The following is a 143,601-nucleotide window of genomic DNA, read 5'->3' on the forward strand; positions in this document are numbered from 1 at the left end:
GTTTTTGGGCCCAATATTTTTCAAAGTTTTTTTGGGTCAAAATTATTTTGGGTCCTAAATTTTTTCGAAATTTATTTGGGTCAAAATGTTTATGGGCCAAAATTTTTTCAAAGTTTTTTTGGGTCGAAATTTTTTAGGGTCTCAAAATTTGTCTAAATTTTTTCGCGTCTCAAATATTTTTTGGGCTCAAAATTTTTTGAAGTTTATTTGGGTCAAAATTATTTTGGGTTCCAAATTTTTTCGAAGTTTTTTTGGGTCCCAAAATTTTTCAAAGTTTTTTTGGGTCGCAAATTTTTTCAAAGTTTTTTTGGGTCAAAAATATTTCGGGTCCCAAAATTTTTCTAAGTTTTTTTGTGTCCCAAAATTTTTCAAAGTTTTTTTGGGTCAAAATTTTTTCAAAGTTTTTTCGTGTCAAAATTTTTTGGGTCCCAAAATTATTCAACGTTTTTTTGGATCCCAAAATTTTTTGAAGTTTTTTTAGGTCCCAAAATTTTTCGAAGTGTTTTTGGGTCAAAATTTTTTCGGATCTCAAAATTTTTCAAAGTTTTTTTTAGGTCAAAATTGTTTTTTTTTTTTTTTTTTTTTTGGGTCCCAAAATTTTTCAAAGATTTTATCGGGTCTCAAATTTTTTTGGTTTCATGGGTCAATATTTTTTGGGTCCCAAAATTTTTCAAAGTTTTTTTGGGTCCCAAAATTTTTCAAAGTTTTTTTGGTCAAAATTTTTTCGAAGTTTTTTTCGGTCAAAATTTTTTCGAAGTTTTTTTGGGTCAAAATTATTTTGGGTCCTAAATTTTTTCGAAATTTATTTGGGTCAAAATGTTTTTGGGCCAAAATTTTTTCAAAGTTTTTTTTGGGTCCCAATATTTTTCGAAGTTTTTTTAGGTCAAAATTGTTTAGGGTCCTAAATTTTTTCGAAATTTATTTGGGTCAAAATATTTTTGGGCCAAAATTTTTTCAAAGTTTTTTTTGGGTCCCAATATTTTTCGAAGTTTTTTGGTTCAAAATTTTTTAGGGTCTCAAAATTTTTTTTTGGTCAAAATTTTTTTTAAATTTATTTTGGTCAAAATTATTTTTGGTTCCAAATTTTTTCGAAGTTCTTTTGTGTCAAAATTTTTTCTGGTCTAAAAATTTTTCGAAATAATTTTGTGTCAAAATTTTTAGAAGTTTTTTTGGGTCAAACTTTTTTGGGCCGAAAATTTTTCGAAGATATTTTGAGGTCAAAATTACTTTAGGTCAAATTTTTTTTGGGTCCCAAAATTTTTCGAAAATATTTTGAGGTCAAAATTATTTTAGGTCAAAATTTTTTTGGGTCCCGAAATTTTTCGAATATTTTTTTGGGATCCGAAATTTTTTGAAGTTTTTTTGTGTCAAACTTTCTTCGGGTCTAAAATTTTTCAAAGATTTTTTGTGTCCCAAATTTTTTCTAAATTTTTTCGGGTCTCAACAATTTTTTGGTCTTAAAATTTTTCAAAGTGTTTTTGTGTCTCAAATTTTTTTGAAGTTTTTTTGGGTCAAAATTATTTTGGGTCCCAAAATTTTTCGAAGTTTTTTTGGGTCAAAATTTTTTGGGTCCCAAAATTTTTCAAAGTTTGTTTGGATCCCAAAATTTTTTGAAGTTTTTTTAGGTCCCAAAATTTTTCAAAGTTTTTTTGGGTCGCAAAATTTTTCTACGTTTTTTTGGGTCAAAATTTTTTGGGTCTCAAAATTTTTCAAAGATTTTTTGAGGTCAAATTTTTTCGGGTCCCAAAATTTTCCGAAGATTTTTTAAGGTCAAAATTTTTTTGGGTCCCAAAATTTGTTGAAGATTTTTTTGGGTCCCGAAATTTTTCGATGTTTTTTGGGTCAAAATTTTTTCCGGTCTCAAAATTTTTCGAAGTTTTTTTGTGTCAAAATTTTTTGGGTCCCAAAATTATTCAACGTTTTTTTGGGCCCAAAATTTTTCAAAGTTTTTTTGGGTCCCAAAATTTTTCAAAGTTTTTTTGGGTCCCAAGATCTTTCAAAGTTTTTTTGGGTCCCAAAATTTTTCTAAGTTTTTTTTGGGTCCCAAAATTTTTAGGTCCCAAAATTTTCAAAGTTTTTTTGGGTCAAAATGTTTTTGGGCCCAATATTTTTCAAAGTTTTTTTGGGTCAAAATTATTTTGGGTCCTAAATTTTTTCGAAATTTATTTGGGTCAAAATGTTTATGGGCCAAAATTTTTTCAAAGTTTTTTTGGGTCGAAATTTTTTAGGATCTCAAAATTTGTCTAAATTTTTTCGCGTCTCAAATATTTTTTGGGCTCAAAATTTTTTGAAGTTTATTTGGGTCAAAATTATTTTGGGTTCCAAATTTTTTCGAAGTTTTTTTGGGTCCCAAAATTTTTCAAAGTTTTTTTGGGTCGCAAATTTTTTCAAAGTTTTTTTGGGTCAAAAATATTTCGGGTCCCAAAATTTTTCTAAGTTTTTTTGTGTCCCAAAATTTTTCAAAGTTTTTTTGGGTCAAAATTTTTTCAAAGTTTTTTCGTGTCAAAATTTTTTGGGTCCCAAAATTATTCAACGTTTTTTTGGGTCCCAAAATTTTTCAAAGTTTTTTTGTGTCCCAAAATTTTTCAAAGTTTTTTTGGGTCAAAATTTTTTCAAAGTTTTTTTGGGTCAAAATTATTTTTGGTCCTAAATTTTTTCTAAATTTATTTGGGTAAAAATGTTTTTGGGCCAAAATTTTTTCAAAGTTTTTTTTGGGTCCCAATATTTTTTGAAGTTTTTTTGGGTCAAAACTTTTTAGGGTCTCAAAATTTTTCTAAAATTTTTCGCTTCTCAAAAGTTTTTTTTGGCTCAAAATTTTTTGAAGTTTATTTGGGTCAAAATGATATTTGGTTCCAAATTTTTTCGAAGTTTTTTTTTTTTAGTTTTTTTGGGTCAAAAATTTTTCGGATTTCAAAATTTTTCAAAGTTTTTTTGGGTCAAAATTGTTTTTTTTTTTTTTTTTTTTGGGTCGCAAAATTTTTCCAATTTTTTGGGGTCCCAAAACTTTTCGAAGTTTTTTTGTGTCCCAAAATTTTTCAAAGTTTTTTTGGGTCAAAATTTTTTCAAAGTTTTTTCGTGTCAAAATGTTTTGGGTCCCAAAATTATTCAAAGTTTTTTTGGGTCCCAAAATTTTTCAAAGTTTTTTTGTGTCCCAAAATTTTTCAAAGTTTTTTTGGGTCAAAATTTTTTCAAAGTTTTTTTGGGTCAAAATTATTTTTGGTCCTAAATTTTTTCTAAATTTATTTGGGTAAAAATGTTTTTGGGCCAAAATTTTTTCAAAGTTTTTTTTGGGTCCCAATATTTTTTGAAGTTTTTTTGGGTCAAAACTTTTTAGGGTCTCAAAATTTTTCTAAAATTTTTCGCTTCTCAAAAGTTTTTTTTGGCTCAAAATTTTTTGAAGTTTATTTGGGTCAAAATTATATTTGGTTCCAAATTTTTTCGAAGTTTTTTTTTTTTTTAGTTTTTTTGGGTCAAAAATTTTTCGGATTTCAAAATTTTTCAAAGTTTTTTTGGGTCAAAATTTTTTTTTTTTTTTGTTTTTTTGGGTCGCAAAATTTTTCCAATTTTTTGGGGTCCCAAAACTTTTCGAAGTTTTTTTTGGTCCCAAAATTTTTCAAAGTTTTTTTGGGTCAAAAATATTTAGGGGCCCAAAATTTTTCAAAGTTTTTTTGTGTCCCAAAATTTTTCAAAGTTTTTTTGGGTCAAAAAAGTTTTTTTGGGTCAAAAAAGTTTTTTTGGGTCAAAATTATTTTTGGTCCTACATTTTTTCTAAATTTATTTGGGTCAAAATGTTTTTGGGCCAAAATTTTTTCAAAGTTTTTTTTGGGTCCCAATATTTTTTGAAGTTTTTTTGGGTCAAAACTTTTTAGGGTCTCAAAATTTTTCTAAAATTTTTCGCTTCTCAAAAGTTTTTTTTGGCTCAAAATTTTTTGAAGTTTATTTGGGTCAAAATGATATTTGGTTCCAAATTTTTTCGAAGTTTTTTTTTTTTAGTTTTTTTGGGTCAAAAATTTTTCGGATTTCAAAATTTTTCAAAGTTTTTTTGGGTCAAAATTGTTTTTTTTGTGTTTGTTTTTTTGGGTCGCAAAATTGTTCCAATTTTTTGGGGTCCCAAAACTTTTCGAAGTTTTTTTGGGTCCCAAAATTTTTCAAAGTTTTTTTGGGTGAAAAATATTTTGGGTCCCAAAATTTTTCAAAGTTTTTTTGTGTCCCAAAATTTTTCAAAGTTTTTTTGGGTCAAAATTTTTTCAAAGTTTTTTTGGGTCAAAATTATTTTTGGTCCTAAATTTTTTCTAAATTTATTTGGGTCAAAATGTTTTTGGGCCAAAATTTTTTCAAAGTTTTTTTTGGGTCCCAATATTTTTTGAAGTTTTTTTGGGTCAAAACTTGTTAGGGTCTCAAAATTTTTCTAAAATTTTTCGCTTCTCAAAAGTTTTTTTTGGCTCAAAACTTTTTGAAGTTTATTTGGGTCAAAATTATATTTGGTTCCAAATTTTTTCGAAGTTTTTTTTTTAGTTTTTTTGGGTCAAAAATTTTTCGGATTTCAAAATTTTTCAAAGTTATTTTGGGTGAAAATGTTTTTGGGCCCAAAATTGTTCAAAGTTTTTTTGGGTCAAAATTTTTTCGAAGTTTTTTTTGGGTCAAAATTATTTTGGGTCCTAAATTTTTTCGAAATTTATTTGGGTCAAAATTTTTTTGGGCCCAAATTTTTTCAAAGTTTTTTTTGGGTCCCAAAATTTTTCGAAGTTTTTTTGGGTCAAAATTTTTTAGGGTCTCAAAATTTTTCTAAATTTTTTCGCGTCTCAAAATTTTTTTGGGCTCAAAATTTTTTGAAATTTATTTGGGTCAAAATTATTTTGGGTTCCAAATTTTTTCGAAGTTTTTTTGGGTCAAATTTTTTTAAAAACAAAAATTTTTCAAAGTTTGTTTGGATCCCAAAATTTTTCGAAATTTTTTTAGGTCCCAAAATTTTTCAAAGTGTTTTTGGGTCAAAATTTTTTCGGATCTCAAAATTTTTTAAAGTTTTTTTAGGTCAAAATTGTTTTTTTTGTTGTTTTTTTGGGTCCCAACATTTTTCGAAGATTTCTTTGGGCTCCGAAAATGTTCAATGTTTTTTTGGGTCAAAATTTATTCGGGTCTCAAAAATTTTCGAAGTTTTTTTGTGTTTGTGATTTTTCGGTCCCAAAATTTTTCAGTTTCTTGGGTCAACATTTTTTGGGTTCCAAAATGTTCAAGTTTTTTGGGGTCCCAAAATTTTTAAAAGATTTTTTGGGTCAAAATTTTTTAGGGTTTCAAAATTTTTCTAAATTTTTTTTGGGTAAAAAAATTTCAATTGCTGTTCTAAAGCTGAGAGAAGAGATCTTTGCATTGTTTATGCACTTTTCTCCCCTTTTAGATAGACTTTTCCACCTAAGAATGTCTTTACAATCTAAACAGCCACATGTGTAGTTCCACTGAAGTACTTCACAAGAGTGCCATTTAATGACTCAGAAGAAAATGTGGAAGTTGCCCACAAAGGACCCCATTTCCTAAGGCTAACTGCAATGTGTGTCAGCAGGTGTACATTAAAAGACACTTTTGCAGTGTCATACAGCACCTCAAACCGGATGACAAATTTCCTAAAAAACATTTTCGCTGCATTAACATTACATAGTTTCACATCTTCTTTAAGAAGCATGTGCATAGCAAAAACTGAAAGAAAGAGATGATTACAGAACTTCTTAATTAGAAAAACATTTAGAAGTCGCAATGAATAAAAAAGAAGAAATGACCTCCACTCTACATTTACGGTCATGTAATGATTGTGGTGTTCTGGTGAACTCTACAGGAGGCTGAACTGCGAGCATTTTTTGCCCAACAATGTTTGTTTTTCTGTCTATATACCACTTTTTGCTGTGATTTGGTGAATCCAGCCATATAATCACCAATTGTCGAGTCACATCAAGACAAACACTATGTTGGTACTCTGGAAAAAAGCCATCAATCATCTAAAACGTTTTTAATCTCATCAATACAGATTGGCCTTTTACACCCATGACTGGCTGTTCTGGAGTAGCTGGTGGTCATACTGTTTTGTCTCAGATGTCTCAGATTTTGCCTGAGAACAAGTTCTGGTCTTCTGAAAGGATAGGGTCCTTCACCTGTGTGATAGAAAAAATCACACCCACACAGCCCATTGAATTGATCACTGTTCTGGTATTATTGGTATTAGTGCAAAAAACTTTGTTGTGTATTCTGAGTTTTTTTGTGTCAAAATTTTTTGGGTCTAAATATTTTTCTAAATATTTTCGGGTCTCAAAATTTTTTTGAGACCAAATTTTTTTAAGATTTTTTTGGGTCCCGAAATTTTTGGTTGATTTTTGGGTCAAAATTTTTTCGGGTCTCAAAGTTTTTTGGGTCAAAATGTTTTAATTGCTGTTCTGAAAGCTGAGAGAAGAGATCTTTGATATCATTGTTTGCATTCTTTATGCACTTTTCTTCCCGTTTAGACACTTTGTTACTAGACCACCATTAAAGGCTTTCAGTGGCACTCTGTTTAGAAGCAGTGCCAAAGACCCTTACGCACTGAGATATTTCGGATCCCGAAATTATGTTCACCCGTGTGTAAAATGTAGTAAAGTGTGTTTTCAGACGGTTTAAACTGAGAAAATTCGTTTGCATATAGTTTTGAACTGAAAACATCTTTTTCGATCAGAAATTAGTTTTTACGAAGGAAAACACATTTTAGCTGTGTAAAATGCACTACCATCGTGTAATAAACTTTTCTTAGTTTTTTTGGTTCACCTGTGTGTTGAATGTAGTAAAGTGTGTTTTCAGACGGTTTAAGCTGAGAAAAGCCGTTTGCGTATAGTTTTGAGCTCCTCTCTCACTCCTAACAGCGATAAACTGCTTCAAGTGTTGTTTTGAACTGAAAACATCTTTTTCGATCAGAAATTAGTTTTTACGAAGGAAAACACATTTTAGCTGTGTAAAATGCACTACCATCGTGTAATAAACTTTTCTTAGTTGTTTTGGTTCACCTGTGTGTTAAATGTAGTAAAGTGTGTTTTCAGACGGTTTAAACTGAGAAAATTCGTTTGCGTATATTTTGAACTGAAAACATCTTTTTCGATCAGAAATTAGTTTTTACGAAGGAAAACACATTTTAGCTGTGTAAAATGCACTACCATCGTGTAATAAACTTTTCTTAGTTGTTTTGGTTCACCTGTGTGTTAAATGTAGTAAAGTGTGTTTTCAGACGGTTTAAACTGAGAAAATTCGTTTGCGTATAGTTTTGAACTGAAAACATCTTTTTCGATCAGAAATGAGTTTTTACGAAGGAAAACACATTTTAGCTGTGTAAAATGCACTACCATCGTGTAATAAACTTTTCTTACTTTTTTTGGTTCACCTGTGTGTTGAATGTAGTAAAGTGTGTTTTCAGACGGTTTAAGCTGAGAAAAGCCGTTTGCATATAGTTTTAAGCTCCTCTCTCACTCCTAACAGCGATAAACTGCTTCAAGTGTTGTTTTGAACTGAAAATATCTTTTTTGATCAGAAATTAGTTTTTACGAAGGAAAACACATTTTAGCTGTGTAAAATGCACTACCATCGTGTAATAAACTTTTCTTAGTTTTTTTGGTTCACCTGTGTGTTGAATGTAGTAAAGTGTGTTTTCAGACGGTTTAAGCTGAGAAAAGCCGTTTGCGTATAGTTTTGAGCTCCTCTCTCACTCCTAACAGCGATAAACTGTTAGTGTTGTTTTGAACTGAAAACATCTTTTTCGATCAGAAATTAGTTTTTACGAAGGAAAACACATTTTAGCTGTGTAAAATGCACTACAATCGTGTAATAAACTTTTCTTAGTTGTTTTGGTTCACCTGTGTGTTAAATGTAGTAAAGTGTGTTTTCAGACGGTTTAAACTGAGAAAATTCGTTTGCGTATAGTTTTGAACTGAAAACATCTTTTTCGGTCAGAAATGAGTTTTTACGAAGAAAAACACGTTTTAGCTGTGTAAAATGCACTAACATCGTTTCTGAAGTGGTTAGGTTCACCTGTGTGTTAAATGTAGTAAAGTGTGTTTTCAGACGGTTTAAACTGAGAAAATTCGTTTGCGTATAGTTTTGAACTGAAAACATCTTTTTCGATCAGAAATTAGTTTTTACGAAGGAAAACACATTTAAGCTGTGTAAAATGCACTACCATCGTGTAATAAACTTTTCTTAGTTTTTTTGGTTCACCTGTGTGTTGAATGTAGTAAAGTGTGTTTTCAGACGGTTTAAACTGAGAAAATTCGTTTGCGTATAGTTTTGAACTGAAAACATCTTTTTCGATCAGAAATTAGTTTTTACGAAGGAAAACACATTTTAGCTGTGTAAAATGCACTAACATCGTGTAATAAACTTTTCTTAGTTTTTTTGGTTCACCTGTGTGTTGAATGTAGTAAAGTGTGTTTTCAGACGGTTTAAGCTGAGAAAAGCCGTTTGCGTATAGTTTTGAGCTCCTCTCTCACTAGTAACAGCGAAAAACTGCTTCAAGTGTTGTTTTGAACTGAAAACATCTTTTTCGATCAGAAATGAGTTTTTACGAAGAAAAACACGTTTTAGCTGTGTAAAATGCACTAACATCGTTTCTGAAGTGGTTAGGTTCACCCGTGTGTTAAATGTAGTAAAGTGTGTTTTCAGACGGTTTAAGCTGAGAAAAGCCGTTTGCGTATAGTTTTAAGCTCCTCTCTCACTCCTAACAGCGATAAACTGCTTCAAGTGTTGTTTTGAACTGAAAACATCTTTTTCGATCAGAAATTAGTTTTTACGAAGGAAAACACATTTTAGCTGTGTAAAATGCACTACCATCGTGTAATAAACTTTTCTTAGTTGTTTTGGTTCACCTGTGTGTTAAATGTAGTAAAGTGTGTTTACAGACGGTTTAAACTGAGAAAATTCGTTTGCATATATTTTTGAACTGAAAACATCTTTTTGGATCAGAAATTAGTTTTTACGAAGGAAAACACATTTTAGCTGTGTAAAATGCACTACCATCGTGTAATAAACTTTTCTTACTTTTTTTGGTTCACCTGTGTGTTGAATGTAGTAAAGTGTGTTTTCAGACGGTTTAAGCTGAGAAAAGCCGTTTGCGTATAGTTTTAAGCTCCTCTCTCACTCCTAACAGCGATAAACTGCTTCAAGTGTTGTTTTGAACTGAAAATATCTTTTTTGATCAGAAATTAGTTTTTACGAAGGAAAACACATTTTAGCTGTGTAAAATGCACTACCATCGTGTAATAAACTTTTCTTAGTTTTTTTGGTTCACCTGTGTGTTGAATGTAGTAAAGTGTGTTTTCAGACGGTTTAAGCTGAGAAAAGCCGTTTGCGTATAGTTTTAAGCTCCTCTCTCACTCCTAACAGCGATAAACTGCTTCAAGTGTTGTTTTGAACTGAAAACATCTTTTTCGATCATAAATTAGTTTTTACGAAGGAAAACACATTTTAGCTGTGTAAAATGCACTACCATCGTGTAATAAACTTTTCATAGTTGTTTTGGTTCACCTGTGTGTTAAATGTAGTAAAGTGTGTTTTCAGACGGTTTAAACTGAGAAAATTCGTTTGCGTATAGTTTTGAACTGAAAACATCTTTTTCGATCAGAAATTAGTTTTTACGAAGGAAAACACATTTTAGCTGTGTAAAATGCACTAACATCGTTTCTGAAGTGGTTAGGTTCACCCGTGTGTTAAATGTAGTAAAGTGTGTTTTCAGACGGTTTAAACTGAGAAAAGCCGTTTGCGTATAGATTTGAGCTCCTCTCTCACTCCTAACAGCGATAAAATGCTTCAAGTGTTGTTTTGAACTGAAAACATCTTTATCGATCAGAAATGAGTTTTTACGAAGGAAAACACGTTTAAGCTGTGTAATATGCTCTAACATCGTGTAATAAACGTTTGTGAAGTGTTTTGGTTCAATCTTGTGTTGAACTTTACGTGTGTTTTCAGACGGTTTAAACTGAGTACAGTTTTGAGCTCCCATTTTACTTCTTACAGCGATAAACTGCTTCAAGTGTTAGGAACTGAAAGCATCTTTTTTTTTTCTTCTAAGTCATTAAATGGCACTTTTGTGAAGTACTTTAATGGAACTACACATGTGCCTGTCCAGATTGTAAAGACATTCTTAGGTGAGAAAAGTGCATAAAGAATGCAAACAATGATATCAAAGATCTCCTCTCTCAGCTTCTCTCAGCTTTAAAAAATTTTGTCCCATAAAAACTTGAAAAAATTTTGTACCCAAAAAAACATCGAAATATTTTGGGACCCAAAAAAATGGTCGAAAAAATTTGGGACCCAAAAAAACTTTGAAAAATTTTGGGCCCGATAAAATTTTGACACAAAGCAATTTCGAAAAATTTTGAGACCCGAAAAAAATTTGACACAAAAAAACATAAAAAAATTTCGGAACCCAAAAAAACTTCGAAAAATTTCAGATCCCAAAAAAATCTTCGAAACATTTTGGGACCCAAAAAAATTTTGACCTAAAATAACTTTGACCTCAAAATATCTTCAAAAAAATTTGGGGCCCAAAATAACTTTGAAAAATTTTTGGCCCAAAAAAAGTTTGACCCAAAAAATTTTGACAAAAAATTACTTCGAAAAATTTTTACACCCGAAAGAATTTTGACACAAAAATACATCGAAAAATTTCGGATCCCAAAAAAACTTTGAAAAATTTTGCAACCCAAAAAAACTTTGAAAAATTTTGCGACCCAAAAAATTTTGACACAAAAAACATCGAAAAATTTCCGATCCCCAAAAAATCTTCGAAAAATTTTAGGACCCAAAAAAATTTTGACCTAAAATAATTTTGACCTCAAAATAACTTTGAAAAATTTTGGGACTCAAAAAACTTTGAAAAATTTTAAGACCAAAAAAATGTTTCCTAAATTAAAGAAAATTTAATGTTTATGCAGCGGATATGGCTTTTAGGAAACTTGTTATCCAGTTTGTGGTACTGTATGACACTGCAAAAGTGTCTTTTAATGTACACCTGTTGACACAAATTGCGGTTACCCTTAGGAAATGGGGTCCTTTGTGGGCAACTTCCACCTTTTCTTCTGAGTTATTAAGTGGCACTCTTGTGAAGTACTTCAGTGGAACTACACATGTGCCTGTCCAGATTGTAAAGACATTCTTAGGTGGAAAAGTATATATAAAAGGGGAGAAAAGTGCATAAAGAATGCAAACAATGATATCAAAGATCTCCTCTCTCAGCCTCTCTCAGCTTTAAAAAAACTTTGTCCCAAAAAAACTTGAAAAAATTTTGTACCCAAAAAAACATCGAAATATTTTGGGACCCAAAAAATTGTTAGACCCTAAAATAACTTTGACCTCAAAATATCTTCGAAAAATTTTGGGCCCAAAAAAAGTTTGACCCAAAAAATTTTGACACAAAAGTACTTCGAAAAAATTGTTAGACCCGAAAAAATTTTAACACAAAAAAACAACGAAATATTTCGGGTACCAAAAAAATCTTCGAAAAATTTTGGGACCCAAAAAATTTTGACCTAAAATAATTTTGACCTCAAAATAACTTTGAAAAATTTTAAGACCAAAAAAATGTTGAGACACGAAAAATTTAGAAAAATTTTGGGACCTAAAAAAACTTTGAAAAATTTTGGGCCCAAAAAAATTTAGAAAAATTTATAGACCCAAAAAATGTTGACACAAAAAAACTCAGAATAGACAACAGAGGTTTTTGCACTTAAACCAATAATACCCGAACACTGAACAATACAATGGGCTGTATGGGTGTGATTTTTGCTATCTCACAGGTGAAGAACCCTATCCTTTCAGAAGACCAGAACTTGTTCTCAGGCAAAATCTGAGGCATCTGAGACAAAACAGTATGACCACCAGCTACTCCAGAACAGCCAGTCATGGGTGTAAAAGGCCAATCTGTATTGATGAGATTAAAAACGTTTTAGATGATTGATGGCTTTTTTCCGGAGAAAAAAACTTCGAAAAATTTTGGGACCCAAAAAAACTTCTAAAAATTTTGGGAGCCAAAAAAATTTGGACCCGAAAAGTTTTGACAAAAAATACATCGAAAAATTTCGGATCCCAAAAAAACTTTGAAAAATTTTGCAACCCAAAAAAACTTTGAAAAATTTTGCGACCCAAAAAATTTTGACACAAAAAACATCGAAAAATTTCCGATCCCCAAAAAATCTTCGAAAAATTTTAGGACCCAAAAAAATTTTGACCTAAAATAATTTTGACCTCAAAATAACTTTGAAAAATTTTGGGACTCAAAAAACTTTGAAAAATTTTAAGACCAAAAAAATGTTTCCTAAATTAAAGAAAATTTAATGTTTATGCAGCGGATATGGCTTTTAGGAAACTTGTTATCCAGTTTGTGGTGCTGTATGACACTGCAAAAGTGTCTTTTAATGTACACCTGTTGACACAAATTGCGGTTACCCTTAGGAAATGGGGTCCTTTGTGGGCAACTTCCACCTTTTCTTCTGAGTTATTAAGTGGCACTCTTGTGAAGTACTTCAGTGGAACTACACATGTGCCTGTCCAGATTGTAAAGACATTCTTAGGTGGAAAAGTATATATAAAAGGGGAGAAAAGTGCATAAAGAATGCAAACAATGATATCAAAGATCTCCTCTCTCAGCCTCTCTCAGCTTTAAAAAAATTTGTCCCAAAAAAACTTGAAAAAATTTTGTACCCAAAAAAACATCGAAATATTTTGGGACCCAAAAAATTGTTAGACCCTAAAATAACTTTGACCTCAAAATATCTTCGAAAAATTTTGGGCCCAAAAAAAGTTTGACCCAAAAAATTTTGACACAAAAGTACTTCGAAAAAATTGTTAGACCCGAAAAAATTTTAACACAAAAAAACAACGAGAAATTTCGGGTACCAAAAAAACTTCAAAAAATTTTGGGAGCCAAAAAAATTTGGACCCGAAAAGTTTTGACACAAAAAAACTTCGAAAAATTTCGGAACCCAAAAAAACTTCGAAAAATTTTGGGACCCAAAAAAACGTTGAAAAATTTTGCGACCTAAAAAATTTTGACATAAAATTAGTTAGAAAATTTTTTAGACCCGAACAAATTTTGACACAAAAAAACATCAAAAAATTTTGGGACCCAAAAAAAATGTTGAAAAATTTTGGGCCCAAAACAGTTTGACCCAAAATCTTCTAAAAATTTTGAGACCCAAAAACACTTTGAAAAATTTTAAGACCAAAAAAATGTTGAGACCCGAAAAAATTTAGAAAAAATTTGGGACACAAAAAAACTTTGAAAAATTTTAGACCGGAAAAAATTTTGGGATCAAAAAAAATTTTGACCTAAAATAATTTTGACCTCAAAATATCTTCGAAAAATTTTGCGCCCAAAAAAAGTTTGACCCATAAAAACTTCAAAAAATTTTGACACAAAATTACTTCGAAAAATTTTTAGATCCGAAAAAATTTTGACACAAAAAAACATCGTAAAATTTCCGATCCCAAAAAAATCTTCGAAAAATTTTGGGACCCAAAATATTTTGACCTCAAAATATGTTCGAAAAATTTTGGGCCCAAAAAAAGTTTGAAAAATTTTAAGACCAAAAAAATGTTGAGACCCGAAAAAATGTAGAAAAATTTGGGACCCAAAAAAACTTTGAAAAATTTTGTGACCAAAAAAATTTAGAAAATTTTTTAGGCCCAAACAATTTTGACACAAAAAAACTCAGAATAGACAACAGAGGTTTTTGCACTTAAACCAATAATATCCGAACACTGAACAATTCAACGGGCTGTATGGGTGTGATTTTTGCTATCACACAGGTGAAAAACCCTATCCTTTCAGAAGACCAGAACTTGTTCTCAGGCAAAATCTGAGGCATCTGAGACAAAACAGTATGACCACCAAATACTCCAGAACAGCCAGTCACGGGTGTAAAAGGCCAATCTGTATTGATGAGATTAAAAACGTTTTAGATGATTGATGGCTTTTTTCCAGAGAAAAAAACTTCTAAAAATTTTGGGACCCAAAAAAACTTCTAAAAATTTTGGGACCCAAAAAAACTTCTAAAAATTTTGGGACCCAAAAAAATTTGGACCCGAAAAAGTTTTGACACAAAAAAAACGGAAAATTTCGGAACCCGAAAAAACGTTGAAAAATTTTGCGACCTAAAAAATTTTGACATAAAATTAGTTAGAAAAATTTTTAGACCCGAAAAAATTTTGACACAAAAAAACATCAAAAAATTTTGGGACCTAAAAAAATTTTGACCTAAAATAACTTTGACTTCAAAATATCTTCGAAAAAGTTTGGGACCCAAAATAACTTTGAAAAATTTGGGCCCAAAAAAGTTTGACCCAAAAAAACTTCAAAAAATTTTGAGACCCAAAAACACTTTGAAAAATTTTAAGACCAAAAAAATGTTGAGACCCGAAAAAATTTAGAAAAAATTTGTATGGCTGTATGGGTGTGATTTTTGCTATCACACAGGTGAAGAACCCTATCCTTTCAGAAGACCAGAACTTGTTCTCAGGCAAAATCTGAGGCATCTGAGACAAAACAGTATGACCACCAGCTACTCCAGAACAGCCAGTCATGGGTGTAAAAGGCCAATCTGTATTGATGAGATTAAAAACGTTTTAGATGATTGATGGCTTTTTTCCAGAGTACCAACATAGTGTTTGTCTTGATGTGACTTGACAGTCGGTGATTATATGGCTGGATTCACCAAATCACAGCAAAAAGTGGTATATAGACAGAAAAAAAATTGTTTTTGCTATTTACATGCTTCTTAAAGAAAATGTGAAACTATGTAATGTTAATGCAGCGGATATGGCTTTTAGGAAACTTGTTATCCAGTTTGAGGTGCTGTATGACACTGCAAAAGTGTCTTTTAATGTACATCTGCTGACACAAATTGCAGTTAGCCTTAGGAAATGGGGTCCTTTGTGGGCAACTTCCACCTTTTCTTCTGAGTTATTAAGTGGCACTCTTGTAAAGTACTTCAGTGGAACTACACATGTGCCTGTCCAGATTGTAAAGACATTCTTAGGTGGAAAAGTCTATATAAAAGGGGAGAAAAGCGCATAAAGAATGCAAACAATGATATCAAAGATCTCCTCTCTTAGCTTCTCTCAGCTTTAAAAAATTTTGTCCCAAAAAAACTTGAAAGAATTTTGTACCCAAAAAATTTTGACCCAAAAAAACCTCGAAATATTTTGGGACCCAAAAAAATCTTCGAAAAATTTTGGGACCCAAAAAAACGTTGCAAAATTTTGCGACCCAAAAAATTTTGACATGAAATTAGTTAGAAAAATTTTTAGACCCGAAAAAATTTTGACAAAAAAACATCGAAAAATTTTGGGACCCAAAAAAATTTTGACCTAAAATAACTTTGACTTCAAAATATCTTCGAAAAATTTGGGACCCAAAATAACTTTGAAAAATTTTGGGCCCAAAAAAGTTTGACCCAAAAAAACTTCAAAAAATGTTGAGACCCAAAAACACTTTGAAAAATTTTAGACCCGAAAAAATTTTGACACAAAAAAACTTCAAAAAATTTCGGAACCCAAAAAAATCTTCGAAAAAGTTTGGGACCCAAAAAAATTTTGACCTAAAATAATTTTGACCTCAAAATATCTTCGAAAAATTATTGGCTCAAAAAAAATTTGACCTAAAATAATTTTGACCTCAAAATATCTTCGAAAAATTTTGGGACCCAAAAAAACTTTGAAAAATTTTGGGACCCAAAAAAACTTTGAAAAATTTTGGGACCCAACAAAACTTTGAAAAATTTTGGGATCCAACAAAACTTTGAAAAATTTTTGGACCCAAAAAATTTTGACACAAAAATTCTCAGAATAGACAACAGAGGTTTTTGCACTAATACCAATAATACCCGAAAACTGAACAATTCAATGGGCTGTATGGGTGTGATTTTTGCTATCACACAGGTGAAGGACCCAATCCTTTCAGTAGACCAGAACTTGTTCTCAGGCAAAATCTGAGGCATCTGAGACAAACCAGTATGACCACCAGCTACTCCAGATCAGCCAGTTATGAGTGAAAAAGGCCAATCTGTATTGATTAGATTAAAACGTTTTGGATGATTGATGGGTTTTTTTCCAGAGTACCAACATAGTGTTTGTCTTGATGTGTCTTGACAGTCAGTGAATATATGGCTGGATTCACCAAATCACAGCAAAAATTTGTATATAGACAGAAAAACAAACACTGTTGGCCAAAAATTGCTCGCAGTCCAGCCTCCTGTAGAGTTCACCAGAACACCACAATCATTACATGATTGTAAATTTAGAGTGGAGGTAATTTCTTCTTTTCTTTTCATTGCAACTTCTAAATGGTTTTCTAATGAAGAATTTCTGTAATCATTTCTTTCTTTTAGTTTTTGCTATGCACATGCTTCTTAAAGAAAATGTGAAACTATTAACATTACATACTTTCATATTTTCTTGAAGAAGCATGTGCATAGCAAAAACTATTCCAGTACTACAAAAAAGATTCCAGTACTTCTTAATTGGAACACCATTTAGAAGTGGCAATGAATAGAAAAGAAGAACTGACCTCTACTCTGAAGCTTTCCAGAATGTACAATCATGTAATAATCGTAGTGTTCTGGTAAACTCTACAAAAATGTCTTTTTTTCTATCTATATATCACTTTTTGCTGTGTTTTGGTGAATCCAGTCATATAATCACAGACTGTCGAGACAAACACTTTGTTGGTACTCTGGAAAAAAGCCATCAATCATCCAAAACGTTTTTAATTTCATCAATACAGATTGGCCTTTTACACTCATGACTGGCTGATCTGGAGTAGCTGGTGGTCATACTGTTTTGTCTCAGATGCCTCAGATTTTGCCTGAGAAGAAGTTCTGGTCTTCTGAAAGGATTTGGGTCCCAAATTTTTTGGGTCTCAAAATTTTTCGAAGATTTTTTGAGGTCAAATTTTTTTGAGTCCCAAAATTTTCCGAAGATTTTTTAAGGTCAAATTTTTTTTGGGTCCCAAAATTTGTTGAAGATTTTTTTGGGTCCCGAAATTTTTCAAAGTTTTTTGCGTCAAAATTTTTTGGGTCCCAAAATTTTTCAAAGTTTTTTTGGGTCCCAAAATTTTTCAAAGTTTTTTTGGGTCAAAAAATTTTCGGGTTTCAAAATTTTTCAAAGTTATTTTGGGTCCCAAATTTTTTAGGGTCCCAAAATTTTCAAGTTTGTTTGGGTCAAAATGTTTTTGGGTCCCAAAATTTTTCGAAGTGTTTTTGGGTCAAAATTTTTTGGGTCTTAAAATTTTTCGAAGTTTTTTTGGGTCCCAAAATTTTTCAAAGTTTTTTTGGGTCCCAAAATTTTTCAAAGTTTTTTTGGGTCCCAAAATTTTTCAAAATGTTTTTGGGTCCCAAAATTTTTCTAAGTGTTTTTGGGTCAAAATTTTTTGGGTCCCAAAAATTTTCAAAGTTTTTTTGGGTCCCAAAATTTTTCAAAGTTTTTTTGGGTCCCAAAAATTTTCAAAGTTTTTTTGGGTCCCAAAATTTTTAAGGTCCCAAAATTTTCAAGTTTTTTGGGTCAAAATGTTTTTGGGCCCAACATTTTTCAAAGTTTTTTTGGGTCAAAATTATTTTGGGTCCTAAATTTTTTCGAAATTTATTTGGGTCAAAATTATTTTGGGCCAAATTTTTTTCAAATTTTTTTTTGAGTCCCAAAATTTTTCGAAGTTTTTTTGGGTCGAAATTTTTTAGGGTCTCAAACTTTTTCTACATTTTTTCGCGTCTCAAAATTTTTTTGGGCTCAAAATTTTTTGAAGTTTATTTGGGTCAAAATTATTTTGGGTTCCAAATTTTTTCGAAGTTTTTTTGAGTCCCAAAATTTTTTTAAAACAAAAATTTTTTCAAAGTTTGTTTGGATCCCAAAATTTTTTGAAGTTATTTTAGGTCCCAAAATTTTTCGAAGTATTTTTGGGTCAAATTTTTTTCGGATCTCAAAATTTTTCACATTTTTTTTAGGTCAAAATTGTTTTTTTTTTGTTTCCCAAAATTTTTCAAAGATTTTATCGGGTCTCACAATTTTTTGGTTTCATGGGTCAATATTTTTTGGGTCCCAAAATTTTTCTAAGTTTTTTTGGGTCCCAAAATTTTTCAAAGTTTTTTTGGGTCCCAAAATTTTTCAAAGTTTTTTTGGGTCCCAAAATTTTTCAAAGTTTTTTTGGGTCCCAAAATTTTTTCGAAGTTTTTTTGGGTCAAAATTATTTTGGGTACTAAATTTTTTCGAAATTTATTTGGGTCAAAATGTTTTTGGGCCAAAATTTTTTCAAAGTTTTTTTGGGTCCCAAAATTTTTCAATGTTTTTTTGGGTCAAAATTTTTTGAAGTTTATTTGGGTCAAAATTTTTTCGAAGTTTTTTTGGGTCAAAATTATTTTGGGTCCTAAATTTTTTCGAAATTTATTTGGGTCAAAATGTTTTTGGGCCAAAATTTTTTCAAAGTTTTTTTGGGTCCCAAAATTTTTCAAAGTTTTTTTGGGTCAAAATTTTTTGAAGTTTATTTGGGTCAAAATTATTTTTGGTTCCAAATTTTTTCAAAGTTTTTTTGGGTCAATTTTTTTTTAAAACAAAAATTGTTCAGTTTGTTTGGGTCCCAAAAGTTTTTGAAGTTTTTTTGGGTCAAAATTTTTTTGGGTCCCAAAATTTTTCGAAGTTTTTTTGGGTCAAAATTTTTTGGGTCCCAAAATTTTTCAAAGTTTTTTTGGATCCCAAAATTTTTTGAAGTTTTTTTAGGTCCCAAAATTTTTCGAAGTGTTTTTGGGTCAAAATTTTTTCGGATCTCAAAATTTTTCAAAGTTTTTTTTAGGTCAAAATTGTTTTTTTTTTTTTTTTTTTTTTTGGGTCCCAAAATTTTTCAAAGATTTTATCGGGTCTCAAATTTTTTTGGTTTCATGGGTCAATATTTTTTGGGTCCCAAAATTTTTCAAAGTTTTTTTGGGTCCCAAAATTTTTCAAAGTTTTTTTGGTCAAAATTTTTTCGAAGTTTTTTTCGGTCAAAATTTTTTCGAAGTTTTTTTGGGTCAAAATTATTTTGGGTCCTAAATTTTTTCGAAATTTATTTGGGTCAAAATGTTTTTGGGCCAAAATTTTTTCAACGTTTTTTTTGGGTCCCAATATTTTTCGAAGTTTTTTTAGGTCAAAATTGTTTAGGGTCCTAAATTTTTTCGAAATTTATTTGGGTCAAAATATTTTTGGGCCAAAATTTTTTCAAAGTTTTTTTTGGGTCCCAATATTTTTCGAAGTTTTTTGGTTCAAAATTTTTTAGGGTCTCAAAATTTTTTTTTGGTCAAAATTTTTTTTAAATTTATTTTGGTCAAAATTATTTTTGGTTCCAAATTTTTTCGAAGTTCTTTTGTGTCAAAATTTTTTCTGGTCTAAAAATTTTTCGAAATAATTTTGTGTCAAAATTTTTAGAAGTTTTTTTGGGTCAAACTTTTTTGGGCCGAAAATTTTTCGAAGATATTTTGAGGTCAAAATTACTTTAGGTCAAATTTTTTTTGGGTCCCAAAATTTTTCGAAAATATTTTGAGGTCAAAATTATTTTAGGTCAAAATTTTTTTGGGTCCCGAAATTTTTCGAATATTTTTTTGGGATCCGAAATTTTTTGAAGTTTTTTTGTGTCAAACTTTCTTCGGGTCTAAAATTTTTCAAAGATTTTTTGTGTCCCAAATTTTTTCTAAATTTTTTCGGGTCTCAACAATTTTTTGGTCTTAAAATTTTTCAAAGTGTTTTTGTGTCTCAAATTTTTTTGAAGTTTTTTTGGGTCAAAATTATTTTGGGTCCCAAAATTTTTCGAAGTTTTTTTGGGTCAAAATTTTTTGGGTCCCAAAATTTTTCAAAGTTTGTTTGGATCCCAAAATTTTTTGAAGTTTTTTTAGGTCCCAAAATTTTTCAAAGTTTTTTTGGGTCGCAAAATTTTTCTACGTTTTTTTGGGTCAAAATTTTTTGGGTCTCAAAATTTTTCAAAGATTTTTTGAGGTCAAATTTTTTCGGGTCCCAAAATTTTCCGAAGATTTTTTAAGGTCAAAATTTTTTTGGGTCCCAAAATTTGTTGAAGATTTTTTTGGGTCCCGAAATTTTTCGATGTTTTTTGGGTCAAAATTTTTTCCGGTCTCAAAATTTTTCGAAGTTTTTTTGTGTCAAAATTTTTTGGGTCCCAAAATTATTCAACGTTTTTTTGGGCCCAAAATTTTTCAAAGTTTTTTTGGGTCCCAAAATTTTTCAAAGTTTTTTTGGGTCCCAAGATCTTTCAAAGTTTTTTTGGGTCCCAAAATTTTTCAAAGTTTTTTTTGGGTCCCAAAATTTTTAGGTCCCAAAATTTTCAAAGTTTTTTTGGGTCAAAATGTTTTTGGGCCCAATATTTTTCAAAGTTTTTTTGGGTCAAAATTATTTTGGGTCCTAAATTTTTTCGAAATTTATTTGGGTCAAAATGTTTATGGGCCAAAATTTTTTCAAAGTTTTTTTGGGTCGAAATTTTTTAGGGTCTCAAAATTTGTCTAAATTTTTTCGCGTCTCAAATATTTTTTGGGCTCAAAATTTTTTGAAGTTTATTTGGGTCAAAATTATTTTGGGTTCCAAATTTTTTCGAAGTTTTTTTGGGTCCCAAAATTTTTCAAAGTTTTTTTGGGTCGCAAATTTTTTCAAAGTTTTTTTGGGTCAAAAATATTTCGGGTCCCAAAATTTTTCTAAGTTTTTTTGTGTCCCAAAATTTTTCAAAGTTTTTTTGGGTCAAAATTTTTTCAAAGTTTTTTCGTGTCAAAATTTTTTGGGTCCCAAAATTATTCAACGTTTTTTTGGGTCCCAAAATTTTTCAAAGTTTTTTTGTGTCCCAAAATTTTTCAAAGTTTTTTTGGGTCAAAATTTTTTCAAAGTTTTTTTGGGTCAAAATTATTTTTGGTCCTAAATTTTTTCTAAATTTATTTGGGTAAAAATGTTTTTGGGCCAAAATTTTTTCAAAGTTTTTTTTGGGTCCCAATATTTTTTGAAGTTTTTTTGGGTCAAAACTTTTTAGGGTCTCAAAATTTTTCTAAAATTTTTCGCTTCTCAAAAGTTTTTTTTGGCTCAAAATTTTTTGAAGTTTATTTGGGTCAAAATGATATTTGGTTCCAAATTTTTTCGAAGTTTTTTTTTTTTAGTTTTTTTGGGTCAAAAATTTTTCGGATTTCAAAATTTTTCAAAGTTTTTTTGGGTCAAAATTGTTTTTTTTTTTTGTTTTTTTGGGTCGCAAAATTTTTCCAATTTTTTGGGGTCCCAAAACTTTTCGAAGTTTTTTTGTGTCCCAAAATTTTTCAAAGTTTTTTTGGGTCAAAATTTTTTCAAAGTTTTTTCGTGTCAAAATGTTTTGGGTCCCAAAATTATTCAAAGTTTTTTTGGGTCCCAAAATTTTTCAAAGTTTTTTTGTGTCCCAAAATTTTTCAAAGTTTTTTTGGGTCAAAATTTTTTCAAAGTTTTTTTGGGTCAAAATTATTTTTGGTCCTAAATTTTTTCTAAATTTATTTGGGTAAAAATGTTTTTGGGCCAAAATTTTTTCAAAGTTTTTTTTGGGTCCCAATATTTTTTGAAGTTTTTTTGGGTCAAAACTTTTTAGGGTCTCAAAATTTTTCTAAAATTTTTCGCTTCTCAAAAGTTTTTTTTGGCTCAAAATTTTTTGAAGTTTATTTGGGTCAAAATTATATTTGGTTCCAAATTTTTTCGAAGTTTTTTTTTTTTTTAGTTTTTTTGGGTCAAAAATTTTTCGGATTTCAAAATTTTTCAAAGTTTTTTTGGGTCAAAATTTTTTTTTTTTTTTGTTTTTTTGGGTCGCAAAATTTTTCCAATTTTTTGGGGTCCCAAAACTTTTCGAAGTTTTTTTGGGTCCCAAAATTTTTCAAAGTTTTTTTGGGTCAAAAATATTTAGGGGCCCAAAATTTTTCAAAGTTTTTTTGTGTCCCAAAATTTTTCAAAGTTTTTTTGGGTCAAAAAAGTTTTTTTGGGTCAAAATTATTTTTGGTCCTACATTTTTTCTAAATTTATTTGGGTCAAAATGTTTTTGGGCCAAAATTTTTTCAAAGTTTTTTTTGGGTCCCAATATTTTTTGAAGTTTTTTTGGGTCAAAACTTTTTAGGGTCTCAAAATTTTTCTAAAATTTTTCGCTTCTCAAAAGTTTTTTTTGGCTCAAAATTTTTTGAAGTTTATTTGGGTCAAAATGATATTTGGTTCCAAATTTTTTCGAAGTTTTTTTTTTTTAGTTTTTTTGGGTCAAAAATTTTTCGGATTTCAAAATTTTTCAAAGTTTTTTTGGGTCAAAATTGTTTTTTTTGTTTTTGTTTTTTTGGGTCGCAAAATTGTTCCAATTTTTTGGGGTCCCAAAACTTTTCGAAGTTTTTTTGGGTCCCAAAATTTTTCAAAGTTTTTTTGGGTGAAAAATATTTTGGGTCCCAAAATTTTTCAAAGTTTTTTTGTGTCCCAAAATTTTTCAAAGTTTTTTTGGGTCAAAATTTTTTCAAAGTTTTTTTGGGTCAAAATTATTTTTGGTCCTAAATTTTTTCTAAATTTATTTGGGTCAAAATGTTTTTGGGCCAAAATTTTTTCAAAGTTTTTTTTGGGTCCCAATATTTTTTGAAGTTTTTTTGGGTCAAAACTTGTTAGGGTCTCAAAATTTTTCTAAAATTTTTCGCTTCTCAAAAGTTTTTTTTGGCTCAAAACTTTTTGAAGTTTATTTGGGTCAAAATTATATTTGGTTCCAAATTTTTTCGAAGTTTTTTTTTTAGTTTTTTTGGGTCAAAAATTTTTCGGATTTCAAAATTTTTCAAAGTTATTTTGGGTGAAAATGTTTTTGGGCCCAAAATTGTTCAAAGTTTTTTTGGGTCAAAATTTTTTCGAAGTTTTTTTTGGGTCAAAATTATTTTGGGTCCTAAATTTTTTCGAAATTTATTTGGGTCAAAATTTTTTTGGGCCCAAATTTTTTCAAAGTTTTTTTTGGGTCCCAAAATTTTTCGAAGTTTTTTTGGGTCAAAATTTTTTAGGGTCTCAAAATTTTTCTAAATTTTTTCGCGTCTCAAAATTTTTTTGGGCTCAAAATTTTTTGAAATTTATTTGGGTCAAAATTATTTTGGGTTCCAAATTTTTTCGAAGTTTTTTTGGGTCAAATTTTTTTAAAAACAAAAATTTTTCAAAGTTTGTTTGGATCCCAAAATTTTTCGAAATTTTTTTAGGTCCCAAAATTTTTCAAAGTGTTTTTGGGTCAAAATTTTTTCGGATCTCAAAATTTTTTAAAGTTTTTTTAGGTCAAAATTGTTTTTTTTGTTGTTTTTTTGGGTCCCAACATTTTTCGAAGATTTCTTTGGGCTCCGAAAATGTTCAATGTTTTTTTGGGTCAAAATTTATTCGGGTCTCAAAAATTTTCGAAGTTTTTTTGTGTTTGTGATTTTTCGGTCCCAAAATTTTTCAGTTTCTTGGGTCAACATTTTTTGGGTTCCAAAATGTTCAAGTTTTTTGGGGTCCCAAAATTTTTAAAAGATTTTTTGGGTCAAAATTTTTTAGGGTTTCAAAATTTTTCTAAATTTTTTTTGGGTAAAAAAATTTCAATTGCTGTTCTAAAGCTGAGAGAAGAGATCTTTGCATTGTTTATGCACTTTTCTCCCCTTTTAGATAGACTTTTCCACCTAAGAATGTCTTTACAATCTAAACAGCCACATGTGTAGTTCCACTGAAGTACTTCACAAGAGTGCCATTTAATGACTCAGAAGAAAATGTGGAAGTTGCCCACAAAGGACCCCATTTCCTAAGGCTAACTGCAATGTGTGTCAGCAGGTGTACATTAAAAGACACTTTTGCAGTGTCATACAGCACCTCAAACCGGATGACAAATTTCCTAAAAAACATTTTCGCTGCATTAACATTACATAGTTTCACATCTTCTTTAAGAAGCATGTGCATAGCAAAAACTGAAAGAAAGAGATGATTACAGAACTTCTTAATTAGAAAAACATTTAGAAGTCGCAATGAATAAAAAAGAAGAAATGACCTCCACTCTACATTTACGGTCATGTAATGATTGTGGTGTTCTGGTGAACTCTACAGGAGGCTGAACTGCGAGCATTTTTTGCCCAACAATGTTTGTTTTTCTGTCTATATACCACTTTTTGCTGTGATTTGGTGAATCCAGCCATATAATCACCAATTGTCGAGTCACATCAAGACAAACGCTATGTTGGTACTCTGGAAAAAAGCCATCAATCATCTAAAACGTTTTTAATCTCATCAATACAGATTGGCCTTTTACACCCATGACTGGCTGTTCTGGAGTAGCTGGTGGTCATACTGTTTTGTCTCAGATGTCTCAGATTTTGCCTGAGAACAAGTTCTGGTCTTCTGAAAGGATAGGGTCCTTCACCTGTGTGATAGAAAAAATCACACCCACACAGCCCATTGAATTGATCACTGTTCTGGTATTATTGGTATTAGTGCAAAAACCTTTGTTGTGTATTCTGAGTTTTTTTGTGTCAAAATTTTTTGGGTCTAAATATTTTTCTAAATATTTTCGGGTCTCAAAATTTTTTTGAGACCAAATTTTTTTAAGATTTTTTTGGGTCCCGAAATTTTTGGTTGATTTTTGGGTCAAAATTTTTTCGGGTCTCAAAGTTTTTTGGGTCAAAATGTTTTAATTGCTGTTCTGAAAGCTGAGAGAAGAGATCTTTGATATCATTGTTTGCATTCTTTATGCACTTTTCTTCCCGTTTAGACACTTTGTTACTAGACCACCATTAAAGGCTTTCAGTGGCACTCTGTTTAGAAGCAGTGCCAAAGACCCTTACGCACTGAGATATTTCGGATCCCGAAATTATGTTCACCCGTGTGTAAAATGTAGTAAAGTGTGTTTTCAGACGGTTTAAACTGAGAAAATTCGTTTGCATATAGTTTTGAACTGAAAACATCTTTTTCGATCAGAAATTAGTTTTTACGAAGGAAAACACATTTTAGCTGTGTAAAATGCACTACCATCGTGTAATAAACTTTTCTTAGTTTTTTTGGTTCACCTGTGTGTTGAATGTAGTAAAGTGTGTTTTCAGACGGTTTAAGCTGAGAAAAGCCGTTTGCGTATAGTTTTGAGCTCCTCTCTCACTCCTAACAGCGATAAACTGCTTCAAGTGTTGTTTTGAACTGAAAACATCTTTTTCGATCAGAAATTAGTTTTTACGAAGGAAAACACATTTTAGCTGTGTAAAATGCACTACCATCGTGTAATAAACTTTTCTTAGTTGTTTTGGTTCACCTGTGTGTTAAATGTAGTAAAGTGTGTTTTCAGACGGTTTAAACTGAGAAAATTCGTTTGCGTATATTTTGAACTGAAAACATCTTTTTCGATCAGAAATTAGTTTTTACGAAGGAAAACACATTTTAGCTGTGTAAAATGCACTACCATCGTGTAATAAACTTTTCTTAGTTGTTTTGGTTCACCTGTGTGTTAAATGTAGTAAAGTGTGTTTTCAGACGGTTTAAACTGAGAAAATTCGTTTGCGTATAGTTTTGAACTGAAAACATCTTTTTCGATCAGAAATGAGTTTTTACGAAGGAAAACACATTTTAGCTGTGTAAAATGCACTACCATCGTGTAATAAACTTTTCTTACTTTTTTTGGTTCACCTGTGTGTTGAATGTAGTAAAGTGTGTTTTCAGACGGTTTAAGCTGAGAAAAGCCGTTTGCGTATAGTTTTAAGCTCCTCTCTCACTCCTAACAGCGATAAACTGCTTCAAGTGTTGTTTTGAACTGAAAACATCTTTTTCGATCATAAATTAGTTTTTACGAAGGAAAACACATTTTAGCTGTGTAAAATGCACTACCATCGTGTAATAAACTTTTCATAGTTGTTTTGGTTCACCTGTGTGTTAAATGTAGTAAAGTGTGTTTTCAGACGGTTTAAACTGAGAAAATTCGTTTGCGTATAGTTTTGAACTGAAAACATCTTTTTCGATCAGAAATTAGTTTTTACGAAGGAAAACACATTTTAGCTGTGTAAAATGCACTAACATCGTTTCTGAAGTGGTTAGGTTCACCCGTGTGTTAAATGTAGTAAAGTGTGTTTTCAGACGGTTTAAACTGAGAAAAGCCGTTTGCGTATAGATTTGAGCTCCTCTCTCACTCCTAACAGCGATAAAATGCTTCAAGTGTTGTTTTGAACTGAAAACATCTTTATCGATCAGAAATGAGTTTTTACGAAGGAAAACACGTTTAAGCTGTGTAATATGCTCTAAGATCGTGTAATAAACGTTTGTGAAGTGTTTTGGTTCAATCTTGTGTTGAACTTTACGTGTGTTTTCAGACGGTTTAAACTGAGTACAGTTTTGAGCTCCCATTTTACTTCTTACAGCGATAAACTGCTTCAAGTGTTAGGAACTGAAAGCATCTTTTTTTTTTCTTCTAAGTCATTAAATGGCACTTTTGTGAAGTACTTTAATGGAACTACACATGTGCCTGTCCAGATTGTAAAGACATTCTTAGGTGAGAAAAGTGCATAAAGAATGCAAACAATGATATCAAAGATCTCCTCTCTCAGCTTCTCTCAGCTTTAAAAAATTTTGTCCCATAAAAACTTGAAAAAATTTTGTACCCAAAAAAACATCGAAATATTTTGGGACCCAAAAAAATGGTCGAAAAAATTTGGGACCCAAAAAAACTTTGAAAAATTTTGCAACCCAAAAAAACTTTGAAAAAATTTGCGACCCAAAAAATTTTGACACAAAAAACATCGAAAAATTTCCGATCCCCAAAAAATCTTCGAAAAATTTTAGGACCCAAAAAAATTTTGACCTAAAATAATTTTGACCTCAAAATAACTTTGAAAAATTTTGGGACTCAAAAAACTTTGAAAAATTTTAAGACCAAAAAAATGTTTCCTAAATTAAAGAAAATTTAATGTTTATGCAGCGGATATGGCTTTTAGGAAACTTGTTATCCAGTTTGTGGTACTGTATGACACTGCAAAAGTGTCTTTTAATGTACACCTGTTGACACAAATTGCGGTTACCCTTAGGAAATGGGGTCCTTTGTGGGCAACTTCCACCTTTTCTTCTGAGTTATTAAGTGGCACTCTTGTGAAGTACTTCAGTGGAACTACACATGTGCCTGTCCAGATTGTAAAGACATTCTTAGGTGGAAAAGTATATATAAAAGGGGAGAAAAGTGCATAAAGAATGCAAACAATGATATCAAAGATCTCCTCTCTCAGCCTCTCTCAGCTTTAAAAAAACTTTGTCCCAAAAAAACTTGAAAAAATTTTGTACCCAAAAAAACATCGAAATATTTTGGGACCCAAAAAATTGTTAGACCCTAAAATAACTTTGACCTCAAAATATCTTCGAAAAATTTTGGGCCCAAAAAAAGTTTGACCCAAAAAATTTTGACACAAAAGTACTTCGAAAAAATTGTTAGACCCGAAAAAATTTTAACACAAAAAAACAACGAAATATTTCGGGTACCAAAAAAATCTTCGAAAAATTTTGGGACCCAAAAAATTTTGACCTAAAATAATTTTGACCTCAAAATAACTTTGAAAAATTTTAAGACCAAAAAAATGTTGAGACACGAAAAATTTAGAAAAATTTTGGGACCTAAAAAAACTTTGAAAAATTTTGGGCCCAAAAAAATTTAGAAAAATTTATAGACCCAAAAAATGTTGACACAAAAAAACTCAGAATAGACAACAGAGGTTTTTGCACTTAAACCAATAATACCCGAACACTGAACAATACAATGGGCTGTATGGGTGTGATTTTTGCTATCTCACAGGTGAAGAACCCTATCCTTTCAGAAGACCAGAACTTGTTCTCAGGCAAAATCTGAGGCATCTGAGACAAAACAGTATGACCACCAGCTACTCCAGAACAGCCAGTCATGGGTGTAAAAGGCCAATCTGTATTGATGAGATTAAAAACGTTTTAGATGATTGATGGCTTTTTTCCGGAGAAAAAAACTTCGAAAAATTTTGGGACCCAAAAAAACTTCTAAAAATTTTGGGAGCCAAAAAAATTTGGACCCGAAAAGTTTTGACAAAAAATACATCGAAAAATTTCGGATCCCAAAAAAACTTTGAAAAATTTTGCAACCCAAAAAAACTTTGAAAAATTTTGCGACCCAAAAAATTTTGACACAAAAAACATCGAAAAATTTCCGATCCCCAAAAAATCTTCGAAAAATTTTAGGACCCAAAAAAATTTTGACCTAAAATAATTTTGACCTCAAAATAACTTTGAAAAATTTTGGGACTCAAAAAACTTTGAAAAATTTTAAGACCAAAAAAATGTTTCCTAAATTAAAGAAAATTTAATGTTTATGCAGCGGATATGGCTTTTAGGAAACTTGTTATCCAGTTTGTGGTACTGTATGACACTGCAAAAGTGTCTTTTAATGTACACCTGTTGACACAAATTGCGGTTACCCTTAGGAAATGGGGTCCTTTGTGGGCAACTTCCACCTTTTCTTCTGAGTTATTAAGTGGCACTCTTGTGAAGTACTTCAGTGGAACTACACATGTGCCTGTCCAGATTGTAAAGACATTCTTAGGTGGAAAAGTATATATAAAAGGGGAGAAAAGTGCATAAAGAATGCAAACAATGATATCAAAGATCTCCTCTCTCAGCCTCTCTCAGCTTTAAAAAAACTTTGTCCCAAAAAAACTTGAAAAAATTTTGTACCCAAAAAAACATCGAAATATTTTGGGACCCAAAAAATTGTTAGACCCTAAAATAACTTTGACCTCAAAATATCTTCGAAAAATTTTGGGCCCAAAAAAAGTTTGACCCAAAAAATTTTGACACAAAAGTACTTCGAAAAAATTGTTAGACCCGAAAAAATTTTAACACAAAAAAACAACGAGAAATTTCGGGTACCAAAAAAACTTCAAAAAATTTTGGGAGCCAAAAAAATTTGGACCCGAAAAGTTTTGACACAAAAAAACTTCGAAAAATTTCGGAACCCAAAAAAACTTCGAAAAATTTTGGGACCCAAAAAACGTTGAAAAATTTTGCGACCTAAAAAATTTTGACATAAAATTAGTTAGAAAATTTTTTAGACACGAACAAATTTTGACATAAAAAAACATCAAAAAATTTTGGGACCCAAAAAAAATTTGACCTAAAATAATTTTGACCTCAAAATATCTTCGAAAAATTTTGGGACCCAAAATATCTTCGAAAAATTTTGGGCCCAAAAAAAGTTTGACCCAAAAAAACTTCAAAAAATTTTGGGACCCAAAAAAACTTTGACAAATTTTGGGACCCAAAAAAACTTTGAAAAATTTTAAGACCAAAAAAATGTTGAGACACGAAAAATTTAGAAAAAATTTGGGACCTAAAAAAACTTTGAAAAATTTTGGGCCCAAAAAAATTTAGAAAAATTTATAGACCCAAAAAATGTTGACACAAAAAAACTCAGAATAGACAACAGAGGTTTTTGCACTTAAACCAATAATACCCGAACACTGAACAATACAATGGGCTGTATGGGTGTGATTTTTGCTATCTCACAGGTGAAGAACCCTATCCTTTCAGAAGACTAGAAATTGTTCTGAGGCAAAATCTGAGGCATCTGAGACAAAACAGTATGACCACCAGCTACTCCAGAACAGCCAGTCATGGGTGTAAAAGGCCAATCTGTATTGATGAGATTAAAAACGTTTTAGATGATTGATGGCTTTTTTCCAGAGAAAAAAACTTCGAAAAATTTTGGGACCCAAAAAAACTTCTAAAAATTTTGGGACCCAAAAAAATTTGGACCCGAAAAGTTTTGACACAAAAAAACATCGAAAAATTTCGGAACCCAAAAAAACTTCGAAAAATTTTGGGACCCAAAAAAACGTTGAAAAATTTTGCGACCTAAAAAATTTTGACATAAAATTAGTTAGAAAATTTTTTAGACCCGAACAAATTTTGACACAAAAAAACATCAAAAAATTTTGGGACCCAAAAAAAATGTTGAAAAATTTTGGGCCCAAAACAGTTTGACCCAAAATCTTCTAAAAATTTTGAGACCCAAAAACACTTTGAAAAATTTTAAGACCAAAAAAATGTTGAGACCCGAAAAAATTTAGAAAAAATTTGGGACACAAAAAAACTTTGAAAAATTTTAGACCGGAAAAAATTTTGGGATCAAAAAAAATTTTGACCTAAAATAATTTTGACCTCAAAATATCTTCGAAAAATTTTGCGCCCAAAAAAAGTTTGACCCATAAAAACTTCAAAAAATTTTGACACAAAATTACTTCGAAAAATTTTTAGATCCGAAAAAATTTTGACACAAAAAAACATCGTAAAATTTCCGATCCCAAAAAAATCTTCGAAAAATTTTGGGACCCAAAATATTTTGACCTCAAAATATGTTCGAAAAATTTTGGGCCCAAAAAAAGTTTGAAAAATTTTAAGACCAAAAAAATGTTGAGACCCGAAAAAATTTAGAAAAATTTGGGACCCAAAAAAACTTTGAAAAATTTTGTGACCAAAAAAATTTAGAAAATTTTTTAGGCCCAAACAATTTTGACACAAAAAAACTCAGAATAGACAACAGAGGTTTTTGCACTTAAACCAATAATATCCGAACACTGAACAATTCAACGGGCTGTATGGGTGTGATTTTTGCTATCACACAGGTGAAAAACCCTATCCTTTCAGAAGACCAGAACTTGTTCTCAGGCAAAATCTGAGGCATCTGAGACAAAACAGTATGACCACCAAATACTCCAGAACAGCCAGTCACGGGTGTAAAAGGCCAATCTGTATTGATGAGATTAAAAACGTTTTAGATGATTGATGGCTTTTTTCCAGAGAAAAAAACTTCTAAAAATTTTGGGACCCAAAAAAACTTCTAAAAATTTTGGGACCCAAAAAAACTTCTAAAAATTTTGGGACCCAAAAAAATTTGGACCCGAAAAAGTTTTGACACAAAAAAAACGGAAAATTTCGGAACCCGAAAAAACGTTGAAAAATTTTGCGACCTAAAAAATTTTGACATAAAATTAGTTAGAAAAATTTTTAGACCCGAAAAAATTTTGACACAAAAAAACATCAAAAAATTTTGGGACCTAAAAAAATTTTGACCTAAAATAACTTTGACTTCAAAATATCTTCGAAAAAGTTTGGGACCCAAAATAACTTTGAAAAATTTGGGCCCAAAAAAGTTTGACCCAAAAAAACTTCAAAAAATTTTGAGACCCAAAAACACTTTGAAAAATTTTAAGACCAAAAAAATGTTGAGACCCGAAAAAATTTAGAAAAAATTTGTATGGCTGTATGGGTGTGATTTTTGCTATCACACAGGTGAAGAACCCTATCCTTTCAGAAGACCAGAACTTGTTCTCAGGCAAAATCTGAGGCATCTGAGACAAAACAGTATGACCACCAGCTACTCCAGAACAGCCAGTCATGGGTGTAAAAGGCCAATCTGTATTGATGAGATTAAAAACGTTTTAGATGATTGATGGCTTTTTTCCAGAGTACCAACATAGTGTTTGTCTTGATGTGACTTGACAGTCGGTGATTATATGGCTGGATTCACCAAATCACAGCAAAAAGTGGTATATAGACAGAAAAAAAATTGTTTTTGCTATTTACATGCTTCTTAAAGAAAATGTGAAACTATGTAATGTTAATGCAGCGGATATGGCTTTTAGGAAACTTGTTATCCAGTTTGAGGTGCTGTATGACACTGCAAAAGTGTCTTTTAATGTACATCTGCTGACACAAATTGCAGTTAGCCTTAGGAAATGGGGTCCTTTGTGGGCAACTTCCACCTTTTCTTCTGAGTTATTAAGTGGCACTCTTGTAAAGTACTTCAGTGGAACTACACATGTGCCTGTCCAGATTGTAAAGACATTCTTAGGTGGAAAAGTCTATATAAAAGGGGAGAAAAGCGCATAAAGAATGCAAACAATGATATCAAAGATCTCCTCTCTTAGCTTCTCTCAGCTTTAAAAAATTTTGTCCCAAAAAAACTTGAAAGAATTTTGTACCCAAAAAATTTTGACCCAAAAAAACCTCGAAATATTTTGGGACCCAAAAAAATCTTCGAAAAATTTTGGGACCCAAAAAAACGTTGCAAAATTTTGCGACCCAAAAAATTTTGACATGAATTTAGTTAGAAAAATTTTTAGACCCGAAAAAATTTTGACAAAAAAACATCGAAAAATTTTGGGACCCAAAAAAATTTTGACCTAAAATAACTTTGACTTCAAAATATCTTCGAAAAATTTGGGACCCAAAATAACTTTGAAAAATTTTGGGCCCAAAAAAGTTTGACCCAAAAAAACTTCAAAAAATGTTGAGACCCAAAAACACTTTGAAAAATTTTAGACCCGAAAAAATTTTGACACAAAAAAACTTCAAAAAATTTCGGAACCCAAAAAAATCTTCGAAAAAGTTTGGGACCCAAAAAAATTTTGACCTAAAATAATTTTGACCTCAAAATATCTTCGAAAAATTATTGGCTCAAAAAAAATTTGACCTAAAATAATTTTGACCTCAAAATATCTTCGAAAAATTTTGGGACCCAAAAAAACTTCGAAAAATTTTGGAACCCAAAAAAACTTTGAAAAATTTTGGGACCCAACAAAACTTTGAAAAATTTTGGGATCCAACAAAACTTTGAAAAATTTTTGGACCCAAAAAATTTTGACACAAAAATTCTCAGAATAGACAACAGAGGTTTTTGCACTAATACCAATAATACCCGAAAACTGAACAATTCAATGGGCTGTATGGGTGTGATTTTTGCTATCACACAGGTGAAGGACCCAATCCTTTCAGTAGACCAGAACTTGTTCTCAGGCAAAATCTGAGGCATCTGAGACAAACCAGTATGACCACCAGCTACTCCAGATCAGCCAGTTATGAGTGAAAAAGGCCAATCTGTATTGATTAGATTAAAACGTTTTGGATGATTGATGGGTTTTTTTCCAGAGTACCAACATAGTGTTTGTCTTGATGTGTCTTGACAGTCAGTGAATATATGGCTGGATTCACCAAATCACAGCAAAAATTTGTATATAGACAGAAAAACAAACACTGTTGGCCAAAAATTGCTCGCAGTCCAGCCTCCTGTAGAGTTCACCAGAACACCACAATCATTACATGATTGTAAATTTAGAGTGGAGGTAATTTCTTCTTTTCTTTTCATTGCAACTTCTAAATGGTTTTCTAATGAAGAATTTCTGTAATCATTTCTTTCTTTTAGTTTTTGCTATGCACATGATTCTTAAAGAAAATGTGAAACTATTAACATTACATACTTTCATATTTTCTTGAAGAAGCATGTGCATAGCAAAAACTATTCCAGTACTACAAAAAAGATTCCAGTACTTCTTAATTGGAACACCATTTAGAAGTGGCAATGAATAGAAAAGAAGAACTGACCTCTACTCTGAAGCTTTCCAGAATGTACAATCATGTAATAATCGTAGTGTTCTGGTAAACTCTACAAAAATGTCTTTTTTTCTATCTATATATCACTTTTTGCTGTGTTTTGGTGAATCCAGTCATATAATCACAGACTGTCGAGACAAACACTTTGTTGGTACTCTGGAAAAAAGCCATCAATCATCCAAAACGTTTTTAATTTCATCAATACAGATTGGCCTTTTACACTCATGACTGGCTGATCTGGAGTAGCTGGTGGTCATACTGTTTTGTCTCAGATGCCTCAGATTTTGCCTGAGAAGAAGTTCTGGTCTTCTGAAAGGATTTGGGTCCCAAATTTTTTGGGTCTCAAAATTTTTCGAAGATTTTTTGAGGTCAAATTTTTTTGAGTCCCAAAATTTTCCGAAGATTTTTTAAGGTCAAATTTTTTTTGGGTCCCAAAATTTGTTGAAGATTTTTTTGGGTCCCGAAATTTTTCAAAGTTTTTTGCGTCAAAATTTTTTGGGTCCCAAAATTTTTCAAAGTTTTTTTGGGTCAAAAAATTTTCGGGTTTCAAAATTTTTCAAAGTTATTTTGGGTCCCAAATTTTTTAGGGTCCCAAAATTTTCAAGTTTGTTTGGGTCAAAATGTTTTTGGGTCCCAAAATTTTTCGAAGTGTTTTTGGGTCAAAATTTTTTGGGTCTTAAAATTTTTCGAAGTTTTTTTGGGTCCCAAAATTTTTCAAAGTTTTTTTGGGTCCCAAAATTTTTCAAAGTTTTTTTGGGTCCCAAAATTTTTCAAAATGTTTTTGGGTCCCAAAATTTTTCTAAGTGTTTTTGGGTCAAAATTTTTTGGGTCCCAAAAATTTTCAAAGTTTTTTTGGGTCCCAAAATTTTTCAAAGTTTTTTTGGGTCCCAAAAATTTTCAAAGATTTTTTGGGTCCCAAAATTTTTAAGGTCCCAAAATTTTCAAGTTTTTTGGGTCAAAATGTTTTTGGGCCCAACATTTTTCAAAGTTTTTTTGGGTCAAAATTATTTTGGGTCCTAAATTTTTTCGAAATTTATTTGGGTCAAAATTATTTTGGGCCAAATTTTTTTCAAATTTTTTTTTGAGTCCCAAAATTTTTCGAAGTTTTTTTGGGTCGAAATTTTTTAGGGTCTCAAACTTTTTCTACATTTTTTCGCGTCTCAAAATTTTTTTGGGCTCAAAATTTTTTGAAGTTTATTTGGGTCAAAATTATTTTGGGTTCCAAATTTTTTCGAAGTTTTTTTGAGTCCCAAAATTTTTTTAAAACAACAATTTTTTCAAAGTTTGTTTGGATCCCAAAATTTTTTGAAGTTATTTTAGGTCCCAAAATTTTTCGAAGTATTTTTGGGTCAAATTTTTTTCGGATCTCAAAATTTTTCACATTTTTTTTAGGTCAAAATTGTTTTTTTTTTGTTTCCCAAAATTTTTCAAAGATTTTATCGGGTCTCACAATTTTTTGGTTTCATGGGTCAATATTTTTTGGGTCCCAAAATTTTTCTAAGTTTTTTTGGGTCCCAAAATTTTTCAAAGTTTTTTTGGGTCCCAAAATTTTTCAAAGTTTTTTTGGGTCCCAAAATTTTTCAAAGTTTTTTTGGGTCCCAAAATTTTTTCGAAGTTTTTTTGGGTCAAAATTATTTTGGGTCCTAAATTTTTTCGAAATTTATTTGGGTCAAAATGTTTTTGGGCCAAAATTTTTTCAAAGTTTTTTTGGGTCCCAAAATTTTTCAATGTTTTTTTGGGTCAAAATTTTTTGAAGTTTATTTGGGTCAAAATTTTTTCGAAGTTTTTTTGGGTCAAAATTATTTTGGGTCCTAAATTTTTTCGAAATTTATTTGGGTCAAAATGTTTTTGGGCCAAAATTTTTTCAAAGTTTTTTTGGGTCCCAAAATTTTTCAAAGTTTTTTTGGGTCAAAATTTTTTGAAGTTTATTTGGGTCAAAATTATTTTTGGTTCCAAATTTTTTCAAAGTTTTTTTGGGTCAATTTTTTTTTAAAACAAAAATTGTTCAGTTTGTTTGGGTCCCAAAAGTTTTTGAAGTTTTTTTGGGTCAAAATTTTTTTGGGTCCCAAAATTTTTCGAAGTTTTTTTGGGTCAAAATTTTTTAGGGCCCAAAATTTTTCAAAGTTTTTTTGGATCCCAAAATTTTTTGAAGTTTTTTTAGGTCCCAAAATTTTTCGAAGTGTTTTTGGGTCAAAATTTTTTCGGATCTCAAAATTTTTCAAAGTTTTTTTTAGGTCAAAATTGTTTTTTTTTTTTTTTTTTTGGGTCCCAAAATTTTTCAAAGATTTTATCGGGTCTCAAATTTTTTTGGTTTCATGGGTCAATATTTTTTGGGTCCCAAAATTTTTCAAAGTTTTTTTGGGTCCCAAAATTTTTCAAAGTTTTTTTGGTCAAAATTTTTTCGAAGTTTTTTTCGGTCAAAATTTTTTCGAAGTTTTTTTGGGTCAAAATTATTTTGGGTCCTAAATTTTTTCGAAATTTATTTGGGTCAAAATGTTTTTGGGCCAAAATTTTTTCAAAGTTTTTTTTGGGTCCCAATATTTTTCGAAGTTTTTTTAGGTCAAAATTGTTTAGGGTCCTACATTTTTTCGAAATTTATTTGGGTCAAAATATTTTTGGGCCAAAATTTTTTCAAAGTTTTTTTTGGGTCCCAATATTTTTCGAAGTTTTTTGGTTCAAAATTTTTTAGGGTCTCAAAATTTTTTTTTGGTCAAAATTTTTTTTAAATTTATTTTGGTCAAAATTATTTTTGGTTCCAAATTTTTTCGAAGTTCTTTTGTGTCAAAATTTTTTCTGGTCTAAAAATTTTTCGAAATAATTTTGTGTCAAAATTTTTAGAAGTTTTTTTGGGTCAAACTTTTTTGGGCCGAAAATTTTTCGAAGATATTTTGAGGTCAAAATTACTTTAGGTCAAATTTTTTTTGGGTCCCAAAATTTTTCGAAAATATTTTGAGGTCAAAATTATTTTAGGTCAAAATTTTTTTGGGTCCCGAAATTTTTCGAATATTTTTTTGGGATCCGAAATTTTTTGAAGTTTTTTTGTGTCAAACTTTCTTCGGGTCTAAAATTTTTCAAAGATTTTTTGTGTCCCAAATTTTTTCTAAATTTTTTCGGGTCTCAACAATTTTTTGGTCTTAAAATTTTTCAAAGTGTTTTTGTGTCTCAAATTTTTTTGAAGTTTTTTTGGGTCAAAATTATTTTGGGTCCCAAAATTTTTCGAAGTTTTTTTGGGTCAAAATTTTTTGGGTCCCAAAATTTTTCAAAGTTTTTTTGGGTCCCAAAATTTTTCAAAGTTTTTTTGGGTCCCAAAATTTTTTCGAAGTTTTTTTGGGTCAAAATTATTTTGGGTCCTAAATTTTTTCGAAATTTATTTGGGTCAAAATGTTTTTGGGCCAAAATTTTTTCAAAGTTTTTTTGGGTCCCAAAATTTTTCAATGTTTTTTTGGGTCAAAATTTTTTGAAGTTTATTTGGGTCAAAATTTTTTCGAAGTTTTTTTGGGTCAAAATTATTTTGGGTCCTAAATTTTTTCGAAATTTATTTGGGTCAAAATGTTTTTGGGCCAAAATTTTTTCAAAGTTTTTTTGGGTCCCAAAATTTTTCAAAGTTTTTTTGGGTCAAAATGTTTTGAAGTTTATTTGGGTCAAAATTATTTTTGGTTCCAAATTTTTTCAAAGTTTTTTTGGGTCAATTTTTTTTTAAAACAAAAATTGTTCAGTTTGTTTGGGTCCCAAAAGTTTTTGAAGTTTTTTTGGGTCAAAATTTTTTTGGGTCCCAAAATTTTTCGAAGTTTTTTTGGGTCAAAATTTTTTGGGTCCCAAAATTTTTCAAAGTTTTTTTGGATCCCAAAATTTTTTGAAGTTTTTTTAGGTCCCAAAATTTTTCGAAGTGTTTTTGGGTCAAAATTTTTTCGGATCTCAAAATTTTTCAAAGTTTTTTTTAGGTCAAAATTGTTTTTTTTTTTTTTTTTTTGGGTCCCAAAATTTTTCAAAGATTTTATCGGGTCTCAAATTTTTTTGGTTTCATGGGTCAATATTTTTTGGGTCCCAAAATTTTTCAAAGTTTTTTTGGGTCCCAAAATTTTTCAAAGTTTTTTTGGTCAAAATTTTTTCGAAGTTTTTTTGGGTCAAAATTATTTTGGGTCCTAAATTTTTTCGAAATTTATTTGGGTCAAAATGTTTTTGGGCCAAAATTTTTTCAAAGTTTTTTTGGGTCCCAAAATTTTTCAAAGTTTTTTTGGGTCAAAATGTTTTGAAGTTTATTTGGGTCAAAATTATTTTTGGTTCCAAATTTTTTCAAAGTTTTTTTGGGTCAATTTTTTTTTAAAACAAAAATTGTTCAGTTTGTTTGGGTCCCAAAAGTTTTTGAAGTTTTTTTGGGTCAAAATTTTTTTGGGTCCCAAAATTTTTCGAAGTTTTTTTGGGTCAAAATTTTTTGGGTCCCAAAATTTTTCAAAGTTTTTTTGGATCCCAAAATTTTTTGAAGTTTTTTTAGGTCCCAAAATTTTTCGAAGTGTTTTTGGGTCAAAATTTTTTCGGATCTCAAAATTTTTCAAAGTTTTTTTTAGGTCAAAATTTTTTTTTTTTTTTTTTTTTTGGGTCCCAAAATTTTTCAAAGATTTTATCGGGTCTCAAATTTTTTTGGTTTCATGGGTCAATATTTTTTGGGTCCCAAAATTTTTCAAAGTTTTTTTGGGTCCCAAAATTTTTCAAAGTTTTTTTGGTCAAAATTTTTTCGAAGTTTTTTTCGGTCAAAATTTTTTCGAAGTTTTTTTGGGTCAAAATTATTTTGGGTCCTAAATTTTTTCGAAATTTATTTGGGTCAAAATGTTTTTGGGCCAAAATTTTTTCAAAGTTTTTTTTGGGTCCCAATATTTTTCGAAGTTTTTTTAGGTCAAAATTGTTTAGGGTCCTAAATTTTTTCGAAATTTATTTGGGTCAAAATATTTTTGGGCCAAAATTTTTTCAAAGTTTTTTTTGGGTCCCAATATTTTTCGAAGTTTTTTGGTTCAAAATTTTTTAGGGTCTCAAAATTTTTTTTTGGTCAAAATTTTTTTTAAATTTATTTTGGTCAAAATTATTTTTGGTTCCAAATTTTTTCGAAGTTCTTTTGTGTCAAAATTTTTTCTGGTCTAAAAATTTTTCGAAATAATTTTGTGTCAAAATTTTTAGAAGTTTTTTGGGTCAAACTTTTTTGGGCCGAAAATTTTTCGAAGATATTTTGAGGTCAAAATTACTTTAGGTCAAATTTTTTTTGGGTCCCAAAATTTTTCGAAAATATTTTGAGGTCAAAATTATTTTAGGTCAAAATTTTTTTGGGTCCCGAAATTTTTCGAATATTTTTTTGGGATCCGAAATTTTTTGAAGTTTTTTTGTGTCAAACTTTCTTCGGGTCTAAAATTTTTCAAAGATTTTTTGTGTCCCAAATTTTTTCTAAATTTTTTCGGGTCTCAACAATTTTTTGGTCTTAAAATTTTTCAAAGTGTTTTTGTGTCTCAAATTTTTTTGAAGTTTTTTTGGGTCAAAATTATTTTGGGTCCCAAAATTTTTCGAAGTTTTTTTGGGTCAAAATTTTTTGGGTCCCAAAATTTTTCAAAGTTTGTTTGGATCCCAAAATTTTTTGAAGTTTTTTTAGGTCCCAAAATTTTTCAAAGTTTTTTTGAGTCGCAAAATTTTTCTACGTTTTTTTGGGTCAAAATTTTTTGGGTCTCAAAATTTTTCAAAGATTTTTTGAGGTCAAATTTTTTCGGGTCCCAAAATTTTCCGAAGATTTTTTAAGGTCAAAATTTTTTTGGGTCCCAAAATTTGTTGAAGATTTTTTTGGGTCCCGAAATTTTTCGATGTTTTTTGGGTCAAAATTTTTTCCGGTCTCAAAATTTTTCGAAGTTTTTTCGTGTCAAAATTTTTTGGGTCCCAAAATTATTCAACGTTTTTTTGGGCCCAAAATTTTTCAAAGTTTTTTTGGGTCCCAAAATTTTTCAAAGTTTTTTTGGGTCCCAAGATCTTTCAAAGTTTTTTTGGGTCCCAAAATTTTTCAAAGTTTTTTTTGGGTCCCAAAATTTTTAGGTCCCAAAATTTTCAAAGTTTTTTTGGGTCAAAATGTTTTTGGGCCCAATATTTTTCAAAGTTTTTTTGGGTCAAAATTATTTTGGGTCCTAAATTTTTTCGAAATTTATTTGGGTCAAAATGTTTATAGGCCAAAATTTTTTCAAAGTTTTTTTGGGTCGAAATTTTTTAGGGTCTCAAAATTTGTCTAAATTTTTTCGCGTCTCAAATATTTTTTGGGCTCAAAATTTTTTGAAGTTTATTTGGGTCAAAATTATTTTGGGTTCCAAATTTTTTCGAAGTTTTTTTGTGTCCCAAAATTTTTCAAAGTTTTTTTGGGTCAAAATTTTTTCAAAGTTTTTTCGTGTCAAAATTTTTTGGGTCCCAAAATTATTCAACGTTTTTTTGGGTCCCAAAATTTTTCAAAGTTTTTTTGTGTCCCAAAATTTTTCAAAGTTTTTTTGGGTCAAAATTTTTTCAAAGTTTTTTTGGGTCAAAATTATTTTTGGTCCTAAATTTTTTCTAAATTTATTTGGGTAAAAATGTTTTTGGGCCAAAATTTTTTCAAAGTTTTTTTTGGGTCCCAATATTTTTTGAAGTTTTTTTGGGTCAAAACTTTTTAGGGTCTCAAAATTGTTCTAAAATTTTTCGCTTCTCAAAAGTTTTTTTTGGCTCAAAATTTTTTGAAGTTTATTTGGGTCAAAATGATATTTGGTTCCAAATTTTTTCGAAGTTTTTTTTTTTTAGTTTTTTTGGGTCAAAAATTTTTCGGATTTCAAAATTTTTCAAAGTTTTTTTGGGTCAAAATTGTTTTTTTTTTTTTTTTTTTTGGGTCGCAAAATTTTTCCAATTTTTTGGGGTCCCAAAACTTTTCGAAGTTTTTTTGTGTCCCAAAATTTTTCAAAGTTTTTTTGGGTCAAAATTTTTTCAAAGTTTTTTCGTGTCAAAATGTTTTGGGTCCCAAAATTATTCAAAGTTTTTTTGGGTCCCAAAATTTTTCAAAGTTTTTTTGTGTCCCAAAATTTTTCAAAGTTTTTTTGGGTCAAAATTATTTTTGGTCCTAAATTTTTTCTAAATTTATTTGGGTAAAAATGTTTTTGGGCCAAAATTTTTTCAAAGTTTTTTTTGGGTCCCAATATTTTTTGAATTTTTTTGGGTCAAAACTTTTTAGGGTCTCAAAATTTTTCTAAAATTTTTCGCTTCTCAAAAGTTTTTTTTGGCTCAAAATTTTTTGAAGTTTATTTGGGTCAAAATGATATTTGGTTCCAAATTTTTTCGAAGTTTTTTTTTTTTAGTTTTTTTGGGTCAAAAATTTTTCGGATTTCAAAATTTTTCAAAGTTTTTTTGGGTCAAAATTGTTTTTTTTTTTTTTTTTTTTGGGTCGCAAAATTTTTCCAATTTTTTGGGGTCCCAAAACTTTTCGAAGTTTTTTTGTGTCCCAAAATTTTTCAAAGTTTTTTTGGGTCAAAATTTTTTCAAAGTTTTTTCGTGTCAAAATGTTTTGGGTCCCAAAATTATTCAAAGTTTTTTTGGGTCCCAAAATTTTTCAAAGTTTTTTTGTGTCCCAAAATTTTTCAAAGTTTTTTTGGGTCAAAATTTTTTCAAAGTTTTTTTGGGTCAAAATTATTTTTGGTCCTAAATTTTTTCTAAATTTATTTGGGTAAAAATGTTTTTGGGCCAAAATTTTTTCAAAGTTTTTTTTGGGTCCCAATATTTTTCAAAGTTTTTTTGGGTCAAAATTTTTTTTTTTTTTTTGTTTTTTTGGGTCGCAAAATTTTTCCAATTTTTTGGGGTCCCAAAACTTTTCGAAGTTTTTTTGGGTCCCAAAATTTTTCAAAGTTTTTTTGGGTCAAAAATATTTAGGGGCCCAAAATTTTTCAAAGTTTTTTTGTGTCCCAAAATTTTTCAAAGTTTTTTTGGGTCAAAAAAGTTTTTTTGGGTCAAAATTATTTTTGGTCCTACATTTTTTCTAAATTTATTTGGGTCAAAATGTTTTTGGGCCAAAATTTTTTCAAAGTTTTTTTTGGGTCCCAATATTTTTTGAAGTTTTTTTGGGTCAAAACTTTTTAGGGTCTCAAAATTTTTCTAAAATTTTTCACTTCTCAAAAGTTTTTTTTGGCTCAAAATTTTTTGAAGTTTATTTGGGTCAAAATGATATTTGGTTCCAAATTTTTTCGAAGTTTTTTTTTTTTAGTTTTTTTGGGTCAAAAATTTTTCGGATTTCAAAATTTTTCAAAGTTTTTTTGGGTCAAAATTGTTTTTTTTGTTTTTGTTTTTTTGGGTCGCAAAATTGTTCCAATTTTTTGGGGTCCCAAAACTTTTCGAAGTTTTTTTGGGTCCCAAAATTTTTCAAAGTTTTTTTGGGTGAAAAATATTTTGGGTCCCAAAATTTTTCAAAGTTTTTTTGTGTCCCAAAATTTTTCAAAGTTTTTTTGGGTCAAAATTTTTTCAAAGTTTTTTTGGGTCAAAATTATTTTTGGTCCTAAATTTTTTCTAAATTTATTTGGGTCAAAATGTTTTTGGGCCAAAATTTTTTCAAAGTTTTTTTTGGGTCCCAATATTTTTTGAAGTTTTTTTGGGTCAAAACTTGTTAGGGTCTCAAAATTTTTCTAAAATTTTTCGCTTCTCAAAAGTTTTTTTTGGCTCAAAACTTTTTGAAGTTTATTTGGGTCAAAATTATATTTGGTTCCAAATTTTTTCGAAGTTTTTTTTTTAGTTTTTTTGGGTCAAAAATTTTTCGGATTTCAAAATTTTTCAAAGTTATTTTGGGTGAAAATGTTTTTGGGCCCAAAATTGTTCAAAGTTTTTTTGGGTCAAAATTTTTTCGAAGTTTTTTTTGGGTCAAAATTATTTTGGGTCCTAAATTTTTTCGAAATTTATTTGGGTCAAAATTTTTTTGGGCCCAAATTTTTTCAAAGTTTTTTTTGGGTCCCAAAATTTTTCGAAGTTTTTTTGGGTCAAAATTTTTTAGGGTCTCAAAATTTTTCTAAATTTTTTCGCGTCTCAAAATTTTTTTGGGCTCAAAATTTTTTGAAATTTATTTGGGTCAAAATTATTTTGGGTTCCAAATTTTTTCGAAGTTTTTTTGGGTCAAATTTTTTTAAAAACAAAAATTTTTCAAAGTTTGTTTGGATCCCAAAATTTTTCGAAATTTTTTTAGGTCCCAAAATTTTTCAAAGTGTTTTTGGGTCAAAATTTTTTCGGATCTCAAAATTTTTTAAAGTTTTTTTAGGTCAAAATTGTTTTTTTTGTTGTTTTTTTGGGTCCCAACATTTTTCGAAGATTTCTTTGGGCCCCGAAAATGTTCAATGTTTTTTTGGGTCAAAATTTATTCGGGTCTCAAAAATTTTCGAAGTTTTTTTGTGTTTGTGATTTTTCGGTCCCAAAATTTTTCAGTTTCTTGGGTCAACATTTTTTGGGTTCCAAAATGTTCAAGTTTTTTGGGGTCCCAAAATTTTTAAAAGATTTTTTGGGTCAAAATTTTTTAGGGTTTCAAAATTTTTCTAAATTTTTTTTGGGTAAAAAAATTTCAATTGCTGTTCTAAAGCTGAGAGAAGAGATCTTTGCATTGTTTATGCACTTTTCTCCCCTTTTAGATAGACTTTTCCACCTAAGAATGTCTTTACAATCTAAACAGCCACATGTGTAGTTCCACTGAAGTACTTCACAAGAGTGCCATTTAATGACTCAGAAGAAAATGTGGAAGTTGCCCACAAAGGACCCCATTTCCTAAGGCTAACTGCAATGTGTGTCAGCAGGTGTACATTAAAAGACACTTTTGCAGTGTCATACAGCACCTCAAACCGGATGACAAATTTCCTAAAAAACATTTTCGCTGCATTAACATTACATAGTTTCACATCTTCTTTAAGAAGCATGTGCATAGCAAAAACTGAAAGAAAGAGATGATTACAGAACTTCTTAATTAGAAAAACATTTAGAAGTCGCAATGAATAAAAAAGAAGAAATGACCTCCACTCTACATTTACGGTCATGTAATGATTGTGGTGTTCTGGTGAACTCTACAGGAGGCTGAACTGCGAGCATTTTTTGCCCAACAATGTTTGTTTTTCTGTCTATATACCACTTTTTGCTGTGATTTGGTGAATCCAGCCATATAATCACCAACTGTCGAGTCACATCAAGACAAACACTATGTTGGTACTCTGGAAAAAAGCCATCAATCATCTAAAAGTTTTTAATCTCATCAATACAGATTGGCCTTTTACACCCATGACTGGCTGTTCTGGAGTAGCTGGTGGTCATACTGTTTTGTCTCAGATGTCTCAGATTTTGCCTGAGAACAAGTTCTGGTCTTCTGAAAGGATAGGGTCCTTCACCTGTGTGATAGAAAAAATCACACCCACACAGCCCATTGAATTGATCACTGTTCTGGTATTATTGGTATTAGTGCAAAAACCTTTGTTGTGTATTCTGAGTTTTTTTGTGTCAAAATTTTTTGGGTCTAAATATTTTTCTAAATATTTTCGGGTCTCAAAATTTTTTTGAGACCAAATTTTTTTAAGATTTTTTTGGGTCCCGAAATTTTTGGTTGATTTTTGGGTCAAAATTTTTTCGGGTCTCAAAGTTTTTTGGGTCAAAATGTTTTAATTGCTGTTCTGAAAGCTGAGAGAAGAGATCTTTGATATCATTGTTTGCATTCTTTATGCACTTTTCTTCCCGTTTAGACACTTTGTTACTAGACCACCATTAAAGGCTTTCAGTGGCACTCTGTTTAGAAGCAGTGCCAAAGACCCTTACGCACTGAGATATTTCGGATCCCGAAATTATGTTCACCCGTGTGTAAAATGTAGTAAAGTGTGTTTTCAGACGGTTTAAACTGAGAAAATTCGTTTGCATATAGTTTTGAACTGAAAACATCTTTTTCGATCAGTAATTAGTTTTTACGAAGGAAAACACATTTTAGCTGTGTAAAATGCACTACCATCGTGTAATAAACTTTTCTTAGTTTTTTTGGTTCACCTGTGTGTTGAATGTAGTAAAGTGTGTTTTCAGACGGTTTAAGCTGAGAAAAGCCGTTTGCGTATAGTTTTGAGCTCCTCTCTCACTCCTAACAGCGATAAACTGCTTCAAGTGTTGTTTTGAACTGAAAACATCTTTTTCGATCAGAAATTAGTTTTTACGAAGGAAAACACATTTTAGCTGTGTAAAATGCACTACCATCGTGTAATAAACTTTTCTTAGTTGTTTTGGTTCACCTGTGTGTTAAATGTAGTAAAGTGTGTTTTCAGACGGTTTAAACTGAGAAAATTCGTTTGCGTATATTTTGAACTGAAAACATCTTTTTCGATCAGAAATTAGTTTTTACGAAGGAAAACACATTTTAGCTGTGTAAAATGCACTACCATCGTGTAATAAACTTTTCTTAGTTGGTTTGGTTCACCTGTGTGTTAAATGTAGTAAAGTGTGTTTTCAGACGGTTTAAGCTGAGAAAAGCCGTTTGCGCATAGTTTTGAGCTCCTCTCTCACTCCTAACAGCGATAAACTGCTTCAAGTGTTGTTTTGAACTGAAAACATCTTTTTCGATCAGAAATTAGTTTTTACGAAGGAAAACACATTTTAGCTGTGTAAAATGCACTACCATCGTGTAATAAACTTTTCTTAGTTGTTTTGGTTCACCTGTGTGTTAAATGTAGTAAAGTGTGTTTTCAGACGGTTAAACTGAGAAAAGCCGTTTGCGTATAGTTTTGAGCTCCTCTCTCACTCCTAACAGCGATAAACTGTTAGTGTTGTTTTGAACTGAAAACATCTTTTTCGATCAGAAATTAGTTTTTACGAAGGAAAACACATTTTAGCTGTGTAAAATGCACTACAATCGTGTAATAAACTTTTCTTAGTTGTTTTGGTTCACCTGTGTGTTAAATGTAGTAAAGTGTGTTTTCAGACGGTTTAAACTGAGAAAATTCGTTTGCGTATAGTTTTGAACTGAAAACATCTTTTTCGGTCAGAAATGAGTTTTTACGAAGAAAAACACGTTTTAGCTGTGTAAAATGCACTAACATCGTTTCTGAAGTGGTTAGGTTCACCTGTGTGTTAAATGTAGTAAAGTGTGTTTTCAGACGGTTTAAACTGAGAAAATTCGTTTGCGTATAGTTTTGAACTGAAAACATCTTTTTCGATCAGAAATTAGTTTTTACGAAGGAAAACACATTTAAGCTGTGTAAAATGCACTACCATCGTGTAATAAACTTTTCTTAGTTTTTTTGGTTCACCTGTGTGTTGAATGTAGTAAAGTGTGTTTTCAGACGGTTTAAACTGAGAAAATTCGTTTGCGTATAGTTTTGAACTGAAAACATCTTTTTCGATCAAAAATTAGTTTTTACGAAGGAAAACACATTTTAGCTGTGTAAAATGCACTACCATCGTGTAATAAACTTTTCTTAGTTTTTTTGGTTCACCTGTGTGTTGAATGTAGTAAAGTGTGTTTTCAGACGGTTTAAACTGAGAAAATTCGTTTGCGTATAGTTTTGAACTGAAAACATCTTTTTCGATCAGAAATTAGTTTTTACGAAGGAAAACACATTTTAGCTGTGTAAAATGCACTAACATCGTGTAATAAACTTTTCTTAGTTTTTTTGGTTCACCTGTGTGTTGAATGTAGTAAAGTGTGTTTTCAGACGGTTTAAGCTGAGAAAAGCCGTTTGCGTATAGTTTTGAGCTCCTCTCTCACTAGTAACAGCGAAAAACTGCTTCAAGTGTTGTTTTGAACTGAAAACATCTTTTTCGATCAGAAATGAGTTTTTACGAAGAAAAACACGTTTTAGCTGTGTAAAATGCACTAACATCGTTTCTGAAGTGGTTAGGTTCACCCGTGTGTTAAATGTAGTAAAGTGTGTTTTCAGACGGTTTAAGCTGAGAAAAGCCGTTTGCGTATAGTTTTAAGCTCCTCTCTCACTCCTAACAGCGATAAACTGCTTCAAGTGTTGTTTTGAACTGAAAACATCTTTTTCGATCAGAAATTAGTTTTTACGAAGGAAAACACATTTTAGCTGTGTAAAATGCACTACCATCGTGTAATAAACTTTTCTTAGTTGTTTTTGTTCACCTGTGTGTTAAATGTAGTAAAGTGTGTTTTCAGACGGTTTAAACTGAGAAAATTCGTTTGCATATATTTTTGAATTGAAAACATCTTTTTCGATCAGAAATTAGTTTTTACGAAGGAAAACACATTTTAGCTGTGTAAAATGCACTACCATCGTGTAATAAACTTTTCTTAGTTTTTTTGGTTCACCTGTGTGTTGAATGTAGTAAAGTGTGTTTTCAGACGGTTTAAGCTGAGAAAAGCCGTTTGCGTATAGTTTTAAGCTCCTCTCTCACTCCTAACAGCGATAAACTGCTTCAAGTGTTGTTTTGAACTGAAAACATCTTTTTTGATCAGAAATTAGTTTTTACGAAGGAAAACACATTTTAGCTGTGTAAAATGCACTACCATCGTGTAATAAACTTTTCTTAGTTTTTTTGGTTCACCTGTGTGTTGAATGTAGTAAAGTGTGTTTTCAGACGGTTTAAGCTGAGAAAAGCCGTTTGCGTATAGTTTTAAGCTCCTCTCTCACTCCTAACAGCGATAAACTGCTTCAAGTGTTGTTTTGAACTGAAAACATCTTTTTCGATCATAAATTAGTTTTTACGAAGGAAAACACATTTTAGCTGTGTAAAATGCACTACCATCGTGTAATAAACTTTTCATAGTTGTTTTGGTTCACCTGTGTGTTAAATGTAGTAAAGTGTGTTTTCAGACGGTTTAAACTGAGAAAATTCGTTTGCGTATAGTTTTGAACTGAAAACATCTTTTTCGATCAGAAATTAGTTTTTACGAAGGAAAACACATTTTAGCTGTGTAAAATGCACTAACATCGTTTCTGAAGTGGTTAGGTTCACCCGTGTGTTAAATGTAGTAAAGTGTGTTTTCAGACGGTTTAAACTGAGAAAAGCCGTTTGCGTATAGATTTGAGCTCCTCTCTCACTCCTAACAGCGATAAAATGCTTCAAGTGTTGTTTTGAACTGAAAACATCTTTATCGATCAGAAATGAGTTTTTACGAAGGAAAACACGTTTAAGCTGTGTAATATGCTCTAACATCGTGTAATAAACGTTTGTGAAGTGTTTTGGTTCAATCTTGTGTTGAACTTTACGTGTGTTTTCAGACGGTTTAAACTGAGTACAGTTTTGAGCTCCCATTTTACTTCTTACAGCGATAAACTGCTTCAAGTGTTAGGAACTGAAAGCATCTTTTTTTTTTCTTCTAAGTCATTAAATGGCACTTTTGTGAAGTACTTTAATGGAACTACACATGTGCCTGTCCAGATCGTAAAGACATTCTTAGGTGAGAAAAGTGCATAAAGAATGCAAACAATGATATCAAAGATCTCCTCTCTCAGCTTCTCTCAGCTTTAAAAAATTTTGTCCCATAAAAACTTGAAAAAATTTTGTACCCAAAAAAACATCGAAATATTTTGGGACCCAAAAAAATGGTCGAAAAAATTTGGGACCCAAAAAAACTTTGAAAAATTTTGGGCCCGATAAAATTTTGACACAAAGCAATTTCGAAAAATTTTGAGACCCGAAAAAAATTTGACACAAAAAAACATAAAAAAATTTCGGAACCCAAAAAAACTTCGAAAAATTTCAGATCCCAAAAAAATCTTCGAAACATTTTGGGACCCAAAAAAATTTTGACCTAAAATAACTTTGACCTCAAAATATCTTCAAAAAAATTTGGGGCCCAAAATAACTTTGAAAAATTTTTGGCCCAAAAAAAGTTTGACCCAAAAAATTTTGACAAAAAATTACTTCGAAAAATTTTTACACCCGAAAGAATTTTGACACAAAAATACATCGAAAAATTTCGGATCCCAAAAAAACTTTGAAAAATTTTGCAACCCAAAAAAACTTTGAAAAATTTTGCGACCCAAAAAATTTTGACACAAAAAACATCGAAAAATTTCCGATCCCCAAAAAATCTTCGAAAAATTTTAGGACCCAAAAAAATTTTGACCTAAAATAATTTTGACCTCAAAATAACTTTGAAAAATTTTGGGACTCAAAAAACTTTGAAAAATTTTAAGACCAAAAAAATGTTTCCTAAATTAAAGAAAATTTAATGTTTATGCAGCGGATATGGCTTTTAGGAAACTTGTTATCCAGTTTGTGGTACTGTATGACACTGCAAAAGTGTCTTTTAATGTACACCTGTTGACACAAATTGCGGTTACCCTTAGGAAATGGGGTCCTTTGTGGGCAACTTCCACCTTTTCTTCTGAGTTATTAAGTGGCACTCTTGTGAAGTACTTCAGTGGAACTACACATGTGCCTGTCCAGATTGTAAAGACATTCTTAGGTGGAAAAGTATATATAAAAGGGGAGAAAAGTGCATAAAGAATGCAAACAATGATATCAAAGATCTCCTCTCTCAGCCTCTCTCAGCTTTAAAAAAACTTTGTCCCAAAAAAACTTGAAAAAATTTTGTACCCAAAAAAACATCGAAATATTTTGGGACCCAAAAAATTGTTAGACCCTAAAATAACTTTGACCTCAAAATATCTTCGAAAAATTTTGGGCCCAAAAAAAGTTTGACCCAAAAAATTTTGACACAAAAGTACTTCGAAAAAATTGTTAGACCCGAAAAAATTTTAACACAAAAAAACAACGAAATATTTCGGGTACCAAAAAAATCTTCGAAAAATTTTGGGACCCAAAAAATTTTGACCTAAAATAATTTTGACCTCAAAATAACTTTGAAAAATTTTAAGACCAAAAAAATGTTGAGACACGAAAAATTTAGAAAAATTTTGGGACCTAAAAAAACTTTGAAAAATTTTGGGCCCAAAAAAATTTAGAAAAATTTATAGACCCAAAAAATGTTGACACAAAAAAACTCAGAATAGACAACAGAGGTTTTTGCACTTAAACCAATAATACCCGAACACTGAACAATACAATGGGCTGTATGGGTGTGATTTTTGCTATCTCACAGGTGAAGAACCCTATCCTTTCAGAAGACCAGAACTTGTTCTCAGGCAAAATCTGAGGCATCTGAGACAAAACAGTATGACCACCAGCTACTCCAGAACAGCCAGTCATGGGTGTAAAAGGCCAATCTGTATTGATGAGATTAAAAACGTTTTAGATGATTGATGGCTTTTTTCCGGAGAAAAAAACTTCGAAAAATTTTGGGACCCAAAAAAACTTCTAAAAATTTTGGGAGCCAAAAAAATTTGGACCCGAAAAGTTTTGACAAAAAATACATCGAAAAATTTCGGATCCCAAAAAAACTTTGAAAAATTTTGCAACCCAAAAAAACTTTGAAAAATTTTGCGACCCAAAAAATTTTGACACAAAAAACATCGAAAAATTTCCGATCCCCAAAAAATCTTCGAAAAATTTTAGGACCCAAAAAAATTTTGACCTAAAATAATTTTGACCTCAAAATAACTTTGAAAAATTTTGGGACTCAAAAAACTTTGAAAAATTTTAAGACCAAAAAAATGTTTCCTAAATTAAAGAAAATTTAATGTTTATGCAGCGGATATGGCTTTTAGGAAACTTGTTATCCAGTTTGTGGTGCTGTATGACACTGCAAAAGTGTCTTTTAATGTACACCTGTTGACACAAATTGCGGTTACCCTTAGGAAATGGGGTCCTTTGTGGGCAACTTCCACCTTTTCTTCTGAGTTATTAAGTGGCACTCTTGTGAAGTACTTCAGTGGAACTACACATGTGCCTGTCCAGATTGTAAAGACATTCTTAGGTGGAAAAGTATATATAAAAGGGGAGAAAAGTGCATAAAGAATGCAAACAATGATATCAAAGATCTCCTCTCTCAGCCTCTCTCAGCTTTAAAAAAATTTGTCCCAAAAAAACTTGAAAAAATTTTGTACCCAAAAAAACATCGAAATATTTTGGGACCCAAAAAATTGTTAGACCCTAAAATAACTTTGACCTCAAAATATCTTCGAAAAATTTTGGGCCCAAAAAAAGTTTGACCCAAAAAATTTTGACACAAAAGTACTTCGAAAAAATTGTTAGACCCGAAAAAATTTTAACACAAAAAAACAACGAGAAATTTCGGGTACCAAAAAAACTTCAAAAAATTTTGGGAGCCAAAAAAATTTGGACCCGAAAAGTTTTGACACAAAAAAACTTCGAAAAATTTCGGAACCCAAAAAAACTTCGAAAAATTTTGGGACCCAAAAAAACGTTGAAAAATTTTGCGACCTAAAAATTTTTGACATAAAATTAGTTAGAAAATTTTTTAGACCCGAACAAATTTTGACATAAAAAAACATCAAAAAATTTTGGGACCCAAAAAAAATTTGACCTAAAATAATTTTGACCTCAAAATATCTTCGAAAAATTTTGGGACCCAAAATATCTTCGAAAAATTTTGGGCCCAAAAAAAGTTTGACCCAAAAAAACTTCAAAAAATTTTGGGACCCAAAAAAACTTTGACAAATTTTGGGACCGAAAAAAACTTTGAAAAATTTTAAGACCAAAAAAATGTTGAGACACGAAAAATTTAGAAAAAATTTGGGACCTAAAAAAACTTTGAAAAATTTTGGGCCCAAAAAAATTTAGAAAAATTTATAGACCCAAAAAATGTTGACACAAAAAAACTCAGAATAGACAACAGAGGTTTTTGCACTTAAACCAATAATACCCGAACACTGAACAATACAATGGGCTGTATGGGTGTGATTTTTGCTATCTCACAGGTGAAGAACCCTATCCTTTCAGAAGACCAGAACTTGTTCTGAGGCAAAATCTGAGGCATCTGAGACAAAACAGTATGACCACCAGCTACTCCAGAACAGCCAGTCATGGGTGTAAAAGGCCAATCTGTATTGATGAGATTAAAAACGTTTTAGATGATTGATGGCTTTTTTCCAGAGAAAAAAACTTCGAAAAATTTTGGGACCCAAAAAAACTTCTAAAAATTTTGGGACCCAAAAAAATTTGGACCCGAAAAGTTTTGACACAAAAAAACATCGAAAAATTTCGGAACCCAAAAAAACTTCGTAAAATTTCCGATCCCAAAAAAATCTTCGAAAAATTTTGGGACCCAAAATATTTTGACCTCAAAATATGTTCGAAAAATTTTGGGCCCAAAAAAAGTTTGAAAAATTTTAAGACCAAAAAAATGTTGAGACCCGAAAAAATTTAGAAAAATTTGGGACCCAAAAAAACTTTGAAAAATTTTGTGACCAAAAAAATTTAGAAAATTTTTTAGGCCCAAACAATTTTGACACAAAAAAACTCAGAATAGACAACAGAGGTTTTTGCACTTAAACCAATAATATCCGAACACTGAACAATTCAACGGGCTGTATGGGTGTGATTTTTGCTATCACACAGGTGAAAAACCCTATCCTTTCAGAAGACCAGAACTTGTTCTCAGGCAAAATCTGAGGCATCTGAGACAAAACAGTATGACCACCAAATACTCCAGAACAGCCAGTCACGGGTGTAAAAGGCCAATCTGTATTGATGAGATTAAAAACGTTTTAGATGATTGATGGCTTTTTTCCAGAGAAAAAAACTTCTAAAAATTTTGGGACCCAAAAAAACTTCTAAAAATTTTGGGACCCAAAAAAACTTCTAAAAATTTTGGGACCCAAAAAAATTTGGACCCGAAAAAGTTTTGACACAAAAAAAACGGAAAATTTCGGAACCCGAAAAAACGTTGAAAAATTTTGCGACCTAAAAAATTTTGACATAAAATTAGTTAGAAAAATTTTTAGACCCGAAAAAATTTTGACACAAAAAAACATCAAAAAATTTTGGGACCTAAAAAAATTTTGACCTAAAATAACTTTGACTTCAAAATATCTTCGAAAAAGTTTGGGACCCAAAATAACTTTGAAAAATTTGGGCCCAAAAAAGTTTGACCCAAAAAAACTTCAAAAAATTTTGAGACCCAAAAACACTTTGAAAAATTTTAAGACCAAAAAAATGTTGAGACCCGAAAAAATTTAGAAAAAATTTGTATGGCTGTATGGGTGTGATTTTTGCTATCACACAGGTGAAGAACCCTATCCTTTCAGAAGACCAGAACTTGTTCTCAGGCAAAATCTGAGGCATCTGAGACAAAACAGTATGACCACCAGCTACTCCAGAACAGCCAGTCATGGGTGTAAAAGGCCAATCTGTATTGATGAGATTAAAAACGTTTTAGATGATTGATGGCTTTTTTCCAGAGTACCAACATAGTGTTTGTCTTGATGTGACTTGACAGTCGGTGATTATATGGCTGGATTCACCAAATCACAGCAAAAAGTGGTATATAGACAGAAAAAAAATTGTTTTTGCTATTTACATGCTTCTTAAAGAAAATGTGAAACTATGTAATGTTAATGCAGCGGATATGGCTTTTAGGAAACTTGTTATCCAGTTTGAGGTGCTGTATGACACTGCAAAAGTGTCTTTTAATGTACATCTGCTGACACAAATTGCAGTTACCCTTAGGAAATGGGGTCCTTTGTGGGCAACTTCCACCTTTTCTTCTGAGTTATTAAGTGGCACTCTTGTAAAGTACTTCAGTGGAACTACACATGTGCCTGTCCAGATTGTAAAGACATTCTTAGGTGGAAAAGTCTATATAAAAGGGGAGAAAAGCGCATAAAGAATGCAAACAATGATATCAAAGATCTCCTCTCTTAGCTTCTCTCAGCTTTAAAAAATTTTGTCCCAAAAAAACTTGAAAGAATTTTGTACCCAAAAAATTTTGACCCAAAAAAACCTCGAAATATTTTGGGACCCAAAAAAATCTTCGAAAAATTTTGGGACCCAAAAAAACATTGCAAAATTTTGCGACCCAAAAAATTTTGACATGAAATTAGTTAGAAAAATTTTTAGACCCGAAAAAATTTTGACAAAAAAACATCGAAAAATTTTGGGACCCAAAAAAATTTTGACCTAAAATAACTTTGACTTCAAAATATCTTCGAAAAATTTGGGACCCAAAATAACTTTGAAAAATTTTGGGCCCAAAAAAGTTTGACCCAAAAAAACTTCAAAAAATGTTGAGACCCAAAAACACTTTGAAAAATTTTAGACCCGAAAAAATTTTGACACAAAAAAACTTCAAAAAATTTCGGAACCCAAAAAAATCTTCGAAAAAGTTTGGGACCCAAAAAAATTTTGACCTAAAATAATTTTGACCTCAAAATATCTTCGAAAAATTATTGGCTCAAAAAAAATTTGACCTAAAATAATTTTGACCTCAAAATATCTTCGAAAAATTTTGGGACCCAAAAAAACTTCGAAAAATTTTGGGACCCAAAAAAACTTTGAAAAATTTTGGGACCCAAAAAAACTTTGAAAAATTTTGGGATCCAACAAAACTTTGAAAAATTTTTGGACCCAAAAAATGTTGACACAAAAATTCTCAGAATAGACAAGAGGTTTTTGCACTAATACCAATAATACCCGAAAACTGAACAATTCAATGGGCTGTATGGGTGTGATTTTTGCTATCACACAGGTGAAGGACCCAATCCTTTCAGTAGACCAGAACTTGTTCTCAGGCAAAATCTGAGGCATCTGAGACAAACCAGTATGACCACCAGCTACTCCAGATCAGCCAGTTATGAGTGAAAAAGGCCAATCTGTATTGATTAGATTAAAACGTTTTGGATGATTGATGGGTTTTTTTCCAGAGTACCAACATAGTGTTTGTCTTGATGTGTCTTGACAGTCAGTGAATATATGGCTGGATTCACCAAATCACAGCAAAAATTTGTATATAGACAGAAAAACAAACACTGTTGGCCAAAAATTGCTCGCAGTCCAGCCTCCTGTAGAGTTCACCAGAACACCACAATCATTACATGATTGTAAATTTAGAGTGGAGGTAATTTCTTCTTTTCTTTTCATTGCAACTTCTAAATGGTTTTCTAATGAAGAATTTCTGTAATCATTTCTTTCTTTTAGTTTTTGCTATGCACATGCTTCTTAAAGAAAATGTGAAACTATTAACATTACATACTTTCATATTTTCTTGAAGAAGCATGTGCATAGCAAAAACTATTCCAGTACTACAAAAAAGATTCCAGTACTTCTTAATTGGAACACCATTTAGAAGTGGCAATGAATAGAAAAGAAGAACTGACCTCTACTCTGAAGCTTTCCAGAATGTACAATCATGTAATAATCGTAGTGTTCTGGTAAACTCTACAAAAATGTCTTTTTTTCTATCTATATATCACTTTTTGCTGTGTTTTGGTGAATCCAGTCATATAATCACAGACTGTCGAGACAAACACTTTGTTGGTACTCTGGAAAAAAGCCATCAATCATCCAAAACGTTTTTAATTTCATCAATACAGATTGGCCTTTTACACTCATGACTGGCTGATCTGGAGTAGCTGGTGGTCATACTGTTTTGTCTCAGATGCCTCAGATTTTGCCTGAGAAGAAGTTCTGGTCTTCTGAAAGGATTTGGGTCCCAAATTTTTTGGGTCTCAAAATTTTTCGAAGATTTTTTGAGGTCAAATTTTTTTGAGTCCCAAAATTTTCCGAAGATTTTTTAAGGTCAAATTTTTTTTGGGTCCCAAAATTTGTTGAAGATTTTTTTGGGTCCCGAAATTTTTCAAAGTTTTTTGCGTCAAAATTTTTTGGGTCCCAAAATTTTTCAAAGTTTTTTTGGGTCCCAAAATTTTTCAAAGTTTTTTTGGGTCAAAAAATTTTCGGGTTTCAAAATTTTTCAAAGTTATTTTGGGTCCCAAATTTTTTAGGGTCCCAAAATTTTCAAGTTTGTTTGGGTCAAAATGTTTTTGGGTCCCAAAATTTTTCGAAGTGTTTTTGGGTCAAAATTTTTTGGGTCTTAAAATTTTTCGAAGTTTTTTTGGGTCCCAAAATTTTTCAAAGTTTTTTTGGGTCCCAAAATTTTTCAAAGTTTTTTTGGGTCCCAAAATTTTTCAAAATGTTTTTGGGTCCCAAAATTTTTCTAAGTGTTTTTGGGTCAAAATTTTTTGGGTCCCAAAAATTTTCAAAGTTTTTTTGGGTCCCAAAATTTTTCAAAGTTTTTTTGGGTCCCAAAAATTTTCAAAGTTTTTTTGGGTCCCAAAATTTTTAAGGTCCCAAAATTTTCAAGTTTTTTGGGTCAAAATGTTTTTGGGCCCAACATTTTTCAAAGTTTTTTTGGGTCAAAATTATTTTGGGTCCTAAATTTTTTCGAAATTTATTTGGGTCAAAATTATTTTGGGCCAAATTTTTTTCAAATTTTTTTTTGAGTCCCAAAATTTTTCGAAGTTTTTTTGGGTCGAAATTTTTTAGGGTCTCAAACTTTTTCTACATTTTTTCGCGTCTCAAAATTTTTTTGGGCTCAAAATTTTTTGAAGTTTATTTGGGTCAAAATTATTTTGGGTTCCAAATTTTTTCGAAGTTTTTTTGAGTCCCAAAATTTTTTTAAAACAAAAATTTTTTCAAAGTTTGTTTGGATCCCAAAATTTTTTGAAGTTATTTTAGGTCCCAAAATTTTTCGAAGTATTTTTGGGTCAAATTTTTTTCGGATCTCAAAATTTTTCACATTTTTTTTAGGTCAAAATTGTTTTTTTTTTTGTTTCCCAAAATTTTTCAAAGATTTTATCGGGTCTCACAATTTTTTGGTTTCATGGGTCAATATTTTTTGGGTCCCAAAATTTTTCTAAGTTTTTTTGGGTCCCAAAATTTTTCAAAGTTTTTTTGGGTCCCAAAATTTTTCAAAGTTTTTTTGGGTCCCAAAATTTTTCAAAGTTTTTTTGGGTCCCAAAATTTTTTCGAAGTTTTTTTGGGTCAAAATTATTTTGGGTCCTAAATTTTTTCGAAATTTATTTGGGTCAAAATGTTTTTGGGCCAAAATTTTTTCAAAGTTTTTTTGGGTCCCAAAATTTTTCAATGTTTTTTTGGGTCAAAATTTTTTGAAGTTTATTTGGGTCAAAATTTTTTCGAAGTTTTTTTGGGTCAAAATTATTTTGGGTCCTAAATTTTTTCGAAATTTATTTGGGTCAAAATGTTTTTGGGCCAAAATTTTTTCAAAGTTTTTTTGGGTCCCAAAATTTTTCAAAGTTTTTTTGGGTCAAAATTTTTTGAAGTTTATTTGGGTCAAAATTATTTTTGGTTCCAAATTTTTTCAAAGTTTTTTTGGGTCAATTTTTTTTTAAAACAAAAATTGTTCAGTTTGTTTGGGTCCCAAAAGTTTTTGAAGTTTTTTTGGGTCAAAATTTTTTTGGGTCCCAAAATTTTTCGAAGTTTTTTTGGGTCAAAATTTTTTGGGTCCCAAAATTTTTCAAAGTTTTTTTGGATCCCAAAATTTTTTGAAGTTTTTTTAGGTCCCAAAATTTTTCGAAGTGTTTTTGGGTCAAAATTTTTTCGGATCTCAAAATTTTTCAAAGTTTTTTTTAGGTCAAAATTGTTTTTTTTTTTTTTTTTTTGGGTCCCAAAATTTTTCAAAGATTTTATCGGGTCTCAAATTTTTTTGGTTTCATGGGTCAATATTTTTTGGGTCCCAAAATTTTTCAAAGTTTTTTTGGGTCCCAAAATTTTTCAAAGTTTTTTTGGTCAAAATTTTTTCGAAGTTTTTTTCGGTCAAAATTTTTTCGAAGTTTTTTTGGGTCAAAATTATTTTGGGTCCTAAATTTTTTCGAAATTTATTTGGGTCAAAATGTTTTTGGGCCAAAATTTTTTCAAAGTTTTTTTTGGGTCCCAATATTTTTCGAAGTTTTTTTAGGTCAAAATTGTTTAGGGTCCTAAATTTTTTCGAAATTTATTTGGGTCAAAATATTTTTGGGCCAAAATTTTTTCAAAGTTTTTTTTGGGTCCCAATATTTTTCGAAGTTTTTTGGTTCAAAATTTTTTAGGGTCTCAAAATTTTTTTTTGGTCAAAATTTTTTTTAAATTTATTTTGGTCAAAATTATTTTTGGTTCCAAATTTTTTCGAAGTTCTTTTGTGTCAAAATTTTTTCTGGTCTAAAAATTTTTCGAAATAATTTTGTGTCAAAATTTTTAGAAGTTTTTTTGGGTCAAACTTTTTTGGGCCGAAAATTTTTCGAAGATATTTTGAGGTCAAAATTACTTTAGGTCAAATTTTTTTTGGGTCCCAAAATTTTTCGAAAATATTTTGAGGTCAAAATTATTTTAGGTCAAAATTTTTTTGGGTCCCGAAATTTTTCGAATATTTTTTTGGGATCCGAAATTTTTTGAAGTTTTTTTGTGTCAAACTTTCTTCGGGTCTAAAATTTTTCAAAGATTTTTTGTGTCCCAAATTTTTTCTAAATTTTTTCGGGTCTCAACAATTTTTTGGTCTTAAAATTTTTCAAAGTGTTTTTGTGTCTCAAATTTTTTTGAAGTTTTTTTGGGTCAAAATTATTTTGGGTCCCAAAATTTTTCGAAGTTTTTTTGGGTCAAAATTTTTTGGGTCCCAAAATTTTTCAAAGTTTGTTTGGATCCCAAAATTTTTTGAAGTTTTTTTAGGTCCCAAAATTTTTCAAAGTTTTTTTGGGTCGCAAAATTTTTCTACGTTTTTTTGGGTCAAAATTTTTTGGGTCTCAAAATTTTTCAAAGATTTTTTGAGGTCAAATTTTTTCGGGTCCCAAAATTTTCCGAAGATTTTTTAAGGTCAAAATTTTTTTGGGTCCCAAAATTTGTTGAAGATTTTTTTGGGTCCCGAAATTTTTCGATGTTTTTTGGGTCAAAATTTTTTCCGGTCTCAAAATTTTTCGAAGTTTTTTCGTGTCAAAATTTTTTGGGTCCCAAAATTATTCAACGTTTTTTTGGGCCCAAAATTTTTCAAAGTTTTTTTGGGTCCCAAAATTTTTCAAAGTTTTTTTGGGTCCCAAGATCTTTCAAAGTTTTTTTGGGTCCCAAAATTTTTCAAAGTTTTTTTTGGGTCCCAAAATTTTTAGGTCCCAAAATTTTCAAAGTTTTTTTGGGTCAAAATGTTTTTGGGCCCAATATTTTTCAAAGTTTTTTTGGGTCGAAATTTTTTAGGGTCTCAAAATTTGTCTAAATTTTTTCGCGTCTCAAATATTTTTTGGGCTCAAAATTTTTTGAAGTTTATTTGGGTCAAAATTATTTTGGGTTCCAAATTTTTTCGAAGTTTTTTTGGGTCCCAAAATTTTTCAAAGTTTTTTTGGGTCGCAAATTTTTTCAAAGTTTTTTTGGGTCAAAAATATTTCGGGTCCCAAAATTTTTCTAAGTTTTTTTGTGTCCCAAAATTTTTCAAAGTTTTTTTGGGTCAAAATTTTTTCAAAGTTTTTTCGTGTCAAAATTTTTTGGGTCCCAAAATTATTCAACGTTTTTTTGGGTCCCAAAATTTTTCAAAGTTTTTTTGTGTCAAAATTTTTTCAAAGTTTTTTTGGGTCAAAATTATTTTTGGTCCTAAATTTTTTCTAAATTTATTTGGGTAAAAATGTTTTTGGGCCAAAATTTTTTCAAAGTTTTTTTTGGGTCCCAATATTTTTTGAAGTTTTTTTGGGTCAAAACTTTTTAGGGTCTCAAAATTTTTCTAAAATTTTTCGCTTCTCAAAAGTTTTTTTTGGCTCAAAATTTTTTGAAGTTTATTTGGGTCAAAATGATATTTGGTTCCAAATTTTTTCGAAGTTTTTTTTTTTTAGTTTTTTTGGGTCAAACATTTTTCGGATTTCAAAATTTTTCAAAGTTTTTTTGGGTCAAAATTGTTTTTTTTTTTTTTTTTTTTGGGTCGCAAAATTTTTCCAATTTTTTGGGGTCCCAAAACTTTTCGAAGTTTTTTTGTGTCCCAAAATTTTTCAAAGTTTTTTTGGGTCAAAATTTTTTCAAAGTTTTTTCGTGTCAAAATGTTTTGGGTCCCAAAATTATTCAAAGTTTTTTTGGGTCCCAAAATTTTTCAAAGTTTTTTTGTGTCCCAAAATTTTTCAAAGTTTTTTTGGGTCAAAATTTTTTCAAAGTTTTTTTGGGTCAAAATTATTTTTGGTCCTAAATTTTTTCTAAATTTATTTGGGTAAAAATGTTTTTGGGCCAAAATTTTTTCAAAGTTTTTTTTGGGTCCCAATATTTTTTGAAGTTTTTTTGGGTCAAAACTTTTTAGGGTCTCAAAATTTTTCTAAAATTTTTCGCTTCTCAAAAGTTTTTTTTGGCTCAAAATTTTTTGAAGTTTATTTGGGTCAAAATTATATTTGGTTCCAAATTTTTTCGAAGTTTTTTTTTTTTTAGTTTTTTTGGGTCAAAAATTTTTCGGATTTCAAAATTTTTCAAAGTTTTTTTGGGTCAAATTTTTTTTTTTTTTTTGTTTTTTTGGGTCGCAAAATTTTTCCAATTTTTTGGGGTCCCAAAACTTTTCGAAGTTTTTTTGGGTCAAAATTTTTTCAAAGTTTTTTTGGGTCAAAATTATTTTTGGTCCTAAATTTTTTCTAAATTTATTTGGGTCAAAATGTTTTTGGGCCAAAATTTTTTCAAAGTTTTTTTTGGGTCCCAATATTTTTTGAAGTTTTTTTGGGTCAAAACTTGTTAGGGTCTCAAAATTTTTCTAAAATTTTTCGCTTCTCAAAAGTTTTTTTTGGCTCAAAACTGTTTGAAGTTTATTTGGGTCAAAATTATATTTGGTTCCAAATTTTTTCGAAGTTTTTTTTTTAGTTTTTTTGGGTCAAAAATTTTTCGGATTTCAAAATTTTTCAAAGTTATTTTGGGTGAAAATGTTTTTGGGCCCAAAATTGTTCAAAGTTTTTTTGGGTCAAAATTTTTTCGAAGTTTTTTTTGGGTCAAAATTATTTTGGGTCCTAAATTTTTTCGAAATTTATTTGGGTCAAAATTTTTTTGGGCCCAAATTTTTTCAAAGTTTTTTTTGGGTCCCAAAATTTTTCGAAGTTTTTTTGGGTCAAAATTTTTTAGGGTCTCAAAATTTTTCTAAATTTTTTCGCGTCTCAAAATTTTTTTGGGCTCAAAATTTTTTGAAATTTATTTGGGTCAAAATTATTTTGGGTTCCAAATTTTTTCGAAGTTTTTTTGGGTCAAATTTTTTTAAAAACAAAAATTTTTCAAAGTTTGTTTGGATCCCAAAATTTTTCGAAATTTTTTTAGGTCCCAAAATTTTTCAAAGTGTTTTTGGGTCAAAATTTTTTCGGATCTCAAAATTTTTTAAAGTTTTTTTAGGTCAAAATTGTTTTTTTTGTTGTTTTTTTGGGTCCCAACATTTTTCGAAGATTTCTTTGGGCCCCGAAAATGTTCAATGTTTTTTTGGGTCAAAATTTATTCGGGTCTCAAAAATTTTCGAAGTTTTTTTGTGTTTGTGATTTTTCGGTCCCAAAATTTTTCAGTTTCTTGGGTCAACATTTTTTGGGTTCCAAAATATTCAAGTTTTTTGGGGTCCCAAAATTTTTAAAAGATTTTTTGGGTCAAAATTTTTTAGGGTTTCAAAATTTTTCGAAAATATTTTGAGGTCAAAATTATTTTAGGTCAAAATTTTTTTGGGTCCCGAAATTTTTCGAATATTTTTTTGGGATCCGAAATTTTTTGAAGTTTTTTTGTGTCAAACTTTCTTCGGGTCTAAAATTTTTCAAAGATTTTTTGTGTCCCAAATTTTTTCTAAATTTTTTCGGGTCTCAACAATTTTTTGGTCTTAAAATTTTTCAAAGTGTTTTTGTGTCTCAAATTTTTTTGAAGTTTTTTTGGGTCAAAATTATTTTGGGTCCCAAAATTTTTCGAAGTTTTTTTGGGTCAAAATTTTTTGGGTCCCAAAATTTTTCAAAGTTTGTTTGGATCCCAAAATTTTTTGAAGTTTTTTTAGGTCCCAAAATTTTTCAAAGTTTTTTTGGGTCGCAAAATTTTTCTACGTTTTTTTGGGTCAAAATTTTTTGGGTCTCAAAATTTTTCAAAGATTTTTTGAGGTCAAATTTTTTCGGGTCCCAAAATTTTCCGAAGATTTTTTAAGGTCAAAATTTTTTTGGGTCCCAAAATTTGTTGAAGATTTTTTTGGGTCCCGAAATTTTTCGATGTTTTTTGGGTCAAAATTTTTTCCGGTCTCAAAATTTTTCGAAGTTTTTTCGTGTCAAAATTTTTTGGGTCCCAAAATTATTCAACGTTTTTTTGGGCCCAAAATTTTTCAAAGTTTTTTTGGGTCCCAAAATTTTTCAAAGTTTTTTTGGGTCCCAAGATCTTTCAAAGTTTTTTTGGGTCCCAAAATTTTTCAAAGTTTTTTTTGGGTCCCAAAATTTTTAGGTCCCAAAATTTTCAAAGTTTTTTTGGGTCAAAATGTTTTTGGGCCCAATATTTTTCAAAGTTTTTTTGGGTCGAAATTTTTTAGGGTCTCAAAATTTGTCTAAATTTTTTCGCGTCTCAAATATTTTTTGGGCTCAAAATTTTTTGAAGTTTATTTGGGTCAAAATTATTTTGGGTTCCAAATTTTTTCGAAGTTTTTTTGGGTCCCAAAATTTTTCAAAGTTTTTTTGGGTCGCAAATTTTTTCAAAGTTTTTTTGGGTCAAAAATATTTCGGGTCCCAAAATTTTTCTAAGTTTTTTTGTGTCCCAAAATTTTTCAAAGTTTTTTTGGGTCAAAATTTTTTCAAAGTTTTTTCGTGTCAAAATTTTTTGGGTCCCAAAATTATTCAACGTTTTTTTGGGTCCCAAAATTTTTCAAAGTTTTTTTGTGTCCCAAAATTTTTCAAAGTTTTTTTGGGTCAAAATTTTTTCAAAGTTTTTTTGGGTCAAAATTATTTTTGGTCCTAAATTTTTTCTAAATTTATTTGGGTAAAAATGTTTTTGGGCCAAAATTTTTTCAAAGTTTTTTTTGGGTCCCAATATTTTTTGAAGTTTTTTTGGGTCAAAACTTTTTAGGGTCTCAAAATTTTTCTAAAATTTTTCGCTTCTCAAAAGTTTTTTTTGGCTCAAAATTTTTTGAAGTTTATTTGGGTCAAAATGATATTTGGTTCCAAATTTTTTCGAAGTTTTTTTTTTTTAGTTTTTTTGGGTCAAAAATTTTTCGGATTTCAAAATTTTTCAAAGTTTTTTTGGGTCAAAATTGTTTTTTTTTTTTTTTTTTTTTGGGTCGCAAAATTTTTCCAATTTTTTGGGGTCCCAAAACTTTTCGAAGTTTTTTTGTGTCCCAAAATTTTTCAAAGTTTTTTTGGGTCAAAATTTTTTCAAAGTTTTTTCGTGTCAAAATGTTTTGGGTCCCAAAATTATTCAAAGTTTTTTTGGGTCCCAAAATTTTTCAAAGTTTTTTTGTGTCCCAAAATTTTTCAAAGTTTTTTTGGGTCAAAATTTTTTCAAAGTTTTTTTGGGTCAAAATTATTTTTGGTCCTAAATTTTTTCTAAATTTATTTGGGTAAAAATGTTTTTGGGCCAAAATTTTTTCAAAGTTTTTTTTGGGTCCCAATATTTTTTGAAGTTTTTTTGGGTCAAAACTTTTTAGGGTCTCAAAATTTTTCTAAAATTTTTCGCTTCTCAAAAGTTTTTTTTGGCTCAAAATTTTTTGAAGTTTATTTGGGTCAAAATTATATTTGGTTCCAAATTTTTTCGAAGTTTTTTTTTTTTTAGTTTTTTTGGGTCAAAAATTTTTCGGATTTCAAAATTTTTCAAAGTTTTTTTGGGTCAAAATTTTTTTTTTTTTTTGTTTTTTTGGGTCGCAAAATTTTTCCAATTTTTTGGGGTCCCAAAACTTTTCGAAGTTTTTTTGGGTCCCAAAATTTTTCAAAGTTTTTTTGGGTCAAAAATATTTAGGGGCCCAAAATTTTTCAAAGTTTTTTGTGTCCCAAAATTTTTCAAAGTTTTTTTGGGTCAAAAAAGTTTTTTTGGGTCAAAATTATTTTTGGTCCTACATTTTTTCTAAATTTATTTGGGTCAAAATGTTTTTGGGCCAAAATTTTTTCAAAGTTTTTTTTGGGTCCCAATATTTTTTGAAGTTTTTTTGGGTCAAAACTTTTTAGGGTCTCAAAATTTTTCTAAAATTTTTCGCTTCTCAAAAGTTTTTTTTGGCTCAAAATTTTTTGAAGTTTATTTGGGTCAAAATGATATTTGGTTCCAAATTTTTTCGAAGTTTTTTTTTTTTAGTTTTTTTGGGTCAAAAATTTTTCGGATTTCAAAATTTTTCAAAGTTTTTTTGGGTCAAAATTGTTTTTTTTGTTTTTGTTTTTTTGGGTCGCAAAATTGTTCCAATTTTTTGGGGTCCCAAAACTTTTCGAAGTTTTTTTGGGTCCCAAAATTTTTCAAAGTTTTTTTGGGTGAAAAATATTTTGGGTCCCAAAATTTTTCAAAGTTTTTTTGTGTCCCAAAATTTTTCAAAGTTTTTTTGGGTCAAAATTTTTTCAAAGTTTTTTTGGGTCAAAATTATTTTTGGTCCTAAATTTTTTCTAAATTTATTTGGGTCAAAATGTTTTTGGGCCAAAATTTTTTCAAAGTTTTTTTTGGGTCCCAATATTTTTTGAAGTTTTTTTGGGTCAAAACTTGTTAGGGTCTCAAAATTTTTCTAAAATTTTTCGCTTCTCAAAAGTTTTTTTTGGCTCAAAACTTTTTGAAGTTTATTTGGGTCAAAATTATATTTGGTTCCAAATTTTTTCGAAGTTTTTTTTTTAGTTTTTTTGGGTCAAAAATTTTTCGGATTTCAAAATTTTTCAAAGTTATTTTGGGTGAAAATGTTTTTGGGCCCAAAATTGTTCAAAGTTTTTTTGGGTCAAAATTTTTTCGAAGTTTTTTTTGGGTCAAAATTATTTTGGGTCCTAAATTTTTTCGAAATTTATTTGGGTCAAAATTTTTTTGGGCCCAAATTTTTTCAAAGTTTTTTTTGGGTCCCAAAATTTTTCGAAGTTTTTTTGGGTCAAAATTTTTTAGGGTCTCAAAATTTTTCTAAATTTTTTCGCGTCTCAAAATTTTTTTGGGCTCAAAATTTTTTGAAATTTATTTGGGTCAAAATTATTTTGGGTTCCAAATTTTTTCGAAGTTTTTTTGGGTCAAATTTTTTTAAAAACAAAAATTTTTCAAAGTTTGTTTGGATCCCAAAATTTTTCGAAATTTTTTTAGGTCCCAAAATTTTTCAAAGTGTTTTTGGGTCAAAATTTTTTCGGATCTCAAAATTTTTTAAAGTTTTTTTAGGTCAAAATTGTTTTTTTTGTTGTTTTTTTGGGTCCCAACATTTTTCGAAGATTTCTTTGGGCCCCGAAAATGTTCAATGTTTTTTTGGGTCAAAATTTATTCGGGTCTCAAAAATTTTCGAAGTTTTTTTGTGTTTGTGATTTTTCGGTCCCAAAATTTTTCAGTTTCTTGGGTCAACATTTTTTGGGTTCCAAAATATTCAAGTTTTTTGGGGTCCCAAAATTTTTAAAAGATTTTTTGGGTCAAAATTTTTTAGGGTTTCAAAATTTTTCTAAATTTTTTTTGGGTAAAAAAATTTCAATTGCTGTTCTAAAGCTGAGAGAAGAGATCTTTGCATTGTTTATGCACTTTTCTCCCCTTTTAGATAGACTTTTCCACCTAAGAATGTCTTTACAATCTAAACAGCCACATGTAGTTCCACTGAAGTACTTCACAAGAGTGCCATTTAATGACTCAGAAGAAAATGTGGAAGTTGCCCACAAAGGACCCCATTTCCTAAGGCTAACTGCAATGTGTGTCAGCAGGTGTACATTAAAAGACACTTTTGCAGTGTCATACAGCACCTCAAACCGGATGACAAATTTCCTAAAAAACATTTTCGCTGCATTAACATTACATAGTTTCACATCTTCTTTAAGAAGCATGTGCATAGCAAAAACTGAAAGAAAGAGATGATTACAGAACTTCTTAATTAGAAAAACATTTAGAAGTCGCAATGAATAAAAAAGAAGAAATGACCTCCACTCTACATTTACGGTCATGTAATGATTGTGGTGTTCTGGTGAACTCTACAGGAGGCTGAACTGCGAGCATTTTTTGCCCAACAATGTTTGTTTTTCTGTCTATATACCACTTTTTGCTGTGATTTGGTGAATCCAGCCATATAATCACCAACTGTCGAGTCACATCAAGACAAACACTATGTTGGTACTCTGGAAAAAAGCCATCAATCATCTAAAACGTTTTTAATCTCATCAATACAGATTGGCCTTTTACACCCATGACTGGCTGTTCTGGAGTAGCTGGTGGTCATACTGTTTTGTCTCAGATGTCTCAGATTTTGCCTGAGAACAAGTTCTGGTCTTCTGAAAGGATAGGGTCCTTCACCTGTGTGATAGAAAAAATCACACCCACACAGCCCATTGAATTGATCACTGTTCTGGTATTATTGGTATTAGTGCAAAAACCTTTGTTGTGTATTCTGAGTTTTTTTGTGTCAAAATTTTTTGGGTCTAAATATTTTTCTAAATATTTTCGGGTCTCAAAATTTTTTTGAGACCAAATTTTTTTAAGATTTTTTTTGGGTCCCGAAATTTTTGGTTGATTTTTGGGTCAAAATTTTTTCGGGTCTCAAAGTTTTTTGGGTCAAAATGTTTTAATTGCTGTTCTGAAAGCTGAGAGAAGAGATCTTTGATATCATTGTTTGCATTCTTTATGCACTTTTCTTCCCGTTTAGACACTTTGTTACTAGACCACCATTAAAGGCTTTCAGTGGCACTCTGTTTAGAAGCAGTGCCAAAGACCCTTACGCACTGAGATATTTCGGATCCCGAAATTATGTTCACCCGTGTGTAAAATGTAGTAAAGTGTGTTTTCAGACGGTTTAAACTGAGAAAATTCGTTTGCGTATATTTTGAACTGAAAACATCTTTTTCGATCAGAAATTAGTTTTTACGAAGGAAAACACATTTTAGCTGTGTAAAATGCACTACCATCGTGTAATAAACTTTTCTTAGTTGTTTTGGTTCACCTGTGTGTTAAATGTAGTAAAGTGTGTTTTCAGACGGTTTAAACTGAGAAAATTCGTTTGCGTATAGTTTTGAACTGAAAACATCTTTTTCGATCAGAAATGAGTTTTTACGAAGGAAAACACATTTTAGCTGTGTAAAATGCACTACCATCGTGTAATAAACTTTTCTTAGTTGGTTTGGTTCACCTGTGTGTTAAATGTAGTAAAGTGTGTTTTCAGACGGTTTAAGCTGAGAAAAGCCGTTTGCGCATAGTTTTGAGCTCCTCTCTCACTCCTAACAGCGATAAACTGCTTCAAGTGTTGTTTTGAACTGAAAACATCTTTTTCGATCAGAAATTAGTTTTTACGAAGGAAAACACATTTTACCTGTGTAAAATGCACTACCATCGTGTAATAAACTTTTCTTAGTTGTTTTGGTTCACCTGTGTGTTAAATGTAGTAAAGTGTGTTTTCAGACGGTTAAACTGAGAAAAGCCGTTTGCGTATAGTTTTGAGCTCCTCTCTCACTCCTAACAGCGATAAACTGTTAGTGTTGTTTTGAACTGAAAACATCTTTTTCGATCAGAAATTAGTTTTTACGAAAGAAAACACATTTTAGCTGTGTAAAATGCACTACAATCGTGTAATAAACTTTTCTTAGTTGTTTTGGTTCACCTGTGTGTTAAATGTAGTAAAGTGTGTTTTCAGACGGTTTAAACTGAGAAAATTCGTTTGCGTATAGTTTTGAACTGAAAACATCTTTTTCGGTCAGAAATGAGTTTTTACGAAGAAAAACACGTTTTAGCTGTGTAAAATGCACTAACATCGTTTCTGAAGTGGTTAGGTTCACCTGTGTGTTAAATGTAGTAAAGTGTGTTTTCAGACGGTTTAAACTGAGAAAATTCGTTTGCGTATAGTTTTGAACTGAAAACATCTTTTTCGATCAGAAATTAGTTTTTACGAAGGAAAACACATTTAAGCTGTGTAAAATGCACTACCATCGTGTAATAAACTTTTCTTAGTTTTTTTGGTTCACCTGTGTGTTGAATGTAGTAAAGTGTGTTTTCAGACGGTTTAAACTGAGAAAATTCGTTTGCGTATAGTTTTGAACTGAAAACATCTTTTTCGATCAGAAATTAGTTTTTACGAAGGAAAACACATTTTAGCTGTGTAAAATGCACTAACATCGTGTAATAAACTTTTCTTAGTTTTTTTGGTTCACCTGTGTGTTGAATGTAGTAAAGTGTGTTTTCAGACGGTTTAAGCTGAGAAAAGCCGTTTGCGTATAGTTTTGAGCTCCTCTCTCACTAGTAACAGCGAAAAACTGCTTCAAGTGTTTTTTTGAACTGAAAACATCTTTTTCGATCAGAAATGAGTTTTTACGAAGAAAAACACGTTTTAGCTGTGTAAAATGCACTAACATCGTTTCTGAAGTGGTTAGGTTCACCCGTGTGTTAAATGTACTAAAGTGTGTTTTCAGACGGTTTAAGCTGAGAAAAGCCGTTTGCGTATAGTTTTAAGCTCCTCTCTCACTCCTAACAGCGATAAACTGCTTCAAGTGTTGTTTTGAACTGAAAACATCTTTTTCGATCAGAAATTAGTTTTTACGAAGGAAAACACATTTTAGCTGTGTAAAATGCACTACCATCGTGTAATAAACTTTTCTTAGTTGTTTTGGTTCACCTGTGTGTTAAATGTAGTAAAGTGTGTTTTCAGACGGTTTAAACTGAGAAAATTCGTTTGCATATATTTTTGAATTGAAAACATCTTTTTCGATCAGAAATTAGTTTTTACGAAGGAAAACACATTTTAGCTGTGTAAAATGCACTACCATCGTGTAATAAACTTTTCTTAGTTTTTTTGGTTCACCTGTGTGTTGAATGTAGTAAAGTGTGTTTTCAGACGGTTTAAGCTGAGAAAAGCCGTTTGCGTATAGTTTTAAGCTCCTCTCTCACTCCTAACAGCGATAAACTGCTTCAAGTGTTGTTTTGAACTGAAAACATCTTTTTGGATCAGAAATTAGTTTTTACGAAGGAAAACACATTTTAGCTGTGTAAAATGCACTACCATCGTGTAATAAACTTTTCTTAGTTTTTTTGGTTCACCTGTGTGTTGAATGTAGTAAAGTGTGTTTTCAGACGGTTTAAGCTGAGAAAAGCCGTTTGCGTTATAGTTTTAAGCTCCTCTCTCACTCCTAACAGCGATAAACTGCTTCAAGTGTTGTTTTGAACTGAAAACATCTTTTTCGATCATAAATTAGTTTTTACGAAGGAAAACACATTTTAGCTGTGTAAAATGCACTACCATCGTGTAATAAACTTTTCATAGTTGTTTTGGTTCACCTGTGTGTTAAATGTAGTAAAGTGTGTTTTCAGACGGTTTAAACTGAGAAAATTCGTTTGCGTATAGTTTTGAACTGAAAACATCTTTTTCGATCAGAAATTAGTTTTTACGAAGGAAAACACATTTTAGCTGTGTAAAATGCACTAACATCGTTTCTGAAGTGGTTAGGTTCACCCGTGTGTTAAATGTAGTAAAGTGTGTTTTCAGACGGTTTAAACTGAGAAAAGCCGTTTGCGTATAGATTTGAGCTCCTCTCTCACTCCTAACAGCGATAAAATGCTTCAAGTGTTGTTTTGAACTGAAAACATCTTTATCGATCAGAAATGAGTTTTTACGAAGGAAAACACGTTTAAGCTGTGTAATATGCTCTAACATCGTGTAATAAACGTTTGTGAAGTGTTTTGGTTCAATCTTGTGTTGAACTTTACGTGTGTTTTCAGACGGTTTAAACTGAGTACAGTTTTGAGCTCCCATTTTACTTCTTACAGCGATAAACTGCTTCAAGTGTTAGGAACTGAAAGCATCTTTTTTTTTTCTTCTAAGTCATTAAATGGCACTTTTGTGAAGTACTTTAATGGAACTACACATGTGCCTGTCCAGATTGTAAAGACATTCTTAGGTGAGAAAAGTGCATAAAGAATGCAAACAATGATATCAAAGATCTCCTCTCTCAGCTTCTCTCAGCTTTAAAAAATTTTGTCCCATAAAAACTTGAAAAAATTTTGTACCCAAAAAAACATCGAAATATTTTGGGACCCAAAAAAATGGTCGAAAAAATTTGGGACCCAAAAAAACTTTGAAAAATTTTGGGCCCGATAAAATTTTGACACAAAGCAATTTCGAAAAATTTTGAGACCCGAAAAAAATTTGACACAAAAAAACATCAAAAAATTTCGGAACCCAAAAAAACTTCGAAAAATTTCAGATCCCAAAAAAATCTTCGAAACATTTTGGGACCCAAAAAAATTTTGACCTAAAATAACTTTGACCTCAAAATATCTTCAAAAAAATTTGGGGCCCAAAATAACTTTGAAAAATTTTTGGCCCAAAAAAAGTTTGACCCAAAAAATTTTGACAAAAAATTACTTCGAAAAATTTTTACACCCGAAAGAATTTTGACACAAAAATACATCGAAAAATTTCGGATCCCAAAAAAACTTTGAAAAATTTTGCAACCCAAAAAAACTTTGAAAAATTTTGCGACCCAAAAAATTTTGACACAAAAAACATCGAAAAATTTCCGATCCCCAAAAAATCTTCGAAAAATTTTAGGACCCAAAAAAATTTTGACCTAAAATAATTTTGACCTCAAAATAACTTTGAAAAATTTTGGGACTCAAAAAACTTTGAAAAATTTTAAGACCAAAAAAATGTTTCCTAAATTAAAGAAAATTTAATGTTTATGCAGCGGATATGGCTTTTAGGAAACTTGTTATCCAGTTTGTGGTACTGTATGACACTGCAAAAGTGTCTTTTAATGTACACCTGTTGACACAAATTGCGGTTACCCTTAGGAAATGGGGTCCTTTGTGGGCAACTTCCACCTTTTCTTCTGAGTTATTAAGTGGCACTCTTGTGAAGTACTTCAGTGGAACTACACATGTGCCTGTCCAGATTGTAAAGACATTCTTAGGTGGAAAAGTATATATAAAAGGGGAGAAAAGTGCATAAAGAATGCAAACAATGATATCAAAGATCTCCTCTCTCAGCCTCTCTCAGCTTTAAAAAAACTTTGTCCCAAAAAAACTTGAAAAAATTTTGTACCCAAAAAAACATCGAAATATTTTGGGACCCAAAAAATTGTTAGACCCTAAAATAACTTTGACCTCAAAATATCTTCGAAAAATTTTGGGCCCAAAAAAAGTTTGACCCAAAAAATTTTGACACAAAAGTACTTCGAAAAAATTGTTAGACCCGAAAAAATTTTAACACAAAAAAACAACGAAATATTTCGGGTACCAAAAAAATCTTCGAAAAATTTTGGGACCCAAAAAATTTTGACCTAAAATAATTTTGAACTCAAAATAACTTTGAAAAATTTTAAGACCAAAAAAATGTTGAGACACGAAAAATTTAGAAAAATTTTGGGACCTAAAAAAACTTTGAAAAATTTTGGGCCCAAAAAAATTTAGAAAAATTTATAGACCCAAAAAATGTTGACACAAAAAAACTCAGAATAGACAACAGAGGTTTTTGCACTTAAACCAATAATACCCGAACACTGAACAATACAATGGGCTGTATGGGTGTGATTTTTGCTATCTCACAGGTGAAGAACCCTATCCTTTCAGAAGACCAGAACTTGTTCTCAGGCAAAATCTGAGGCATCTGAGACAAAACAGTATGACCACCAGCTACTCCAGAACAGCCAGTCATGGGTGTAAAAGGCCAATCTGTATTGATGAGATTAAAAACGTTTTAGATGATTGATGGCTTTTTTCCGGAGAAAAAAACTTCGAAAAATTTTGGGACCCAAAAAAACTTCTAAAAATTTTGGGAGCCAAAAAAATTTGGACCCGAAAAGTTTTGACAAAAAATACATAGAAAAATTTCGGATCCCAAAAAAACTTTGAAAAATTTTGCAACCCAAAAAAACTTTGAAAAATTTTGCGACCCAAAAAATTTTGACACAAAAAACATCGAAAAATTTCCGATCCCCAAAAAATCTTCGAAAAATTTTAGGACCCAAAAAAATTTTGACCTAAAATAATTTTGACCTCAAAATAACTTTGAAAAATTTTGGGACTCAAAAAACTTTGAAAAATTTTAAGACCAAAAAAATGTTTCCTAAATTAAAGAAAATTTAATGTTTATGCAGCGGATATGGCTTTTAGGAAACTTGTTATCCAGTTTGTGGTGCTGTATGACACTGCAAAAGTGTCTTTTAATGTACACCTGTTGACACAAATTGCGGTTACCCTTAGGAAATGGGGTCCTTTGTGGGCAACTTCCACCTTTTCTTCTGAGTTATTAAGTGGCACTCTTGTGAAGTACTTCAGTGGAACTACACATGTGCCTGTCCAGATTGTAAAGACATTCTTAGGTGGAAAAGTATATATAAAAGGGGAGAAAAGTGCATAAAGAATGCAAACAATGATATCAAAGATCTCCTCTCTCAGCCTCTCTCAGCTTTAAAAAAATTTGTCCCAAAAAAACTTGAAAAAATTTTGTACCCAAAAAAACATCGAAATATTTTGGGACCCAAAAAATTGTTAGACCCTAAAATAACTTTGACCTCAAAATATCTTCGAAAAATTTTGGGCCCAAAAAAAGTTTGACCCAAAAAATTTTGACACAAAAGTACTTCGAAAAAATTGTTAGACCCGAAAAAATTTTAACACAAAAAAACAACGAGAAATTTCGGGTACCAAAAAAACTTCAAAAAATTTTGGGAGCCAAAAAAATTTGGACCCGAAAAGTTTTGACACAAAAAAACTTCGAAAAATTTCGGAACCCAAAAAAACTTCGAAAAATTTTGGGACCCAAAAAAACGTTGAAAAATTTTGCGACCTAAAAAATTTTGACATAAAATTAGTTAGAAAATTTTTTAGACCCGAACAAATTTTGACATAAAAAAACATCAAAAAATTTTGGGACCCAAAAAAAATTTGACCTAAAATAATTTTGACCTCAAAATATCTTCGAAAAATTTTGGGACCCAAAATATCTTCGAAAAATTTTGGGCCCAAAAAAAGTTTGACCCAAAAAAACTTCAAAAAATTTTGGGACCCAAAAAAACTTTGACAAATTTTGGGACCCAAAAAAACTTTGAAAAATTTTAAGACCAAAAAAATGTTGAGACACGAAAAATTTAGAAAAAATTTGGGACCTAAAAAAACTTTGAAAAATTTTGGGCCCAAAAAAATTTAGAAAAATTTATAGACCCAAAAAATGTTGACACAAAAAAACTCAGAATAGACAACAGAGGTTTTTGCACTTAAACCAATAATACCCGAACACTGAACAATACAATGGGCTGTATGGGTGTGATTTTTGCTATCTCACAGGTGAAGAACCCTATCCTTTCAGAAGACCAGAACTTGTTCTGAGGCAAAATCTGAGGCATCTGAGACAAAACAGTATGACCACCAGCTACTCCAGAACAGCCAGTCATGGGTGTAAAAGGCCAATCTGTATTGATGAGATTAAAAACGTTTTAGATGATTGATGGCTTTTTTCCGGAGAAAAAAACTTCGAAAAATTTTGGGACCCAAAAAAACTTCTAAAAATTTTGGGAGCCAAAAAAATTTGGACCCGAAAAGTTTTGACAAAAAATACATCGAAAAATTTCGGATCCCAAAAAAACTTTGAAAAATTTTGCAACCCAAAAAAACTTTGAAAAATTTTGCGACCCAAAAAATTTTGACACAAAAAACATCGAAAAATTTCCGATCCCCAAAAAATCTTCGAAAAATTTTAGGACCCAAAAAAATTTTGACCTAAAATAATTTTGACCTCAAAATAACTTTGAAAAATTTTGGGACTCAAAAAACTTTGAAAAATTTTAAGACCAAAAAAATGTTTCCTAAATTAAAGAAAATTTAATGTTTATGCAGCGGATATGGCTTTTAGGAAACTTGTTATCCAGTTTGTGGTGCTGTATGACACTGCAAAAGTGTCTTTTAATGTACACCTGTTGACACAAATTGCGGTTACCCTTAGGAAATGGGGTCCTTTGTGGGCAACTTCCACCTTTTCTTCTGAGTTATTAAGTGGCACTCTTGTGAAGTACTTCAGTGGAACTACACATGTGCCTGTCCAGATTGTAAAGACATTCTTAGGTGGAAAAGTATATATAAAAGGGGAGAAAAGTGCATAAAGAATGCAAACAATGATATCAAAGATCTCCTCTCTCAGCCTCTCTCAGCTTTAAAAAAATTTGTCCCAAAAAAACTTGAAAAAATTTTGTACCCAAAAAAACATCGAAATATTTTGGGACCCAAAAAATTGTTAGACCCTAAAATAACTTTGACCTCAAAATATCTTCGAAAAATTTTGGGCCCAAAAAAAGTTTGACCCAAAAAATTTTGACACAAAAGTACTTCGAAAAAATTGTTAGACCCGAAAAAATTTTAACACAAAAAAACAACGAGAAATTTCGGGTACCAAAAAAACTTCAAAAAATTTTGGGAGCCAAAAAAATTTGGACCCGAAAAGTTTTGACACAAAAAAACTTCGAAAAATTTCGGAACCCAAAAAAACTTCGAAAAATTTTGGGACCCAAAAAAACGTTGAAAAATTTTGCGACCTAAAAAATTTTGACATAAAATTAGTTAGAAAATTTTTTAGACCCGAACAAATTTTGACATAAAAAAACATCAAAAAATTTTGGGACCCAAAAAAAATTTGACCTAAAATAATTTTGACCTCAAAATATCTTCGAAAAATTTTGGGACCCAAAATATCTTCGAAAAATTTTGGGCCCAAAAAAAGTTTGACCCAAAAAAACTTCAAAAAATTTTGGGACCCAAAAAAACTTTGACAAATTTTGGGACCCAAAAAAACTTTGAAAAATTTTAAGACCAAAAAAATGTTGAGACACGAAAAATTTAGAAAAAATTTGGGACCTAAAAAAACTTTGAAAAATTTTGGGCCCAAAAAAATTTAGAAAAATTTATAGACCCAAAAAATGTTGACACAAAAAAACTCAGAATAGACAACAGAGGTTTTTGCACTTAAACCAATAATACCCGAACACTGAACAATACAATGGGCTGTATGGGTGTGATTTTTGCTATCTCACAGGTGAAGAACCCTATCCTTTCAGAAGACCAGAACTTGTTCTGAGGCAAAATCTGAGGCATCTGAGACAAAACAGTATGACCACCAGCTACTCCAGAACAGCCAGTCATGGGTGTAAAAGGCCAATCTGTATTGATGAGATTAAAAACGTTTTAGATGATTGATGGCTTTTTTCCAGAGAAAAAAACTTCGAAAAATTTTGGGACCCAAAAAAACTTCTAAAAATTTTGGGACCCAAAAAAATTTGGACCCGAAAAGTTTTGACACAAAAAAACATCGAAAAATTTCGGAACCCAAAAAAACTTCGAAAAATTTTGGGACCCAAAAAAACATTGAAAAATTTTGCGACCTAAAAAATGTTGACATAAAATTAGTTAGAAAATTTTTTAGACCCGAACAAATTTTGACACAAAAAAACATCAAAAAATTTTGGGACCCAAAAAAAATGTTGAAAAATTTTGGGCCCAAAACAGTTTGACCCAAAATCTTCTAAAAATTTTGAGACCCAAAAACACTTTGAAAAATTTTAAGACCAAAAAAATGTTGAGACCCGAAAAAATTTAGAAAAAATTTGGGACACAAAAAAACTTTGAAAAATTTTAGACCGGAAAAAATTTTGGGATCAAAAAAAATTTTGACCTAAAATAATTTTGACCTCAAAATATCTTCGAAAAATTTTGCGCCCAAAAAAAGTTTGACCCATAAAAACTTCAAAAAATTTTGACACAAAATTACTTCGAAAAATTTTTAGATCCGAAAAAATTTTGACACAAAAAAACATCGTAAAATTTCCGATCCCAAAAAAATCTTCGAAAAATTTTGGGACCCAAAATATTTTGACCTCAAAATATGTTCGAAAAATTTTGGGCCCAAAAAAAGTTTGAAAAATTTTAAGACCAAAAAAATGTTGAGACCCGAAAAAATTTAGAAAAATTTGGGACCCAAAAAAACTTTGAAAAATTTTGTGACCAAAAAAATTTAGAAAATTTTTTAGGCCCAAACAATTTTGACACAAAAAAACTCAGAATAGACAACAGAGGTTTTTGCACTTAAACCAATAATATCCGAACACTGAACAATTCAACGGGCTGTATGGGTGTGATTTTTGCTATCACACAGGTGAAAAACCCTATCCTTTCAGAAGACCAGAACTTGTTCTCAGGCAAAATCTGAGGCATCTGAGACAAAACAGTATGACCACCAAATACTCCAGAACAGCCAGTCACGGGTGTAAAAGGCCAATCTGTATTGATGAGATTAAAAACGTTTTAGATGATTGATGGCTTTTTTCCAGAGAAAAAAACTTCTAAAAATTTTGGGACCCAAAAAAACTTCTAAAAATTTTGGGACCCAAAAAAACTTCTAAAAATTTTGGGACCCAAAAAAATTTGGACCCGAAAAAGTTTTGACACAAAAAAAACGGAAAATTTCGGAACCCGAAAAAACGTTGAAAAATTTTGCGACCTAAAAAATTTTGACATAAAATTAGTTAGAAAAATTTTTAGACCCGAAAAAATTTTGACACAAAAAAACATCAAAAAATTTTGGGACCTAAAAAAATTTTGACCTAAAATAACTTTGACTTCAAAATATCTTCGAAAAAGTTTGGGACCCAAAATAACTTTGAAAAATTTGGGCCCAAAAAAGTTTGACCCAAAAAAACTTCAAAAAATTTTGAGACCCAAAAACACTTTGAAAAATTTTAAGACCAAAAAAATGTTGAGACCCGAAAAAATTTAGAAAAAATTTGTATGGCTGTATGGGTGTGATTTTTGCTATCACACAGGTGAAGAACCCTATCCTTTCAGAAGACCAGAACTTGTTCTCAGGCAAAATCTGAGGCATCTGAGACAAAACAGTATGACCACCAGCTACTCCAGAACAGCCAGTCATGGGTGTAAAAGGCCAATCTGTATTGATGAGATTAAAAACGTTTTAGATGATTGATGGCTTTTTTCCAGAGTACCAACATAGTGTTTGTCTTGATGTGACTTGACAGTCGGTGATTATATGGCTGGATTCACCAAATCACAGCAAAAAGTGGTATATAGACAGAAAAAAAATTGTTTTTGCTATTTACATGCTTCTTAAAGAAAATGTGAAACTATGTAATGTTAATGCAGCGGATATGGCTTTTAGGAAACTTGTTATCCAGTTTGAGGTGCTGTATGACACTGCAAAAGTGTCTTTTAATGTACATCTGCTGACACAAATTGCAGTTAGCCTTAGGAAATGGGGTCCTTTGTGGGCAACTTCCACCTTTTCTTCTGAGTTATTAAGTGGCACTCTTGTAAAGTACTTCAGTGGAACTACACATGTGCCTGTCCAGATTGTAAAGACATTCTTAGGTGGAAAAGTCTATATAAAAGGGGAGAAAAGCGCATAAAGAATGCAAACAATGATATCAAAGATCTCCTCTCTTAGCTTCTCTCAGCTTTAAAAAATTTTGTCCCAAAAAAACTTGAAAGAATTTTGTACCCAAAAAATTTTGACCCAAAAAAACCTCGAAATATTTTGGGACCCAAAAAAATCTTCGAAAAATTTTGGGACCCAAAAAAACGTTGCAAAATTTTGCGACCCAAAAAATTTTGACATGAAATTAGTTAGAAAAATTTTTAGACCCGAAAAAATTTTGACAAAAAAACATCGAAAAATTTTGGGACCCAAAAAAATTTTGACCTAAAATAACTTTGACTTCAAAATATCTTCGAAAAATTTGGGACCCAAAATAACTTTGAAAAATTTTGGGCCCAAAAAAGTTTGACCCAAAAAAACTTCAAAAAATGTTGAGACCCAAAAACACTTTGAAAAATTTTAGACCCGAAAAAATTTTGACACAAAAAAACTTCAAAAAATTTCGGAACCCAAAAAAATCTTCGAAAAAGTTTGGGACCCAAAAAAATTTTGACCTAAAATAATTTTGACCTCAAAATATCTTCGAAAAATTATTGGCTCAAAAAAAATTTGACCTAAAATAATTTTGACCTCAAAATATCTTCGAAAAATTTTGGGACCCAAAAAAACTTCGAAAAATTTTGGGACCCAAAAAAACTTTGAAAAATTTTGGGACCCAACAAAACTTTGAAAAATTTTGGGATCCAACAAAACTTTGAAAAATTTTTGGACCCAAAAAATTTTGACACAAAAATTCTCAGAATAGACAACAGAGGTTTTTGCACTAATACCAATAATACCCGAAAACTGAACAATTCAATGGGCTGTATGGGTGTGATTTTTGCTATCACACAGGTGAAGGACCCAATCCTTTCAGTAGACCAGAACTTGTTCTCAGGCAAAATCTGAGGCATCTGAGACAAACCAGTATGACCACCAGCTACTCCAGATCAGCCAGTTATGAGTGAAAAAGGCCAATCTGTATTGATTAGATTAAAATGTTTTGGATGATTGATGGGTTTTTTTCCAGAGTACCAACATAGTGTTTGTCTTGATGTGTCTTGACAGTCAGTGAATATATGGCTGGATTCACCAAATCACAGCAAAAATTTGTATATAGACAGAAAAACAAACACTGTTGGCCAAAAATTGCTCGCAGTCCAGCCTCCTGTAGAGTTCACCAGAACACCACAATCATTACATGATTGTAAATTTAGAGTGGAGGTAATTTCTTCTTTTCTTTTCATTGCAACTTCTAAATGGTTTTCTAATGAAGAATTTCTGTAATCATTTCTTTCTTTTAGTTTTTGCTATGCACATGCTTCTTAAAGAAAATGTGAAACTATTAACATTACATACTTTCATATTTTCTTGAAGAAGCATGTGCATAGCAAAAACTATTCCAGTACTACAAAAAAGATTCCAGTACTTCTTAATTGGAACACCATTTAGAAGTGGCAATGAATAGAAAAGAAGAACTGACCTCTACTCTGAAGCTTTCCAGAATGTACAATCATGTAATAATCGTAGTGTTCTGGTAAACTCTACAAAAATGTCTTTTTTTCTATCTATATATCACTTTTTGCTGTGTTTTGGTGAATCCAGTCATATAATCACAGACTGTCGAGACAAACACTTTGTTGGTACTCTGGAAAAAAGCCATCAATCATCCAAAACGTTTTTAATTTCATCAATACAGATTGGCCTTTTACACTCATGACTGGCTGATCTGGAGTAGCTGGTGGTCATACTGTTTTGTCTCAGATGCCTCAGATTTTGCCTGAGAAGAAGTTCTGGTCTTCTGAAAGGATTTGGGTCCCAAATTTTTTGGGTCTCAAAATTTTTCGAAGATTTTTTGAGGTCAAATTTTTTTGAGTCCCAAAATTTTCCGAAGATTTTTTAAGGTCAAATTTTTTTTGGGTCCCAAAATTTGTTGAAGATTTTTTTGGGTCCCGAAATTTTTCAAAGTTTTTTGCGTCAAAATTTTTTGGGTCCCAAAATTTTTCAAAGTTTTTTTGGGTCCCAAAATTTTTCAAAGTTTTTTTGGGTCAAAAAATTTTCGGGTTTCAAAATTTTTCAAAGTTATTTTGGGTCCCAAATTTTTTAGGGTCCCAAAATTTTCAAGTTTGTTTGGGTCAAAATGTTTTTGGGTCCCAAAATTTTTCGAAGTGTTTTTGGGTCAAAATTTTTTGGGTCTTAAAATTTTTCGAAGTTTTTTTGGGTCCCAAAATTTTTCAAAGTTTTTTTGGGTCCCAAAATTTTTCAAAGTTTTTTTGGGTCCCAAAATTTTTCAAAATGTTTTTGGGTCCCAAAATTTTTCTAAGTGTTTTTGGGTCAAAATTTTTTGGGTCCCAAAAATTTTCAAAGTTTTTTTGGGTCCCAAAATTTTTCAAAGTTTTTTTGGGTCCCAAAAATTTTCAAAGTTTTTTTGGGTCCCAAAATTTTTAAGGTCCCAAAATTTTCAAGTTTTTTGGGTCAAAATGTTTTTGGGCCCAACATTTTTCAAAGTTTTTTTGGGTCAAAATTATTTTGGGTCCTAAATTTTTTCGAAATTTATTTGGGTCAAAATTATTTTGGGCCAAATTTTTTTCAAATTTTTTTTTGAGTCCCAAAATTTTTCGAAGTTTTTTTGGGTCGAAATTTTTTAGGGTCTCAAACTTTTTCTACATTTTTTCGCGTCTCAAAATTTTTTTGGGCTCAAAATTTTTTGAAGTTTATTTGGGTCAAAATTATTTTGGGTTCCAAATTTTTTCGAAGTTTTTTTGAGTCCCAAAATTTTTTTAAAACAAAAATTTTTTCAAAGTTTGTTTGGATCCCAAAATTTTTTGAAGTTATTTTAGGTCCCAAAATTTTTCGAAGTATTTTTGGGTCAAATTTTTTTCGGATCTCAAAATTTTTCACATTTTTTTTAGGTCAAAATTGTTTTTTTTTTGTTTCCCAAAATTTTTCAAAGATTTTATCGGGTCTCACAATTTTTTGGTTTCATGGGTCAATATTTTTTGGGTCCCAAAATTTTTCTAAGTTTTTTTGGGTCCCAAAATTTTTCAAAGTTTTTTTGGGTCCCAAAATTTTTCAAAGTTTTTTTGGGTCCCAAAATTTTTCAAAGTTTTTTTGGGTCCCAAAATTTTTCAAAGTTTTTTTGGGTCCCAAAATTTTTTCGAAGTTTTTTTGGGTCAAAATTATTTTGGGTCCTAAATTTTTTCGAAATTTATTTGGGTCAAAATGTTTTTGGGCCAAAATTTTTTCAAAGTTTTTTTGGGTCCCAAAATTTTTCAATGTTTTTTTGGGTCAAAATTTTTTGAAGTTTATTTGGGTCAAAATTTTTTCGAAGTTTTTTTGGGTCAAAATTATTTTGGGTCCTAAATTTTTTCGAAATTTATTTGGGTCAAAATGTTTTTGGGCCAAAATTTTTTCAAAGTTTTTTTGGGTCCCAAAATTTTTCAAAGTTTTTTTGGGTCAAAATTTTTTGAAGTTTATTTGGGTCAAAATTATTTTTGGTTCCAAATTTTTTCAAAGTTTTTTTGGGTCAATTTTTTTTTAAAACAAAAATTGTTCAGTTTGTTTGGGTCCCAAAAGTTTTTGAAGTTTTTTTGGGTCAAAATTTTTTTGGGTCCCAAAATTTTTCGAAGTTTTTTTGGGTCAAAATTTTTTGGGTCCCAAAATTTTTCAAAGTTTTTTTGGATCCCAAAATTTTTTGAAGTTTTTTTAGGTCCCAAAATTTTTCGAAGTGTTTTTGGGTCAAAATTTTTTCGGATCTCAAAATTTTTCAAAGTTTTTTTTAGGTCAAAATTGTTTTTTTTTTTTTTTTTTTGGGTCCCAAAATTTTTCAAAGATTTTATCGGGTCTCAAATTTTTTTGGTTTCATGGGTCAATATTTTTTGGGTCCCAAAATTTTTCAAAGTTTTTTTGGGTCCCAAAATTTTTCAAAGTTTTTTTGGTCAAAATTTTTTCGAAGTTTTTTTCGGTCAAAATTTTTTCGAAGTTTTTTTGGGTCAAAATTATTTTGGGTCCTAAATTTTTTCGAAATTTATTTGGGTCAAAATGTTTTTGGGCCAAAATTTTTTCAAAGTTTTTTTTGGGTCCCAATATTTTTCGAAGTTTTTTTAGGTCAAAATTGTTTAGGGTCCTAAATTTTTTCGAAATTTATTTGGGTCAAAATATTTTTGGGCCAAAATTTTTTCAAAGTTTTTTTTGGGTCCCAATATTTTTCGAAGTTTTTTGGTTCAAAATTTTTTAGGGTCTCAAAATTTTTTTTTGGTCAAAATTTTTTTTAAATTTATTTTGGTCAAAATTATTTTTGGTTCCAAATTTTTTCGAAGTTCTTTTGTGTCAAAATTTTTTCTGGTCTAAAAATTTTTCGAAATAATTTTGTGTCAAAATTTTTAGAAGTTTTTTTGGGTCAAACTTTTTTGGGCCGAAAATTTTTCGAAGATATTTTGAGGTCAAAATTACTTTAGGTCAAATTTTTTTTGGGTCCCAAAATTTTTCGAAAATATTTTGAGGTCAAAATTATTTTAGGTCAAAATTTTTTTGGGTCCCGAAATTTTTCGAATATTTTTTTGGGATCCGAAATTTTTTGAAGTTTTTTTGTGTCAAACTTTCTTCGGGTCTAAAATTTTTCAAAGATTTTTTGTGTCCCAAATTTTTTCTAAATTTTTTCGGGTCTCAACAATTTTTTGGTCTTAAAATTTTTCAAAGTGTTTTTGTGTCTCAAATTTTTTTGAAGTTTTTTTGGGTCAAAATTATTTTGGGTCCCAAAATTTTTCGAAGTTTTTTTGGGTCAAAATTTTTTGGGTCCCAAAATTTTTCAAAGTTTTTTTGGGTCCCAAAATTTTTCAAAGTTTTTTTGGGTCCCAAAATTTTTTCGAAGTTTTTTTGGGTCAAAATTATTTTGGGTCCTAAATTTTTTCGAAATTTATTTGGGTCAAAATGTTTTTGGGCCAAAATTTTTTCAAAGTTTTTTTGGGTCCCAAAATTTTTCAATGTTTTTTTGGGTCAAAATTTTTTGAAGTTTATTTGGGTCAAAATTTTTTCGAAGTTTTTTTGGGTCAAAATTATTTTGGGTCCTAAATTTTTTCGAAATTTATTTGGGTCAAAATGTTTTTGGGCCAAAATTTTTTCAAAGTTTTTTTGGGTCCCAAAATTTTTCAAAGTTTTTTTGGGTCAAAATTTTTTGAAGTTTATTTGGGTCAAAATTATTTTTGGTTCCAAATTTTTTCAAAGTTTTTTTGGGTCAATTTTTTTTTAAAACAAAAATTGTTCAGTTTGTTTGGGTCCCAAAAGTTTTTGAAGTTTTTTTGGGTCAAAATTTTTTTGGGTCCCAAAATTTTTCGAAGTTTTTTTGGGTCAAAATTTTTTGGGTCCCAAAATTTTTCAAAGTTTTTTTGGATCCCAAAATTTTTTGAAGTTTTTTTAGGTCCCAAAATTTTTCGAAGTGTTTTTGGGTCAAAATTTTTTCGGATCTCAAAATTTTTCAAAGTTTTTTTTAGGTCAAAATTGTTTTTTTTTTTTTTTTTTTGGGTCCCAAAATTTTTCAAAGATTTTATCGGGTCTCAAATTTTTTTGGTTTCATGGGTCAATATTTTTTGGGTCCCAAAATTTTTCAAAGTTTTTTTGGGTCCCAAAATTTTTCAAAGTTTTTTTGGTCAAAATTTTTTCGAAGTTTTTTTCGGTCAAAATTTTTTCGAAGTTTTTTTGGGTCAAAATTATTTTGGGTCCTAAATTTTTTCGAAATTTATTTGGGTCAAAATGTTTTTGGGCCAAAATTTTTTCAAAGTTTTTTTTGGGTCCCAATATTTTTCGAAGTTTTTTTAGGTCAAAATTGTTTAGGGTCCTAAATTTTTTCGAAATTTATTTGGGTCAAAATATTTTTGGGCCAAAATTTTTTCAAAGTTTTTTTTGGGTCCCAATATTTTTCGAAGTTTTTTGGTTCAAAATTTTTTAGGGTCTCAAAATTTTTTTTTGGTCAAAATTTTTTTAAAATTTATTTTGGTCAAAATTATTTTTGGTTCCAAATTTTTTCGAAGTTCTTTTGTGTCAAAATTTTTTCTGGTCTAAAAATTTTTCGAAATAATTTTGTGTCAAAATTTTTAGAAGTTTTTTTGGGTCAAACTTTTTTGGGCCGAAAATTTTTCGAAGATATTTTGAGGTCAAAATTACTTTAGGTCAAATTTTTTTTGGGTCCCAAAATTTTTCGAAAATATTTTGAGGTCAAAATTATTTTAGGTCAAAATTTTTTTGGGTCCCGAAATTTTTCGAATATTTTTTTGGGATCCGAAATTTTTTGAAGTTTTTTTGTGTCAAACTTTCTTCGGGTCTAAAATTTTTCAAAGATTTTTTGTGTCCCAAATTTTTTCTAAATTTTTTCGGGTCTCAACAATTTTTTGGTCTTAAAATTTTTCAAAGTGTTTTTGTGTCTCAAATTTTTTTGAAGTTTTTTTGGGTCAAAATTATTTTGGGTCCCAAAATTTTTCGAAGTTTTTTTGGGTCAAATTTTTTTGGGTCCCAAAATTTTTCAAAGTTTGTTTGGATCCCAAAATTTTTTGAAGTTTTTTTAGGTCCCAAAATTTTTCAAAGTTTTTTTGGGTCGCAAAATTTTTCTACGTTTTTTTGGGTCAAAATTTTTTGGGTCTCAAAATTTTTCAAAGATTTTTTGAGGTCAAATTTTTTCGGGTCCCAAAATTTTCCGAAGATTTTTTAAGGTCAAAATTTTTTTGGGTCCCAAAATTTGTTGAAGATTTTTTTGGGTCCCGAAATTTTTCGATGTTTTTTGGGTCAAAATTTTTTCCGGTCTCAAAATTTTTCGAAGTTTTTTTGTGTCAAAATTTTTTGGGTCCCAAAATTATTCAACGTTTTTTTGGGCCCAAAATTTTTCAAAGTTTTTTTGGGTCCCAAAATTTTTCAAAGTTTTTTTGGGTCCCAAGATCTTTCAAAGTTTTTTTGGGTCCCAAAATTTTTCAAAGTTTTTTTTGGGTCCCAAAATTTTTAGGTCCCAAAATTTTCAAAGTTTTTTTGGGTCAAAATGTTTTTGGGCCCAATATTTTTCAAAGTTTTTTTGGGTCAAAATTATTTTGGGTCCTAAATTTTTTCGAAATTTATTTGGGTCAAAATGTTTATGGGCCAAAATTTTTTCAAAGTTTTTTTGGGTCGAAATTTTTTAGGGTCTCAAAATTTGTCTAAATTTTTTCGCGTCTCAAATATTTTTTGGGCTCAAAATTTTTTGAAGTTTATTTGGGTCAAAATTATTTTGGGTTCCAAATTTTTTCGAAGTTTTTTTGGGTCCCAAAATTTTTCAAAGTTTTTTTGGGTCGCAAATTTTTTCAAAGTTTTTTTGGGTCAAAAATATTTCGGGTCCCAAAATTTTTCTAAGTTTTTTTGTGTCCCAAAATTTTTCAAAGTTTTTTTGGGTCAAAATTTTTTCAAAGTTTTTTCGTGTCAAAATTTTTTGGGTCCCAAAATTATTCAACGTTTTTTTGGGTCCCAAAATTTTTCAAAGTTTTTTTGTGTCCCAAAATTTTTCAAAGTTTTTTTGGGTCAAAATTTTTTCAAAGTTTTTTTGGGTCAAAATTATTTTTGGTCCTAAATTTTTTCTAAATTTATTTGGGTAAAAATGTTTTTGGGGCAAAATTTTTTCAAAGTTTTTTTTGGGTCCCAATATTTTTTGAAGTTTTTTTGGGTCAAAACTTTTTAGGGTCTCAAAATTTTTCTAAAATTTTTCGCTTCTCAAAAGTTTTTTTTGGCTCAAAATTTTTTGAAGTTTATTTGGGTCAAAATGATATTTGGTTCCAAATTTTTTCGAAGTTTTTTTTTTTTAGTTTTTTTGGGTCAAAAATTTTTCGGATTTCAAAATTTTTCAAAGTTTTTTTGGGTCAAATTGTTTTTTTTTTTTTTTTTTTTGGGTCGCAAAATTTTTCCAATTTTTTGGGGTCCCAAAACTTTTCGAAGTTTTTTTGTGTCCCAAAATTTTTCAAAGTTTTTTTGGGTCAAAATTTTTTCAAAGTTTTTTCGTGTCAAAATGTTTTGGGTCCCAAAATTATTCAAAGTTTTTTTGGGTCCCAAAATTTTTCAAAGTTTTTTTGTGTCCCAAAATTTTTCAAAGTTTTTTTGGGTCAAAATTTTTTCAAAGTTTTTTTGGGTCAAAATTATTTTTGGTCCTAAATTTTTTCTAAATTTATTTGGGTAAAAATGTTTTTGGGCCAAAATTTTTTCAAAGTTTTTTTTGGGTCCCAATATTTTTTGAAGTTTTTTTGGGTCAAAACTTGTTAGGGTCTCAAAATTTTTCTAAAATTTTTCGCTTCTCAAAAGTTTTTTTTGGCTCAAAATTTTTTGAAGTTTATTTGGGTCAAAATTATATTTGGTTCCAAATTTTTTCGAAGTTTTTTTTTTTTAGTTTTTTTGGGTCAAAAATTTTTCGGATTTCAAAATTTTTCAAAGTTTTTTTGGGTCAAAATTTTTTTTTTTTTTTGTTTTTTTGGGTCGCAAAATTTTTCCAATTTTTTGGGGTCCCAAAACTTTTCGAAGTTTTTTTGGGTCCCAAAATTTTTCAAAGTTTTTTTGGGTCAAAAATATTTAGGGGCCCAAAATTTTTCAAAGTTTTTTTGTGTCCCAAAATTTTTCAAAGTTTTTTTGGGTCAAAAAAGTTTTTTTGGGTCAAAATTATTTTTGGTCCTACATTTTTTCTAAATTTATTTGGGTCAAAATGTTTTTGGGCCAAAATTTTTTCAAAGTTTTTTTTGGGTCCCAATATTTTTTGAAGTTTTTTTGGGTCAAAACTTTTTAGGGTCTCAAAATTTTTCTAAAATTTTTCGCTTCTCAAAAGTTTTTTTTGGCTCAAAATTTTTTGAAGTTTATTTGGGTCAAAATGATATTTGGTTCCAAATTTTTTCGAAGTTTTTTTTTTTTAGTTTTTTTGGGGCAAAAATTTTTCGGATTTCAAAATTTTTCAAAGTTTTTTTGGGTCAAAATTGTTTTTTTTGTTTTTGTTTTTTTGGGTCGCAAAATTGTTCCAATTTTTTGGGGTCCCAAAACTTTTCGAAGTTTTTTTGGGTCCCAAAATTTTTCAAAGTTTTTTTGGGTGAAAAATATTTTGGGTCCCAAAATTTTTCAAAGTTTTTTTGTGTCCCAAAATTTTTCAAAGTTTTTTTGGGTCAAAATTTTTTCAAAGTTTTTTTGGGTCAAAATTATTTTTGGTCCTAAATTTTTTCTAAATTTATTTGGGTCAAAATGTTTTTGGGCCAAATTTTTTTCAAAGTTTTTTTTGGGTCCCAATATTTTTTGAAGTTTTTTTGGGTCAAAACTTGTTAGGGTCTCAAAATTTTTCTAAAATTTTTCGCTTCTCAAAAGTTTTTTTTGGCTCAAAACTTTTTGAAGTTTATTTGGGTCAAAATTATATTTGGTTCCAAATTTTTTCGAAGTTTTTTTTTTAGTTTTTTTGGGTCAAAAATTTTTCGGATTTCAAAATTTTTCAAAGTTATTTTGGGTGAAAATGTTTTTGGGCCCAAAATTGTTCAAAGTTTTTTTGGGTCAAAATTTTTTCGAAGTTTTTTTTGGGTCAAAATTATTTTGGGTCCTAAATTTTTTCGAAATTTATTTGGGTCAAAATTTTTTTGGGCCCAAATTTTTTCAAAGTTTTTTTTGGGTCCCAAAATTTTTCGAAGTTTTTTTGGGTCAAAATTTTTTAGGGTCTCAAAATTTTTCTAAATTTTTTCGCGTCTCAAAATTTTTTTGGGCTCAAAATTTTTTGAAATTTATTTGGGTCAAAATTATTTTGGGTTCCAAATTTTTTCGAAGTTTTTTTGGGTCAAATTTTTTTAAAAACAAAAATTTTTCAAAGTTTGTTTGGATCCCAAAATTTTTCGAAATTTTTTTAGGTCCCAAAATTTTTCAAAGTGTTTTTGGGTCAAATTTTTTTCGGATCTCAAAATTTTTTAAAGTTTTTTTAGGTCAAAATTGTTTTTTTTGTTGTTTTTTTGGGTCCCAACATTTTTCGAAGATTTCTTTGGGCCCCGAAAATGTTCAATGTTTTTTTGGGTCAAAATTTATTCGGGTCTCAAAAATTTTCGAAGTTTTTTTGTGTTTGTGATTTTTCGGTCCCAAAATTTTTCAGTTTCTTGGGTCAACATTTTTTGGGTTCCAAAATGTTCAAGTTTTTTGGGGTCCCAAAATTTTTAAAAGATTTTTTGGGTCAAAATTTTTTAGGGTTTCAAAATTTTTCTAAATTTTTTTTGGGTAAAAAAATTTCAATTGCTGTTCTAAAGCTGAGAGAAGAGATCTTTGCATTGTTTATGCACTTTTCTCCCCTTTTAGATAGACTTTTCCACCTAAGAATGTCTTTACAATCTAAACAGCCACATGTAGTTCCACTGAAGTACTTCACAAGAGTGCCATTTAATGACTCAGAAGAAAATGTGGAAGTTGCCCACAAAGGACCCCATTTCCTAAGGCTAACTGCAATGTGTGTCAGCAGGTGTACATTAAAAGACACTTTTGCAGTGTCATACAGCACCTCAAACCGGATGACAAATTTCCTAAAAAACATTTTCGCTGCATTAACATTACATAGTTTCACATCTTCTTTAAGAAGCATGTGCATAGCAAAAACTGAAAGAAAGAGATGATTACAGAACTTCTTAATTAGAAAAACATTTAGAAGTCGCAATGAATAAAAAAGAAGAAATGACCTCCACTCTACATTTACGGTCATGTAATGATTGTGGTGTTCTGGTGAACTCTACAGGAGGCTGAACTGCGAGCATTTTTTGCCCAACAATGTTTGTTTTTCTGTCTATATACCACTTTTTGCTGTGATTTGGTGAATCCAGCCATATAATCACCAACTGTCGAGTCACATCAAGACAAACACTATGTTGGTACTCTGGAAAAAAGCCATCAATCATCTAAAACGTTTTTAATCTCATCAATACAGATTGGCCTTTTACACCCATGACTGGCTGTTCTGGAGTAGCTGGTGGTCATACTGTTTTGTCTCAGATGTCTCAGATTTTGCCTGAGAACAAGTTCTGGTCTTCTGAAAGGATAGGGTCCTTCACCTGTGTGATAGAAAAAATCACACCCACACAGCCCATTGAATTGATCACTGTTCTGGTATTATTGGTATTAGTGCAAAAACCTTTGTTGTGTATTCTGAGTTTTTTTGTGTCAAAATTTTTTGGGTCTAAATATTTTTCTAAATATTTTCGGGTCTCAAAATTTTTTTGAGACCAAATTTTTTTAAGATTTTTTTGGGTCCCGAAATTTTTGGTTGATTTTTGGGTCAAAATTTTTTCGGGTCTCAAAGTTTTTTGGGTCAAAATGTTTTAATTGCTGTTCTGAAAGCTGAGAGAAGAGATCTTTGATATCATTGTTTGCATTCTTTATGCACTTTTCTTCCCGTTTAGACACTTTGTTACTAGACCACCATTAAAGGCTTTCAGTGGCACTCTGTTTAGAAGCAGTGCCAAAGACCCTTACGCACTGAGATATTTCGGATCCCGAAATTATGTTCACCCGTGTGTAAAATGTAGTAAAGTGTGTTTTCAGACGGTTTAAACTGAGAAAATTCGTTTGCATATAGTTTTGAACTGAAAACATCTTTTTCGATCAGAAATTAGTTTTTACGAAGGAAAACACATTTTAGCTGTGTAAAATGCACTACCATCGTGTAATAAACTTTTCTTAGTTTTTTTGGTTCACCTGTGTGTTGAATGTAGTAAAGTGAGTTTTCAGACGGTTTAAGCTGAGAAAAGCCGTTTGCGTATAGTTTTGAGCTCCTCTCTCACTCCTAACAGCGATAAACTGCTTCAAGTGTTGTTTTGAACTGAAAACATCTTTTTCGATCAGAAATTAGTTTTTACGAAGGAAAACACATTTTAGCTGTGTAAAATGCACTACCATCGTGTAATAAACTTTTCTTAGTTGTTTTGGTTCACCTGTGTGTTAAATGTAGTAAAGTGTGTTTTCAGACGGTTTAAACTGAGAAAATTCGTTTGCGTATAGTTTTGAACTGAAAACATCTTTTTCGATCAGAAATGAGTTTTTACGAAGGAAAACACATTTTAGCTGTGTAAAATGCACTACCATCGTGTAATAAACTTTTCTTAGTTGTTTTGGTTCACCTGTGTGTTAAATGTAGTAAAGTGTGTTTTCAGACGGTTTAAACTGAGAAAATTCGTTTGCGTATAGTTTTGAACTGAAAACATCTTTTTCGATCAGAAATGAGTTTTTACGAAGGAAAACACATTTTAGCTGTGTAAAATGCACTACCATCGTGTAATAAACTTTTCTTAGTTGGTTTGGTTCACCTGTGTGTTAAATGTAGTAAAGTGTGTTTTCAGACGGTTTAAGCTGAGAAAAGCCGTTTGCGCATAGTTTTGAGCTCCTCTCTCACTCCTAACAGCGATAAACTGCTTCAAGTGTTGTTTTGAACTGAAAACATCTTTTTCGATCAGAAATTAGTTTTTACGAAGGAAAACACATTTTAGCTGTGTAAAATGCACTACCATCGTGTAATAAACTTTTCTTAGTTGTTTTGGTTCACCTGTGTGTTAAATGTAGTAAAGTGTGTTTTCAGACGGTTAAACTGAGAAAAGCCGTTTGCGTATAGTTTTGAGCTCCTCTCTCACTCCTAACAGCGATAAACTGTTAGTGTTGTTTTGAACTGAAAACATCTTTTTCGATCAGAAATTAGTTTTTACGAAGGAAAACACATTTTAGCTGTGTAAAATGCACTACAATCGTGTAATAAACTTTTCTTAGTTGTTTTGGTTCACCTGTGTGTTAAATGTAGTAAAGTGTGTTTTCAGACGGTTTAAACTGAGAAAATTCGTTTGCGTATAGTTTTGAACTGAAAACATCTTTTTCGGTCAGAAATGAGTTTTTACGAAGAAAAACACGTTTTAGCTGTGTAAAATGCACTAACATCGTTTCTGAAGTGGTTAGGTTCACCTGTGTGTTAAATGTAGTAAAGTGTGTTTTCAGACGGTTTAAACTGAGAAAATTCGTTTGCGTATAGTTTTGAACTGAAAACATCTTTTTCGATCAGAAATTAGTTTTTACGAAGGAAAACATATTTAAGCTGTGTAAAATGCACTACCATCGTGTAATAAACTTTTCTTAGTTTTTTTGGTTCACCTGTGTGTTGAATGTAGTAAAGTGTGTTTTCAGACGGTTTAAACTGAGAAAATTCGTTTGCGTATAGTTTTGAACTGAAAACATCTTTTTCGATCAAAAATTAGTTTTTACGAAGGAAAACACATTTTAGCTGTGTAAAATGCACTACCATCGTGTAATAAACTTTTCTTAGTTTTTTTGGTTCACCTGTGTGTTGAATGTAGTAAAGTGTGTTTTCAGACGGTTTAAACTGAGAAAATTCGTTTGCGTATAGTTTTGAACTGAAAACATCTTTTTCGATCAGAAATTAGTTTTTACGAAGGAAAACACATTTTAGCTGTGTAAAATGCACTAACATCGTGTAATAAACTTTTCTTAGTTTTTTTGGTTCACCTGTGTGTTGAATGTAGTAAAGTGTGTTTTCAGACGGTTTAAGCTGAGAAAAGCCGTTTGCGTATAGTTTTGAGCTCCTCTCTCACTAGTAACAGCGAAAAACTGCTTCAAGTGTTGTTTTGAACTGAAAACATCTTTTTCGATCAGAAATGAGTTTTTACGAAGAAAAACACGTTTTAGCTGTGTAAAATGCACTAACATCGTTTCTGAAGTGGTTAGGTTCACCCGTGTGTTAAATGTAGTAAAGTGTGTTTTCAGACGGTTTAAGCTGAGAAAAGCCGTTTGCGTATAGTTTTAAGCTCCTCTCTCACTCCTAACAGCGATAAACTGCTTCAAGTGTTGTTTTGAACTGAAAACATCTTTTTCGATCAGAAATTAGTTTTTACGAAGGAAAACACATTTTAGCTGTGTAAAATGCACTACCATCGTGTAATAAACTTTTCTTAGTTGTTTTGGTTCACCTGTGTGTTAAATGTAGTAAAGTGTGTTTACAGACGGTTTAAACTGAGAAAATTCGTTTGCATATATTTTTGAACTGAAAACATCTTTTTCGATCAGAAATGAGTTTTTACGAAGAAAAACACGTTTTAGCTGTGTAAAATGCACTAACATCGTTTCTGAAGTGGTTAGGTTCACCCGTGTGTTAAATGTAGTAAAGTGTGTTTTCAGACGGTTTAAGCTGAGAAAAGCCGTTTGCGTATAGTTTTAAGCTCCTCTCTCACTCCTAACAGCGATAAACTGCTTCAAGTGTTGTTTTGAACTGAAAACATCTTTTTCGATCAGAAATTAGTTTTTACGAAGGAAAACACATTTTAGCTGTGTAAAATGCACTACCATCGTGTAATAAACTTTTCTTAGTTGTTTTGGTTCACCTGTGTGTTAAATGTAGTAAAGTGTGTTTTCAGACGGTTTAAACTGAGAAAATTCGTTTGCGTATAGTTTTGAACTGAAAACATCTTTTTGGATCAGAAATTAGTTTTTACGAAGGAAAACACATTTTAGCTGTGTAAAATGCACTACCATCGTGTAATAAACTTTTCTTACTTTTTTTGGTTCACCTGTGTGTTGAATGTAGTAAAGTGTGTTTTCAGACGGTTTAAACTGAGAAAATTCGTTTGCGTATAGTTTTGAACTGAAAACATCTTTTTCGATCAGAAATTAGTTTTTACGAAGGAAAACACATTTTAGCTGTGTAAAATGCACTAACATCGTTTCTGAAGTGGTTAGGTTCACCCGTGTGTTAAATGTAGTAAAGTGTGTTTTCAGACGGTTTAAACTGAGAAAAGCCGTTTGCGTATAGATTTGAGCTCCTCTCTCACTCCTAACAGCGATAAAATGCTTCAAGTGTTGTTTTGAACTGAAAACATCTTTATCGATCAGAAATGAGTTTTTACGAAGGAAAACACGTTTAAGCTGTGTAATATGCTCTAAAATCGTGTAATAAACGTTTGTGAAGTGTTTTGGTTCAATCTTGTGTTGAACTTTACGTGTGTTTTCAGACGGTTTAAACTGAGTACAGTTTTGAGCTCCCATTTTACTTCTTACAGCGATAAACTGCTTCAAGTGTTAGGAACTGAAAGCATCTTTTTTTTTTCTTCTAAGTCATTAAATGGCACTTTTGTGAAGTACTTTAATGGAACTACACATGTGCCTGTCCAGATTGTAAAGACATTCTTAGGTGAGAAATGTGCATAAAGAATGCAAACAATGATATCAAAGATCTCCTCTCTCAGCTTCTCTCAGCTTTAAAAAATTTTGTCCCATAAAAACTTGAAAAAATTTTGTACCCAAAAAAACATCGAAATATTTTGGGACCCAAAAAAATGGTCGAAAAAATTTGGGACCCAAAAAAACTTTGAAAAATTTTGGGCCCGATAAAATTTTGACACAAAGCAATTTCGAAAAATTTTGAGACCCGAAAAAAATTTGACACAAAAAAACATAAAAAAATTTCGGAACCCAAAAAAACTTCGAAAAATTTCAGATCCCAAAAAAATCTTCGAAACATTTTGGGACCCAAAAAAATTTTGACCTAAAATAACTTTGACCTCAAAATATCTTCAAAAAAATTTGGGGCCCAAAATAACTTTGAAAAATTTTTGGCCCAAAAAAAGTTTGACCCAAAAAATTTTGACAAAAAATTACTTCGAAAAATTTTTACACCCGAAAGAATTTTGACACAAAAATACATCGAAAAATTTCGGATCCCAAAAAAACTTTGAAAAATTTTGCAACCCAAAAAAACTTTGAAAAAATTTGCGACCCAAAAAATTTTGACACAAAAAACATCGAAAAATTTCCGATCCCCAAAAAATCTTCGAAAAATTTTAGGACCCAAAAAAATTTTGACCTAAAATAATTTTGACCTCAAAATAACTTTGAAAAATTTTGGGACTCAAAAAACTTTGAAAAATTTTAAGACCAAAAAAATGTTTCCTAAATTAAAGAAAATTTAATGTTTATGCAGCGGATATGGCTTTTAGGAAACTTGTTATCCAGTTTGTGGTACTGTATGACACTGCAAAAGTGTCTTTTAATGTACACCTGTTGACACAAATTGCGGTTACCCTTAGGAAATGGGGTCCTTTGTGGGCAACTTCCACCTTTTCTTCTGAGTTATTAAGTGGCACTCTTGTGAAGTACTTCAGTGGAACTACACATGTGCCTGTCCAGATTGTAAAGACATTCTTAGGTGGAAAAGTATATATAAAAGGGGAGAAAAGTGCATAAAGAATGCAAACAATGATATCAAAGATCTCCTCTCTCAGCCTCTCTCAGCTTTAAAAAAACTTTGTCCCAAAAAAACTTGAAAAAATTTTGTACCCAAAAAAACATCGAAATATTTTGGGACCCAAAAAATTGTTAGACCCTAAAATAACTTTGACCTCAAAATATCTTCGAAAAATTTTGGGCCCAAAAAAAGTTTGACCCAAAAAATTGTGACACAAAAGTACTTCGAAAAAATTGTTAGACCCGAAAAAATTTTAACACAAAAAAACAACGAGAAATTTCGGGTACCAAAAAAACTTCAAAAAATTTTGGGAGCCAAAAAAATTTGGACCCGAAAAGTTTTGACACAAAAAAACTTCGAAAAATTTCGGAACCCAAAAAAACTTCGAAAAATTTTGGGACCCAAAAAAACGTTGAAAAATTTTGCGACCTAAAAAATTTTGACATAAAATTAGTTAGAAAATTTTTTAGACCCGAACAAATTTTGACATAAAAAAACATCAAAAAATTTTGGGACCCAAAAAAAATTTGACCTAAAATAATTTTGACCTCAAAATATCTTCGAAAAATTTTGGGACCCAAAATATCTTCGAAAAATTTTGGGCCCAAAAAAAGTTTGACCCAAAAAAACTTCAAAAAATTTTGGGACCCAAAAAAACTTTGACAAATTTTGGGACCCAAAAAAACTTTGAAAAATTTTAAGACCAAAAAAATGTTGAGACACGAAAAATTTAGAAAAAATTTGGGACCTAAAAAAACTTTGAAAAATTTTGGGCCCAAAAAAATTTAGAAAAATTTATAGACCCAAAAAATGTTGACACAAAAAAACTCAGAATAGACAACAGAGGTTTTTGCACTTAAACCAATAATACCCGAACACTGAACAATACAATGGGCTGTATGGGTGTGATTTTTCTATCTCACAGGTGAAGAACCCTATCCTTTCAGAAGACCAGAACTTGTTCTGAGGCAAAATCTGAGGCATCTGAGACAAAACAGTATGACCACCAGCTACTCCAGAACAGCCAGTCATGGGTGTAAAAGGCCAATCTGTATTGATGAGATTAAAAACGTTTTAGATGATTGATGGCTTTTTTCCAGAGAAAAAAACTTCGAAAAATTTTGGGACCCAAAAAAACTTCTAAAAATTTTGGGACCCAAAAAAATTTGGACCCGAAAAGTTTTGACACAAAAAAACATCGAAAAATTTCGGAACCCAAAAAAACTTCGAAAAATTTTGGGACCCAAAAAAACGTTGAAAAATTTTGCGACCTAAAAAATTTTGACATAAAATTAGTTAGAAAATTTTTTAGACCCGAACAAATTTTGACACAAAAAAACATCAAAAAATTTTGGGACCCAAAAAAAATGTTGAAAAATTTTGGGCCCAAAACAGTTTGACCCAAAATCTTCTAAAAATTTTGAGACCCAAAAACACTTTGAAAAATTTTAAGACCAAAAAAATGTTGAGACCCGAAAAAATTTAGAAAAAATTTGGGACACAAAAAAACTTTGAAAAATTTTAGACCGGAAAAAATTTTGGGATCAAAAAAAATTTTGACCTAAAATAATTTTGACCTCAAAATATCTTCGAAAAATTTTGCGCCCAAAAAAAGTTTGACCCATAAAAACTTCAAAAAATTTTGACACAAAATTACTTCGAAAAATTTTTAGATCCGAAAAAATTTTGACACAAAAAAACATCGTAAAATTTCCGATCCCAAAAAAATCTTCGAAAAATTTTGGGACCCAAAATATTTTGACCTCAAAATATGTTCGAAAAATTTTGGGCCCAAAAAAAGTTTGAAAAATTTTAAGACCAAAAAAATGTTGAGACCCGAAAAAATTTAGAAAAATTTGGGACCCAAAAAAACTTTGAAAAATTTTGTGACCAAAAAAATTTAGAAAATTTTTTAGGCCCAAACAATTTTGACACAAAAAAACTCAGAATAGACAACAGAGGTTTTTGCACTTAAACCAATAATATCCGAACACTGAACAATTCAACGGGCTGTATGGGTGTGATTTTTGCTATCACACAGGTGAAAAACCCTATCCTTTCAGAAGACCAGAACTTGTTCTCAGGCAAAATCTGAGGCATCTGAGACAAAACAGTATGACCACCAAATACTCCAGAACAGCCAGTCACGGGTGTAAAAGGCCAATCTGTATTGATGAGATTAAAAACGTTTTAGATGATTGATGGCTTTTTTCCAGAGAAAAAAACTTCTAAAAATTTTGGGACCCAAAAAAACTTCTAAAAATTTTGGGACCCAAAAAAACTTCTAAAAATTTTGGGACCCAAAAAAATTTGGACCCGAAAAAGTTTTGACACAAAAAAAACGGAAAATTTCGGAACCCGAAAAAACGTTGAAAAATTTTGCGACCTAAAAAATTTTGACATAAAATTAGTTAGAAAAATTTTTAGACCCGAAAAAATTTTGACACAAAAAAACATCAAAAAATTTTGGGACCTAAAAAAATTTTGACCTAAAATAACTTTGACTTCAAAATATCTTCGAAAAAGTTTGGGACCCAAAATAACTTTGAAAAATTTGGGCCCAAAAAAGTTTGACCCAAAAAAACTTCAAAAAATTTTGAGACCCAAAAACACTTTGAAAAATTTTAAGACCAAAAAAATGTTGAGACCCGAAAAAATTTAGAAAAAATTTGTATGGCTGTATGGGTGTGATTTTTGCTATCACACAGGTGAAGAACCCTATCCTTTCAGAAGACCAGAACTTGTTCTCAGGCAAAATCTGAGGCATCTGAGACAAAACAGTATGACCACCAGCTACTCCAGAACAGCCAGTCATGGGTGTAAAAGGCCAATCTGTATTGATGAGATTAAAAACGTTTTAGATGATTGATGGCTTTTTTCCAGAGTACCAACATAGTGTTTGTCTTGATGTGACTTGACAGTCGGTGATTATATGGCTGGATTCACCAAATCACAGCAAAAAGTGGTATATAGACAGAAAAAAAATTGTTTTTGCTATTTACATGCTTCTTAAAGAAAATGTGAAACTATGTAATGTTAATGCAGCGGATATGGCTTTTAGGAAACTTGTTATCCAGTTTGAGGTGCTGTATGACACTGCAAAAGTGTCTTTTAATGTACATCTGCTGACACAAATTGCAGTTAGCCTTAGGAAATGGGGTCCTTTGTGGGCAACTTCCACCTTTTCTTCTGAGTTATTAAGTGGCACTCTTGTAAAGTACTTCAGTGGAACTACACATGTGCCTGTCCAGATTGTAAAGACATTCTTAGGTGGAAAAGTCTATATAAAAGGGGAGAAAAGCGCATAAAGAATGCAAACAATGATATCAAAGATCTCCTCTCTTAGCTTCTCTCAGCTTTAAAAAATTTTGTCCCAAAAAAACTTGAAAGAATTTTGTACCCAAAAAATTTTGACCCAAAAAAACCTCGAAATATTTTGGGACCCAAAAAAATCTTCGAAAAATTTTGGGACCCAAAAAAACGTTGCAAAATTTTGCGACCCAAAAAATTTTGACATGAAATTAGTTAGAAAAATTTTTAGACCCGAAAAAATTTTGACAAAAAAACATCGAAAAATTTTGGGACCCAAAAAAAATTTGACCTAAAATAACTTTGACTTCAAAATATCTTCGAAAAATTTGGGACCCAAAATAACTTTGAAAAATTTTGGGCCCAAAAAAGTTTGACCCAAAAAAACTTCAAAAAATGTTGAGACCCAAAAACACTTTGAAAAATTTTAGACCCGAAAAAATTTTGACACAAAAAAACTTCAAAAAATTTCGGAACCCAAAAAAATCTTCGAAAAAGTTTGGGACCCAAAAAAATTTTGACCTAAAATAATTTTGACCTCAAAATATCTTCGAAAAATTATTGGCTCAAAAAAAATTTGACCTAAAATAATTTTGACCTCAAAATATCTTCGAAAAATTTTGGGACCCAAAAAAACTTCGAAAAATTTTGGGACCCAAAAAAACTTTGAAAAATTTTGGGACCCAACAAAACTTTGAAAAATTTTGGGATCCAACAAAACTTTGAAAAATTTTTGGACCCAAAAAATTTTGACACAAAAATTCTCAGAATAGACAACAGAGGTTTTTGCACTAATACCAATAATACCCGAAAACTGAACAATTCAATGGGCTGTATGGGTGTGATTTTTGCTATCACACAGGTGAAGGACCCAATCCTTTCAGTAGACCAGAACTTGTTCTCAGGCAAAATCTGAGGCATCTGAGACAAACCAGTATGACCACCAGCTACTCCAGATCAGCCAGTTATGAGTGAAAAAGGCCAATCTGTATTGATTAGATTAAAACGTTTTGGATGATTGATGGGTTTTTTTCCAGAGTACCAACATAGTGTTTGTCTTGATGTGTCTTGACAGTCAGTGAATATATGGCTGGATTCACCAAATCACAGCAAAAATTTGTATATAGACAGAAAAACAAACACTGTTGGCCAAAAATTGCTCGCAGTCCAGCCTCCTGTAGAGTTCACCAGAACACCACAATCATTACATGATTGTAAATTTAGAGTGGAGGTAATTTCTTCTTTTCTTTTCATTGCAACTTCTAAATGGTTTTCTAATGAAGAATTTCTGTAATCATTTCTTTCTTTTAGTTTTTGCTATGCACATGCTTCTTAAAGAAAATGTGAAACTATTAACATTACATACTTTCATATTTTCTTGAAGAAGCATGTGCATAGCAAAAACTATTCCAGTACTACAAAAAAGATTCCAGTACTTCTTAATTGGAACACCATTTAGAAGTGGCAATGAATAGAAAAGAAGAACTGACCTCTACTCTGAAGCTTTCCAGAATGTACAATCATGTAATAATCGTAGTGTTCTGGTAAACTCTACAAAAATGTCTTTTTTTCTATCTATATATCACTTTTTGCTGTGTTTTGGTGAATCCAGTCATATAATCACAGACTGTCGAGACAAACACTTTGTTGGTACTCTGGAAAAAAGCCATCAATCATCCAAAACGTTTTTAATTTCATCAATACAGATTGGCCTTTTACACTCATGACTGGCTGATCTGGAGTAGCTGGTGGTCATACTGTTTTGTCTCAGATGCCTCAGATTTTGCCTGAGAAGAAGTTCTGGTCTTCTGAAAGGATTTGGGTCCCAAATTTTTTGGGTCTCAAAATTTTTCGAAGATTTTTTGAGGTCAAATTTTTTTGAGTCCCAAAATTTTCCGAAGATTTTTTAAGGTCAAATTTTTTTTGGGTCCCAAAATTTGTTGAAGATTTTTTTGGGTCCCGAAATTTTTCAAAGTTTTTTGCGTCAAAATTTTTTGGGTCCCAAAATTTTTCAAAGTTTTTTTGGGTCCCAAAATTTTTCAAAGTTTTTTTGGGTCAAAAAATTTTCGGGTTTCAAAATTTTTCAAAGTTATTTTGGGTCCCAAATTTTTTAGGGTCCCAAAATTTTCAAGTTTGTTTGGGTCAAAATGTTTTTGGGTCCCAAAATTTTTCGAAGTGTTTTTGGGTCAAAATTTTTTGGGTCTTAAAATTTTTCGAAGTTTTTTTGGGTCCCAAAATTTTTCAAAGTTTTTTTGGGTCCCAAAATTTTTCAAAGTTTTTTTGGGTCCCAAAATTTTTCAAAATGTTTTTGGGTCCCAAAATTTTTCTAAGTGTTTTTGGGTCAAAATTTTTTGGGTCCCAAAAATTTTCAAAGTTTTTTTGGGTCCCAAAATTTTTCAAAGTTTTTTTGGGTCCCAAAAATTTTCAAAGTTTTTTTGGGTCCCAAAATTTTTAAGGTCCCAAAATTTTCAAGTTTTTTGGGTCAAAATGTTTTTGGGCCAAACATTTTTCAAAGTTTTTTTGGGTCAAAATTATTTTGGGTCCTAAATTTTTTCGAAATTTATTTGGGTCAAAATTATTTTGGGCCAAATTTTTTTCAAATTTTTTTTTGAGTCCCAAAATTTTTCGAAGTTTTTTTGGGTCGAAATTTTTTAGGGTCTCAAACTTTTTCTACATTTTTTCGCGTCTCAAATTTTTTTTGGGCTCAAAATTTTTTGAAGTTTATTTGGGTCAAAATTATTTTGGGTTCCAAATTTTTTCGAAGTTTTTTTGAGTCCCAAAATTTTTTTAAAACAAAAATTTTTTCAAAGTTTGTTTGGATCCCAAATTTTTTTGAAGTTATTTTAGGTCCCAAAATTTTTCGAAGTATTTTTGGGTCAAATTTTTTTCGGATCTCAAAATTTTTCACATTTTTTTTAGGTCAAAATTGTTTTTTTTTTGTTTCCCAAAATTTTTCAAAGATTTTATCGGGTCTCACAATTTTTTGGTTTCATGGGTCAATATTTTTTGGGTCCCAAAATTTTTCTAAGTTTTTTTGGGTCCCAAAATTTTTCAAAGTTTTTTTGGGTCCCAAAATTTTTCAAAGTTTTTTTGGGTCCCAAAATTTTTCAAAGTTTTTTTGGGTCCCAAAATTTTTTCGAAGTTTTTTTGGGTCAAAATTATTTTGGGTCCTAAATTTTTTCGAAATTTATTTGGGTCAAAATGTTTTTGGGCCAAAATTTTTTCAAAGTTTTTTTGGGTCCCAAAATTTTTCAATGTTTTTTTGGGTCAAAATTTTTTGAAGTTTATTTGGGTCAAAATTTTTTCGAAGTTTTTTTGGGTCAAAATTATTTTGGGTCCTAAATTTTTTCGAAATTTATTTGGGTCAAAATGTTTTTGGGCCAAAATTTTTTCAAAGTTTTTTTGGGTCCCAAAATTTTTCAAAGTTTTTTTGGGTCAAAATTTTTTGAAGTTTATTTGGGTCAAAATTATTTTTGGTTCCAAATTTTTTCAAAGTTTTTTTGGGTCAATTTTTTTTTAAAACAAAAATTGTTCAGTTTGTTTGGGTCCCAAAAGTTTTTGAAGTTTTTTTGGGTCAAAATTTTTTTGGGTCCCAAAATTTTTCGAAGTTTTTTTGGGTCAAAATTTTTTGGGTCCCAAAATTTTTCAAAGTTTTTTTGGATCCCAAAATTTTTTGAAGTTTTTTTAGGTCCCAAAATTTTTCGAAGTGTTTTTGTGTCAAAATTTTTTCGGATCTCAAAATTTTTCAAAGTTTTTTTTAGGTCAAAATTGTTTTTTTTTTTTTTTTTTTGGGTCCCAAAATTTTTCAAAGATTTTATCGGGTCTCAAATTTTTTTGGTTTCATGGGTCAATATTTTTTGGGTCCCAAAATTTTTCAAAGTTTTTTTGGGTCCCAAAATTTTTCAAAGTTTTTTTGGTCAAAATTTTTTCGAAGTTTTTTTCGGTCAAAATTTTTTCGAAGTTTTTTTGGGTCAAAATTATTTTGGGTCCTAAATTTTTTCGAAATTTATTTGGGTCAAAATGTTTTTGGGCCAAAATTTTTTCAAAGTTTTTTTTGGGTCCCAATATTTTTCGAAGTTTTTTTAGGTCAAAATTGTTTAGGGTCCTAAATTTTTTCGAAATTTATTTGGGTCAAAATATTTTTGGGCCAAAATTTTTTCAAAGTTTTTTTTGGGTCCCAATATTTTTCGAAGTTTTTTGGTTCAAAATTTTTTAGGGTCTCAAAATTTTTTTTTGGTCAAAATTTTTTTTAAATTTATTTTGGTCAAAATTATTTTTGGTTCCAAATTTTTTCGAAGTTCTTTTGTGTCAAAATTTTTTCTGGTCTAAAAATTTTTCGAAATAATTTTGTGTCAAAATTTTTAGAAGTTTTTTTGGGTCAAACTTTTTTGGGCCGAAAATTTTTCGAAGATATTTTGAGGTCAAAATTACTTTAGGTCAAATTTTTTTTGGGTCCCAAAATTTTTCGAAAATATTTTGAGGTCAAAATTATTTTAGGTCAAAATTTTTTTGGGTCCCGAAATTTTTCGAATATTTTTTTGGGATCCGAAATTTTTTGAAGTTTTTTTGTGTCAAACTTTCTTCGGGTCTAAAATTTTTCAAAGATTTTTTGTGTCCCAAATTTTTTCTAAATTTTTTCGGGTCTCAACAATTTTTTGGTCTTAAAATTTTTCAAAGTGTTTTTGTGTCTCAAATTTTTTTGAAGTTTTTTTGGGTCAAAATTATTTTGGGTCCCAAAATTTTTCGAAGTTTTTTTGGGTCAAAATTTTTTGGGTCCCAAAATTTTTCAAAGTTTGTTTGGATCCCAAAATTTTTTGAAGTTTTTTTAGGTCCCAAAATTTTTCAAAGTTTTTTTGGGTCGCAAAATTTTTCTACGTTTTTTTGGGTCAAAATTTTTTGGGTCTCAAAATTTTTCAAAGATTTTTTGAGGTCAAATTTTTTCGGGTCCCAAAATTTTCCGAAGATTTTTTAAGGTCAAAATTTTTTTGGGTCCCAAAATTTGTTGAAGATTTTTTTGGGTCCCGAAATTTTTCGATGTTTTTTGGGTCAAAATTTTTTCCGGTCTCAAAATTTTTCGAAGTTTTTTCGTGTCAAAATTTTTTGGGTCCCAAAATTATTCAACGGTTTTTTGGGCCCAAAATTTTTCAAAGTTTTTTTGGGTCCCAAAATTTTTCAAAGTTTTTTTGGGTCCCAAGATCTTTCAAAGTTTTTTTGGGTCCCAAAATTTTTCAAAGTTTTTTTTGGGTCCCAAAATTTTTAGGTCCCAAAATTTTCAAAGTTTTTTTGGGTCAAAATGTTTTTGGGCCCAATATTTTTCAAAGTTTTTTTGGGTCGAAATTTTTTAGGGTCTCAAAATTTGTCTAAATTTTTTCGCGTCTCAAATATTTTTTGGGCTCAAAATTTTTTGAAGTTTATTTGGGTCAAAATTATTTTGGGTTCCAAATTTTTTCGAAGTTTTTTTGGGTCCCAAAATTTTTCAAAGTTTTTTTGGGTCGCAAATTTTTTCAAAGTTTTTTTGGGTCAAAAATATTTCGGGTCCCAAAATTTTTCTAAGTTTTTTTGTGTCCCAAAATTTTTCAAAGTTTTTTTGGGTCAAAATTTTTTCAAAGTTTTTTCGTGTCAAAATTTTTTGGGTCCCAAAATTATTCAACGTTTTTTTGGGTCCCAAAATTTTTCAAAGTTTTTTTGTGTCAAAATTTTTTCAAAGTTTTTTTGGGTCAAAATTATTTTTGGTCCTAAATTTTTTCTAAATTTATTTGGGTAAAAATGTTTTTGGGCCAAAATTTTTTCAAAGTTTTTTTTGGGTCCCAATATTTTTTGAAGTTTTTTTGGGTCAAAACTTTTTAGGGTCTCAAAATTTTTCTAAAATTTTTCGCTTCTCAAAAGTTTTTTTTGGCTCAAAATTTTTTGAAGTTTATTTGGGTCAAAATGATATTTGGTTCCAAATTTTTTCGAAGTTTTTTTTTTTTAGTTTTTTTGGGTCAAAAATTTTTCGGATTTCAAAATTTTTCAAAGTTTTTTTGGGTCAAAATTGTTTTTTTTTTTTTTTTTTTTGGGTCGCAAAATTTTTCCAATTTTTTGGGGTCCCAAAACTTTTCGAAGTTTTTTTGTGTCCCAAAATTTTTCAAAGTTTTTTTGGGTCAAAATTTTTTCAAAGTGTTTTCGTGTCAAAATGTTTTGGGTCCCAAAATTATTCAAAGTTTTTTTGGGTCCCAAAATTTTTCAAAGTTTTTTTGTGTCCCAAAATTTTTCAAAGTTTTTTTGGGTCAAAATTTTTTCAAAGTTTTTTTGGGTCAAATTTATTTTTGGTCCTAAATTTTTTCTAAATTTATTTGGGTAAAAATGTTTTTGGGCCAAAATTTTTTCAAAGTTTTTTTTGGGTCCCAATATTTTTTGAAGTTTTTTTGGGTCAAAACTTTTTAGGGTCTCAAAATTTTTCTAAAATTTTTCGCTTCTCAAAAGTTTTTTTTGGCTCAAAATTTTTTGAAGTTTATTTGGGTCAAAATTATATTTGGTTCCAAATTTTTTCGAAGTTTTTTTTTTTTTAGTTTTTTTGGGTCAAAAATTTTTCGGATTTCAAAATTTTTCAAAGTTTTTTTGGGTCAAAATTTTTTTTTTTTTTTGTTTTTTTGGGTCGCAAAATTTTTCCAATTTTTTGGGGTCCCAAAACTTTTCGAAGTTTTTTTGGGTCCCAAAATTTTTCAAAGTTTTTTTGGGTCAAAAATATTTAGGGGCCCAAAATTTTTCAAAGTTTTTTTGTGTCCCAAAATTTTTCAAAGTTTTTTTGGGTCAAAAAAGTTTTTTTGGGTCAAAATTATTTTTGGTCCTACATTTTTTCTAAATTTATTTGGGTCAAAATGTTTTTGGGCCAAAATTTTTTCAAAGTTTTTTTTGGGTCCCAATATTTTTTGAAGTTTTTTTGGGTCAAAACTTTTTAGGGTCTCAAAATTTTTCTAAAATTTTTCGCTTCTCAAAAGTTTTTTTTGGCTCAAAATTTTTTGAAGTTTATTTGGGTCAAAATGATATTTGGTTCCAAATTTTTTCGAAGTTTTTTTTTTTTAGTTTTTTTGGGTCAAAAATTTTTCGGATTTCAAAATTTTTCAAAGTTTTTTTGGGTCAAAATTGTTTTTTTTGTTTTTGTTTTTTTGGGTCGCAAAATTGTTCCAATTTTTTGGGGTCCCAAAACTTTTCGAAGTTTTTTTGGGTCCCAAAATTTTTCAAAGTTTTTTTGGGTGAAAAATATTTTGGGTCCCAAAATTTTTCAAAGTTTTTTTGTGTCCCAAAATTTTTCAAAGTTTTTTTGGGTCAAAATTTTTTCAAAGTTTTTTTGGGTCAAAATTATTTTTGGTCCTAAATTTTTTCTAAATTTATTTGGGTCAAAATGTTTTTGGGCCAAAATTTTTTCAAAGTTTTTTTTGGGTCCCAATATTTTTTGAAGTTTTTTTGGGTCAAAACTTGTTAGGGTCTCAAAATTTTTCTAAAATTTTTCGCTTCTCAAAAGTTTTTTTTGGCTCAAAACTTTTTGAAGTTTATTTGGGTCAAAATTATATTTGGTTCCAAATTTTTTCGAAGTTTTTTTTTTAGTTTTTTTGGGTCAAAAATTTTTCGGATTTCAAAATTTTTCAAAGTTATTTTGGGTGAAAATGTTTTTGGGCCCAAAATTGTTCAAAGTTTTTTTGGGTCAAAATTTTTTCGAAGTTTTTTTTGGGTCAAAATTATTTTGGGTCCTAAATTTTTTCGAAATTTATTTGGGTCAAAATTTTTTTGGGCCCAAATTTTTTCAAAGTTTTTTTTGGGTCCCAAAATTTTTCGAAGTTTTTTTGGGTCAAAATTTTTTAGGGTCTCAAAATTTTTCTAAATTTTTTCGCGTCTCAAAATTTTTTTGGGCTCAAAATTTTTTGAAATTTATTTGGGTCAAAATTATTTTGGGTTCCAAATTTTTTCGAAGTTTTTTTGGGTCAAATTTTTTTAAAAACAAAAATTTTTCAAAGTTTGTTTGGATCCCAAAATTTTTCGAATTTTTTTTAGGTCCCAAAATTTTTCAAAGTGTTTTTGGGTCAAAATTTTTTCGGATCTCAAAATTTTTTAAAGTTTTTTTAGGTCAAAATTGTTTTTTTTGTTGTTTTTTTGGGTCCCAACATTTTTCGAAGATTTCTTTGGGCCCCGAAAATGTTCAATGTTTTTTTGGGTCAAAATTTATTCGGGTCTCAAAAATTTTCGAAGTTTTTTTGTGTTTGTGATTTTTCGGTCCCAAAATTTTTCAGTTTCTTGGGTCAACATTTTTTGGGTTCCAAAATATTCAAGTTTTTTGGGGTCCCAAAATTTTTAAAAGATTTTTTGGGTCAAAATTTTTTAGGGTTTCAAAATTTTTCGAAAATATTTTGAGGTCAAAATTATTTTAGGTCAAAATTTTTTTGGGTCCCGAAATTTTTCGAATATTTTTTTGGGATCCGAAATTTTTTGAAGTTTTTTTGTGTCAAACTTTCTTCGGGTCTAAAATTTTTCAAAGATTTTTTGTGTCCCAAATTTTTTCTAAATTTTTTCGGGTCTCAACAATTTTTTGGTCTTAAAATTTTTCAAAGTGTTTTTGTGTCTCAAATTTTTTTGAAGTTTTTTTGGGTCAAAATTATTTTGGGTCCCAAAATTTTTCGAAGTTTTTTTGGGTCAAAATTTTTTGGGTCCCAAAATTTTTCAAAGTTTGTTTGGATCCCAAAATTTTTTGAAGTTTTTTTAGGTCCCAAAATTTTTCAAAGTTTTTTTGGGTCGCAAAATTTTTCTACGTTTTTTTGGGTCAAAATTTTTTGGGTCTCAAAATTTTTCAAAGATTTTTTGAGGTCAAATTTTTTCGGGTCTCAAAATTTTCCGAAGATTTTTTAAGGTCAAAATTTTTTTGGGTCCCAAAATTTGTTGAAGATTTTTTTGGGTCCCGAAATTTTTCGATGTTTTTTGGGTCAAAATTTTTTCCGGTCTCAAAATTTTTCGAAGTTTTTTCGTGTCAAAATTTTTTGGGTCCCAAAATTATTCAACGTTTTTTTGGGCCCAAAATTTTTCAAAGTTTTTTTGGGTCCCAAAATTTTTCAAAGTTTTTTTGGGTCCCAAGATCTTTCAAAGTTTTTTTGGGTCCCAAAATTTTTCAAAGTTTTTTTTGGGTCCCAAAATTTTTAGGTCCCAAAATTTTCAAAGTTTTTTTGGGTCAAAATGTTTTTGGGCCCAATATTTTTCAAAGTTTTTTTGGGTCGAAATTTTTTAGGGTCTCAAAATTTGTCTAAATTTTTTCGCGTCTCAAATATTTTTTGGGCTCAAAATTTTTTGAAGTTTATTTGGGTCAAAATTATTTTGGGTTCCAAATTTTTTCGAAGTTTTTTTGGGTCCCAAAATTTTTCAAAGTTTTTTTGGGTCGCAAATTTTTTCAAAGTTTTTTTGGGTCAAAAATATTTCGGGTCCCAAAATTTTTCTAAGTTTTTTTGTGTCCCAAAATTTTTCAAAGTTTTTTTGGGTCAAAATTTTTTCAAAGTTTTTTCGTGTCAAAATTTTTTGGGTCCCAAAATTATTCAACGTTTTTTTGGGTCCCAAAATTTTTCAAAGTTTTTTTGTGTCCCAAAATTTTTCAAAGTTTTTTTGGGTCAAAATTTTTTCAAAGTTTTTTTGGGTCAAAATTATTTTTGGTCCTAAATTTTTTCTAAATTTATTTGGGTAAAAATGTTTTTGGGCCAAAATTTTTTCAAAGTTTTTTTTGGGTCCCAATATTTTTTGAAGTTTTTTTGGGTCAAAACTTTTTAGGGTCTCAAAATTTTTCTAAAATTTTTCGCTTCTCAAAAGTTTTTTTTGGCTCAAAATTTTTTGAAGTTTATTTGGGTCAAAATGATATTTGGTTCCAAATTTTTTCGAAGTTTTTTTTTTTTAGTTTTTTTGGGTCAAAAATTTTTCGGATTTCAAAATTTTTCAAAGTTTTTTTGGGTCAAAATTGTTTTTTTTTTTTTTTTTTTTGGGTCGCAAAATTTTTCCAATTTTTTGGGGTCCCAAAACTTTTCGAAGTTTTTTTGTGTCCCAAAATTTTTCAAAGTTTTTTTGGGTCAAAATTTTTTCAAAGTTTTTTCGTGTCAAAATGTTTTGGGTCCCAAAATTATTCAAAGTTTTTTTGGGTCCCAAAATTTTTCAAAGTTTTTTTGTGTCCCAAAATTTTTCAAAGTTTTTTTGGGTCAAAATTTTTTCAAAGTTTTTTTGGGTCAAAATTATTTTTGGTCCTAAATTTTTTCTAAATTTATTTGGGTAAAAATGTTTTTGGGCCAAAATTTTTTCAAAGTTTTTTTTGGGTCCCAATATTTTTTGAAGTTTTTTTGGGTCAAAACTTTTTAGGGTCTCAAAATTTTTCTAAAATTTTTCGCTTCTCAAAAGTTTTTTTTGGCTCAAAATTTTTTGAAGTTTATTTGGGTCAAAATTATATTTGGTTCCAAATTTTTTCGAAGTTTTTTTTTTTTTAGTTTTTTTGGGTCAAAAATTTTTCGGATTTCAAAATTTTTCAAAGTTTTTTTGGGTCAAAATTTTTTTTTTTTTTTGTTTTTTTGGGTCGCAAAATTTTTCCAATTTTTTGGGGTCCCAAAACTTTTCGAAGTTTTTTTGGGTCCCAAAATTTTTCAAAGTTTTTTTGGGTCAAAAATATTTAGGGGCCCAAAATTTTTCAAAGTTTTTTTGTGTCCCAAAATTTTTCAAAGTTTTTTTGGGTCAAAAAAGTTTTTTTGGGTCAAAATTATTTTTGGTCCTACATTTTTTCTAAATTTATTTGGGTCAAAATGTTTTTGGGCCAAAATTTTTTCAAAGTTTTTTTTGGGTCCCAATATTTTTTGAAGTTTTTTTGGGTCAAAACTTTTTAGGGTCTCAAAATTTTTCTAAAATTTTTCGCTTCTCAAAAGTTTTTTTTGGCTCAAAATTTTTTGAAGTTTATTTGGGTCAAAATGATATTTGGTTCCAAATTTTTTCGAAGTTTTTTTTTTTTAGTTTTTTTGGGTCAAAAATTTTTCGGATTTCAAAATTTTTCAAAGTTTTTTTGGGTCAAAATTGTTTTTTTTTGTTTTTGTTTTTTTGGGTCGCAAAATTGTTCCAATTTTTTGGGGTCCCAAAACTTTTCGAAGTTTTTTTGGGTCCCAAAATTTTTCAAAGTTTTTTTGGGTGAAAAATATTTTGGGTCCCAAAATTTTTCAAAGTTTTTTTGTGTCCCAAAATTTTTCAAAGTTTTTTTGGGTCAAAATTTTTTCAAAGTTTTTTTGGGTCAAAATTATTTTTGGTCCTAAATTTTTTCTAAATTTATTTGGGTCAAAATGTTTTTGGGCCAAAATTTTTTCAAAGTTTTTTTTGGGTCCCAATATTTTTTGAAGTTTTTTTGGGACAAAACTTGTTAGGGTCTCAAAATTTTTCTAAAATTTTTCGCTTCTCAAAAGTTTTTTTTGGCTCAAAACTTTTTGAAGTTTATTTGGGTCAAAATTATATTTGGTTCCAAATTTTTTCGAAGTTTTTTTTTTATTTTTTTTGGGTCAAAAATTTTTCGGATTTCAAAATTTTTCAAAGTTATTTTGGGTGAAAATGTTTTTGGGCCCAAAATTGTTCAAAGTTTTTTTGGGTCAAAATTTTTTCGAAGTTTTTTTTGGGTCAAAATTATTTTGGGTCCTAAATTTTTTCGAAATTTATTTGGGTCAAAATTTTTTTGGGCCCAAATTTTTTCAAAGTTTTTTTTGGGTCCCAAAATTTTTCGAAGTTTTTTTGGGTCAAAATTTTTTAGGGTCTCAAAATTTTTCTAAATTTTTTCGCGTCTCAAAATTTTTTTGGGCTCAAAATTTTTTGAAATTTATTTGGGTCAAAATTATTTTGGGTTCCAAATTTTTTCGAAGTTTTTTTGGGTCAAATTTTTTTAAAAACAAAAATTTTTCAAAGTTTGTTTGGATCCCAAAATTTTTCGAAATTTTTTTAGGTCCCAAAATTTTTCAAAGTGTTTTTGGGTCAAAATTTTTTCGGATCTCAAAATTTTTTAAAGTTTTTTTAGGTCAAAATTGTTTTTTTTGTTGTTTTTTTGGGTCCCAACATTTTTCGAAGATTTCTTTGGGCCCCGAAAATGTTCAATGTTTTTTTGGGTCAAAATTTATTCGGGTCTCAAAAATTTTCGAAGTTTTTTTGTGTTTGTGATTTTTCGGTCCCAAAATTTTTCAGTTTCTTGGGTCAACATTTTTTGGGTTCCAAAATATTCAAGTTTTTTGGGGTCCCAAAATTTTTAAAAGATTTTTTGGGTCAAAATTTTTTAGGGTTTCAAAATTTTTCTAAATTTTTTTTGGGTAAAAAAATTTCAATTGCTGTTCTAAAGCTGAGAGAAGAGATCTTTGCATTGTTTATGCACTTTTCTCCCCTTTTAGATAGACTTTTCCACCTAAGAATGTCTTTACAATCTAAACAGCCACATGTAGTTCCACTGAAGTACTTCACAAGAGTGCCATTTAATGACTCAGAAGAAAATGTGGAAGTTGCCCACAAAGGACCCCATTTCCTAAGGCTAACTGCAATGTGTGTCAGCAGGTGTACATTAAAAGACACTTTTGCAGTGTCATACAGCACCTCAAACCGGATGACAAATTTCCTAAAAAACATTTTCGCTGCATTAACATTACATAGTTTCACATCTTCTTTAAGAAGCATGTGCATAGCAAAAACTGAAAGAAAGAGATGATTACAGAACTTCTTAATTAGAAAAACATTTAGAAGTCGCAATGAATAAAAAAGAAGAAATGACCTCCACTCTACATTTACGGTCATGTAATGATTGTGGTGTTCTGGTGAACTCTACAGGAGGCTGAACTGCGAGCATTTTTTGCCCAACAATGTTTGTTTTTCTGTCTATATACCACTTTTTGCTGTGATTTGGTGAATCCAGCCATATAATCACCAACTGTCGAGTCACATCAAGACAAACACTATGTTGGTACTCTGGAAAAAAGCCATCAATCATCTAAAACGTTTTTAATCTCATCAATACAGATTGGCCTTTTACACCCATGACTGGCTGTTCTGGAGTAGCTGGTGGTCATACTGTTTTGTCTCAGATGTCTCAGATTTTGCCTGAGAACAAGTTCTGGTCTTCTGAAAGGATAGGGTCCTTCACCTGTGTGATAGAAAAAATCACACCCACACAGCCCATTGAATTGATCACTGTTCTGGTATTATTGGTATTAGTGCAAAAACCTTTGTTGTGTATTCTGAGTTTTTTTGTGTCAAAATTTTTTGGGTCTAAATATTTTTCTAAATATTTTCGGGTCTCAAAATTTTTTTGAGACCAAATTTTTTTAAGATTTTTTTTGGGTCCCGAAATTTTTGGTTGATTTTTGGGTCAAAATTTTTTCGGGTCTCAAAGTTTTTTGGGTCAAAATGTTTTAATTGCTGTTCTGAAAGCTGAGAGAAGAGATCTTTGATATCATTGTTTGCATTCTTTATGCACTTTTCTTCCCGTTTAGACACTTTGTTACTAGACCACCATTAAAGGCTTTCAGTGGCACTCTGTTTAGAAGCAGTGCCAAAGACCCTTACGCACTGAGATATTTCGGATCCCGAAATTATGTTCACCCGTGTGTAAAATGTAGTAAAGTGTGTTTTCAGACGGTTTAAACTGAGAAAATTCGTTTGCGTATATTTTGAACTGAAAACATCTTTTTCGATCAGAAATTAGTTTTTACGAAGGAAAACACATTTTAGCTGTGTAAAATGCACTACCATCGTGTAATAAACTTTTCTTAGTTGTTTTGGTTCACCTGTGTGTTAAATGTAGTAAAGTGTGTTTTCAGACGGTTTAAACTGAGAAAATTCGTTTGCGTATAGTTTTGAACTGAAAACATCTTTTTCGATCAGAAATGAGTTTTTACGAAGGAAAACACATTTTAGCTGTGTAAAATGCACTACCATCGTGTAATAAACTTTTCTTAGTTGGTTTGGTTCACCTGTGTGTTAAATGTAGTAAAGTGTGTTTTCAGACGGTTTAAGCTGAGAAAAGCCGTTTGCGCATAGTTTTGAGCTCCTCTCTCACTCCTAACAGCGATAAACTGCTTCAAGTGTTGTTTTGAACTGAAAACATCTTTTTCGATCAGAAATTAGTTTTTACGAAGGAAAACACATTTTAGCTGTGTAAAATGCACTACCATCGTGTAATAAACTTTTCTTAGTTGTTTTGGTTCACCTGTGTGTTAAATGTAGTAAAGTGTGTTTTCAGACGGTTAAACTGAGAAAAGCCGTTTGCGTATAGTTTTGAGCTCCTCTCTCACTCCTAACAGCGATAAACTGTTAGTGTTGTTTTGAACTGAAAACATCTTTTTCGATCAGAAATTAGTTTTTACGAAAGAAAACACATTTTAGCTGTGTAAAATGCACTACAATCGTGTAATAAACTTTTCTTAGTTGTTTTGGTTCACCTGTGTGTTAAATGTAGTAAAGTGTGTTTTCAGACGGTTTAAACTGAGAAAATTCGTTTGCGTATAGTTTTGAACTGAAAACATCTTTTTCGGTCAGAAATGAGTTTTTACGAAGAAAAACACGTTTTAGCTGTGTAAAATGCACTAACATCGTTTCTGAAGTGGTTAGGTTCACCTGTGTGTTAAATGTAGTAAAGTGTGTTTTCAGACGGTTTAAACTGAGAAAATTCGTTTGCGTATAGTTTTGAACTGAAAACATCTTTTTCGATCAGAAATTAGTTTTTACGAAGGAAAACACATTTAAGCTGTGTAAAATGCACTACCATCGTGTAATAAACTTTTCTTAGTTTTTTTGGTTCACCTGTGTGTTGAATGTAGTAAAGTGTGTTTTCAGACGGTTTAAACTGAGAAAATTCGTTTGCGTATAGTTTTGAACTGAAAACATCTTTTTCGATCAGAAATTAGTTTTTACGAAGGAAAACACATTTTAGCTGTGTAAAATGCACTAACATCGTGTAATAAACTTTTCTTAGTTTTTTTGGTTCACCTGTGTGTTGAATGTAGTAAAGTGTGTTTTCAGACGGTTTAAGCTGAGAAAAGCCGTTTGCGTATAGTTTTGAGCTCCTCTCTCACTAGTAACAGCGAAAAACTGCTTCAAGTGTTTTTTTGAACTGAAAACATCTTTTTCGATCAGAAATGAGTTTTTACGAAGAAAAACACGTTTTAGCTGTGTAAAATGCACTAACATCGTTTCTGAAGTGGTTAGGTTCACCCGTGTGTTAAATGTAGTAAAGTGTGTTTTCAGACGGTTTAAGCTGAGAAAAGCCGTTTGCGTATAGTTTTAAGCTCCTCTCTCACTCCTAACAGCGATAAACTGCTTCAAGTGTTGTTTTGAACTGAAAACATCTTTTTGGATCAGAAATTAGTTTTTACGAAGGAAAACACATTTTAGCTGTGTAAAATGCACTACCATCGTGTAATAAACTTTTCTTACTTTTTTTGGTTCACCTGTGTGTTGAATGTAGTAAAGTGTGTTTTCAGACGGTTTAAGCTGAGAAAAGCCGTTTGCGTATAGTTTTAAGCTCCTCTCTCACTCCTAACAGCGATAAACTGCTTCAAGTGTTGTTTTGAACTGAAAACATCTTTTTTGATCAGAAATTAGTTTTTACGAAGGAAAACACATTTTAGCTGTGTAAAATGCACTACCATCGTGTAATAAACTTTTCTTAGTTTTTTTGGTTCACCTGTGTGTTGAATGTAGTAAAGTGTGTTTTCAGACGGTTTAAGCTGAGAAAAGCCGTTTGCGTATAGTTTTAAGCTCCTCTCTCACTCCTAACAGCGATAAACTGCTTCAAGTGTTGTTTTGAACTGAAAACATCTTTTTCGATCATAAATTAGTTTTTACGAAGGAAAACACATTTTAGCTGTGTAAAATGCACTACCATCGTGTAATAAACTTTTCATAGTTGTTTTGGTTCACCTGTGTGTTAAATGTAGTAAAGTGTGTTTTCAGACGGTTTAAACTGAGAAAATTCGTTTGCGTATAGTTTTGAACTGAAAACATCTTTTTCGATCAGAAATTAGTTTTTACGAAGGAAAACACATTTTAGCTGTGTAAAATGCACTAACATCGTTTCTGAAGTGGTTAGGTTCACCCGTGTGTTAAATGTAGTAAAGTGTGTTTTCAGACGGTTTAAACTGAGAAAAGCCGTTTGCGTATAGATTTGAGCTCCTCTCTCACTCCTAACAGCGATAAAATGCTTCAAGTGTTGTTTTGAACTGAAAACATCTTTATCGATCAGAAATGAGTTTTTACGAAGGAAAACACGTTTAAGCTGTGTAATATGCTCTAACATCGTGTAATAAACGTTTGTGAAGTGTTTTGGTTCAATCTTGTGTTGAACTTTACGTGTGTTTTCAGACGGTTTAAACTGAGTACAGTTTTGAGCTCCCATTTTACTTCTTACAGCGATAAACTGCTTCAAGTGTTAGGAACTGAAAGCATCTTTTTTTTTTCTTCTAAGTCATTAAATGGCACTTTTGTGAAGTACTTTAATGGAACTACACATGTGCCTGTCCAGATTGTAAAGACATTCTTAGGTGAGAAAAGTGCATAAAGAATGCAAACAATGATATCAAAGATCTCCTCTCTCAGCTTCTCTCAGCTTTAAAAAATTTTGTCCCATAAAAACTTGAAAAAATTTTGTACCCAAAAAAACATCGAAATATTTTGGGACCCAAAAAAATGTTCGAAAAAATTTGGGACCCAAAAAAACTTTGAAAAATTTTGGGCCCGATAAAATTTTGACACAAAGCAATTTCGAAAAATTTTGAGACCCGAAAAAAATTTGACACAAAAAAACATCAAAAAATTTCGGAACCCAAAAAAACTTCGAAAAATTTCAGATCCCAAAAAAATCTTCGAAACATTTTGGGACCCAAAAAAATTTTGACCTAAAATAACTTTGACCTCAAAATATCTTCAAAAAAATTTGGGGCCCAAAATAACTTTGAAAAATTTTTGGCCCAAAAAAAGTTTGACCCAAAAAATTTTGACAAAAAATTACTTCGAAAAATTTTTACACCCGAAAGAATTTTGACACAAAAATACATCGAAAAATTTCGGATCCCAAAAAAACTTTGAAAAATTTTGCAACCCAAAAAAACTTTGAAAAATTTTGCGACCCAAAAAATTTTGACACAAAAAACATCGAAAAATTTCCGATCCCCAAAAAATCTTCGAAAAATTTTAGGACCCAAAAAAATTTTGACCTAAAATAATTTTGACCTCAAAATAACTTTGAAAAATTTTGGGACTCAAAAAACTTTGAAAAATTTTAAGACCAAAAAAATGTTTCCTAAATTAAAGAAAATTTAATGTTTATGCAGCGGATATGGCTTTTAGGAAACTTGTTATCCAGTTTGTGGTACTGTATGACACTGCAAAAGTGTCTTTTAATGTACACCTGTTGACACAAATTGCGGTTACCCTTAGGAAATGGGGTCCTTTGTGGGCAACTTCCACCTTTTCTTCTGAGTTATTAAGTGGCACTCTTGTGAAGTACTTCAGTGGAACTACACATGTGCCTGTCCAGATTGTAAAGACATTCTTAGGTGGAAAAGTATATATAAAAGGGGAGAAAAGTGCATAAAGAATGCAAACAATGATATCAAAGATCTCCTCTCTCAGCCTCTCTCAGCTTTAAAAAAACTTTGTCCCAAAAAAACTTGAAAAAATTTTGTACCCAAAAAAACATCGAAATATTTTGGGACCCAAAAAATTGTTAGACCCTAAAATAACTTTGACCTCAAAATATCTTCGAAAAATTTTGGGCCCAAAAAAAGTTTGACCCAAAAAATTTTGACACAAAAGTACTTCGAAAAAATTGTTAGACCCGAAAAAATTTTAACACAAAAAAACAACGAAATATTTCGGGTACCAAAAAAATCTTCGAAAAATTTTGGGACCCAAAAAATTTTGACCTAAAATAATTTTGACCTCAAAATAACTTTGAAAAATTTTAAGACCAAAAAAATGTTGAGACACGAAAAATTTAGAAAAATTTTGGGACCTAAAAAAACTTTGAAAAATTTTGGGCCCAAAAAAATTTAGAAAAATTTATAGACCCAAAAAATGTTGACACAAAAAAACTCAGAATAGACAACAGAGGTTTTTGCACTTAAACCAATAATACCCGAACACTGAACAATACAATGGGCTGTATGGGTGTGATTTTTGCTATCTCACAGGTGAAGAACCCTATCCTTTCAGAAGACCAGAACTTGTTCTCAGGCAAAATCTGAGGCATCTGAGACAAAACAGTATGACCACCAGCTACTCCAGAACAGCCAGTCATGGGTGTAAAAGGCCAATCTGTATTGATGAGATTAAAAACGTTTTAGATGATTGATGGCTTTTTTCCGGAGAAAAAAACTTCGAAAAATTTTGGGACCCAAAAAAACTTCTAAAAATTTTGGGAGCCAAAAAAATTTGGACCCGAAAAGTTTTGACAAAAAATACATCGAAAAATTTCGGATCCCAAAAAAACTTTGAAAAATTTTGCAACCCAAAAAAACTTTGAAAAATTTTGCGACCCAAAAAATTTTGACACAAAAAACATCGAAAAATTTCCGATCCCCAAAAAATCTTCGAAAAATTTTAGGACCCAAAAAAATTTTGACCTAAAATAATTTTGACCTCAAAATAACTTTGAAAAATTTTGGGACTCAAAAAACTTTGAAAAATTTTAAGACCAAAAAAATGTTTCCTAAATTAAAGAAAATTTAATGTTTATGCAGCGGATATGGCTTTTAGGAAACTTGTTATCCAGTTTGTGGTACTGTATGACACTGCAAAAGTGTCTTTTAATGTACACCTGTTGACACAAATTGCGGTTACCCTTAGGAAATGGGGTCCTTTGTGGGCAACTTCCACCTTTTCTTCTGAGTTATTAAGTGGCACTCTTGTGAAGTACTTCAGTGGAACTACACATGTGCCTGTCCAGATTGTAAAGACATTCTTAGGTGGAAAAGTATATATAAAAGGGGAGAAAAGTGCATAAAGAATGCAAACAATGATATCAAAGATCTCCTCTCTCAGCCTCTCTCAGCTTTAAAAAAACTTTGTCCCAAAAAAACTTGAAAAAATTTTGTACCCAAAAAAACATCGAAATATTTTGGGACCCAAAAAATTGTTAGACCCTAAAATAACTTTGACCTCAAAATATCTTCGAAAAATTTTGGGCCCAAAAAAAGTTTGACCCAAAAAATTTTGACACAAAAGTACTTCGAAAAAATTGTTAGACCCGAAAAAATTTTAACACAAAAAAACAACGAAATATTTCGGGTACCAAAAAAATCTTCGAAAAATTTTGGGACCCAAAAAATTTTGACCTAAAATAATTTTGACCTCAAAATAACTTTGAAAAATTTTAAGACCAAAAAAATGTTGAGACACGAAAAATTTAGAAAAATTTTGGGACCTAAAAAAACTTTGAAAAATTTTGGGCCCAAAAAAATTTAGAAAAATTTATAGACCCAAAAAATGTTGACACAAAAAAACTCAGAATAGACAACAGAGGTTTTTGCACTTAAACCAATAATACCCGAACACTGAACAATACAATGGGCTGTATGGGTGTGATTTTTGCTATCTCACAGGTGAAGAACCCTATCCTTTCAGAAGACCAGAACTTGTTCTCAGGCAAAATCTTAGGCATCTGAGACAAAACAGTATGACCACCAGCTACTCCAGAACAGCCAGTCATGGGTGTAAAAGGCCAATCTGTATTGATGAGATTAAAAACGTTTTAGATGATTGATGGCTTTTTTCCGGAGAAAAAAACTTCGAAAAATTTTGGGACCCAAAAAAACTTCTAAAAATTTTGGGAGCCAAAAAAATTTGGACCCGAAAAGTTTTGACAAAAAATACATAGAAAAATTTCGGATCCCAAAAAAACTTTGAAAAATTTTGCAACCCAAAAAAACTTTGAAAAATTTTGCGACCCAAAAAATTTTGACACAAAAAACATCGAAAAATTTCCGATCCCCAAAAAATCTTCGAAAAATTTTAGGACCCAAAAAAATTTTGACCTAAAATAATTTTGACCTCAAAATAACTTTGAAAAATTTTGGGACTCAAAAAACTTTGAAAAATTTTAAGACCAAAAAAATGTTTCCTAAATTAAAGAAAATTTAATGTTTATGCAGCGGATATGGCTTTTAGGAAACTTGTTATCCAGTTTGTGGTGCTGTATGACACTGCAAAAGTGTCTTTTAATGTACACCTGTTGACACAAATTGCGGTTACCCTTAGGAAATGGGGTCCTTTGTGGGCAACTTCCACCTTTTCTTCTGAGTTATTAAGTGGCACTCTTGTGAAGTACTTCAGTGGAACTACACATGTGCCTGTCCAGATTGTAAAGACATTCTTAGGTGGAAAAGTATATATAAAAGGGGAGAAAAGTGCATAAAGAATGCAAACAATGATATCAAAGATCTCCTCTCTCAGCCTCTCTCAGCTTTAAAAAAATTTGTCCCAAAAAAACTTGAAAAAATTTTGTACCCAAAAAAACATCGAAATATTTTGGGACCCAAAAAATTGTTAGACCCTAAAATAACTTTGACCTCAAAATATCTTCGAAAAATTTTGGGCCCAAAAAAAGTTTGACCCAAAAAATTTTGACACAAAAGTACTTCGAAAAAATTGTTAGACCCGAAAAAATTTTAACACAAAAAAACAACGAGAAATTTCGGGTACCAAAAAAACTTCAAAAAATTTTGGGAGCCAAAAAAATTTGGACCCGAAAAGTTTTGACACAAAAAAACTTCGAAAAATTTCGGAACCCAAAAAAACTTCGAAAAATTTTGGGACCCAAAAAAACGTTGAAAAATTTTGCGACCTAAAAAATTTTGACATAAAATTAGTTAGAAAATTTTTTAGACCCGAACAAATTTTGACATAAAAAAACATCAAAAAATTTTGGGACCCAAAAAAAATTTGACCTAAAATAATTTTGACCTCAAAATATCTTCGAAAAATTTTGGGACCCAAAATATCTTCGAAAAATTTTGGGCCCAAAAAAAGTTTGACCCAAAAAAACTTCAAAAAATTTTGGGACCCAAAAAAACTTTGACAAATTTTGGGACCCAAAAAAACTTTGAAAAATTTTAAGACCAAAAAAATGTTGAGACACGAAAAATTTAGAAAAAATTTGGGACCTAAAAAAACTTTGAAAAATTTTGGGCCCAAAAAAATTTAGAAAAATTTATAGACCCAAAAAATGTTGACACAAAAAAACTCAGAATAGACAACAGAGGTTTTTGCACTTAAACCAATAATACCCGAACACTGAACAATACAATGGGCTGTATGGGTGTGATTTTTGCTATCTCACAGGTGAAGAACCCTATCCTTTCAGAAGACCAGAACTTGTTCTGAGGCAAAATCTGAGGCATCTGAGACAAAACAGTATGACCACCAGCTACTCCAGAACAGCCAGTCATGGGTGTAAAAGGCCAATCTGTATTGATGAGATTAAAAACGTTTTAGATGATTGATGGCTTTTTTCCGGAGAAAAAAACTTCGAAAAATTTTGGGACCCAAAAAAACTTCTAAAAATTTTGGGAGCCAAAAAAATTTGGACCCGAAAAGTTTTGACAAAAAATACATCGAAAAATTTCGGATCCCAAAAAAACTTTGAAAAATTTTGCAACCCAAAAAAACTTTGAAAAATTTTGCGACCCAAAAAATTTTGACACAAAAAACATCGAAAAATTTCCGATCCCCAAAAAATCTTCGAAAAATTTTAGGACCCAAAAAAATTTTGACCTAAAATAATTTTGACCTCAAAATAACTTTGAAAAATTTTGGGACTCAAAAAACTTTGAAAAATTTTAAGACCAAAAAAATGTTTCCTAAATTAAAGAAAATTTAATGTTTATGCAGCGGATATGGCTTTTAGGAAACTTGTTATCCAGTTTGTGGTGCTGTATGACACTGCAAAAGTGTCTTTTAATGTACACCTGTTGACACAAATTGCGGTTACCCTTAGGAAATGGGGTCCTTTGTGGGCAACTTCCACCTTTTCTTCTGAGTTATTAAGTGGCACTCTTGTGAAGTACTTCAGTGGAACTACACATGTGCCTGTCCAGATTGTAAAGACATTCTTAGGTGGAAAAGTATATATAAAAGGGGAGAAAAGTGCATAAAGAATGCAAACAATGATATCAAAGATCTCCTCTCTCAGCCTCTCTCAGCTTTAAAAAAATTTGTCCCAAAAAAACTTGAAAAAATTTTGTACCCAAAAAAACATCGAAATATTTTGGGACCCAAAAAATTGTTAGACCCTAAAATAACTTTGACCTCAAAATATCTTCGAAAAATTTTGGGCCCAAAAAAAGTTTGACCCAAAAAATTTTGACACAAAAGTACTTCGAAAAAATTGTTAGACCCGAAAAAATTTTAACACAAAAAAACAACGAGAAATTTCGGGTACCAAAAAAACTTCAAAAAATTTTGGGAGCCAAAAAAATTTGGACCCGAAAAGTTTTGACACAAAAAAACTTCGAAAAATTTCGGAACCCAAAAAAACTTCGAAAAATTTTGGGACCCAAAAAAACGTTGAAAAATTTTGCGACCTAAAAAATTTTGACATAAAATTAGTTAGAAAATTTTTTAGACCCGAACAAATTTTGACATAAAAAAACATCAAAAAATTTTGGGACCCAAAAAAAATTTGACCTAAAATAATTTTGACCTCAAAATATCTTCGAAAAATTTTGGGACCCAAAATATCTTCGAAAAATTTTGGGCCCAAAAAAAGTTTGACCCAAAAAAACTTCAAAAAATTTTGGGACCCAAAAAAACTTTGACAAATTTTGGGACCCAAAAAAACTTTGAAAAATTTTAAGACCAAAAAAATGTTGAGACACGAAAAATTTAGAAAAAATTTGGGACCTAAAAAAACTTTGAAAAATTTTGGGCCCAAAAAAATTTAGAAAAATTTATAGACCCAAAAAATGTTGACACAAAAAAACTCAGAATAGACAACAGAGGTTTTTGCACTTAAACCAATAATACCCGAACACTGAACAATACAATGGGCTGTATGGGTGTGATTTTTGCTATCTCACAGGTGAAGAACCCTATCCTTTCAGAAGACCAGAACTTGTTCTGAGGCAAAATCTGAGGCATCTGAGACAAAACAGTATGACCACCAGCTACTCCAGAACAGCCAGTCATGGGTGTAAAAGGCCAATCTGTATTGATGAGATTAAAAACGTTTTAGATGATTGATGGCTTTTTTCCAGAGAAAAAAACTTCGAAAAATTTTGGGACCCAAAAAAACTTCTAAAAATTTTGGGACCCAAAAAAATTTGGACCCGAAAAGTTTTGACACAAAAAAACATCGAAAAATTTCGGAACCCAAAAAAACTTCGAAAAATTTTGGGACCCAAAAAAACATTGAAAAATTTTGCGACCTAAAAAATGTTGACATAAAATTAGTTAGAAAATTTTTTAGACCCGAACAAATTTTGACACAAAAAAACATCAAAAAATTTTGGGACCCAAAAAAAATGTTGAAAAATTTTGGGCCCAAAACAGTTTGACCCAAAATCTTCTAAAAATTTTGAGACCCAAAAACACTTTGAAAAATTTTAAGACCAAAAAAATGTTGAGACCCGAAAAAATTTAGAAAAAATTTGGGACACAAAAAAACTTTGAAAAATTTTAGACCGGAAAAAATTTTGGGATCAAAAAAAATTTTGACCTAAAATAATTTTGACCTCAAAATATCTTCGAAAAATTTTGCGCCCAAAAAAAGTTTGACCCATAAAAACTTCAAAAAATTTTGACACAAAATTACTTCGAAAAATTTTTAGATCCGAAAAAATTTTGACACAAAAAAACATCGTAAAATTTCCGATCCCAAAAAAATCTTCGAAAAATTTTGGGACCCAAAATATTTTGACCTCAAAATATGTTCGAAAAATTTTGGGCCCAAAAAAAGTTTGAAAAATTTTAAGACCAAAAAAATGTTGAGACCCGAAAAAATTTAGAAAAATTTGGGACCCAAAAAAACTTTGAAAAATTTTGTGACCAAAAAAATTTAGAAAATTTTTTAGGCCCAAACAATTTTGACACAAAAATTCTCAGAATAGACAACAGAGGTTTTTGCACTAATACCAATAATACCCGAAAACTGAACAATTCAATGGGCTGTATGGGTGTGATTTTTGCTATCACACAGGTGAAGGACCCAATCCTTTCAGTAGACCAGAACTTGTTCTCAGGCAAAATCTGAGGCATCTGAGACAAACCAGTATGACCACCAGCTACTCCAGATCAGCCAGTTATGAGTGAAAAAGGCCAATCTGTATTGATTAGATTAAAACGTTTTGGATGATTGATGGGTTTTTTTCCAGAGTACCAACATAGTGTTTGTCTTGATGTGTCTTGACAGTCAGTGAATATATGGCTGGATTCACCAAATCACAGCAAAAATTTGTATATAGACAGAAAAACAAACACTGTTGGCCAAAAATTGCTCGCAGTCCAGCCTCCTGTAGAGTTCACCAGAACACCACAATCATTACATGATTGTAAATTTAGAGTGGAGGTAATTTCTTCTTTTCTTTTCATTGCAACTTCTAAATGGTTTTCTAATGAAGAATTTCTGTAATCATTTCTTTCTTTTAGTTTTTGCTATGCACATGCTTCTTAAAGAAAATGTGAAACTATTAACATTACATACTTTCATATTTTCTTGAAGAAGCATGTGCATAGCAAAAACTATTCCAGTACTACAAAAAAGATTCCAGTACTTCTTAATTGGAACACCATTTAGAAGTGGCAATGAATAGAAAAGAAGAACTGACCTCTACTCTGAAGCTTTCCAGAATGTACAATCATGTAATAATCGTAGTGTTCTGGTAAACTCTACAAAAATGTCTTTTTTTCTATCTATATATCACTTTTTGCTGTGTTTTGGTGAATCCAGTCATATAATCACAGACTGTCGAGACAAACACTTTGTTGGTACTCTGGAAAAAAGCCATCAATCATCCAAAACGTTTTTAATTTCATCAATACAGATTGGCCTTTTACACTCATGACTGGCTGATCTGGAGTAGCTGGTGGTCATACTGTTTTGTCTCAGATGCCTCAGATTTTGCCTGAGAAGAAGTTCTGGTCTTCTGAAAGGATTTGGGTCCCAAATTTTTTGGGTCTCAAAATTTTTCGAAGATTTTTTGAGGTCAAATTTTTTTGAGTCCCAAAATTTTCCGAAGATTTTTTAAGGTCAAATTTTTTTTGGGTCCCAAAATTTGTTGAAGATTTTTTTGGGTCCCGAAATTTTTCAAAGTTTTTTGCGTCAAAATTTTTTGGGTCCCAAAATTTTTCAAAGTTTTTTTGGGTCCCAAAATTTTTCAAAGTTTTTTTGGGTCAAAAAATTTTCGGGTTTCAAAATTTTTCAAAGTTATTTTGGGTCCCAAATTTTTTAGGGTCCCAAAATTTTCAAGTTTGTTTGGGTCAAAATGTTTTTGGGTCCCAAAATTTTTCGAAGTGTTTTTGGGTCAAAATTTTTTGGGTCTTAAAATTTTTCGAAGTTTTTTTGGGTCCCAAAATTTTTCAAAGTTTTTTTGGGTCCCAAAATTTTTCAAAGTTTTTTTGGGTCCCAAAATTTTTCAAAATGTTTTTGGGTCCCAAAATTTTTCTAAGTGTTTTTGGGTCAAAATTTTTTGGGTCCCAAAAATTTTCAAAGTTTTTTTGGGTCCCAAAATTTTTCAAAGTTTTTTTGGGTCCCAAAAATTTTCAAAGATTTTTTGGGTCCCAAAATTTTTAAGGTCCCAAAATTTTCAAGTTTTTTGGGTCAAAATGTTTTTGGGCCCAACATTTTTCAAAGTTTTTTTGGGTCAAAATTATTTTGGGTCCTAAATTTTTTCGAAATTTATTTGGGTCAAAATTATTTTGGGCCAAATTTTTTTCAAATTTTTTTTTGAGTCCCAAAATTTTTCGAAGTTTTTTTGGGTCGAAATTTTTTAGGGTCTCAAACTTTTTCTACATTTTTTCGCGTCTCAAAATTTTTTTGGGCTCAAAATTTTTTGAAGTTTATTTGGGTCAAAATTATTTTGGGTTCCAAATTTTTTCGAAGTTTTTTTGAGTCCCAAAATTTTTTTAAAACAAAAATTTTTTCAAAGTTTGTTTGGATCCCAAAATTTTTTGAAGTTATTTTAGGTCCCAAAATTTTTCGAAGTATTTTTGGGTCAAATTTTTTTCGGATCTCAAAATTTTTCACATTTTTTTTAGGTCAAAATTGTTTTTTTTTTGTTTCCCAAAATTTTTCAAAGATTTTATCGGGTCTCACAATTTTTTGGTTTCATGGGTCAATATTTTTTGGGTCCCAAAATTTTTCTAAGTTTTTTTGGGTCCCAAAATTTTTCAAAGTTTTTTTGGGTCCCAAAATTTTTCAAAGTTTTTTTGGGTCCCAAAATTTTTCAAAGTTTTTTTGGGTCCCAAAATTTTTTCGAAGTTTTTTTGGGTCAAAATTATTTTGGGTCCTAAATTTTTTCGAAATTTATTTGGGTCAAAATGTTTTTGGGCCAAAATTTTTTCAAAGTTTTTTTGGGTCCCAAAATTTTTCAATGTTTTTTTGGGTCAAAATTTTTTGAAGTTTATTTGGGTCAAAATTTTTTCGAAGTTTTTTTGGGTCAAAATTATTTTGGGTCCTAAATTTTTTCGAAATTTATTTGGGTCAAAATGTTTTTGGGCCAAAATTTTTTCAAAGTTTTTTTGGGTCCCAAAATTTTTCAAAGTTTTTTTGGGTCAAAATTTTTTGAAGTTTATTTGGGTCAAAATTATTTTTGGTTCCAAATTTTTTCAAAGTTTTTTTGGGTCAATTTTTTTTTAAAACAAAAATTGTTCAGTTTGTTTGGGTCCCAAAAGTTTTTGAAGTTTTTTTGGGTCAAAATTTTTTTGGGTCCCAAAATTTTTCGAAGTTTTTTTGGGTCAAAATTTTTTGGGTCCCAAAATTTTTCAAAGTTTTTTTGGATCCCAAAATTTTTTGAAGTTTTTTTAGGTCCCAAAATTTTTCGAAGTGTTTTTGGGTCAAAATTTTTTCGGATCTCAAAATTTTTCAAAGTTTTTTTTAGGTCAAAATTGTTTTTTTTTTTTTTTTTTTGGGTCCCAAAATTTTTCAAAGATTTTATCGGGTCTCAAATTTTTTTGGTTTCATGGGTCAATATTTTTTGGGTCCCAAAATTTTTCAAAGTTTTTTTGGGTCCCAAAATTTTTCAAAGTTTTTTTGGTCAAAATTTTTTCGAAGTTTTTTTCGGTCAAAATTTTTTCGAAGTTTTTTTGGGTCAAAATTATTTTGGGTCCTAAATTTTTTCGAAATTTATTTGGGTCAAAATGTTTTTGGGCCAAAATTTTTTCAAAGTTTTTTTTGGGTCCCAATATTTTTCGAAGTTTTTTTAGGTCAAAATTGTTTAGGGTCCTAAATTTTTTCGAAATTTATTTGGGTCAAAATATTTTTGGGCCAAAATTTTTTCAAAGTTTTTTTTGGGTCCCAATATTTTTCGAAGTTTTTTGGTTCAAAATTTTTTAGGGTCTCAAAATTTTTTTTTGGTCAAAATTTTTTTTAAATTTATTTTGGTCAAAATTATTTTTGGTTCCAAATTTTTTCGAAGTTCTTTTGTGTCAAAATTTTTTCTGGTCTAAAAATTTTTCGAAATAATTTTGTGTCAAAATTTTTAGAAGTTTTTTTGGGTCAAACTTTTTTGGGCCGAAAATTTTTCGAAGATATTTTGAGGTCAAAATTACTTTAGGTCAAATTTTTTTTGGGTCCCAAAATTTTTCGAAAATATTTTGAGGTCAAAATTATTTTAGGTCAAAATTTTTTTGGGTCCCGAAATTTTTCGAATATTTTTTTGGGATCCGAAATTTTTTGAAGTTTTTTTGTGTCAAACTTTCTTCGGGTCTAAAATTTTTCAAAGATTTTTTGTGTCCCAAATTTTTTCTAAATTTTTTCGGGTCTCAACAATTTTTTGGTCTTAAAATTTTTCAAAGTGTTTTTGTGTCTCAAATTTTTTTGAAGTTTTTTTGGGTCAAAATTATTTTGGGTCCCAAAATTTTTCGAAGTTTTTTTGGGTCAAAATTTTTTGGGTCCCAAAATTTTTCAAAGTTTTTTTGGGTCCCAAAATTTTTCAAAGTTTTTTTGGGTCCCAAAATTTTTTCGAAGTTTTTTTGGGTCAAAATTATTTTGGGTCCTAAATTTTTTCGAAATTTATTTGGGTCAAAATGTTTTTGGGCCAAAATTTTTTCAAAGTTTTTTTGGGTCCCAAAATTTTTCAATGTTTTTTTGGGTCAAAATTTTTTGAAGTTTATTTGGGTCAAAATTTTTTCGAAGTTTTTTTGGGTCAAAATTATTTTGGGTCCTAAATTTTTTCGAAATTTATTTGGGTCAAAATGTTTTTGGGCCAAAATTTTTTCAAAGTTTTTTTGGGTCCCAAAATTTTTCAAAGTTTTTTTGGGTCAAAATTTTTTGAAGTTTATTTGGGTCAAAATTATTTTTGGTTCCAAATTTTTTCAAAGTTTTTTTGGGTCAATTTTTTTTTAAAACAAAAATTGTTCAGTTTGTTTGGGTCCCAAAAGTTTTTGAAGTTTTTTTGGGTCAAAATTTTTTTGGGTCCCAAAATTTTTCGAAGTTTTTTTGGGTCAAAATTTTTTGGGTCCCAAAATTTTTCAAAGTTTTTTTGGATCCCAAAATTTTTTGAAGTTTTTTTAGGTCCCAAAATTTTTCGAAGTGTTTTTGGGTCAAAATTTTTTCGGATCTCAAAATTTTTCAAAGTTTTTTTTAGGTCAAAATTGTTTTTTTTTTTTTTTTTTGGGTCCCAAAATTTTTCAAAGATTTTATCGGGTCTCAAATTTTTTTGGTTTCATGGGTCAATATTTTTTGGGTCCCAAAATTTTTCAAAGTTTTTTTGGGTCCCAAAATTTTTCAAAGTTTTTTTGGTCAAAATTTTTTCGAAGTTTTTTTCGGTCAAAATTTTTTCGAAGTTTTTTTGGGTCAAAATTATTTTGGGTCCTAAATTTTTTCGAAATTTATTTGGGTCAAAATGTTTTTGGGCCAAAATTTTTTCAAAGTTTTTTTTGGGTCCCAATATTTTTCGAAGTTTTTTTAGGTCAAAATTGTTTAGGGTCCTAAATTTTTTCGAAATTTATTTGGGTCAAAATATTTTTGGGCCAAAATTTTTTCAAAGTTTTTTTTGGGTCCCAATATTTTTCGAAGTTTTTTGGTTCAAAATTTTTTAGGGTCTCAAAATTTTTTTTTGGTCAAAATTTTTTTTAAATTTATTTTGGTCAAAATTATTTTTGGTTCCAAATTTTTTCGAAGTTCTTTTGTGTCAAAATTTTTTCTGGTCTAAAAATTTTTCGAAATAATTTTGTGTCAAAATTTTTAGAAGTTTTTTTGGGTCAAACTTTTTTGGGCCGAAAATTTTTCGAAGATATTTTGAGGTCAAAATTACTTTAGGTCAAATTTTTTTTGGGTCCCAAAATTTTTCGAAAATATTTTGAGGTCAAAATTATTTTAGGTCAAAATTTTTTTGGGTCCCGAAATTTTTCGAATATTTTTTTGGGATCCGAAATTTTTTGAAGTTTTTTTGTGTCAAACTTTCTTCGGGTCTAAAATTTTTCAAAGATTTTTTGTGTCCCAAATTTTTTCTAAATTTTTTCGGGTCTCAACAATTTTTTGGTCTTAAAATTTTTCAAAGTGTTTTTGTGTCTCAAATTTTTTTGAAGTTTTTTTGGGTCAAAATTATTTTGGGTCCCAAAATTTTTCAAAGTTTGTTTGGATCCCAAAATTTTTTGAAGTTTTTTTAGGTCCCAAAATTTTTCAAAGTTTTTTTGGGTCGCAAAATTTTTCTACGTTTTTTTGGGTCAAAATTTTTTGGGTCTCAAAATTTTTCAAAGATTTTTTGAGGTCAAATTTTTTCGGGTCCCAAAATTTTCCGAAGATTTTTTAAGGTCAAAATTTTTTTGGGTCCCAAAATTTGTTGAAGATTTTTTTGGGTCCCGAAATTTTTCGATGTTTTTTGGGTCAAAATTTTTTCCGGTCTCAAAATTTTTCGAAGTTTTTTTGTGTCAAAATTTTTTGGGTCCCAAAATTATTCAACGTTTTTTTGGGCCCAAAATTTTTCAAAGTTTTTTTGGGTCCCAAAATTTTTCAAAGTTTTTTTGGGTCCCAAGATCTTTCAAAGTTTTTTTGGGTCCCAAAATTTTTCAATGTTTTTTTTGGGTCCCAAAATTTTTAGGTCCCAAAATTTTCAAAGTTTTTTTGGGTCAAAATGTTTTTGGGCCCAATATTTTTCAAAGTTTTTTTGGGTCAAAATTATTTTGGGTCCTAAATTTTTTCGAAATTTATTTGGGTCAAAATGTTTATGGGCCAAAATTTTTTCAAAGTTTTTTTGGGTCGAAATTTTTTAGGGTCTCAAAATTTGTCTAAATTTTTTCGCGTCTCAAATATTTTTTGGGCTCAAAATTTTTTGAAGTTTATTTGGGTCAAAATTATTTTGGGTTCCAAATTTTTTCGAAGTTTTTTTGGGTCCCAAAATTTTTCAAAGTTTTTTTGGGTCGCAAATTTTTTCAAAGTTTTTTTGGGTCAAAAATATTTCGGGTCCCAAAATTTTTCTAAGTTTTTTTGTGTCCCAAAATTTTTCAAAGTTTTTTTGGGTCAAAATTTTTTCAAAGTTTTTTCGTGTCAAAATTTTTTGGGTCCCAAAATTATTCAACGTTTTTTTGGGTCCCAAAATTTTTCAAAGTTTTTTTGTGTCCCAAAATTTTTCAAAGTTTTTTTGGGTCAAAATTTTTTCAAAGTTTTTTTGGGTCAAAATTATTTTTGGTCCTAAATTTTTTCTAAATTTATTTGGGTAAAAATGTTTTTGGGCCAAAATTTTTTCAAAGTTTTTTTTGGGTCCCAATATTTTTTGAAGTTTTTTTGGGTCAAAACTTTTTAGGGTCTCAAAATTTTTCTAAAATTTTTCGCTTCTCAAAAGTTTTTTTTGGCTCAAAATTTTTTGAAGTTTATTTGGGTCAAAATGATATTTGGTTCCAAATTTTTTCGAAGTTTTTTTTTTTTAGTTTTTTTGGGTCAAAAATTTTTCGGATTTCAAAATTTTTCAAAGTTTTTTTGGGTCAAAATTGTTTTTTTTTTTTTTTTTTTTGGGTCGCAAAATTTTTCCAATTTTTTGGGGTCCCAAAACTTTTCGAAGTTTTTTTGTGTCCCAAAATTTTTCAAAGTTTTTTTGGGTCAAAATTTTTTCAAAGTTTTTTCGTGTCAAAATGTTTTGGGTCCCAAAATTATTCAAAGTTTTTTTGGGTCCCAAAATTTTTCAAAGTTTTTTTGTGTCCCAAAATTTTTCAAAGTTTTTTTGGGTCAAAATTTTTTCAAAGTTTTTTTGGGTCAAAATTATTTTTGGTCCTAAATTTTTTCTAAATTTATTTGGGTAAAAATGTTTTTGGGCCAAAATTTTTTCAAAGTTTTTTTTGGGTCCCAATATTTTTTGAAGTTTTTTTGGGTCAAAACTTTTTAGGGTCTCAAAATTTTTCTAAAATTTTTCGCTTCTCAAAAGTTTTTTTTGGCTCAAAATTTTTTGAAGTTTATTTGGGTCAAAATTATATTTGGTTCCAAATTTTTTCGAAGTTTTTTTTTTTTTAGTTTTTTTGGGTCAAAAATTTTTCGGATTTCAAAATTTTTCAAAGTTTTTTTGGGTCAAAATTTTTTTTTTTTTTGTTTTTTTGGGTCGCAAAATTTTTCCAATTTTTTGGGGTCCCAAAACTTTTCGAAGTTTTTTTGGGTCCCAAAATTTTTCAAAGTTTTTTTGGGTCAAAAATATTTAGGGGCCCAAAATTTTTCAAAGTTTTTTTGTGTCCCAAAATTTTTCAAAGTTTTTTTGGGTCAAAAAAGTTTTTTTGGGTCAAAATTATTTTTGGTCCTACATTTTTTCTAAATTTATTTGGGTCAAAATGTTTTTGGGCCAAAATTTTTTCAAAGTTTTTTTTGGGTCCCAATATTTTTTGAAGTTTTTTTGGGTCAAAACTTTTTAGGGTCTCAAAATTTTTCTAAAATTTTTCGCTTCTCAAAAGTTTTTTTTGGCTCAAAATTTTTTGAAGTTTATTTGGGTCAAAATGATATTTGGTTCCAAATTTTTTCGAAGTTTTTTTTTTTTAGTTTTTTTGGGTCAAAAATTTTTCGGATTTCAAAATTTTTCAAAGTTTTTTTGGGTCAAAATTGTTTTTTTTGTTTTTGTTTTTTTGGGTCGCAAAATTGTTCCAATTTTTTGGGGTCCCAAAACTTTTCGAAGTTTTTTTGGGTCCCAAAATTTTTCAAAGTTTTTTTGGGTGAAAAATATTTTGGGTCCCAAAATTTTTCAAAGTTTTTTTGTGTCCCAAAATTTTTCAAAGTTTTTTTGGGTCAAAATTTTTTCAAAGTTTTTTTGGGTCAAAATTATTTTTGGTCCTAAATTTTTTCTAAATTTATTTGGGTCAAAATGTTTTTGGGCCAAAATTTTTTCAAAGTTTTTTTTGGGTCCCAATATTTTTTGAAGTTTTTTTGGGTCAAAACTTGTTAGGGTCTCAAAATTTTTCTAAAATTTTTCGCTTCTCAAAAGTTTTTTTTGGCTCAAAACTTTTTGAAGTTTATTTGGGTCAAAATTATATTTGGTTCCAAATTTTTTCGAAGTTTTTTTTTTTGTTTTTTTGGGTCAAAAATTTTTCGGATTTCAAAATTTTTCAAAGTTATTTTGGGTGAAAATGTTTTTGGGCCCAAAATTGTTCAAAGTTTTTTTGGGTCAAAATTTTTTCGAAGTTTTTTTTGGGTCAAAATTATTTTGGGTCCTAAATTTTTTCGAAATTTATTTGGGTCAAAATTTTTTTGGGCCCAAATTTTTTCAAAGTTTTTTTTGGGTCCCAAAATTTTTCGAAGTTTTTTTGGGTCAAAATTTTTTAGGGTCTCAAAATTTTTCTAAATTTTTTCGCGTCTCAAAATTTTTTTGGGCTCAAAATTTTTTGAAATTTATTTGGGTCAAAATTATTTTGGGTTCCAAATTTTTTCGAAGTTTTTTTGGGTCAAATTTTTTTAAAAACAAAAATTTTTCAAAGTTTGTTTGGATCCCAAAATTTTTCGAAATTTTTTTAGGTCCCAAAATTTTTCAAAGTGTTTTTGGGTCAAATTTTTTTCGGATCTCAAAATTTTTTAAAGTTTTTTTAGGTCAAAATTGTTTTTTTTGTTGTTTTTTTGGGTCCCAACATTTTTCGAAGATTTCTTTGGGCCCCGAAAATGTTCAATGTTTTTTTGGGTCAAAATTTATTCGGGTCTCAAAAATTTTCGAAGTTTTTTTGTGTTTGTGATTTTTCGGTCCCAAAATTTTTCAGTTTCTTGGGTCAACATTTTTTGGGTTCCAAAATGTTCAAGTTTTTTGGGGTCCCAAAATTTTTAAAAGATTTTTTGGGTCAAAATTTTTTAGGGTTTCAAAATTTTTCTAAATTTTTTTTGGGTAAAAAAATTTCAATTGCTGTTCTAAAGCTGAGAGAAGAGATCTTTGCATTGTTTATGCACTTTTCTCCCCTTTTAGATAGACTTTTCCACCTAAGAATGTCTTTACAATCTAAACAGCCACATGTAGTTCCACTGAAGTACTTCACAAGAGTGCCATTTAATGACTCAGAAGAAAATGTGGAAGTTGCCCACAAAGGACCCCATTTCCTAAGGCTAACTGCAATGTGTGTCAGCAGGTGTACATTAAAAGACACTTTTGCAGTGTCATACAGCACCTCAAACCGGATGACAAATTTCCTAAAAAACATTTTCGCTGCATTAACATTACATAGTTTCACATCTTCTTTAAGAAGCATGTGCATAGCAAAAACTGAAAGAAAGAGATGATTACAGAACTTCTTAATTAGAAAAACATTTAGAAGTCGCAATGAATAAAAAAGAAGAAATGACCTCCACTCTACATTTACGGTCATGTAATGATTGTGGTGTTCTGGTGAACTCTACAGGAGGCTGAACTGCGAGCATTTTTTGCCCAACAATGTTTGTTTTTCTGTCTATATACCACTTTTTGCTGTGATTTGGTGAATCCAGCCATATAATCACCAACTGTCGAGTCACATCAAGACAAACACTATGTTGGTACTCTGGAAAAAAGCCATCAATCATCTAAAACGTTTTTAATCTCATCAATACAGATTGGCCTTTTACACCCATGACTGGCTGTTCTGGAGTAGCTGGTGGTCATACTGTTTTGTCTCAGATGTCTCAGATTTTGCCTGAGAACAAGTTCTGGTCTTCTGAAAGGATAGGGTCCTTCACCTGTGTGATAGAAAAAATCACACCCACACAGCCCATTGAATTGATCACTGTTCTGGTATTATTGGTATTAGTGCAAAAACCTTTGTTGTGTATTCTGAGTTTTTTTGTGTCAAAATTTTTTGGGTTTAAATATTTTTCTAATTATTTTCGGGTCTCAAAATTTTTTTGAGACCAAATTTTTTTAAGATTTTTTTGGGTCCCGAAATTTTTGGTTGATTTTTGGGTCAAAATTTTTTCGGGTCTCAAAGTTTTTTGGGTCAAAATGTTTTAATTGCTGTTCTGAAAGCTGAGAGAAGAGATCTTTGATATCATTGTTTGCATTCTTTATGCACTTTTCTTCCCGTTTAGACACTTTGTTACTAGACCACCATTAAAGGCTTTCAGTGGCACTCTGTTTAGAAGCAGTGCCAAAGACCATACGCACTGAGATATTTCGGATCCCGAAATTATGTTCACCCGTGTGTAAAATGTAGTAAAGTGTGTTTTCAGACGGTTTAAACTGAGAAAATTCGTTTGCATATAGTTTTGAACTGAAAACATCTTTTTCGATCAGAAATTAGTTTTTACGAAGGAAAACACATTTTAGCTGTGTAAAATGCACTACCATCGTGTAATAAACTTTTCTTAGTTTTTTTGGTTCACCTGTGTGTTGAATGTAGTAAAGTGTGTTTTCAGACGGTTTAAGCTGAGAAAAGCCGTTTGCGTATAGTTTTGAGCTCCTCTCTCACTCCTAACAGCGATAAACTGCTTCAAGTGTTGTTTTGAACTGAAAACATCTTTTTCGATCAGAAATTAGTTTTTACGAAGGAAAACACATTTTAGCTGTGTAAAATGCACTACCATCGTGTAATAAACTTTTCTTAGTTGTTTTGGTTCACCTGTGTGTTAAATGTAGTAAAGTGTGTTTTCAGACGGTTTAAACTGAGAAAATTCGTTTGCGTATAGTTTTGAACTGAAAACATCTTTTTCGATCAGAAATGAGTTTTTACGAAGGAAAACACATTTTAGCTGTGTAAAATGCACTACCATCGTGTAATAAACTTTTCTTAGTTGGTTTGGTTCACCTGTGTGTTAAATGTAGTAAAGTGTGTTTTCAGACGGTTTAAACTGAGAAAATTCGTTTGCGTATAGTTTTGAACTGAAAACATCTTTTTCGATCAGAAATGAGTTTTTACGAAGGAAAACACATTTTAGCTGTGTAAAATGCACTACCATCGTGTAATAAACTTTTCTTAGTTGGTTTGGTTCACCTGTGTGTTAAATGTAGTAAAGTGTGTTTTCAGACGGTTTAAGCTGAGAAAAGCCGTTTGCGCATAGTTTTGAGCTCCTCTCTCACTCCTAACAGCGATAAACTGCTTCAAGTGTTGTTTTGAACTGAAAACATCTTTTTCGATCAGAAATTAGTTTTTACGAAGGAAAACACATTTTAGCTGTGTAAAATGCACTACCATCGTGTAATAAACTTTTCTTAGTTGTTTTGGTTCACCTGTGTGTTAAATGTAGTAAAGTGTGTTTTCAGACGGTTAAACTGAGAAAAGCCGTTTGCGTATAGTTTTGAGCTCCTCTCTCACTCCTAACAGCGATAAACTGTTAGTGTTGTTTTGAACTGAAAACATCTTTTTCGATCAGAAATTAGTTTTTACGAAGGAAAACACATTTTAGCTGTGTAAAATGCACTACAATCGTGTAATAAACTTTTCTTAGTTGTTTTGGTTCACCTGTGTGTTAAATGTAGTAAAGTGTGTTTTCAGACGGTTTAAACTGAGAAAATTCGTTTGCGTATAGTTTTGAACTGAAAACATCTTTTTCGGTCAGAAATGAGTTTTTACGAAGAAAAACACGTTTTAGCTGTGTAAAATGCACTAACATCGTTTCTGAAGTGGTTAGGTTCACCTGTGTGTTAAATGTAGTAAAGTGTGTTTTCAGACGGTTTAAACTGAGAAAATTCGTTTGCGTATAGTTTTGAACTGAAAACATCTTTTTCGATCAGAAATTAGTTTTTACGAAGGAAAACATATTTAAGCTGTGTAAAATGCACTACCATCGTGTAATAAACTTTTCTTAGTTTTTTTGGTTCACCTGTGTGTTGAATGTAGTAAAGTGTGTTTTCAGACGGTTTAAACTGAGAAAATTCGTTTGCGTATAGTTTTGAACTGAAAACATCTTTTTCGATCAAAAATTAGTTTTTACGAAGGAAAACACATTTTAGCTGTGTAAAATGCACTACCATCGTGTAATAAACTTTTCTTAGTTTTTTTGGTTCACCTGTGTGTTGAATGTAGTAAAGTGTGTTTTCAGACGGTTTAAACTGAGAAAATTCGTTTGCGTATAGTTTTGAACTGAAAACATCTTTTTCGATCAGAAATTAGTTTTTACGAAGGAAAACACATTTTAGCTGTGTAAAATGCACTAACATCGTGTAATAAACTTTTCTTAGTTTTTTTGGTTCACCTGTGTGTTGAATGTAGTAAAGTGTGTTTTCAGACGGTTTAAGCTGAGAAAAGCCGTTTGCGTATAGTTTTGAGCTCCTCTCTCACTAGTAACAGCGAAAAACTGCTTCAAGTGTTGTTTTGAACTGAAAACATCTTTTTCGATCAGAAATGAGTTTTTACGAAGAAAAACACGTTTTAGCTGTGTAAAATGCACTAACATCGTTTCTGAAGTGGTTAGGTTCACCCGTGTGTTAAATGTAGTAAAGTGTGTTTTCAGACGGTTTAAGCTGAGAAAAGCCGTTTGCGTATAGTTTTAAGCTCCTCTCTCACTCCTAACAGCGATAAACTGCTTCAAGTGTTGTTTTGAACTGAAAACATCTTTTTCGATCAGAAATTAGTTTTTACGAAGGAAAACACATTTTAGCTGTGTAAAATGCACTACCATCGTGTAATAAACTTTTCTTAGTTGTTTTGGTTCACCTGTGTGTTAAATGTAGTAAAGTGTGTTTACAGACGGTTTAAACTGAGAAAATTCGTTTGCGTATAGTTTTGAACTGAAAACATCTTTTTGGATCAGAAATTAGTTTTTACGAAGGAAAACACATTTTAGCTGTGTAAAATGCACTACCATCGTGTAATAAACTTTTCTTAGTTTTTTTGGTTCACCTGTGTGTTGAATGTAGTAAAGTGTGTTTTCAGACGGTTTAAGCTGAGAAAAGCCGTTTGCGTATAGTTTTAAGCTCCTCTCTCACTCCTAACAGCGATAAACTGCTTCAAGTGTTGTTTTGAACTGAAAACATCTTTTTCGATCATAAATTAGTTTTTACGAAGGAAAACACATTTTAGCTGTGTAAAATGCACTACCATCGTGTAATAAACTTTTCATAGTTGTTTTGGTTCACCTGTGTGTTAAATGTAGTAAAGTGTGTTTTCAGACGGTTTAAACTGAGAAAATTCGTTTGCGTATAGTTTTGAACTGAAAACATCTTTTTCGATCAGAAATTAGTTTTTACGAAGGAAAACACATTTTAGCTGTGTAAAATGCACTAACATCGTTTCTGAAGTGGTTAGGTTCACCCGTGTGTTAAATGTAGTAAAGTGTGTTTTCAGACGGTTTAAACTGAGAAAAGCCGTTTGCGTATAGATTTGAGCTCCTCTCTCACTCCTAACAGCGATAAAATGCTTCAAGTGTTGTTTTGAACTGAAAACATCTTTATCGATCAGAAATGAGTTTTTACGAAGGAAAACACGTTTAAGCTGTGTAATATGCTCTAAAATCGTGTAATAAACGTTTGTGAAGTGTTTTGGTTCAATCTTGTGTTGAACTTTACGTGTGTTTTCAGACGGTTTAAACTGAGTACAGTTTTGAGCTCCCATTTTACTTCTTACAGCGATAAACTGCTTCAAGTGTTAGGAACTGAAAGCATCTTTTTTTTTTCTTCTAAGTCATTAAATGGCACTTTTGTGAAGTACTTTAATGGAACTACACATGTGCCTGTCCAGATTGTAAAGACATTCTTAGGTGAGAAATGTGCATAAAGAATGCAAACAATGATATCAAAGATCTCCTCTCTCAGCTTCTCTCAGCTTTAAAAAATTTTGTCCCATAAAAACTTGAAAAAAATTTGTACCCAAAAAAACATCGAAATATTTTGGGACCCAAAAAAATGGTCGAAAAAATTTGGGACCCAAAAAAACTTTGAAAAATTTTGGGCCCGATAAAATTTTGACACAAAGCAATTTCGAAAAATTTTGAGACCCGAAAAAAATTTGACACAAAAAAACATAAAAAAATTTCGGAACCCAAAAAAACTTCGAAAAATTTCAGATCCCAAAAAAATCTTCGAAACATTTTGGGACCCAAAAAAATTTTGACCTAAAATAACTTTGACCTCAAAATATCTTCAAAAAAATTTGGGGCCCAAAATAACTTTGAAAAATTTTTGGCCCAAAAAAAGTTTGACCCAAAAAATTTTGACAAAAAATTACTTCGAAAAATTTTTACACCCGAAAGAATTTTGACACAAAAATACATCGAAAAATTTCGGATCCCAAAAAAACTTTGAAAAATTTTGCAACCCAAAAAAACTTTGAAAAAATTTGCGACCCAAAAAATTTTGACACAAAAAACATCGAAAAATTTCCGATCCCCAAAAAATCTTCGAAAAATTTTAGGACCCAAAAAAATTTTGACCTAAAATAATTTTGACCTCAAAATAACTTTGAAAAATTTTGGGACTCAAAAAACTTTGAAAAATTTTAAGACCAAAAAAATGTTTCCTAAATTAAAGAAAATTTAATGTTTATGCAGCGGATATGGCTTTTAGGAAACTTGTTATCCAGTTTGTGGTACTGTATGACACTGCAAAAGTGTCTTTTAATGTACACCTGTTGACACAAATTGCGGTTACCCTTAGGAAATGGGGTCCTTTGTGGGCAACTTCCACCTTTTCTTCTGAGTTATTAAGTGGCACTCTTGTGAAGTACTTCAGTGGAACTACACATGTGCCTGTCCAGATTGTAAAGACATTCTTAGGTGGAAAAGTATATATAAAAGGGGAGAAAAGTGCATAAAGAATGCAAACAATGATATCAAAGATCTCCTCTCTCAGCCTCTCTCAGCTTTAAAAAAACTTTGTCCCAAAAAAACTTGAAAAAATTTTGTACCCAAAAAAACATCGAAATATTTTGGGACCCAAAAAATTGTTAGACCCTAAAATAACTTTGACCTCAAAATATCTTCGAAAAATTTTGGGCCCAAAAAAAGTTTGACCCAAAAAATTTTGACACAAAAGTACTTCGAAAAAATTGTTAGACCCGAAAAAATTTTAACACAAAAAAACAACGAAATATTTCGGGTACCAAAAAAATCTTCGAAAAATTTTGGGACCCAAAAAATTTTGACCTAAAATAATTTTGACCTCAAAATAACTTTGAAAAATTTTAAGACCAAAAAAATGTTGAGACACGAAAAATTTAGAAAAATTTTGGGACCTAAAAAAACTTTGAAAAATTTTGGGCCCAAAAAAATTTAGAAAAATTTATAGACCCAAAAAATGTTGACACAAAAAAACTCAGAATAGACAACAGAGGTTTTTGCACTTAAACCAATAATACCCGAACACTGAACAATACAATGGGCTGTATGGGTGTGATTTTTGCTATCTCACAGGTGAAGAACCCTATCCTTTCAGAAGACCAGAACTTGTTCTCAGGCAAAATCTGAGGCATCTGAGACAAAACAGTATGACCACCAGCTACTCCAGAACAGCCAGTCATGGGTGTAAAAGGCCAATCTGTATTGATGAGATTAAAAACGTTTTAGATGATTGATGGCTTTTTTCCGGAGAAAAAAACTTCGAAAAATTTTGGGACCCAAAAAAACTTCTAAAAATTTTGGGAGCCAAAAAAATTTGGACCCGAAAAGTTTTGACAAAAAATACATCGAAAAATTTCGGATCCCAAAAAAACTTTGAAAAATTTTGCAACCCAAAAAAACTTTGAAAAATTTTGCGACCCAAAAAATTTTGACACAAAAAACATCGAAAAATTTCCGATCCCCAAAAAATCTTCGAAAAATTTTAGGACCCAAAAAAATTTTGACCTAAAATAATTTTGACCTCAAAATAACTTTGAAAAATTTTGGGACTCAAAAAACTTTGAAAAATTTTAAGACCAAAAAAATGTTTCCTAAATTAAAGAAAATTTAATGTTTATGCAGCGGATATGGCTTTTAGGAAACTTGTTATCCAGTTTGTGGTACTGTATGACACTGCAAAAGTGTCTTTTAATGTACACCTGTTGACACAAATTGCGGTTACCCTTAGGAAATGGGGTCCTTTGTGGGCAACTTCCACCTTTTCTTCTGAGTTATTAAGTGGCACTCTTGTGAAGTACTTCAGTGGAACTACACATGTGCCTGTCCAGATTGTAAAGACATTCTTAGGTGGAAAAGTATATATAAAAGGGGAGAAAAGTGCATAAAGAATGCAAACAATGATATCAAAGATCTCCTCTCTCAGCCTCTCTCAGCTTTAAAAAAACTTTGTCCCAAAAAAACTTGAAAAAATTTTGTACCCAAAAAAACATCGAAATATTTTGGGACCCAAAAAATTGTTAGACCCTAAAATAACTTTGACCTCAAAATATCTTCGAAAAATTTTGGGCCCAAAAAAAGTTTGACCCAAAAAATTTTGACACAAAAGTACTTCGAAAAAATTGTTAGACCCGAAAAAATTTTAACACAAAAAAACAACGAAATATTTCGGGTACCAAAAAAATCTTCGAAAAATTTTGGGACCCAAAAAATTTTGACCTAAAATAATTTTGACCTCAAAATAACTTTGAAAAATTTTAAGACCAAAAAAATGTTGAGACACGAAAAATTTAGAAAAATTTTGGGACCTAAAAAAACTTTGAAAAATTTTGGGCCCAAAAAAATTTAGAAAAATTTATAGACCCAAAAAATGTTGACACAAAAAAACTCAGAATAGACAACAGAGGTTTTTGCACTTAAACCAATAATACCCGAACACTGAACAATACAATGGGCTGTATGGGTGTGATTTTTGCTATCTCACAGGTGAAGAACCCTATCCTTTCAGAAGACCAGAACTTGTTCTCAGGCAAAATCTGAGGCATCTGAGACAAAACAGTATGACCACCAGCTACTCCAGAACAGCCAGTCATGGGTGTAAAAGGCCAATCTGTATTGATGAGATTAAAAACGTTTTAGATGATTGATGGCTTTTTTCCGGAGAAAAAAACTTCGAAAAATTTTGGGACCCAAAAAAACTTCTAAAAATTTTGGGAGCCAAAAAAATTTGGACCCGAAAAGTTTTGACAAAAAATACATCGAAAAATTTCGGATCCCAAAAAAACTTTGAAAAATTTTGCAACCCAAAAAAACTTTGAAAAATTTTGCGACCCAAAAAATTTTGACACAAAAAACATCGAAAAATTTCCGATCCCCAAAAAATCTTCGAAAAATTTTAGGACCCAAAAAAATTTTGACCTAAAATAATTTTGACCTCAAAATAACTTTGAAAAATTTTGGGACTCAAAAAACTTTGAAAAATTTTAAGACCAAAAAAATGTTTCCTAAATTAAAGAAAATTTAATGTTTATGCAGCGGATATGGCTTTTAGGAAACTTGTTATCCAGTTTGTGGTGCTGTATGACACTGCAAAAGTGTCTTTTAATGTACACCTGTTGACACAAATTGCGGTTACCCTTAGGAAATGGGGTCCTTTGTGGGCAACTTCCACCTTTTCTTCTGAGTTATTAAGTGGCACTCTTGTGAAGTACTTCAGTGGAACTACACATGTGCCTGTCCAGATTGTAAAGACATTCTTAGGTGGAAAAGTATATATAAAAGGGGAGAAAAGTGCATAAAGAATGCAAACAATGATATCAAAGATCTCCTCTCTCAGCCTCTCTCAGCTTTAAAAAAATTTGTCCCAAAAAAACTTGAAAAAATTTTGTACCCAAAAAAACATCGAAATATTTTGGGACCCAAAAAATTGTTAGACCCTAAAATAACTTTGACCTCAAAATATCTTCGAAAAATTTTGGGCCCAAAAAAAGTTTGACCCAAAAAATTTTGACACAAAAGTACTTCGAAAAAATTGTTAGACCCGAAAAAATTTTAACACAAAAAAACAACGAGAAATTTCGGGTACCAAAAAAACTTCAAAAAATTTTGGGAGCCAACAAAATTTGGACCCGAAAAGTTTTGACACAAAAAAACTTCGAAAAATTTCGGAACCCAAAAAAACTTCGAAAAATTTTGGGACCCAAAAAAACGTTGAAAAATTTTGCGACCTAAAAAATTTTGACATAAAATTAGTTAGAAAATTTTTTAGACCCGAACAAATTTTGACATAAAAAAACATCAAAAAATTTTGGGACCCAAAAAAAATTTGACCTAAAATAATTTTGACCTCAAAATATCTTCGAAAAATTTTGGGACCCAAAATATGTTCGAAAAATTTTGGGCCCAAAAAAAGTTTGACCCAAAAAAACTTCAAAAAATTTTGGGACCCAAAAAAACTTTGACAAATTTTGGGACCCAAAAAAACTTTGAAAAATTTTAAGACCAAAAAAATGTTGAGACACGAAAAATTTAGAAAAAATTTGGGACCTAAAAAAACTTTGAAAAATTTTGGGCCCAAAAAAATTTAGAAAAATTTATAGACCCAAAAAATGTTGACACAAAAAAACTCAGAATAGACAACAGAGGTTTTTGCACTTAAACCAATAATACCCGAACACTGAACAATACAATGGGCTGTATGGGTGTGATTTTTGCTATCTCACAGGTGAAGAACCCTATCCTTTCAGAAGACCAGAACTTGTTCTGAGGCAAAATCTGAGGCATCTGAGACAAAACAGTATGACCACCAGCTACTCCAGAACAGCCAGTCATGGGTGTAAAAGGCCAATCTGTATTGATGAGATTAAAAACGTTTTAGATGATTGATGGCTTTTTTCCAGAGAAAAAAACTTCGAAAAATTTTGGGACCCAAAAAAACTTCTAAAAATTTTGGGACCCAAAAAAATTTGGACCCGAAAAGTTTTGACACAAAAAAACATCGAAAAATTTCGGAACCCAAAAAAACTTCGAAAAATTTTGGGACCCAAAAAAACGTTGAAAAATTTTGCGACCTAAAAAATTTTGACATAAAATTAGTTAGAAAATTTTTTAGACCCGAACAAATTTTGACACAAAAAAACATCAAAAAATTTTGGGACCCAAAAAAAATGTTGAAAAATTTTGGGCCCAAAACAGTTTGACCCAAAATCTTCTAAAAATTTTGAGACCCAAAAACACTTTGAAAAATTTTAAGACCAAAAAAATGTTGAGACCCGAAAAAATTTAGAAAAAATTTGGGACACAAAAAAACTTTGAAAAATTTTAGACCGGAAAAAATTTTGGGATCAAAAAAAATTTTGACCTAAAATAATTTTGACCTCAAAATATCTTCGAAAAATTTTGCGCCCAAAAAAAGTTTGACCCATAAAAACTTCAAAAAATTTTGACACAAAATTACTTCGAAAAATTTTTAGATCCGAAAAAATTTTGACACAAAAAAACATCGTAAAATTTCCGATCCCAAAAAAATCTTCGAAAAATTTTGGGACCCAAAATATTTTGACCTCAAAATATGTTCGAAAAATTTTGGGCCCAAAAAAAGTTTGAAAAATTTTAAGACCAAAAAAATGTTGAGACCCGAAAAAATGTAGAAAAATTTGGGACCCAAAAAAACTTTGAAAAATTTTGTGACCAAAAAAATTTAGAAAATTTTTTAGGCCCAAACAATTTTGACACAAAAAAACTCAGAATAGACAACAGAGGTTTTTGCACTTAAACCAATAATATCCGAACACTGAACAATTCAACGGGCTGTATGGGTGTGATTTTTGCTATCACACAGGTGAAAAACCCTATCCTTTCAGAAGACCAGAACTTGTTCTCAGGCAAAATCTGAGGCATCTGAGACAAAACAGTATGACCACCAAATACTCCAGAACAGCCAGTCACGGGTGTAAAAGGCCAATCTGTATTGATGAGATTAAAAACGTTTTAGATGATTGATGGCTTTTTTCCAGAGAAAAAAACTTCTAAAAATTTTGGGACCCAAAAAAACTTCTAAAAATTTTGGGACCCAAAAAAACTTCTAAAAATTTTGGGACCCAAAAAAATTTGGACCCGAAAAAGTTTTGACACAAAAAAAACGGAAAATTTCGGAACCCGAAAAAACGTTGAAAAATTTTGCGACCTAAAAAATTTTGACATAAAATTAGTTAGAAAAATTTTTAGACCCGAAAAAATTTTGACACAAAAAAACATCAAAAAATTTTGGGACCTAAAAAAATTTTGACCTAAAATAACTTTGACTTCAAAATATCTTCGAAAAAGTTTGGGACCCAAAATAACTTTGAAAAATTTGGGCCCAAAAAAGTTTGACCCAAAAAAACTTCAAAAAATTTTGAGACCCAAAAACACTTTGAAAAATTTTAAGACCAAAAAAATGTTGAGACCCGAAAAAATTTAGAAAAAATTTGTATGGCTGTATGGGTGTGATTTTTGCTATCACACAGGTGAAGAACCCTATCCTTTCAGAAGACCAGAACTTGTTCTCAGGCAAAATCTGAGGCATCTGAGACAAAACAGTATGACCACCAGCTACTCCAGAACAGCCAGTCATGGGTGTAAAAGGCCAATCTGTATTGATGAGATTAAAAACGTTTTAGATGATTGATGGCTTTTTTCCAGAGTACCAACATAGTGTTTGTCTTGATGTGACTTGACAGTCGGTGATTATATGGCTGGATTCACCAAATCACAGCAAAAAGTGGTATATAGACAGAAAAAAAATTGTTTTTGCTATTTACATGCTTCTTAAAGAAAATGTGAAACTATGTAATGTTAATGCAGCGGATATGGCTTTTAGGAAACTTGTTATCCAGTTTGAGGTGCTGTATGACACTGCAAAAGTGTCTTTTAATGTACATCTGCTGACACAAATTGCAGTTAGCCTTAGGAAATGGGGTCCTTTGTGGGCAACTTCCACCTTTTCTTCTGAGTTATTAAGTGGCACTCTTGTAAAGTACTTCAGTGGAACTACACATGTGCCTGTCCAGATTGTAAAGACATTCTTAGGTGGAAAAGTCTATATAAAAGGGGAGAAAAGCGCATAAAGAATGCAAACAATGATATCAAAGATCTCCTCTCTTAGCTTCTCTCAGCTTTAAAAAATTTTGTCCCAAAAAAACTTGAAAGAATTTTGTACCCAAAAAATTTTGACCCAAAAAAACCTCGAAATATTTTGGGACCCAAAAAAATCTTCGAAAAATTTTGGGACCCAAAAAAACGTTGCAAAATTTTGCGACCCAAAAAATTTTGACATGAAATTAGTTAGAAAAATTTTTAGACCCGAAAAAATTTTGACAAAAAAACATCGAAAAATTTTGGGACCCAAAAAAATTTTGACCTAAAATAACTTTGACTTCAAAATATCTTCGAAAAATTTGGGACCCAAAATAACTTTGAAAAATTTTGGGCCCAAAAAAGTTTGACCCAAAAAAACTTCAAAAAATGTTGAGACCCAAAAACACTTTGAAAAATTTTAGACCCGAAAAAATTTTGACACAAAAAAACTTCAAAAAATTTCGGAACCCAAAAAAATCTTCGAAAAAGTTTGGGACCCAAAAAAATTTTGACCTAAAATAATTTTGACCTCAAAATATCTTCGAAAAATTATTGGCTCAAAAAAAATTTGACCTAAAATAATTTTGACCTCAAAATATCTTCGAAAAATTTTGGGACCCAAAAAAACTTCGAAAAATTTTGGGACCCAAAAAAACTTTGAAAAATTTTGGGACCCAACAAAACTTTGAAAAATTTTGGGATCCAACAAAACTTTGAAAAATTTTTGGACCCAAAAAATTTTGACACAAAAATTCTCAGAATAGACAACAGAGGTTTTTGCACTAATACCAATAATACCCGAAAACTGAACAATTCAATGGGCTGTATGGGTGTGATTTTTGCTATCACACAGGTGAAGGACCCAATCCTTTCAGTAGACCAGAACTTGTTCTCAGGCAAAATCTGAGGCATCTGAGACAAACCAGTATGACCACCAGCTACTCCAGATCAGCCAGTTATGAGTGAAAAAGGCCAATCTGTATTGATTAGATTAAAACGTTTTGGATGATTGATGGGTTTTTTTCCAGAGTACCAACATAGTGTTTGTCTTGATGTGTCTTGACAGTCAGTGAATATATGGCTGGATTCACCAAATCACAGCAAAAATTTGTATATAGACAGAAAAACAAACACTGTTGGCCAAAAATTGCTCGCAGTCCAGCCTCCTGTAGAGTTCACCAGAACACCACAATCATTACATGATTGTAAATTTAGAGTGGAGGTAATTTCTTCTTTTCTTTTCATTGCAACTTCTAAATGGTTTTCTAATGAAGAATTTCTGTAATCATTTCTTTCTTTTAGTTTTTGCTATGCACATGCTTCTTAAAGAAAATGTGAAACTATTAACATTACATACTTTCATATTTTCTTGAAGAAGCATGTGCATAGCAAAAACTATTCCAGTACTACAAAAAAGATTCCAGTACTTCTTAATTGGAACACCATTTAGAAGTGGCAATGAATAGAAAAGAAGAACTGACCTCTACTCTGAAGCTTTCCAGAATGTACAATCATGTAATAATCGTAGTGTTCTGGTAAACTCTACAAAAATGTCTTTTTTTCTATCTATATATCACTTTTTGCTGTGTTTTGGTGAATCCAGTCATATAATCACAGACTGTCGAGACAAACACTTTGTTGGTACTCTGGAAAAAAGCCATCAATCATCCAAAACGTTTTTAATTTCATCAATACAGATTGGCCTTTTACACTCATGACTGGCTGATCTGGAGTAGCTGGTGGTCATACTGTTTTGTCTCAGATGCCTCAGATTTTGCCTGAGAAGAAGTTCTGGTCTTCTGAAAGGATTTGGGTCCCAAATTTTTTGGGTCTCAAAATTTTTCGAAGATTTTTTGAGGTCAAATTTTTTTGAGTCCCAAA

The sequence above is a fragment of the Astyanax mexicanus genome, chromosome 20, assembly GCF_023375975.1.
Source record: "Astyanax mexicanus isolate ESR-SI-001 chromosome 20, AstMex3_surface, whole genome shotgun sequence".
Taxonomy (NCBI): Eukaryota; Metazoa; Chordata; class Actinopteri; order Characiformes; family Acestrorhamphidae; genus Astyanax; species Astyanax mexicanus.